The sequence below is a fragment of the Camelus ferus genome, chromosome 12, assembly GCF_009834535.1.
Source record: "Camelus ferus isolate YT-003-E chromosome 12, BCGSAC_Cfer_1.0, whole genome shotgun sequence".
NCBI classification, from domain to species: domain Eukaryota; kingdom Metazoa; phylum Chordata; class Mammalia; order Artiodactyla; family Camelidae; genus Camelus; species Camelus ferus.
In genome coordinates, this window is record NC_045707.1 from 12,883,861 (window position 1) to 13,028,039 (window position 144,179).

The following is a 144,179-nucleotide window of genomic DNA, read 5'->3' on the forward strand; positions in this document are numbered from 1 at the left end:
TGTCAAAATGGGTGATTCTTTAACAGATAGCTGGATGATACGTAATGCAGTCACTTACTAGTTTCAGTAGATGATAAAGTGATAGTTTGTTTATAAAAATGGCACAGTAATCCTTGGAATTTAATTTTCAGGAAACAATGGAAGTTCAGCATGCTTTACAGAGAGCAGTGGGCTGTAGCCGGTTAGTCCCCGCTTGAAAGAACCCATGGTGAGCCTTGCGACATCACCTACGTTGGCAGTTCGAAGTCGGCCGTGGTAGTGGTATTCACAACACAGAAATGATCAAGTACTATGAACCAGGGCTCTTTCTTCCCAGAAAGCTGGTTGCTGGATGTTAACCAGCACGTCTATATTTATGGATAGGTATTCAAGGCTTTCCCACTCCTGTATTCACCATTAATCTGGTGCCAGAACTAGAAAGTCAAATGAGGAATCAAAATATTTACTAGAGTAGACCCTTAGAATGTAAATGTATTGAATTTTCTGGGAGGGGCAGTTAATAACACCCCCTTTTTCCCCTCCTGAGTTTGGAATCAAGGGAAAGACAGAAGATCGGTATCTCGACGTTATTACTAACAAACCTGGTTAGAGGGCACCTCAGAGCTCTGTGGCCAAGCGGGTGACCTGACCCCTTGCTCCTGAGCAGAGGTCACCCACCCAGTTGCCGGCAAGACTGGACCATCACAGGCTGTGAGTCTCTCTCCCAGGGGCGGATCACTCCCTGCATGTTGGGGCAGAGAACGTGTTTGTCCTGAGGTCAGGCCATTCTGAGCGACGGAGAGACTGAGAGGAGGAGAGGAAGAGACAGACAGAGGCTGTGCCTGGCACACTCAGTTCCTGCTTCCTAGGGGTCCCGATCACTCGGACTGGGAAAGCCACTTCTCTCCCCTTGGGCAGGGGTGATGACAGGAAAGGGAATGAAGGAGGCAGCTCTTAATGGGCCAAGGTAGAAGCATGAGTTGTGGAAGAGAATGGATTGCCCTGCGGGATATTTTATTTGAATCCCCTTTCTTACCACTTAACTAAGATGGGACACTGATCACCCAGCACCAGACATTTTGCTCTGTCATGCAGTTGATTTGAACAGTTGAAATGAAAGGGTAGGGAAATTTTCAAACCCTTTTTTGGGAAGTGCCACAGAAGCGCGTAAAATATATGCTAGACACTTTTTTAAACTTTTTTTTAATGGATGTACTGGGGATAGAACCCAGGACCTTGTGCACACAAGCATGAGCTCTACTGCTGAGCTGTTCCCCTCCCTATGTATATGCCAAACAGTTTTGATGTCCCCTTCTCCTTTTCAAAAAGTTTAGAGTCTGACTTATATCTACCAGTGTTAAAATATCAAACCCGTTTGAGCATTTTCAACAAGCAACCAGTTAATTCATTGAAAAAGAGATAAACAGTCCAAGCATTTATTGAAATGACTTATTGTTTCGCTGAATTGACTAGCTGCTTAAAAGAATTGACCTCAGTTCTATCCGGATTGTTAATCCAGCTGCCTTGCGGAGGAGACAGCCTCTCTTTCTCTGTCGAATCACAGCATCATAAAATTTTGTCTACATTTCCAGTTTCATGTGGAAATGTTTAAAAGAATGCAGAATGCACAATCCAAATCTTTTTTAATAATTGTAAGTATGGTACATTATCCCTTGTGCTGGGTGCTGGGTTTTCTTTGGGGGGACCTAAGATAATTTTAGGGTTTTTTGTGTCTCCTGGCTTTTCCTTAAAGGTCCAATCAGGTCAAATGCCAAATGCCATGTCCTTCGAAGCATGGCTGTTGTCTAAGCAGAAGGTACTCTTTGAAAGACTAACTTCAGGGATCTTTAAAATCCCTGTCAAAGTCCAGTCTAGGTTGGGAGTGACTTGCCTGTGGACATCTGCAGACTATTTTCTCATCCACAGGAAGTGAGGTGGTCCCTTCTCAGTGCCACAGGGCCTCAGTGTTGGTACCAAGTGGTACCATTGTTGGGAGGCCCAGCAGAAGGCCAGGAAGAGCGTAGTCATCACTACGCTCTATCTCTGCGCCCGGGTGAGGAAACACTGGCACACCATTGTGAGGAGGCTTGTTGTCCTGTGCATGTGGCCCCAAATGAACAGTACCAGGGCACCTCAGCTCTGGCGTGAACTGCCTCTCCTGTTCACAAACTCAAGCCCGCACATCACTTAGGAAAATCAATGCATTTTTGTCTTCTGTTTGTTTGATGCATTTTGTTTTAGGAAATATCTCATTCCCCTAGTCCCTTTAAAAAAGTGTTATTATTGATTATATTTTTGGCAGAGATTAATATTACTATTGTTGTTGTTTTGCTACAATAGTCCTATTAAAGAAAGGAATTACTGCTTGCTGGGAAAATAGGCTGTTTACTAGGAATAATTGACTCTGGTTTGCATGTCCTTGCATTAAATTTGCATATCATTCATTTACAGGAAAAAAATCTTAGATACCTCTTCACGCCCTAATGTTCCTTCCCCTTCAGAGACCTTGAACGCCTCTTTTTTTAAACTTAATCTTCCTTAGGCTCCCTGTCTTCTTCACTTCAAATTTAAAAAGGCATCTGTAGAAAGGGCTCTGATTATAGGTATAAAACAATGACATTTCACAGACGATACAAAGATGAACAAATTGAAACTTAACATTTTGATGAGCTTGTGCTTGGAGTTCCAGCTAATATTGTCATCTTTTATTGCAAGCTTATTAAATAAGATGCATTGTCTCTTTACGAAGAAAATCTTAAATGGTTATTATTATTGAAGGCAGGTTGTTGACAGTTATTTAAATAATTGAGACTCTTCTGTTATTTTATCGATCCACGACATCATTTTGAATTCTGCTTTGTCAGTTCTTCAACATACGTTTTATGGACACCCGCCATGTGCCCAGGACCATGCTGAGTACTGGGATAGAAGGTGGTGCTGGTGACCAAGAGACTTGGGTCAGTCTTCTCCCTTATTGCAGCTCACAGTCTAGACATGGAGACAGACAAGTGGAGGAGGAGTTATGACACTGAACTGTAAGGGTAATTCTAGGGACAGAGTAGCCATCTTAGCTGGGCTGAAATTGAGCTTGGATACATTAACGGGAAACAAAGCAACATTTCTTTCCCTAAGAAACTACTCTCTCCACACAAAAGAGTGGAGAAGAATGTGTGCTTAAAATTAAATGCAAACATATTCTAGCATATTTGGTGTGGGAATGTGGGCCACGTTTGAAGTGCGTCAGGGGACAGGATAGAAATCATATTGCAAGAAGGTGGGCTCTGGTATGATGAGCTGAACTTAGCAAAAGGACTGACTGAGGGATGGAGGGAAGCTGTTGCTTCGTGTCTGCTGTGGCCTTGGCCTCTGAACTCTTGCTGTATTTGGCAACATCCTGGATCTCTGCTTGCGAATTAAAATTCCTCTTGTTCTGAAGTTCAAGCAACCCTCTACAATGGGAGTCTAAATTATTGCCAACAGAGAGTAAAGTGCATCATCCTCACTTTGATAGACATCGCAGCGATGTCAGAGCGTAGTGAAGATGGCTAGCATCAGTAGCCAATATAATGAGCAGTAATCTGCATCTCGGTAGGGACCAGGCAGAGCTTGGAGTGACTGAGGCCCGTGGCTCCGTGGCTTGGATTGCCAGAAGCCACCAGATTTAGCAATAAACCATAATGTACTTTCTCCGTGGTACCTGTCTATGTAGTTCTACACCTTTGAACATTTTCTAAGGTCCCTCAAAAATACTGCATGAAATGGCATCATAGAGACTAGTGCAAATGGTGACCCAGACTGAGTCTTAAGTGTGTGTAAGACTTTCCCTGGGAGCTCCTGTGGGCCCCAAGTGACCTCACAAGGGAGTTCATTTATGAACTCAGTGGGGGCTTGGCACAGTCAAGATTTGGCATGCATATTAATAAAACTTCTGTTCCCAACTAATGAAACATCTATTCCCAAATCGGGAAGGACTCTTGTTTTCTTTAATTTTGTTTTTTATTGAAGCGTAGTTGATTTGCAATGTCAATTTCAGGTGTACAGCAAAGCAACTCAGTTACACACATACATACGCAAATTTTCAGATTCTTTTCCATGATAGCTTATTACAAGAAATTGAATATAGTAGCTCCCTGTGCTATCCCAAACTGGGAAGGGACTCTCAACCCTGCATCAACTCCTTGTTTTCACTACCTTTCTTTCCCAGGTCCATTCCAGATCGGCAATGATTCCTTCATACTGGATCCATCAGTCGCTTATTTGTCTCAATTCTTTTTAAAACCTGAGTCCTGAATAGATAAATTCAGGATGCACTGCACACGCCATTGCCCATGGAAACCAAGGGGGCGTGATGTCAGTAACGTTCTTAAACAGGGCCATCCTTAGTCCCACCTCTAACATGAAGACACTGTTCCTCTTTGGTGTATAAAATAAGGCATTGCCCTTTTGTAGATTAACTTGCACAGCAGCTGACATTGTTAATCATGAAAACAGTTCCACTGTCCAGGACGAGTACTTCAGCATTCAGGCCAGTGATAAACGTAAGAAATAAATCTATGGGATCAAAAGAGTAAAGAGGAAAGGACTAAGATTGCACAATTTAAAGGTTTTTTTTCCCCACAATTGTATGGTATGTATCTTTATTTTCAGGGTCATAAAGAGGTACTCAAGGGAAAGAAAACATAAATATGTGAACAAAAAACCCCAGCTGGTGTTTTGCCAAGTGGAAAGAAAATGTGACCCATGAAACATTAATTCAGTCGTGTTATTAACCTGATCACTCCTTATTTGAAAATTAGGTAAAATTATTTTCAAATTGTCATGGATACTTGGAGGAATATGCTATTGTGTACATCTTTTAAAATGGAAAAGAGATCTGAGGCTAAGTTTTCCTTTAACACATTTTACCAACGACTGGCACATAGGAGTAAATTTGTACTAGGAATGTTCAGTCAGGTTAACTTCTCTTTTTCCTACAGTCAAATCTCTGTAGGGACCCTTTTACTTAGGAGTTTGCCCTTGTGCTTTGGTTTATATACCTCTATCCTCTGATCAATTCCAATCCCTTTGGAAGTTTTTTTGTTTTGTTTTTTTAGAGGAGGTACTGGGGATGGAACCCAAGACCTCGTTGTGTGCTAAGCATGCGCTCTTCCACGGAGCTATAGCCACCCCCCTGCTTTGGAAGTTTTAAAACAAGCCCTCAATTATTTGACCCACCTTCCATTAAGAGGCAGCATCTGTGTTCCCTCCCCTGAATCTGGGGAGATTTGTGACTCCTCAACCAACAGAACAGGGTGTGACCGTGTCTAGACTGTGTGTGCGACCTCTTAGGCTAAGGCCTGTAAGCAGTCCCAGTACCCGTGACCCATGCTGGAGTGGCAACACGTAGGAGCTCTGGTGGACAGTCCCAGCTGGGTCCAGCCTTCCAGACATCCCTGCCTCGGCGCCAGACGTGTGAATGAGCCATCTTGGATCCTCCAAATCCACTATCTGCCAGCTAACCACTGGGCAACCTCCATTAACACCACAAGAAACAGATGAATCACCCAAATGCCCTCAAAAATAGTTTTTTCCTTCTCATCTCAATTATGATGGCTCATGTAAGTTAAAAAAATCTCATTTGTCAATGAAAAGTTTTCAAGGAGGCACTCTGTAAGTAGAGAAAGTTTCTCTTTCAAATCTGTTCAAAACTGAAAAATTATGATATAACCAAATGGCCATTGTTTTGAGCCACCATGTTTCCGAAGTAGTTTGTTACCCCAATATATATTCCAACATGCCCCAATATATTCCACAGAAATAGATAAATGGAACAATCCCCTTAAGAGCTGCTTTTGGGGAAGCCCATTGTGTTCTGAAATTACATGTTCCTATTTTTGAAATTCAGAACTGCATTTTGTGCAATGTTGAATGTAAGGGGTTAAATGATGTTAAAATAGTCCCAATCCTGTATCTCAGTTACCTTGTGGCTTTAATGGGCCTGTCTTGACCGGTCTGAGGGCCTCATCACCAATAAGCCGTGATGTGTGGATTCTGAATACCCAGCACTTAACTAATGCATGAATTTCTGGAGTTCAACTATCTGTCGATTGGGAACTGTCTACATTGACAGCGACTGTATCTCTGGGAATAAACTCAACTCCACAGGTCATGCTGCTGCAAACTGGGTTAGGTATGGTGATGGAAAGGATGGCAGGGCCATCCTTTTTCCTGCAGCGTGCTCGCCTCCATACTGTGCTCTGTATTGACTGGCAGCCTCACCCAACTGCTCTCTGATGCTCAGTGACATTTTGTTTGTATTTTTTCCATGGTGCTCTGCCTTGAATTTTTACTTCTCCATATTCATTTCCCTCTATTCTACTAAATTGTAAGCGTCTTGTGAGTGGAGGTTATGCTGCCTTCATTTTCTATCACTGGATGGTGCGTGCTGCCTTATGAGACAGATAAATACTTGTTGACTAAATGGATGATTCTTTCCTAAAATGACTGCAACCGCCAAGGGATGATGTTCTAGCCTTAAATTGCCAGCCTGCGGAACTTCTGTCCTTTCTCTTGGTGATTTAGAATCACAGACTATCAGAGCTGGCAGGGAACTTAGGGATCACTTACAGATGGAGGAGCTGGGAACAGGGGCTGCCGAGTGAGTGTGAGAGCTGGGACTGGAGCCCAGGTGTCCTGACTCCACGCCAGAGCTGCTTCCACCAAACTCAACAGCCTCTTCGTTTCACGGATTTACCCGTTATCTCCATCCTGGCAGTGGTGACAGAATACCATGAGCTGCCCCACAGATCTCTCTCAGGCCAGTTCTGCATCTTTGACTTTTGTTGAAAGCCCTGCAGTTTTGCTTTCCCACCCCACCTCACTTACTGTGGTGACGTCATTTTAATAACTCATTTTCAAGCACTAGTTTCAAGTAAACTTGATGGGGGGGGGTCTGTCTCCCTCAAAAAAAGTAGTTTTCCTGATGCTCTCAGACCCACACTAAGTGCATTCTTTGATTCGATAGCTATTCATCACATATTTATCATGAGTATTGCAACAGATTGCTCTGTGATTTTTTTTCTATTTGCCACATATTATTAATTTCTTCTTAATACATTTGAAGTTATCATTTGCTTTCATTTCCCACTCAAAATATTTACTGTTGTTTTGGATGTGCTTTCTATTCATTCGCTCATTTATTCAGCAAATACTTGTGGGGAGCCCTGTGTGCAAGGTCCTAGGAACTGGGAGTACAGTGGTGAGTGTGACAAATGTGGTCCTTGTCTTCACAGTGATTACAGTTGTGTCTTGTTTTGGCTGCCTGATCCTGCCTTTCCCTCTGTCCATCTTGGAATTCCCTGAGTGAGGAAAAAAAAAGCGTATTTTTTCACTGTATCACATTCTGTCTTACATCGCAGGACTCACCTCCAGCTTCTCTGCCCATAGTCAGTCCTTCCCCCTTCTCCTGCCATTCCCCACACCCGGGGCTCTGCCGCTCACATGCAGTGCTTCCTCATATAGCTTTGTCTTCAGGCAAGGCCATTCCCAACCTCTGGAATGTCCTCGCCACTCTCCTTCATCAGAAGAACACGCATTCATCCTTCAAAGTCTTCCCTCATGAAGCTTTCCACTCCTCAGCCACACTAGCCCACTAGCCCAGTAGCACCCAGATTCTTATTTAAGGACACAAAACCCATCTAGAATATATATGAATGCTATTCAAATTAGAATACTAAGATTTTTTTTTTATAGATTACTAAGATGTTTAAAAACAACTCAGGAGAGATTTAAAAAAATTTTTTTAAAGTAATATATGCACATGTTAAAAATCGGTTGTGTGAAGTTCCAAGTTACTTCCTCCTAGAGAGGAAACCATGGTTACAAGCATGTTGTGATTTCTTCCAGATAGACATTCTATGCATATATGAATAGAGATCCTAAAGATTTTGTGGACAGAATTATTTCTGGTTCATTTGAAATAAATGAAAAACCAGAGAAGCCATAAAACGATGTATAAGAGTAGTGAAAGATGAAGTAGGGGAGGAAAAAGTTTTCCTCAACCCTCTTAGGGCTCCTTGGCCGAAAATTAAACTGACAAAGACAGATTAACAAGAGAAGAGCATACAGATTATTTAATACAAGTTTCACATGATGTAGGAGACTTCAAAAGGAAATGAAGACCAGGAAGAAAAAAAACCCAAACAATCAGACCTAAGTATTTTAATACTGGGCTCAAGGTGGGAGGGAATAGCTCAAGGGGTAGAGCACATGCTTAGCATACACAGAGTTCTGGGTTCAATCCCCAGTACCTCCTCTAAGAATAAATAAATAAGTAAACCTAATTACCCCCCCCCCAAACAAACAAAAGTACTGGCTTTGATGAAGAGTGGACAGTCATGGAGAAATGTGATAGGTCAAAGAGTAGGGGTTAAGTATAGTGAACTGGGGAGACTTGGCAAGACCTGTTTGTTAGGGTTCTTTTCCTTAGAGTCCCTTTGCTTTCAGAGGTAAGGACGCTCCTTTCCTCCAGGTACAGCGAGGGCACCTCTCATATGAGGGGTTTATGACTTATTTGGGGGGAGAAGGACGGGGTACGGGAGTTTAGAGTGACCGTCTTGCTTCTGCTGTTTTCTCAAACTTCTTCAGTTTGAAATACTCAGTATGCCAAGGAGGTGTCCCATTTTGGGGTAGTGTGTCCTGAACCCTGTCAATGACACGCCCTACCAATTGTTATAGAAATCAGAGCCAACACTTACTGACCACTCACCTTATGGAAGGCGCAACTCTGAACTCTTTACCTGCCTCAGTCATTTAATCCTCACAACCACCCCATGAGTTAGGTACTATTATTATCTCCTTTTTAGATGATAAAAACATTGAAGTAACTTGCCCAAGGTCACCGAGTTGGTGGAGTTTGATCTAAATCCAGACCTTGAATTTCAAGAGCCTCATCCCTGCTAAAGACAGAGATTTTTGTCTCTCCCAGGCCCAGCTCAAGAGTTACCCCATTATAAAGCTTTTTTTTCACTTATTCTCCAAGTAGACTTTCTTTGTACCCCTTTGTCATTCTCACTTTTGCATCTATCAGAGTTAACTGTGTTTTTAAAAATTTTTTTAACTTATTTGGGAGAGGTAATTAAATTTTTAATTTGCTTAATTTTTAATGGAGACACTGGGGATTGAACCCAGGACCTTATACATGCCAGGCATGTGGTCTACCACTGAGCCATACCCTCCCTCTAGACTAGAAATTGTGTTTTATGCACTGAGTATCCTCTGTGCTTGGCACAGAGTCAGGGTTTAATGTTTGTTGAGTTGGGAGGCTAAGTCTTTGAAGGAAAGACCTTGTCTGGTGTCGCCTGTGAGCCTATTTATGGTGCTGTTCAAAAATATCATTGTTCCATCAGCAACCTTTACAAAACCTGATGATTAAGGAGATTATGAGACCTCTTCTGCTGAATCTTAGTGGGGAAAAAAAATCCCTAGGATGGTTATATTTAAATGAGCCTTGAGAGGTTAAACCCTCCTATTAAGTATTTTAAGTATTTACATTTGTAATAAAAATAGACCTTTTCCGCTAGTCTGCATTCACCCTTCTGCCCACCACACACACAAACATCCCTGACAGACCTACACTCACCTTTCAACATCTGCTTCTGTTTTGATTTCCCCAATGGCAAGTATTGTTTTAAAAGAATACTATAAAATAATGCCTAATCATTGTCAAATAAATGCATCCAATAAAGAGATTTATAAAGAAGAATGTGGAAATCACCTGGAAACGTATTATCTAGTCACTAATGCAGCTAGCATTGTAACAATATATATTTTTTTCAGGCATTTTTCCCCCCGTACCCATTCCCCAAAATATTTTTTACAAAAAAAGAAATCACACGAATCATACTGCTTTGCACCCTGATTTTTTCACCTAAAGTAAATCTGGTCATTTTCCATATTAATGAATGTTTAATTCTGTGGTATTTCTTACCTCGATGTATCATAAGTTATTGAACCAGTTTCCTATTCATGGACATTTTAAGTTGCTTCTAATTTTTCACTGGTATAAAAACATGTCTTGGGAAGGCTGTCTTGGATTCTGCACACATCTGATTATTTTCTAGGATAAACTTCTAATCGTGGAATTGCTAAGCCAAAAGGTACATGCATTTTCAAGTTTTAGAAACATTTTCCAGGGTCCACTCCGGTCAGCACTGTAGACAAGTTCCTGTTTTGCCACATTTCTCTGCAGCGTTGATGAGCCCTGATCATTGTGGTTGATTTGCATTTCTTTGATCATTAGTGAGGTCAGATATTTTCTCGTTTTTCTTTGAACTTTGATTACAGCAGTTTGTGTATGCAGTGTGTGTTAAAGAAGTTTTTAATTTTCAGTGTGTTCAATCTCCTTTTATAAGGTATTGGCTTTGGGGATCATATTTATGTTTTCTATTATACCCCTTTATAATTTTGTTTTTTAATAGTTAAGTCTTTAATCCACCTGCCAATTATTTTTGTGTAAGGTATGAAATAGAATTTTAGCTTAATTTCCCCTTATTTTTAACTGATTATCATACTTCCTTTTAAAAATAATTTACCCTTCCCCTATTTAATTAAATAGTAATAGCAAATACTTGAGTTGTGATTTGTATGCCAAGCACTGTTCCACATGCCTTATGTATATGAACTCATTTAAACCTCATCACCACACTATGAAACAGGTACTATTATTATCCCCAATTCATTTTATTTTATTTTATTTTTTATGGAGGGACTGGGGATTGAACCTAGGATCTCGCACTTGCTCAGCACACACTCTGCCACTGAGTTATTGATAAGGAAACTGAGGATAGAGAAGTTAAGTACCTTGCCCAAGATCACGTGGCAAATCATGCTGGAGCCAGACTGGAATCCAGGGGGTTTGGGTCTGGAATCCACTCTCCATGGCCTCAGTGAAACACCTCCAGGTCCAGTTCTAACACTGCTTGCCCTCTGCACCTTCTCGCTTCACCCCAGTGAAACCTCTTCACCCTTACTTGAAACCTGTGCACTCACAGCACGTAAGTTTCTGCTTGGCAGGAAGACTGTGTGTGCATGGCCTCCTTGCCATAACAAATGCCAGTTTCCTTGGTGGCAGCGGCAGGGAATTAAGTATATTTGCCCCAGATGCAGTGCTTTGCTCATAGAAGCATAGAATCTTCCTTTCTTCTATCATTACTTTCTATTTTAATTTAAAAATAATATATGAACATAGCAAGCATTTATATAGCAAAAGAGTGAACACTGAGATGTGTCTGTGTTCCTACAACTTCCTTCCAGAGACATTTACTAGAAAGTTTTCTATCTGTGTATAGGTATATGTGTATACTTTTTGTTTTACATAAATAGGAATATCCTAAGTGTCTCTTCTGTATCTTTTTAAAGTTCTTGTCTCTTGACCCTAGTTCCATATAAATATGTATAGATCTAGCTCATTCTTCTCAATGACTCCATACTATCCCATTGCAAGGCTGGGACGTAATTTATGTAACCAGTCCCCTGTGAGTGAGCATGTAGGTTGCTTCCAATCTTTTACAATGATGACATCCTTAGACATTTGTCCTTAAGGATGTATGGGAGAATATATATAAGATAAAATTATTGCAGTGGAATTGTTCAAAGTATAGGTGCATCATACACTTTGATAGATAATGCCAGTTGAACCCATAGATTTTTTTATAGTTTGACAATATTTTAGAAATTACATAATTGACTTCCAGATAGTTATTGAATATCGAATGACTTTTGAAGAGAGAGCAATTTAAATGTGGAGACAAGAAAGTACTAATAAGTATGGGAAAAAGGGTTACAAATTGATTTACTATTTACTCCAAATAAGATAGGCTTGGATTAACAAGAACAAAATATAAAGTGGTAGCCAAAGTCAAAGTCCACCGTTGACGCTGCCATCACATGCTGGTTGAGAGGCAGCATTCGAGTGGTGAAAATCAGGGCACTGGGAACCAGACTTCCTGTGTTGGAAGCTGTGGTATGCCTCTTCTTAGCTGTGTGACTTTGGGCAAATTTATCTGACTTCTCTGGGCCCCAACTTCCTCAGAATAACAGCGGTAAAGGAGAAAAGAGTATCAAATGAGCTGATTGGCGACATAGTCACAATCTAGAGCCTTGAAATGCAAGCGTGACATCGGGAATAGATATGAAATCCCATATATCAGTGGTGCTCATTCCACATCGCGGGGATCTTTGTTTTCCAGGAAACAGTTGTTCTTGGCTCCATTTTTGAGGATGCACATGCCTCAGTGGAGGATGAGACTGATTTTGGCAACTGAATGGAACACTGGAGTGTTCAGTTTTAAGGCTGATTTTTGGGAAAAACAATGTCAATTAAGCCATTGATTACAACATCCTGATACGACAATACAAGAAAATGATTGTTTGGAGTGTTGGATGTGATTTTTGACTCTTGAATCAATTGCTTTGTTCCATTCATGAGAATATCAGGGATTTTAACAAACATTATATAGTGTTTTTCATTTCTGAAGAACTTAAGGTTTGCATAATTGTATATACTGTTGAGTAAAGCTGTCAAACAGTTACATTTGATCCACCTGTGTATATCTATAAATGCTATACTATTAATGGTCCCTTGATTTATATAATAATGGTAACAATAATTCTGTACATTTGTATACTGCTCAAAATTCTTTTACAAATTTTTCAGTTTTTGAGGACAGGTTCCATTTTTTTTTTTAATCACATGCCTCAGTTAACCTCTTGAAAGAAAATTAAGAAATTGGAACATCAAACTTCTTTAACATGAGGTTAAAGGGAAAAAAAGGATTTTTCTATTGTGGAGAAAATGCATAGTCAGGAAGGTGTATAAGATTAATCCCTGTTGAAATGTTAATTTTGTAATAACACTAGCTAAAAAAGAAATCATGTGAGAGTCTGATACTATTAAAATCAGTTGATTTCTGTAGGACACAAATGACTTGGATCCCTTGTGGTGGTGGGCAGAGGGGGTACAACTATTTCTCACTTGATAACAAAATGCTATTTCTGCTTTATTTGCATCTGTAAAACCTCTCAGGAAGAGACAAATTTCTTTTCTACCAGCTAAAACTAAAGAAAACGAAACCTTGTAATTTAATTCTTTCCTTGCATCCAGGTGGTGGTGCTGTTCTCATGAAAGAAAACATTCTACAAATCTGTTTTTTTTTTTTTTTAGAGGTAAATTATTATAATTGCTCTTTTATTTGCAAATTGAGCTGTTAAAGCAATAAGACCATATGGACATAATTTCTATTAACCTTTTAAAAACTTCTGTTTTCAATTTGGAATTATTTTAATCCATAGTGATTAATCAGCAATGTGCTTAGCAAAAAGATTGTGCTATACTTATTTATGGTGGGTAGTAACGTAAAAATGTGCACCATCATTCTTTGTATTTGAAAAGCACGATGTCCAGAGAATACCCTTATCTTTGCAAACCACAGTGCTGTATTTATGAAGACATAAAAACCTGTAGAAAAGGTGAAGAATTTAAAGTGGGTAAAATGGCAACACTATTCAAATTCAAACAGGGAAGCCGACTGTTAAAGCCACACAATATATAACTCCCAACAGCGCTGCTTTTACTTTAGATAATGCTTTCTTGTTGTTTGTTTGGTGGTTTTTTTTTTTTTTTTCTTCTTTTCCATTTTGGCTTCCTTGGTGTGAAAGTCATAATGAGAGAAAAGTAAATGCTTACATATTTTTATTTTCAAAAGTCACCTCCCAAGAGATGAAAATTTCTTTCTATAAAGTTTTCTATATGAAATAATGCCTAAATATCTGTATGTGGCTCTCTGAATACCTCTGGATATTTAAGGGGAAAATATCACTGCATATTTATTTAAATGAGATAAAAGCCCATGTTTCTTGCTAAAGGTCAGCAGCAGTTCTGTGAATCTGGGGAGGGGACTGATTCTGGGGTGGGAATTGTCTGTCTCTGGCAGAAGCCCATATTAAAATGACTGAATTAATCTTCCACTGTATGAAAATCAGTTGCTCCCTGTCAGGAAATTTGTTACCCCATGTCCCTTTCCTTAATCAAAATGTCCTGAAATTTTTTTGAACTATCTTCATTATTTAGAGGAGTAGACAGCCCAACAGACTCAAAAAGGAATCCGAAGACTTGAACTCTAGAATCTCATCAATTGCTAACTTTGACCTTGGGCAAGATGCCGCATTTGTCTAAGCTGTTCCTTATAAGTAAATGAAAGAGTTGGACCAGAATATAGATGACCTTTAAGGCCATTTCCAAATCTATAACTATGACTTTAAATCAAAGGCATTAATAAAGACGTAAATATATTATATACACTATATGTCAACTAATATGAATATAAATAATTATATATCAAATATATATAAACAATACACAAAAATCTATTATCTCATATAACAGACAAGGGTATAGGGAAATTACGAGGTTGCTTAATTTAGCGGTCAATGACATTATCAAGGATGTGAAATTTTTCCTGTCTCTCTGCTCTGTCATCCTCACTGTCTTGGTTTTTGTCCTTAGGCTTGTCTCCTCGTGGTTGCAGGATGACTGCTGTAATTCTGGGTGTTACGTAGGGACATGACTTCGTCACGTAGAAGAAGAGCCCTTTCATTCAGTGGGTCTCTTGTTTGTAAGGAAAATCTTTTCTTGAGCCACCACTCCCCCGACCCCAGCAGACCTGCTTCCATGTATCATGTATTATTAGCCAGACTTATAGATCACATGCTCCTGTCTAAACCATGACTGGCTTAAATCAATAAAAATTCACCTGCTAGAGGTAGAAAAGACCCAGATATCCATGTCTCAATGAAATGGGGGTTCTGTTGGCAAGAAGGAATGGAAGGAAGGAATGACAGTTGGGTAGGCTGCCAACAGGGCCAGTCACACTGAATGGCATTACATGACCCCACCAAAACCTAACCGGCACCCCTTCCTCAATTCCCAAGCTCTTTGTGTGACAACACTTAGACTATAAACCCTAGTGGACCATAGGTTTGAATGAAAAAGTCAAAACTATAAAAATAAAACTCTTGGAGGGAACCAGGAGTAAATCTTCATGACTTTGGGTTAAGTGATGATTTCTTAGATACAATACCAAAAACACAAGTGATAAAAGAGAAAATCGATAAATTGGACTTCATCAAAATTAAGAATGTTCAAATGACACCATCAAAATAAGAGGACCACCACAACAGGAGGAAAATATTTGCAAGTCATATATCTGATAAGACACCTGTATATCTAGAATAAAGAATGTTTACAACTCAATAACTGAGTAAATAAATAACTTAAAAATGGACAAAGGGCTTGGATAGACATTTTTCTAAAGGAGATATATGAATGGCTAATAGGCACATGGAAAGAGCTTGTCTTTAGTCATTAGAGAAATACAAATCAAAATCACAATGAGATACCACTTAAAATCCACTAGAGTATGTATAATAAAAAAAGATAGACAGTAACAGGTATTGGTGAGGATGTGGAGAAGTTGGAACTCTCACACATTGCTGATGGGAGTGTAAAAAGTGCAGTTTGCTATGTCCTCAAATGATTAAACACGGTTGCCATAAAACGCAGCAATTCCTCTCCTAGATACATACCCAAGGAAATGAAAACACAAGCCCACACAAAAATGTGTACATGAACGTTCATAGCAACACTATTCATAGTAATCAAAAGTGGAAACGATCCAGATGTCCACACAATGGAATATTATTTGGCCATAAAATGGTTGAAGTACTGATGTATCCTATAAGATGAATGAACCTTGAAAACAAACTTTCATTCATGTTAAGTAGAAGAAGCCAGCCACAAAAGGCTACATATTGTGTGATACCATTTATATGATGTAGAGAACAGGCAAATCTACTTTTAGTAGAGACCGAAAGTAGCTTAGTGAATGCCAACGGGTGGAGGATGGGGAATACAGGGGGTAGCGATGGGAACTGACTGCTAATGAATAAAAGGTTTCTTTCCAGGGTGGAGAAATGTTTTGATTTTTGTTTATGCATTTTTCGTTACATTTAGTTTCTCTAAAGTGACACAATCTGTTTCTACTTTTTGAATGGTTATTCTTGTATGTGTCATATGCCTCTTAAACACATTTTCCTATCTATGCCTAGAATTATCCAGCATTTAACTCCACCTTGAGAGGAAACAAATTTTTGCACACTTTCATTTACCAGCTGCTTCTGTTTCTGCTGCCATTTTCTATGCTGAGAAAATCTTTATCACTCTCCCAACAATTATTAAGCTTTAACTGTCGTTTATTCTGGGTTCTTTTTAATGGAGGTACTGGGGATTGAACCCAGGACCTGGTGCATGCTAAGCATGTGCTCCACCTCTGAGCTCTACCCTCCCCCCATTCTAGTTTCTCTACCCGTCCCCCTGTCCCCCGGGTTTTCTATCCCGCATCTTCTTTTTGGATCTATTTTTCATTATTTGAAGGTACATTCTTTACTAGTTATTTCCTGAGCTGATTCAAGGTTGAGAAATTTTTTGAGTTCTTACATTTACAAAAATGTCTTTCCTTTCACACTTGAGTTATAGTTTGGCTAAGTTAAAATTTTAGGGTCAATTTTTTTCCCTCAGAACTTTGAAGATGTTCCAATTTCTTCTTGATTTCAGTATTAGTGATGAAGTCTGATGTCAATATGATCTTTGATCTTCTGTTTTTTACTCTCTTTATTCTTTTTGTTCTGAAATTTCACAAGGATGGATCTAGATGTAAGTTCTTTTTTCATTTATCCTGCTTGGAGACTGGTCAATACCAACATGAATATTTTCTTTCTCTGAGAAATTTTATTTTACTAATTTCTCAGTTATTTCCCCTCTTTTACATTCTCTCTGTTCTCTCCAGAACCCCTATTAGATGGCCCTGGGAATCTCTGAGTCAGTCTTTCTTGTTTCTTAACTTTTCTTTCATATTGTCTTTGTCTCTTCCAACTATATTTTGAGAGAATTCCTTAGCTTGGTATTTCAAAATGCTGTTCATATGTGTCCATTCTACTACGTAGCTCCCAAATTGATCTTTTGATTTTGATTGTCAATATTTTAATTCCTATAATACTCAGTTAATGTTTTAGTTATAATATCCTCTGTCTTTCCAGAGATATTTTTATACGTATTCTAAAACCTTGTAAGCTCTTTTAACTCTGATTCTTCGAGACACTTTATTTGTTGAATTTGGTCTTTGTTTTAAGGTGTTAGTTTTCCCCCAAATGTTGCAGAGTCTTAGTTATTTCAGCTTTTGAGAATCAGTAATTTTGTCTGCTCTGTTCAAACGCGGTCTATGTGGGAGAGGTGAGACGTGCCAGGGTTTCAGGCTGGCGCTGGTCCTCCGTCTTCTCCGCGGGTAGCTTCTCTAACCCTTAGAGGGCGCTCTTCTTGGCTTCTTGCCCTGCTTCTCCAGGCCCAGGGCACAGCTTCACTGGTGCAGCTTGTGAGTTAACATGACTGTTTCTCTCTCTCTCCTTGTATCTTTCAGAGCCTTACTGGCTTGCCCACTGCCTCCTTCCTGCTCTTTGCTGTCATTTCCTGAGAGAAGGGCAGAATTAGATGGGGAGGTCTCTGCTATTCTCAGGTTGTATTCTTTGTTTTCTGTTTATTTCTTTGGTTTTATTTTTAACTATGTTTTAGGAACTCAGGGAATTACAAATCTTGAGGGAAAAAAAAGTATACTTAATATACTTAATCAAAAAGCTGAGAGTCCTCCCTCAGACTATATACAGCTAACGAGCCTCAAGTGCCCCTTAAGACACAGGATATGAAGTTAGGAAAACTGATAGTTGAGTTCCAGTTCTTCCACATTTTTTGGTGTTGTGATCCATTTCCGAACCTCAGTTTCTTCGTCAATAAGCCAAGGACAGTAAGAATATCTGCTCCATATGTTTTGTGATGATGAAATATATCAGGAAAGTGAACATCCTTTGTGAGCATCAGAGAGCTACTCAAAAGCCATTATTCATCACACTGAGTGATGCTTCCTCAGACCGCAGGTGTGTGTGTGGGAGGGTAGCGGGAAATAGGAGAACAGAAGATGGGGAAGAGGAGACTGCCACAAGCTCTTGCCCCAGACTTCTGTTTTATAGTCACTGCTCTCGGTTCCTTAGACTTCCTAGCACCAAGGAATTTTCTGTGTGTCAAATCCAGAAGCCCTACTTTCCTAATGGTGTAAAACCTAGCCAAAAGAATCACCGTGAAGGCTCCCATTTAACTAGAGCAGATGATTGGTTATGGGGAAGAGGGGATAAGGGATGGCTCTGTAGGTAGGATTACAAAATTATATTAATGTTTTCCCAGGGCTTCATCAAAGGGACAGTTTCATACGTATCTTGTCCTCTGTGTAAAAGAACTTGGAATTACCTAAAATCTCAATCTGAAAATATCTTCTATAAGGAGAGGACTTTGTGGACATTTTTCCCCTCAATGATGCAAAACTGAGTAGAACTGTAAACACGTCAGAGGGTCTGAAATCCACATGGGCTGGAGTCCCGGCCAGGGTCCCCCCCTCTCAGGATCTCTCTCCTCCTCCGAGTCTCATGCTCTTCCTTTCTTTAAGGAATACAATATCCCAGACAGTTCAGCCTAAGATGTGCTGCAGTCACGGATGCCCACTTTGAGGCTTAATGTTAAGAGGTCCAATGAGTATTGATAATACTACAATGCAATGGACAGAGAGATTTCCTTCCAATGCACTTTCATGTAGCTTATAACAGCTGGCCTCAGCTAACATTGGAATTCTGTGTTTTACTTCTTTGTTGAAATAATTCTTTGCCAAAATGTTTTTTTTCACTAGGTTGAAATCGTCTAGCTGAATCAGAATGGTGCTGCCTGCCTGCGGATTTCTTATGTGGATGACCATTGTTTTCCAGAGAGGTGAGAAGCTTATTTCCCTCCATTTTCACTCTGCAGGGATTGTTCTATCATACAGGATTACGCAGCACTCACTCATTCTTCTTGGGTTCAAATAAAGGATGGGTTTGGTCTGAGGTGTCCCATATTTTGAAATGGAGGCACGTAGTGATGGTCAGGATTTGGGGAGGGAACAGATTTAACAGGAGAAGGATGAGAGGCTGGACACTGCCTGGGGCTAATTTCAGCTAGATCAGCTGGATCGTGATTGACCCAAAGCTGGCAGCTAGACTTGTGTGGTCTGCATGATATGCACAGAGTTAGCTCAGACAGTTCTCAGCTGACAGGCTCTCGTATTTCTAGATATTCCAGTAATGGTTCCCAGAATGTGCACTTCATCGGCAAGTACATTTAAAAATAAAAGGCTTATGGAAATACAGAGAAGACCAAAAGTCTGAGAATAAAAGTCAGCCCTTTAAGTGGAATAATTTCAAATATATGAAAAACTCACTAGAATGTCCTTAATTTTCTCATTTGTTTTTTTTTCCCTGACCAATGAAAATCAGATCCTGGATCAACACTGCACATAGATGTTTGAGACCCACTGCCCCTAGTCCACAGAGCAGTCTGTAACTTCTTGATCTGCAAATCCACTTCAAATATTTAGAGAACACCTACTACGTGGAAACAAAAAGGTGAACAAAAGGTCTCCATTGTGTAACTAATTGCAGAACACCTCACCAATAATGTCTTACTTGAATTCATTACTCTTTCTAGTTTTTAATTTTTTCTTGAAGTATAGTTGACTTACAGTGTTGTGTTACCTTCAGGTGTACAGGAAAGGGATTCAGTTATACATAAATATATGTATGTATTCTTTTCAGATTCTTTTCCATTATAGGTTATTACATGATATTGAGTGTGGTTTCCTGTGCTTTACAGTAAATCCTTGTTGTTTATCTAATTTACATATAGTTGCACGTGTCTATTAATCCCAAACTCCTAATTTATCCCTCCTCCTCTTCCTCTGTGGCAACCATAAGTTTGTTCTCTATGCCTGTGAGTCTGTTTCTGTTTTGTAAATAAGTTCTTTCATACCATTTTTTTAGATTCCACATGTGATATCATATGATATTTTTTTTTCTTTGACTTGCTTCGCTTAGTGTGATCATCTCTAGGTCCATCCATGATGCTGCAAATGGCACTATTTCATTCTTTTTCATGATTGAGTAATATTCTTTTTAATAAAAATATATTTGTGCAGATATAATTGGTCACAGCCATTTTTGGCTGTTGTTTCCATCACAAGTCTGAATGACTGAGGTGAATAAAAGGGTAACATTTAAACACTGAGTGTTTCCTTATTTCACCTGATGAGTTGTTTTTTGGGGGGAGGTTTGGAGGGGAGGTAATAGGCTTATTTATTTATTAATTATTATTTTTAAAATCTAACAGAGGTACTGGGGATTGAACCCATGACCTCGTGCATGCTAAGCATGAGCTCTACTCAATGAGCTATACCCTGCCCCCTCAGCTGATGACTTTAAACCTCTGCTTGCTAAGGAAGCACGGAAGAGGAAGCATGAAGAGTATGTACGTCTAGGTGAGGCCGTTTCTTTGGTGTTAAGTCTGTGCAACTAAGACACAAGGACGCAGTTGAATGAACTGCAGCCTGAATGGCTTGCTCTGGGAAAGCCAAATGGGCCTTTCTTTTTTGCCAGGACTGGAAAGACGCACATTGATTGCGCAATTAAGGAAAGGTTGGCTGAAGGTGAGGAAGGTTTCTCCGTCCTGCCCTTATTGCTCAACGAGCTTGTTTAACAGGCTGCACGGGAGCAGCGGGCTGTGGCGGGGCGAGGGACTGCTTCTCTCTAAGTATTGCTGGGCAGCTGCCAAAGACAGTTCAAAAAGTAAAACAGCTCAAGCGTCCCATGCCACGAGGTACAAGATTGACGTGTTGGGGCTCACAGGTGCATTCACAGCAAATTGCCGTCTGCGTAAGTTCTAGTTATAGATAAGGAGCCATTTGCGCGGCGTCTGGTACTTTCCGTGTTGTTCCGTCTTTCTGGAACCTGCACATTGGTAGAGGTGCTGCAGAATCGCAGGGACAGCCCGGCCCTGACAGGGATCTCGTGTGATCGTTTCGTGCTTCCCGGGAACCGGTGTTCTTACCCTCCCACCGCCATCCGTTGTCCCCGGTGAGCTGTCGCAGCGCCGTCCCGCAGATCTGGTGTCGCCGCACCGCGCTCTGTGCCCTCTGGCAGCGTTCTGCTGCCAGCACCCTTTCCCCATGAGAATCTGCCCCGCTGCGACTCTCGGCTGCGTCAGTCACTGCCAGTTCCTCCCGTGAAAGGAACTCCTTTTTAAAGCCTGCAGTTGATTTGGCTTTTATACAACGGTCTGGTCACAAACTCTCTGTGACAGCTCCGCCTTGAGCATCCCGTTCGGGAGTTCAGAAGAGCTAGGGTTGCATGTGGACTCTGTTTAACGACAAGTCTTTTGGCTTTTCTGCTGGCCTCAAACCTGGTATAAACAGTGATTTTGCACTTGCTGAGGAGAGTTTTCTCCTTTGCTTCTGTCATGGACTCGAAGGAAACCTGGATATTTGTCATAATGATAACTGGTCACCTGTATTCTGGGCTTACTATGTGACAGATACTGTGCTGAGCAATTTACAATGTGCCGTCTCATTTATTCTTCACACTCATTCTACGGGATGGTTATGATTATTCCTGTTTTATGGTGGAGGAAACTGAGGCTGAGAAAAATTAAGGAAACCTGCTCAAAGTCACTGAGCATGCATGTGACAGAGGCAGGATTCCAGCCAAGGTTAGTCTGAGTCCAAAGCCATGCCCCTACTTCCTTATGCTTTCTCCTCGACAAGCCATTCATCCTTGGGCCACGTGGGGAATCCTGGAAGAGTTCAGGCATCAAACACACACACACACACACACACACACACACACACACCCCATACTCTAGCTTTGCTTCCAATCAGACATGGAATTAGTGCTAGTAGAGCTGACCGAGGGGGCATCTCCGCCCTGCTTAGGGCACCAAGTTTCTCCAATAATCAGCCCTTTATGATGCCTCCCCTGGTGATGGGCAGCACTAATGAGCAGTTTTGTTCAGGACAGTTCTCTATCCTAAGAAAGGAACTTGGCCTCTACCCCAACCCCCTAAGGACCACCCTCTAAAAAGGAGGCCGAGACAGTTCCCTAAAAGACAGGGCATGTCGGATACCCCTTTGGGCAGGATGGAAGACACATTTCCCATCTTATTCTCATTTTATGTGGAGGTTTGATCTAAGGCTCTGCTTCCAGGCAGTGCTGTAGCACCGGTGTGTAGGTGAGACTGCCCCAGGACAGCCTCCGTTATCAGTGAAGTCTCCCCTCCACCCACCTGACGTAGAAGATGGACCCTCCCAATTCCTCTGTTAGTAAACAGTGTTATGAGGTTCTAGCCTAGATTTAGTAAATTTACAAAGTAGTCACTCCCCCCAACCCCAAACTTGGGAAAATTGGAGAAGTAGCCATTTTTTATAATACTCTTTTGAGGATTCAAAACTAAAAAACTAATACAGAATAAACAAATTCCAAAACAAACATTTCAGCACACCTTTCTAAAATGATGTCAAAGAGAACTCTTCTTTTTAAAAGCAAATGAATTCTGAGGAGACAGAGTGTGTTGGAAGTCTCCTGTTCTCTGGCAGGGTTTTGGAATTCTGCTTGATTGTCAGAGACAGTTGGGATATTATTTAGAAAGTGAGAGAATCCAACACCAAAATGGATCTGTTTAGAATTATCCCAGTGCCTGCAGGATTTTCTTTGGCTTCAGTGATAGGGCAAACTGGGCAAAAAGAGCTTTCTTTGAAGGCCCTTTCCATAAAAGGTGAGAAGCTGGAATGATAGGAATTCTGTTTTGTAAACTTCCTCTATTGAACCTCTCTTTAAGAAACATTCTGGAAGATCTTAAAGTTATCCAATTATTTGCTAAAAGTCAAATTTAGTGATTACTTTTGGAGGGACTTTTTTAGATGTGACCTTATATCTGTTTGCTGCTCAGTCAGTGGGTTGGTCTGCAAGGTGTCAATGTAAAATCAAAATGGTGTAACTGTTGCTAAGAGAACTCTCTAAAATGGAAGCTGGGAGGCCATGGAGAGAGTGTGACTTATGCACGTCTCAGCATGGATAGAATCTGACCTTTTGATCACTTATTGTCTTAATGCAGGCATCCAGAACATCTGCCCAGTGTTTCCTGAAACTCCAGATACTTATCAGAACCTCACCTAAAATAACTCACCACAGCCTATCCCTTAAGGACAAATATTTCCTTTCTTGTGTCAGAGGACGGCCCCGTGGGCTTTCGCCTTTATAAGCCCGTGACTCGTTCTCTTCTTCAGAACGTTTTTTCAGTTTTACCTGAATCTGTGTCTTCCAAATTGTAATGATTAAGATCTCAAATAAACTCTTCTCTTCTTTTCAGCGTTCTGCGCATCTTGGTCAACATGACATGGTGACAGAGAAAGGGGATACAGAGTGACCTTTCCCCCTCGTCCAGCCCCCTGTAGATTCAAGTGAGGTCCTACAAGAATCGATTGTGCTCTGTTGTCTCCTCAGTGGTCCTGGGTTGTGTTGGTGTGTCTTCCTGGACCCAGACCTCCTGTCTTGGTAGAGGTTCTGGTTTACTTGTGTGTCTTCCATCGCAAGCTTCTGTTCTCGGGACTTAATTTCCCATTTGTTCTGGTGAGTAATTACTCTTGGAATAATGGGAGGTTCCCTCTTTAAGGGTAAGGTTGCAGGGCAGCCTTCTTCTGGAACTTCTGACAGTTTTATGTGCAAGAACTGTGGGCCCTCCTCTGGCAAGTATTTGTCTCATTGGACTATGATTACCTGGAATGATTTACTGTTAAACTGGCCACCTTGAGACTCCTTTGAAATTCCTAAATTAGTCTATTTGTGCAGTCGATTAGCAAAAGGTTGTAAGACAACAAGAATGGGAAACATATTTCAATTGACATTTTGAGGGCTCCAAACACAATAATTAATCCACTATTTCTTCCTCAGGAAAACTAACTCACAGTTATCTCAAAAGATTCCCAAATCGGAAAAAAATCCTCTGAGGCTTCTGAGAGCTCTCTCTCTCTCTCTCTGCTCCTTCCTGTTCCTCTGACTGTCTGCTGTCATGCTCTCCTTGCTGTCCATCTTTTTCTGAGCTTCTTTTCTATAGCATGGAGACTGAGCCCCTCGCAGAAGGCTAGCCATTCTGCCTCCCCCTCCTGTAACGACAGCCCCTTTTAAAACCAGGCATAATGTAGTTGGATGGGTGGCTTAACCTACGGTGTCATTTAAGTTACATTTTTCAAATCTTTGCAAAACTGGGAATGCAGCTATACAGGCAGTTCAAATGCCACCCATTCCTTTTCATCAATCCCCAGACCTCCTTTATGTATCTCAAAAGGCTTGTAACCCCTCTGGGAATTCTAATCTAGACCACCTCCAATTCCTATGACCGAAAAAAGGAGGAAAAGAGGTCTTTCACAGCACAAACTGCTAAAAGGACTCTCTTGCCCAAACAGCTTCTTTAAATTTCTTGTCAAGGAGCAATGCAGATCTTAAAAGTCTCCTCCACAAATAATAAAAGACTTTAGCCACCCGAGCAAGTACACTTAATTTATTCCAATTGTTATTTATAAGCAAATGAGTTTTATATTATACCTGATTCACAACTTCAGTTTTAAAATGAAAACTATGACATCTTTGTGTCTATCTGTTTGTGTGCCGGGGTAGGTTATGGGTTGGTGATTCTTACCTCACACCTGAAAGCAAGAGAAGTGAAATAAAGTGGGTCACAGAAATGGTTGAACCAAGTAAATCTCATCCATAGTTTCTTAATCGGTCCTGAATATGGATTCTTTTCAGAATAGAGTCTTCTTTTTATGTTTTCAAAGAGTGAAATTAAAAGGATGAGACACAGAAGAAAAGATGAAATAACATAGACAAATAGACAAGTTAAACCAGAGCAAAGTAAGTCCCCTCACCCACGGCAGCGGTTCTCTACACGCCAGAGTTCTCTCGGCAGCTTACTGAGCGTGCGGATTCCTAGCCCTGCCACATGGCTTAATAGTCTCGCGCGGGCTCGGCAATGTACATTTTTCAGAGACATCCAACGAGTCTGCTTCAGGAAGTTCAGAGACCATACTTTGAAAGACAGTAAAGCCATACAAGACGGAATTAATATTGGTAGATGCTAATAAGCATTTCCTCAGGGAATAAAGCTTCATAGAGGTTGGGCTGACGAGCCTGAACAGAGAACCTTTGGAACCCATTTTTTGGGCTAGGGCTTGCATATTGTTTCATTCCTTCTGGATTATATAAACTACTTTCAGGTAAAGGTAGGGAGCAGCAACAACGCTCTACCTACACACACACACACACACACACACACACACACACACACACACGTCTGTAATTTCTAGGCTCATTAATACCTTCTACAATATATTCTGAGATATCCATCATTAACGAAGGCTTTCTTTAGTCATGTCCATGAATGAACCCTTGACCTTTCTTACTTTCTTCACATCTGGACTGTGTAGAACCCTCCAAACTCCAGCCATCACTGACAAAGGACCTTTAGTTGAGCCTTACACTGCTCCAAGATAGGGAGGAGCTACTGGCCCTTCTTTTCTTTCCTACACCTCTCTCTGCTTTGACTAGACCCCCCCCCCCATCCAGGTCCTTTGAGGTGGACTCCATCTATCAGCTCTAACTTGGCCCAGTTCCTGACCTGTTTTTTCAAGATTAGCAGGGTATGAACAGATTTAGATTCCTACCCCAAGCCAGGAGGATTTAATATTTAAATCACTTTCCATTTATTCAACAACATCTGAGTGTCTATTCAATATTTAAGAGCCTACTATGTGCCAGGCATTTTTCTAAGCATATCGGTGAACACGGCAGAAAGATCTCTGATCTTGCAGAGTTTATATTCCAGCAAGGGAGACAGACAACAAACAATTAACATTGATAAGGCAGAAATTGCTATGAGAAAATGAAGAAGTAGAGCAAGGGACATTGTGTGTGTGCGTGTGTGTGTGTGCGTGTGCGTGTGTGCGCGCGTGCGTGCGCGCGCGTGTGTGTGTGCGCGCGTGCGTGCGCGTGCGCGTGTGTGCGCGTGTGCGTGTGTGCGTGTGTGCGCGCGTGTGTGTGTATGTGTAAGCTGTGGTATTACATAGAGTGGTCAGGGTATTAAGAAAGTGAGAATTGTGCAAAGATTTAAAGAAGGGGAAGGAGTTAGCCAGAGAATATTTGTGGGGAGAGCTACAAAGAACAAAGACCTTATGGCAGAAATGTGATTGCATGTTCAAGGAACACACAGGAAAACAATGTAACTGGAACAGATTGCACAAGGATGACAACAGAAAGGGGTAAAATAGGAGGTAATAGTAGAGGGAATCAGGAATAATTTCAACTTTTTTGCCTGAACTACTAGGAGATTGGAGTTGACATTGACTGAGGGAGGGAGGGTTGTGGATGGAGTGAGTTTAGGGAAGAGGGGAAAATCAAGAGCTTTGTTTTGGAAATAGACATCCAAGTGGAGATGTTGAGTAGGTACCTGAGTGTATGAGCTTGGAGTCCAAGAGAGATATAAAATCTAGGAATCATCAACATATACATTTTATTTAAAGACATGGAACTGCTTGAGGTTATCAAGATGTAGATGAAGAAGTGATTCAGAGTCTGAGCCCTGGGGTACTCCACAATTAAGTGGATAAGTTAAGAGAAGCAAATAGCTAAAGAAACTGAGAAGAAACAACCAGAGAAGTAATGTGAAAACTAAGAGAATGTAGTATGCTGGAGAGTCTTAGGGAGAGGGAGGCAGGTCATGCTGCTAACAGGTCAAGTTCTGAGGCTTGACCATTGTAATTAATATTGGTGACCCTGACAAAAGCAATTTGGTGGAGTAATGGGGGGGAGGGGTAAAGCCTGACTGAAGCAGGTTCAAGTGGAATAGAAGGAAAGTAGTTTGAGACAGTAAATATAGACAATTCTTTCAAGGAATCTTGCTATAAATGGAAAGGAAAAGAAAAGAAGTGATTGCCAATGAGGGGTTAAGAGAAGTGTTTTTATGGTTGTTTTTTAAATGAAAAAAAATATAGACATGCCTGTGTGACTAATAAGAACGATCTGATAGAGAGAAAGAAGATCTATTGCATGGAAGAGACAAAGGAAAATTGCTAGAGTGATGTCCTTGATTAGATGAGAGAGATTGGGTCTGATCCATAAATATGGAGACCAGCTTTGTAGAGAGTTCAGATCATCCATGGTAACAGGTGGGAAATCTGAGCACGCAGAAGATGATGCTGATCAGTGGGTACATGAGATCATGTGAGTCTGGGGAAGTTCTCTCCTCATGTTTCAGTTTTGTCACTGAAGTAGGAAATACACTCATCCACTGAGATTGAAGAGAGGGATGAGGTTTGGGGCTGAAGAAGAAAGGAGAAGTTGTGAAAAAGTTGTCTGAGAGAGTGGGAAAGTTAGTGACATTGACATATATGGTATGATAGCCTGTAGTCAGACAGGGGCCCTGTTGTGGTTCCTTGGCCTTAAATGTAAAGTGCAACTTGTCAAGAATTTGTGGGTTTTCTCCAGTCATAGTGAGCTAACATACATAGGTGCAGGCATAAAGTAGGTTTTCAATTGGATTTAACCCAGAGTGAAAAGAGAAGACACTCTCAAGAGGAGTTTAAGAGAATTTAATGGAGAGACATTTTTCAAAGGTATGGGCAACTTTAAGGAAACCAACAAGGATGGTGAAGCACCCTAGGGTTAGCAACAACAGGGAGCCATTACTACCCTAAGGCTGAAGGGCACAAGGTGGAGTAGTTGTCATCAGAACACTGTGGGCAATACGCCTGCAGGAAAAGTGCCTGTCGATCTGGGGCTGTGGCCTTAGAGAAACTCAACCACTGCCAAACTACAGCCTGACAGGAAGGAAGCAGGGGGTTCATACCCCTACCTCTCTCTCTCTCCTGCCCTCCACTCTCTTGCCAGTGCCCGTCATTGGCTAAACTTAACTGGCAGCTAAAGAGTAAGAAGCCATGTTGAAGCATCAGTAAAGGGCGCTCCTAGTGCACAGAGCAGAGTGAAGAAGGATGGAGAGTGAGCTGCAGGAGCGAACAGAATAAGACCCAGCCAGACTCAGAGTTGTGCTTTTGCCGGATGAGAACCCTGAAGAGAGAGAGAGTAAGTGAGTCAAGCTAATATGCAAGGGAGTGATTATAATGGTTGCCTGTGGGACTCAGATGGATAAACAGGGAAGAGTAGACATCAAGGGCATGAGGAGCAGTGAGAATACAGAGGGTGGAATGGGGTTGCCATTCATTCAGATAACAGAAGAAGTGCAGATGAGAGGTGAAGGTAGGAGATGGTGGTCAAAAACTGGGATGCAGGGAAATGAGATTATGGAGCAGTCAACAATAATGACAAGGTCTAGCAATTACAGTGGGAGTGAGTGGCTGTGGTAGCGTGAAAGACAAAGCAATTGAAGGTGGGGAGGTCAAGTGACCAAGAGGCCAGATCTGCTGGGCTCAGGAGCTATTCCCAAACGACCACTTAGCGTCATCACATATGACAGCCGGGCCCTCCTGTTGCTTCGCCCACTAGCTGCCTCATTGATGGCACTGGCTTTTGCCTCAGCCTGGTTCCTAAGTTCTAACCAGCACCCCGTTTACCACTGTGGTCCCCTCTAGAACTGGAGACTTGCCCCGAAGTCCAGGATGGTTGACTGAGGCACTACTGTCTTTGGAGAAGTTTCCTGGCTGATGCCTGTGGTTGTCCTGGCCTGGGAATCACTTCTGATTTCCTGTTGCAGAGTTTCATCACTAGGAGGAAGCTGACCACTTTCCCCCTGGACTCTGTAGCTTTGACAGATGGCCGATCACGACTGAAGCTGGTAGGACACTCCCTCTGGACTTCCCTCACCTCTCCACATCTTCAAAGTCAGGCTTGACAGCTGGGAGGATTCCTCCAAGAACTCATCCTCATGCAGAATCTCCCCATCTCCCTACCTGTCATTATGCCTCGAGTCAGAGGACCAAGTTCTGAAAACGCTACTGATGGGAGGCTCTATAGATGGACACAGTAGAAGTGGCAGGTGCCAGTCACAGCGCAGTCTTTCCAAAAGTAATCTTATGTCCAACTCCAAATCTTGCACGTCTAGAGTCTCTTCTCATAAATATTTGTAAAATACCCTTTTCGTTCATAGCTAAAAACTAAGCACCTTGTTAACTTTTTCTGACAAAGGGATATCTCAAGTTAAATATAAAGCACATGATATAAAGCAGAAATAGCTTTCCAAATATACTGTGATTTTTTTAGAGCTAGACTAATGGTAAATTTTAAAAGAAAAAGGAATGTCAGCGATACCTTGACACCTTGACAATGTTGGGAATGAGGTGCTTCTTCCATCTGACATAATAAAATAAAAATCTATAGTCAGCTAGGCTAATAATCAGTTAGAAATGGAGACAGAGAAAAATACTTAGTTTATAATAGTGACAAAAACTATAAAATTATTAGGAATAAATATTTTAAAAGGAAGGTATAGAACCTATATGAAGTAGATTATAAAATCTTTATGAACGATATAAAATAAGATCTACATAAATCGAGAGGCATTTTTGTTTGGATAGGGGAAAGACTCAATATAAAAAAAAAGTTGTTTCTTTCCAAATAAATAAGATTAATGTCCGGCCATTCCAACTTGCCTTCCAAAAGGCTTTAAAAAACTGGGAAAATTTATTTTAGAATCAAGATAGAGAATTAAATTTCTAAGGGGAGGGTATAGCTCAGTGGTAGAGCGCATGCTTAGCACGCACAAAGTCCTGGGTTCAATCCCCAGTACCTTCACTTAAAAAACAAAAACAAAAACAAAAACAAAAAACAGAAAAAAAAAATAGCAAAAAAAAAAAAAGAAGATTAAATTTCTAAAAGTAACTAATTTTTTTTAAAAAAGGATTGAGAGGTCTTGCCTTACCAATTATTAAAGCAAAAAATGAGTGTGTCTGTATTTGATAGCACTATGTTGTCTAAGTGAAATTTGCTAAGAGAGTAGAATGTAACTGTTCTGTCTCACATACACAAAAGAATAAATATGTGAGATCATGGGTGTGTTAATTAAGTAGATGCGAGGAATCTTTTCACAATATATACATACATCAACTCATCATGATGTTACACTTCAAATATCTTACAATTTTGTTTGTCAGTTATACCTCAGTAAAGCTAAAAAAAAAGAAAATGCAGTAAATTGAAAAACATTTCGAAGGCAAAAAAACAAACAAAAAAACCCCCCAAAACAGAACAACTATAATTCAGGTGGTTTTAGCCCAGGACTAGAAAAATTGATAGAAAGAATAAAAAGCCCAGAAAGAGATCAAAATATACTTGAGAATTTAATTAAAAAATGAACAAAGAGTGGTTTATATAATAAATGGTGCTGACTTAATTATCTATTCATTTATAAAAAAGTTTTACCCCCACCTCACATACAGACACACAAATATACTTCATGTGGTATAAAGGCCGTATATATTATAAATAAAATAATGAACACATTAGATGAAATTTTAAGAAGATATTTTTATTACTTGGTACCAGAGAGAACTTCTTTATAAAGACTAGAACTATGGGAAAATCTAAAACCATGTAATAAAAAAATAGCTATATTTGACTTCTGAAAGCAGAAAATAAAAGAACTCAAGACACCACAAAATCCCAAAACAAACACGACAGACTGGGAAAAAGTAAATATTTCACAACACATGTAATAGCATATTTCTTTGTCCTTTTTATACACATTGATCTTTAAAAATCCTATTGAAAAATGAATAAGGAATATGAACAGGCATTTCATAGGAAAGGAACTGGAAACTGCTAATAAATATATGAAAAAACTATCAGTTTCATTAATAGTTTAGAAATTAAAAATAAAAACAAGATTCCATGTTTTGGTTACCACTTAGCAAAACTTTAAAAGTGTCCCAGTACCCAGTTCTGGTGAAGATGCAGAAACACATTATTTGTGAGTGTGTGGATTATTACTAATAATTTAGAAAGTCCTTTGGTAATTTCTATTACAATTAAATAAGCACAGACCTTTTGGCCCAGCAATTTTACTTTGGGGATTTTTATCCTAGAGAAATAATACATCAATTTACAAGGACCCGGATGGAGCCTTACATATTTATTGTAGCACTGCATATACTGGGAAAACCATAAAAATCTGTATGTCTATCTACAGCGGAAAGACTGAAAAAAATTATACCCCTGCCTTATTCATACCAGGGAATGCTATGCAATTATTCACACAATGAATTAAATCTATAGGTACAATGTTGGAGGGATATCCAAGATCTATTGTTAAGTAAGAAAAAAACCCTATAATGTGCTTTGTGTTTGCAGTTCAGCATATACTATTCTAAGTTTTTGTTATTGTTTTAATTAAGTCATTTAATCCCCCAGCCAGTCTATGGAAAGGTTCTGTTACTACTTCCATCCTTACAAAGGCAAAACCAGGCATCAAGATATTAAGTCACATGTCTGAGCTTGCAGAGACAGTATATTTGAATCCGGTCTGATTTTAGAATCCATGTGTGTAACCACCATACTGAAAGTCATATTTCTGATGTCTAGTATTAATCTAGTCATCTAAAAACAAAGTCAGCCCTACATCTATGTAGATCTGTATGAGCGTGAGGGAAAAGGGTGTTAACTGTGGCTGCCTTGGGGAGTGGGATTTTAAGAGACGATTATTAACCACTTCTTAATACATTTGTATAATATTTGACTTGTTGCAAGGAGGAGCTTATAATTTTTAAAATATCTATAAAGAAGAATATTTTTAATTAAATTAAAAAATTTGTAGATAGGGAGAAAAACAAATCTGTGAACATGATGTTGAATGCTGCATCTGATTATTGCACTTGAAGGAGGGAAATGACTTAATGTAAACATATTAGTTAGTTAATTAATTAAATATTTTTTGAACACTTTCCTTGTTCCAGGTGCTGAGGATAGAGCAGTGAATTAATAGACATGGACCCTGGCCTCATGGGGTTACATTCTAAATGGGGATAAACAGATTGTAAACAAACAAGCAAACTAAAGCATTAAGATGGAGGTAAGAGTTTTAGCAACAAAAATAAAGTAAATAAGGGATACAGGCAGTAAGGTATGAGTGTTAGGGGTAGGTGAGTTGCTGTTTTTCTTTATGGGATAGTCAGAGAAGGTCTTAGTAATAAGATGACATTTGAGAAGAGATCTGAAGGTAAAGAGGGTAACTGCCATGTGAATGACTGTGGGAAGAGTTGGATAGCAGAAGGAATAGCAAGTGCAAAGGCCCTGAGGTCACAGTATGCTTGATACATTTAAGGGACAAGAAGGCCAGACTGGGGTGGAGATGATAGGGACAAAAAGATCATGGGAAGACCATGTAGAGAAAGACTTTAGCTTTTTCTATGAGTGATATGGGAAGCCATCGGAGGATTTTAACAATGACATGATAGGACTTGAACTAACATATGATTTGAAGAAGTTTTAGTTGGCCATCACAAATTAAATGTAGTACGGTATTTGCCATTCACTCCACATAACCCACACAGACACTGCTGTCTGTCCTCTGACAGCATTATCTGAAAAGAGGCTGTGGCCTGGGAGGGTTTTCAGAGAAGTCTGAGAGGGGAGCTGAGTGGTTGGAAATCTTGTCCTCATTTGAATGGACCCTGCTGACAAAATGTGCTGTTCTGTGTGGTTTGTTTTGTGTGGCTACCTTATTCAGAGAAAAGAAACCTTGGGAAATTGATAAGGACACTTTATTCCAGAAGGAGTATTACTTTTTTACTTTGAGGCAGGGAAGAAAGTCCCCAGGATTTAGCTAAGGCCTTTAGTCAGTAGCACACAGCATATCAAACAGAAGCATAGTCCTCTAGATAATTAAATAATCCGTGGGGGGCACTAGCAAATAATGCCCCAGTCTAATATTATGCCTTCTCTGTGTTTTATTTCTAAGTTTGGGATAATTTTTAAAATATCTCTTGGCTGTATACCACTAGAGATTATGATTAAATTTTCCCAAAGAAAGACTCTGGCATAATTATTTTTTAAAGCCATCCTAAACTCATAAAATACATTAAACCTACCCGTCACGATTTTGGAACTAGCTGTGAAGAACTGAGCTGTGGTTGAACAAGGATCTGCCAGTTAAGTTTTTCTGATGCGTAAGGTCAAGAAATGTCTCTCATTTCTGTCTGTGAAATGGAGCAAGGCTGACTGGGAGCCTGAATATGGAAAATAGTGGTTGGGGCTGGGTTTACTTGAAGGGAATGTTAACATAAGGACTGTTCAAGAGCTTATTAAGGAAAGGGAAGAGACGGAGAAACAGTCCAGAGGACAGCAGAGACAGGAAAAAAAGAGAGACAGGGTTATGAACTGAGACGAAGAGATGAGATGAGACTCTGAAAGTATATTGTTCATTGATTTTTGTACCTTCTTGTGAGTTAAAAAAAGAAATCACAGGCATGGAATTGATGGGCAAAAGTTAAGAACTTTTACAGTATTAACAACTACTGCCAAATTTCTCTCCAAAATTATTGCAATAGTGTACACTCTAGTCAGTTGCATATGAAAATTTCTGTTTTTTATGTCCTTACCAGAACTATAATCGTTTTAATCAATGCTAATATGAAAGGTAAAAATTTAAAATACATATAGATGTTCTAAATTGCTTTTATGTACTTATGAGTGAGATTATTAGATGGAACATCGTTTCAAGTTTTTCTGGTAGCTCCTTTTTATATTTTTGTGGCCTATTTTTCTATTGGGACTTCAATTTTTTTCCTAGTGATGTTTAAAAGCTTTTGATGTATTAAGGAGATTAGCTCTACGCTATATAGCCAAGGACTGGGTAGGCAGAACTTTAAGATGCTTCTAGCTGCTTTTTTGTGAAGATAGTTTAGTAATTTTCAAACAAGAAAGAGTCAATGGAATGGCCCCTCTCAAGTTCTAAATAGGAGCTAAACAAGCAGGCATCACCACAACAGAAGACTATAACCGAAACATTTTTGTGGTTTAATATGACTGTCCAAAGCCAAACATCCCTTGGTTTATTGAAACAATGACTGTTGTCATTGCAGTCAGGCAAATTTGCAGAGGCCCCACGAAGATAGTAGTAATTCCCCTCCGCAATACTGCCTTCCCTTTTGAATTTTACTACTTTTAGAACCTCTCCTGTAGTTCCCCAAAGGGAAGCTCACCATGAGGGACATCTGGAGTGGAGACCAGGCATGAATATCAGATTTAAATGCCCATGGGTTGGGGGCAGGGAGAGGGCTGGCTCTGACACAGTGTTCTAATTGGAGCCCTGCCTAAGCCAGGCAGCTTGGAGGGCATGAGTTGGGAGCAAACTTACAGCAAACGGCTTGTCCTTGCTTGGGCTCCCTAGGTGGCAGCTACCATAGCATCTCTTGGGTTAGTCATCCTTCCTCCATGGCTTCCGCTCTGGTAGAGTTGTAGACTTGGGAGGGCACCGTTGTAACAGTAGATGCAAATGAACAAACTGTGTAGAGCTGGTGTTCAACAGAGACACCGCGTGCCAGCAACCGAAGCTGCAGCAGCAGTGGCAAAGAAGCCTGCCGAGAACTGATTAAATTCACCAGTTAGTTCTCTTTTGCCTGGAGTTTGGAAGCAGGCACCTCTGGAGTCAAATGCCTCAAGGGTTCTTGAACAATTTGGAGGTAGGAGTATGGAGAAAGCGACATTGGGTATCTTGGTAATACTACTAAGGCAATCCTTTGAATAATTTGACCTCAAATTTGAGAGTCAGGTCATACCAGTTGCAACGTATGTGTGGTAAATGTTAGTTTTGTCTCTCGTGTGGATTTTTGGATTTTTTGCACTTTGGCACTTTTCATAAGTCGTAAAGAGTTTTAAAAATATTTATCGATCAATTACTTCGTTTATGACTCCTGTATTTTGTACCAAAAAAAGCTTCCCCTCTCCAAGATATTATATGTATGAGTATAGATATACAGATAGTGAAAGGAAAATTGTGAAAGGCTTTGAAATGGGCAAAAAAGATTACTGGGTGTCCTTTCAGTGGAATTCTACACTGCTTTTCAAGGTTATCTGGAAGGGTACCTGTGAGAGAATGGAGAACCATTAATTATCGTGGTAAATCAACCACAGCCTTTCAGTCTCATTATCAAATAGGCTCTTTGCTTCTTGAAACTTGCCTGAAGCCCTGCGGTAAGCTACAGGCCAAAATCTGGTTCTTTAGCAAAGACACACAGGCCCAAATTCTCATGGAAAAAGACTACGCCAAGTAGGTTAAACTGCTGCCACTTCAAAGGATAGGCTCCTGGGGAGAAGCTTCTGAGCTGACATCACTGAGACAGCTTTCAGGATGCGCTTGTGCAGGGAGCGTGGAGTTGCTTTTTCGTCCAGAAGCAGACAACTTTCTGCAAGCAGAATGTGCACCCAAGATCCAGCAGAACAAAATTATATAGGAAGGAATGAACCGATGAGGGAAATGTTGCTGTGGTTGTGTTGAAGCTGTTTTAATGCTCCATTTTCTGGAAATATAAGGAGGCTTTTTCTCTTTCTTCCTAAGCTATCTTTAATCAATAGATGAATGATAGAAAAAGCCAATCAGTAGACTCTGCCTTTGTAAAGTGAAATTGAACATTTTTTTCTGCTTCTCCCTGAACTTCCTTCCACCTCCAAATTTAAAAACTCTGAGTTCCTTTGCTTTTCCACAGCAAGGTAGTTATTTGCCCAGGTTCAATAAAAATCTCCTCCTTTCTACCAGTATATAATTGGAAAAAAGTGTGTATCATTTCCTTGAAATGTCACATTTGTGAGTGATGCTCGTTTAATCAGTTATGTCAAACAGCTCTGAGGAACAAAGGTTGATTTTACTTATGCCTACAAAACCATCCCAGGAAAGCTGTGCTAGTCCCTTCCTTACAGGTGGTAAGAAAGGGCACTTCTCAGCAGGCCAGGACCCTTAGGAGATTTGGGGGAACTCAGATAGAGAGGAACTCATCCAAATTTATAGACAGCACAGGTGACACATAGTGGAGTTTCTTGGGCTTGGGTTCCTACCCTTGAGCTGGCAAATAAGAGACTTTTTAAAGCGCAATTCTGTGTTTAATACTGCGTGCCTCTGGATTTGCAAAGCAAACCCAAGAAAACCTGTATGATTAATTAGCGCTCGCTGCAGCGGCACGTGTGCAAACCATCAGGCCAAGACTAATGAGACCTTTTTTAATGACCAAGAATAATCCTTGAGATTTTTATGGTTGGAAAGGGGGACTGTTTAGGGAAATTGGAAAGAACTTGAAAAATTTGAAAGGGGCAAAAAAGTTTACTGGGTTTACATTCTGTGTAATACTAGATGTCCCTTTTGAGTTATCTGATTCTATATGAATTTTGCCTTTTTATTTTGGCCTTTGAGATATTTTATAACCCTGTAAATTATAGAGACTGATAGATAGAAATGATTATTACCCCGAGAACAAATGAATCCTGATGGAGATGTAATTGATCTCCCCCTGGGGAGAAGGCCAGTTTGCATCTATTAGCCAGTTCATTTCAGCATCCTTTATTGTCTGTTCTTTGAATTCTCCTTTGAACCATTTTAAAACATCTTATTTGTTTCTTCATTTATGATGAGCTAGATAAAAATTTGACACCTGCTTTATGTGAGAATCGTATTTCTACCTTTGTAAAAAAGAGATATATTTACCCATGTATTTTAAAGTCTTTAATATATTTGAGCTTTCTTTAGATATACGGGGCACTATGAGGACCTAGCTTTATTTTCTTCAAAAAGCTAGTGATTTTTCTCCATACTCAGCAAGAGTAACCCTTCTTTTCTCCACTGAGTTGAAAGTCCACTTATTGGGTGTTATTTGTGCTCTGTATGATGGTCTATTTATTTCCTTTTCAATGTAAATCTGCTTTAAGTGCTACAGTTACATAATACATGATTCGGCAGGTTATTTCGATGTTACACTGACCCTACTGAAGAACAGATGGTCCTGACAGTTTGGATTCGTCTAAAATTTAAACTAATGAAAGATAAAACCTTGATATACAAAATTTAGGCCTCGCTAACCATCTCCAGACTAACTATCCTCACCAGGCAGAACCTAGTTATAAATCTAGAAGGTAAGCGAACAGGTCATCTGGGTTGCAAAGCCGTCAGTAAGTCCATGTCGGAGGGAAGGAATAACCCCCACACAGACAGTGCCGAGGGAAGCAGGGCAGAGGAGAACAGTATTAGCAGACACTCATGGAGCAGGAGTGGAAGAAGTCAGAACCATCAAATCTTCAACCCAAAAGTCAAACCCAAAGTAGGGCCAGATCTTTTGATTTATAACAAAACCCACTCATATTCTCAAGCCTTGTGGGTGTACCCACTTTTACACCTGCTTGGGTTTGAGAGTGATAATGACTCACACCCTTTGTCCTGGGGGTTTTGATCAATTAAGAAATAGAAACAGGAGGCACAGATGGATTAAGTTTATAGATCATGAAGCTAGCTTGCAGTCCACAGCTTGGATGCTTATGCCCCAAATTTCCACCTTGAGATCCACAGGGGGCACCAACATGGCCCTGCCCAATGGGCCGTCTGCCTGGCAGCCCACAGACAGTCAGGAGCAGCCTCACCCCCACTCACACACGAAGGCCCAGGTCATTCACGCACTAGCCCTGTCCCCAGAGGGGTTTGGGTATAAGACTACGGATACTGTGCCACCTTGATCTGATAAAACTTCCCAAAGATCACGGGGGAGGAGCCAGTGATGGACGAGGGAAAAACCAAGCTGCAGGAGCTTTCCCCTCAATAGTTCCTGGCAAAATGGAAGACCTGATAGGATTTCCTATTTCGTGGATGGCCGCAGTGTGGGCAGAGGACGACTGGAGTCCCTCCTACGCCATAGCCCAGGAACCAATATTCATAAACATGAAGTTTAGGAAGAAAATGTTATGTTCCATCCACTTTGATTGTGAAGGATGGAGAAAGATATGTTTCAGATCAACTAGATTTCTATCATAAGTATTTTGTAGAGTTTGGGCACTTTACTATAAGCTTCTGTGAACTCTCGGCGTTCTAGAACACTGACAAAATGCGTGCAAATCTGTCTCCAACAACCCCAAATAGCGTGTATGGTAAGTACCCAAATACCCCCCTTTTTGGTATTGTACCCCAAAAGAATGAAGACAAAAATTCATAAACACTTTTATTTCACATTTTTTAATGTTTAAAAACTATGTTAACAGAGCAGTTATAGAACAGAACTTCTTACATTTCTTTATTTACACCACATCCTGGGGGAAAAAAAAACCCCAAAAACCTCTATATGTTTGATTAACCATGAAGAGCAAAGTTTTGTGACTTGTGACTCACTTAAATCGTCCATCTGAAATTCATTTACAAGGTTTTTACATGAATGAAACAGTGATGTGCTACACGTAAGGGACTCAGATGAAGTCTAAAATACACAGATTCTAGAGGGGATTATGTACCAACCACCAAGATTCAAGTGTTTGGGGAAAACATTACTTAAGACAGTCTGTGTTGGTGCCGACTCTGAAAAGTAAATGCAGTCATGCAAGACTTTCAAAAGCTTGATAAAATAATGGTTCTTTTCTTCCTTCTTTTCTCTTTCTTTCTTTCTTTCTTCTTTTCTTTCTTTCTTTCTTTCTTTCTTTCTTTCTTTCTTTCTTTCTTTCTTTCTTTCTTTCTTTCTTTCTTTCTTTCCTTTTCTTTCTTTCTTTCTTTCTTTCTTTCCCTTTCTTTCTCTCTTTCTTTCTCTCTTTCTTTTATTTCTTTCTTTCTGTTTGTGCTCATAGTTAATGCTCAGGTCTTTCCCCTCATTTCAAAGATCCCAAAGTTTGGGAAATGCAGCAATTCAGTTTTGAAAAAACAAAACAAAACAAAAAAAACACATTCTCCTCCCCAACTTGTTTTCATGAATACTGTGTAGTGGTATCAGTGTTAACGTTAAAACAGCATTATGAAGAAACAACTCGTTATTTTGAGTATATCTATTTCTATATGGCAACCACTTGGGTCTAAAATGTTCCTTATTTGTAGCTCAGAGGACTATCTTTTAAATAACTGATCTGAATACCAGTATAAGAAATCAACGCAGCTATTTTTCAGACATTTCTTTCTCTAAACAAGTAAGATTTTTTTAGGTTCCAAGTTTACATTGAGAGAACTATGTTACCTGGGAGAGAAGGTAAATTTTTCTAATTCCCAAACCAAACCTCTAATATCTATGAAAACATTTATTCTTGATAGGCAGATACTAGAGACTTCTATTTCAATGTGGATTAACAACTGCAAAAATATACAGCCTCCTATGTATTTACAATATATTTACATACAAGCAAAGTATTTCCTACAATAAGCCTCAACTGCATAGATTCTTCCTTTTAAAAACACAAATTCAAGCCTGTATATAGATGGGCCCGGTTTCACAGTCCTTCCTCCGAGAAAACCCTAAGAGACGAAGAAGCTCTGAGTCTTGTGAATTATACATGTTTTTCAAGAACTTTCCCTTCAAGATTTAGTGATATTTTTCAGTTGTCAGCCACCCCCACCCCTAATTGATACCCGAAAGACATAGATCATTATAAATAATTCACTGTATTTTCGAGGAAGTGTATTCTGTTGCTAAAAGATTCTCAGCTCTGCCATCCCTAAGGGGAATGTTCATTAACATTCTTAGATGATACAGTCTCTCTTTTTAGTTTGAAAGTGGCTAGAAGTTCCCTATGAACTGGAATGGAGGAATTATGTTCTCAAAGTTTACACCCTTTCTAAGCCTCAGACCTAGATAACCAGAGGGAAATGGATGGCTTTTGCACTAAAGGCATAAAATCAATTATCTGGTCATCTCACCGGCCTCCTCCTTGCCGCAAACCCAGTGAAATGCTCCATCCAGCACTCTGACCTTGACCCAGAGCTGTGCGTGAGTTTCCTCGGAGCCCTTTGCAGCCCCATGGGCAGTACGACCCTTTTAGCAGAGAACTCACTAGGAAGGAGGGCAGGACTGACCACCCCACAGTGAACCCACACCTCCTGGAGACCTTACTCCTGACATGAACCAGTATTTCCTCGAAGGTTGCATTTACAAAGGGTACATCTTTTCATTCCTTTCAAAAAAAAAAAAAAAGACGCAAAACACCTCACTTTTATTTCTTCACAGCTACAAGAACTGCAATCTTAGCGTGTCTCAGCCCACATGCAGGCAACCCCACTGACAACTGTGCATCTGGACCAGCATTTCACCGGGGAGGGCAATGAAGCGAGGCCCTTTCCTCCCCTCCCTAAGTCCTGGTTCCCACCTCTTGTCCCGAGAATCCTAGGAACAGTCCTCTGGGACTAAGGGGCAGGACTAGCGGGGATCAAAAAGGAAAGATTAACTGATTCCGAGTGGTCCTCACACTTGACGTGCACCCAGATCACTGGGAGGGTGTGTTACAGCACGGTTTGCTAGGCTCACCCTGAGAGTCTGATTTCACTAGGTCTGGGTTGGGGCCGGAGAAGGGGCATTCCAACGAGTTCCCAGGTGACGCTGTGGCTGCTGGTCCCGGGGAGCCCTACTTTGAGCACCACTGGCCTGGAGGCCTTCAGAAAGAAGCCACTTCTGGGGGAACTGTCTGAGCTGTCCTCTGAAATACATCTTCCCACAGCCCTCTGTGGTACCACGACCATCACCCATGTATGCCTTTCTCAACAGGGTCTGCAAATGTGAAAAAGGAAAGGTGGGTGGAGAGCTTTTTAAGCCTCGTCTGATAAGCGAGCAGTCAGACCACGGTTTACTAGCACTAACTCCATTGAAAGTGCTGTGTGCTGGCTTCAGTGACTGGCATGTGGGAGCGATATCCTTTTTGGTAGCGAGAGGGAAGGAGGTGAACTCCGGGAGCAAAACGTCCTACAAATAGAAGCAGGCAGGCCAAGCCTGAGACTCCACAGAGGAGAAAGGGTATCAGCTGAGGAACGTCCCTGGAGGCTTATGGCCCGCAGGTGGCCCCTCACCCTCCTCCTGCCACCGGCTGTCTGGTGGCCCTGGATTTACTCTTCTCCTCCTTTGCTGCAGGCACGGCTTCAGGCCACTCAGGGCACCTCTAACTGGTGGTGTGTGGCTGGGGGAGCACTCCAGATCCCACCAGCAACAGAAGTGACGGACGCTTGGCAACTTGGAACAAATACCCACTAGAAACAATATTACATTTAGTGGTGAGGTTCTTCAGCAATCTTGTTATATTATCCTATGTTCAGCTAAACTATGGGTTTAGATCTAGCCGGTCTGGTGGCCTAACACCATGTATAACCCCCAGGGCTTCTAAAGGAAAATACATTCCAGGTTGCAAACAATCAACTGACCAGAGTTTTACAATATGCTCTGCTTAAAAATTGGGGCCTGCCTGTGCTTAACAAGACTCGATTTCTTTCTTGTACACACTTCACTACCCCCATTTCCAATAAGTACCATGAAGGAAATCAGGGATTTACAGGATGCTGTGTTATGATAACTAGGGAACAACAGTTCACCGTCTAAAGGACGAACCTGGCACTGTTCACTAGTGTTGAGATCCTAACTGCCAAAGGAAAACGTGCTGCTCCCAGTGGCGAAAATAAAATGCTCGTGAGTCTGCTCACGTAGCAGAAAACCTTCCACAGCACTTGACTGTGTTACTGAAATTCTACCTAATGTCTGTGGTACATGCAGTTTGGCTACCAGCTCTCTATTCTAAACAAGAAGAGTAAGAGCGATACGTTTCGCAGCTAAGCCCACCCAAGCGATGTAATTGATCAGTGATCTCTGACGAATGACAGGAGGGTCTGTCATATTCAGTCAACAATAAACTGAGATAAACATATATAGATTTTAAAAACCTGTGGTACCACAGACATTGACCGCAATGTGCCTCCTCTAAATAAATATATTTTAAATAATAATAAAAAAATCCCTTGTCCTGACACATAAAATCCAAAGATCCAGATATATTACTACACATCCTGGGAGTTCACGATGAACTTCGAAGTTGACTCTGTGAGTGTAAAATGAATTGTTGTAAATTCATGAAGAAAACAGAAAGTAGCATAACATAGTTTGTAAACTTAGATTTGTCTCTATTTAAATGAAGGGTCGTCCACGATCTGGCTATTTCATTATTTGGTGCCCTAGACAAGCCCAAAGGGCCAGCTGACTTGTTTTATTCAGTTTCTCTCCCTGCTCACCTGACACGGAAGACACTGCTGAGAAGGACAGACGTGCCTGTGGATTTTACTAAGTTAGGAATTCACATGTAGGTAGGTATTCAGATCTGAATAGCAGAACGCTGACCTAATGTGGATGTAACTCTGGGGCAGTACATTAAAAGCTCTGGTGAGTCTACCAAGAAATGCAGGAACTACCTTTCCTTCTTCCCCCAGAAGGATCACGACAAGGTGCTCTGATGCCTGCTTTTTCTATGGGACATTAGTCTGTCAAGGGGAGGGGACATCCCTGTGTCAGCCCCGGGAAGCGTGCAGACCTTTGGGGAGCTGAGTGGGGGAGGATCAGAACCTAGAACTAAGTGCCTGGGAGCTCTGCCAAGAGTCTGTGGTTACAGTCTGTTTATCTCTGGATAAGCAATCTGTGCTCAGTGAACTTATATGTTTGTGAAGTTCAACCAGGATGTAGATTAAATACAAGCCCTGTTTCAAGTTCAAGGAGCACACACGCCTCTCACTGTGTGATGTGGACAAGCCAGTCGCAGGTGATGGCCCAGCTCAGGGGGGATGTGGTTCTGGGTTTCCATATCGTCCCCCATTCCTTTTCCAAGCTACCTTCTCCCGAACTCTCTTCTTTATCAGTCTCTCTGTGGTCTCCTTCTCCTGCTTTAGGAGAGGGGCTGGGGCAGAGTGTGGGTCACGTCAGGTGGGCAGTAACAGCCCACCCTTGACAAGGGGCGAGAAGAGGACCAGCACAGGCACCAAACGCCCCGTCTGGGGGAAGAAAGGTACACAGTGATTCCATCACACATTCTTCTCAAAGACCATCTTTGAGGGTTCTTGTTCTTTTTAAAGACTGGATGGATTGTTAATGGAGAAGAAATAGGAATGAGGCTTATTTAAGGTACAAAAATCTTATATTTGTAATAACCTAAATTTATAGATATAAAACAAGTCTTTTTAAAGACCCCACCCCCAAAGTACCCAATATAAAACAGGAATTACTTATCCTAGGTCCTCCGTGGTTAGATACACATTATTCCCTGTGCAAAGAGCTGGTGGACATGAGTAAAAGCTGCTGGGTTGATAATTTAAGGAAATGTTTTTCCCCCTTCAATAATACCGATATCGCGCTGAAGGCTGTCTGCATCAGAGGAAGATGTTTCTCAGGCATTTTGGACCAACTGTTTGTAGGACTCTTGCTTCTCCATTTGTTACAAAGGTGTCACGGGTCTTCCCCAGTAGAAGCTGACTCAGATTAGAGTAATTCTGACACAAATTGCCAAGAGGGAAACAAACCTTCATTTGCTAGATTACCCAGATACGTAGTTTAGTATGTTTACCAAGGTGAGAATCACTCCCACCCCTTTCCCAGCTGAGAACACTCTCCAGGGAATGTCTCTGCACAGAGCAGGATGTAGTACCAGCGAGGCCATGGGCTACGGGACCTCAGCTTCCAGGTGATCAGAGCCACCTCAAATATTGAGCATCCTCTGATCCAACAGGGGCATGTGCCCTGTAACTCTCATATGATTATCCCTATGTGCTATGTTAACCAAAATAGGCAAATTATTTACGAAACCATTTTTTTTTCTGTAAAGCAAAATAAATATATACAATTCAAGATTCTTTTCTCTTCTAAAAAGGTACAGATATCAGAAGCTGAACATCAGTAGGAAAATTATTTCAGAATCTGGATGTATAATAAATAAACATGATTGATGATCATGTTTTTAAAGTTCTAAGAGATGGTGAACTCACAAAAAAAATAGTGTTAGAAGAGTGAAGAATAACTGAGTGGGAAAAGTACTGGAAAATATGATTGTGTGAAATTTGGGGGGAAAAAATCCACAATCCTTTGATCAATCCTGGATCTTGGAGGGACATAAACCATTGGAGAAACAGGTCTCTGTTTTGCCAGTGAAGTGTTATTCCGTCTTGTACCTTGTAAATTTCTGTCTGCTTCTGTAAACTTGCCGAGGGAGTGACGCGGGGTTGCTGATGTGTGGGGACGTGACTGTTTCGTTTTTTCAGCTGGTCTCAGTGGCCTTCGTCACTGCCTGATGAGTAGGCCCAGTCGTAGATGACCAAGGGAATGCTGACCAGGGAAAACAGCACCCCCAGACCCAGGAAAAGGGCAGCCTGGAGCAACAGAAAGGCAAGGGTTACTTTCTGGGAAGCAAACACTTCCTGTGCTCACCTGGGGACACACAGATACACTCTCCCTTTCTTTCTGTGTGCCCTTGGATTCGGACTGTGTTACAATAGTTGCTGAACTATGAGAACCTTTTTAAAAACTGTGTGCCTCGGATTCTCCAAGGATGAGAAACTAAGAAAAAGCAGCCATGCAGAACCGTCCTCTGCATTCTGCGCTTTGCTGTCATGGTCACCTCGGAGTGAATCTGTTCTACAGCTGACGGTCTCCTTACAGCTCCTTTCAAACTACGATGACAACCAGAGAAAAGAATGGCCTTAGAAAACAAACAGGCCATGTCACTGCTCTTGACCAACCAGCCTTGGTTATTGCTGGCAGGCAAACATTTTCATTTGAAAAAGTATTCAAAAGATATGGGAAAGCGAAGTAGACTGGATGGAGTGAAATCGGAAATGGGTGGCCGAAACTAAGTGACTTCAAGGGTGGATGAAGGCCACAAGGGGCAGGTTACTAATTCTAGAATCTGGAGAACACAAGCTTATCAATTGCTTGGCCTTGAGAGCATCCACTGAGAGCTTTTTGGGGAGAAGGATGAAGCATCGCGAGAGCCAAGGGGGCTGGACTGGAGTCTGGACAGGGAGATGGAGCTGAGGGCAGGGGAGGAGGCGAAGTGTGGGGTTCAGAGGGGTGCATGCACACAGGCTCACCATCACAGGTCTGGTCTAACTCCCAGTAGGTCCCTCCACGGACAGAATCCCTTGTCTCATGCTATTTGGTTGCTCCTCCTACCAGTTTTATTATGGGAGCAGGGCTGGAGAGACTCAGGGAAGTTTATGGACTATGGAATGGTCTCCACCACTGTCAGGATTTAATCTTAGTTTGCTTTACTGCTACGCCAGGCTGACTGCTCCTTCCTCTCTGTCCTTGGGAAGCCCGCACTGGTCAGATTCAGAAGGATTTGGGATTTGTGGTTTTCAGGATAATCCTGTTGGGGATGTAGATGCTCTACCAGCATCAGCGCTGCTTCTCCTAGGTGCCCCGGGATGAGCCCTCGTGCCTGCGTCTCTCCTCTGGGTCTGCGGACTCGGGTATCGTGTGTGAGTGGGGTGCTTACACTAGCTGGGAGGGCAGCTGAGAAGCCTTCTCCGAGGCCAAACATAATGGTGCTCCAGAAGGTACTCATGGTGCAGCCACTTCACCCCTGCTTCCCTCACTGTCTCCAAGTGCACCACCTTCAAGATGCCCTTGAACTTCACCAGACCTGGAAACAAGAATCCCAATATAGAAAGGTAGTTTCTGAATCCAGGTCTGTGGCTCCAAAACACTTCTGTCCAATCAAACAAAGACCCTTTAAGCTAACTCAGACACTTGAGTTAAGGCATCACACGTTCCCTGGGCTGTAGGATGGAGTTATGTGACCAGGAATCGTACAGAAACAGGGGACTGCATAGAATCTTGGAGCCCCTTTCCACCTTACAGCTTGCTAAGGACAAGGCATCACGCCACAGAGACACAGGATGATCTCAACATCTAATCTCTCAGTTGGACCTGCCCTTGCTCAGTGCCAAAAGCGAAGGCACAATAAGAGAAAACCTGAAAAGATATTTTGAGGGAATGGAGAAGATTCAGATATGATGTTTTAAATCTCCCAGACGGGCAAACACTAAGACTGCTGCCTCCTTCTGAGGTCACTAAAAGTAGTGTTAGATGGTGGAGATGGACTATGTGTTTGGTATACTTCAACGAAAAACCAGAAAAAATTAGAGTGGCTGGCATGAGACATACCCAAATGCGTTGAGTTCCTTTATCTCCATCCTGGCTTGTTATTTTTAAATACAGAGACGAAGGAAGAATGAAAATTAGCATATTAGCAGATGTAACTCCTGTAAAATAAGAAAAAAAAAAAAGTTTGCGGCCGTCATCGTGAAACTCTGGCTTTCTAAACAGCCGCTGGGGAGTAAGCGTGAAGTCACAAAGCCATACCTACGACTCCAAAAATGTCCTTCATGGAGGGTATGAAGATCACCAGTAAGTTGATAATCACCAGAAGTATGAAGGTCACCAAGACATGACGACATAAATTAAACTTTGTTTTCTTAGCCAGTTCAAACAAAGATGAACGGACCTGCAGGAAAAGAAAACGAAGGTTCTGTGGTGCCAGCAGCATGCCGACCTCCACATTTTTCAGCAGTCACTGATAGACTGGTGCCCAGGCATTTGCGACAGGCTTTGTCACACCTGGTGAGTTTACAGACAGCTTAACAGTCTGGGAAGCAGCGGAGCTTGACTTAAGATGGACAGTGTTTTCTTTATGACTAGGTAGTTGTCTTTTGCAGGGAGGGGAGGTAGTTTCTGTTTTATCTATGACTGAGTGCTCTCTTCTGGTCCTACATCCTCCTGCCATGTATAACAGGGGATTCAAACAGTCTATCTACATTTCTGTGTAAGGAAGAAGAGGGATAGACGTAAGATTCATTCCATCAGAGTTGTGGTGTATATAAACAATGGAATATTATCAGCCGTCAAAGAGTGAAGTAACGCCACTGCAGCAACACGGATGGGCCTGGAGATCATCATACTAAGTGAAGTCAGTCAGACAGAGAAAGACAAATATCATATGGTATCACTTGTATGTGGCATCTAAAAAAATGGCACAAATGAACTTATTTACAAAACAGAAACAGACTCACAGACATAGAAAACAAACTTATGGTTACCAAGGGAAAAGGGGGAGGGGGAGGATAAATTAGGAGTTTGGGATAAGCAGATATAAACCACTCGATACAAACAGATAAACAACAAGGTCCTACTGCACAGCACAGGGAACTATATTCAATATCTTGTCATAAGCTATAATGGAAAGAAGTCTGAAAAAGGATCTATATGTAAATGTATAACTGAATCTCTATGCTGGACACCAGAAACTAACACAACATTGTAAATCAACTAGACTTCAGTGAAAGAAAAGCAAAGATACGTTCCATCAGGAGGCTCCCCTAATTCACTGATCCCACTTTCTTTCCAAAGAGCCTTGGGATCCTTCCCCGATGCATTTTCAAGGATGCAGAAGAGTTACTTCAGCAGGCCGGCTCTGGAGATGGCTCCCGCTCTGGAAGGCAGCAGAGAAGAGGAGCCACCAGCCGCTCTCAGGCTGCACTGCCGCCCTTTACTCACCGTGAAGAATAACACGGGCACCGTGAGGATGACAGCAACAATGACGGCCAGCCGCACCGTCAGGATGAGGATGTCATCTTTATTCTGGTACTTGTGCAGGAGGTCTGACTGCACTTTTTCTAAAAACGAGGGAGAAGTAAGAGGGTGTGACAACAAGACAAAAGCACATCACGGAATCACAGCTTTTCCGAACCACAAAGAATTTGTAACTTGGAGGGCAAGGAAAGCAATGCTCTGGGTGTTGAAGTATCTATTAAGCAATTGATATAGTTGATGAGGAGCCCCTCCACCCTGCTGGCCTCACCGATCCTTTAGGGAAAAGGACTGTACAGTAATCACTAGACATCACCCAGAGTGGGGATGCTTAACTCACACTAAATTACACCTAGGAGTCAGCTGGGGTTAAAAATACCATGCGGCTGAAGCACAAAGCCCTTCTTAATCTAGATTCTTCCCGACTTGGTGCCACTCATCACACACTGCCAAGAAGCCCGGTCTTGCCGAGCAGCCTGTGGGCCCCTCGGGGCCTCTTCAAGCTCCTCTTATAACTCAGCGTCCAAGCAGCACAGGTGGTCACGGAACTTGACCACCGCAAGGAAGTAATTCTTCTCTCCCACGTATGTTTTTCTTATTTAAAAAAGTATTTAGCTTATATACCACTTTGAACTTTTTCTCAACTCTAAACTTCAGAAAGTGTGTCATTTCAAAGACAGCCAAAACTGGAGGGGCAGCCACTGAGAGCGAGGGAACGCTCGCTCCTCTGACCGAGACAGTCCCCTCCCGCCGTGTCTCCTCCTCCTCGCACCCGTGTCTCAAGGCTCGGGGTGTGGAATTTCAGCTCTGGTCTGGGCCGTAGATTAGTCTCAGGGTTATAAAAAGGATCCCAGGTCATAATAAAAATCTCCTTAGTTCTAATTTCCTTGATTCAAAATTCATAACCATTTAAAAATAGCTGAGCTTTTTTTTTCCTTTAACCTAAGAGCATAAAAGGGTTTGGTATTCTAGTCTATGTAAAAAAAAAGGGGTTTGTCAAGAAAAATCATAGCTTGAACAAGATAAGTGAGATGAGACTGTTTAAGTAACATTAAGCTTTTTCTCTCTCTCCTTCCCTTTACCCACCCCAAGCCCTGTGAGTCTGCAGGAACCTTAGGAATACCATCTTCATGCAGAAATTAAACGTGGTATTTATGGATTCATTAGACAATGCGCTTCTCCATTGCCTGTGAAAATGGTAATAACACAACTGTATACTCAGGGTAGCCCCTCTCTCCAGGCTGAATTAATCATCTCTAAATGTGTTTAAGTTTTGAGGCCCCTTGTGTTCATGAAAAAATGCCCCCAAGAAATATTGTTTAATAGAGGATGTGAAATATATGTATTTCAATGTAAATTCGGTCTCAAATTACAGTGATAATGAAAGATGTTCAATAAAGCTGCAGGATGACTGACGAAGAAGCAGTAAAAGAAGGTAAATGATTCCTACAGGGTCAATAAAAGTTAACAATGAAAAGCTTTGCTCTTTTTCGGATTTCTTTTCTTTTAAACTTTCTGTGTCATTCCTTCAAATTGCTGCAAGGCTCCACCTTCCACCGAACACCCAGGTGTCTGATTTTTAATTAACGGAGTGTCATGAGGGTAGCACTTCGCTCTTTCTCACTTTCAGAATCTGTCTCTGTCTCTCTTTGCTATTAATGGAACCTGACCCAGTTTGCAACAGCAATTAGGAAAGCCTTCGCTGATGTAGTTTCAAGCTTTCCTCAGGAAAGGTGGCAGGCTTATAAACTGCAATTTCTTTTAAGGACAGTATGAGGAGAGGAAAATTACAGGATAGTGTTTCGGTAATTATTCTTTTGTGTGGTCTGCATGAATATTCAGAGGAACCATCGCCATTTGCTTTAAGTAGAAGAAAAGACCAGCAAAACCAATGGGCAGATTTGTTGCTTTTTTGGCTATCACGTTAAAAGTTATTTTGACCTTGATTTTTAAGAACTTACTTACTAATCCCTGTATTTGTGTGCTGATGGAAGTTACTTACCATAGAATGTCAAGTAGCCAAAAATGGCAGTCAGGAAGTACATAACAAACATGGCGAAAAAGGAGATATTGGAAACCATCTGCATCTTTTTCTGTGATCGACTGAAAACAAAGATAAAGCAATTTGAAAAATTAAAAACCATGTTACTGAATCTAAGCACCAGTGTGAACACTGAAGAATGAGAACTTAGAAGTTTCTTTCTATCAGGATAGGGCAGACCTGACCCACTGAAATGACCCCCAGCAATTGTGCCATTTTAGAATAACTTCTTTTATACCGAGTGCCTATTGTGAGAAAGTGATTCACGGAACGAACAATCTCTTGAGTGTTCTTCCCCATTCTTTTAAAAGTTCTCATCTGAAGGGCAGAGAGTATTCTTTTTTTTTTTTTAATATTTGTTTGATGTTATCTCCACCCTCAGCACGCACAGGAAAAAAGGCAGAATAAATTCCAATGCTATGCTCCCAGCCCCCAGAGATCGGGGCAGAGCGAGAACTTGACCTCAGGTGTTCTGTTGCTAAAGCTGCTACTTGGGTTCTGGTTTTCCCATCGAATAGCCCTAGGGATGCACCCAGAAGCCCTTGTGTCTCCAGAGCAATTAGTGCCCAAGAGATCACAGTTGGAAATAACGAAGGGCTCTCTCTCTCTCTCTCTCTCAGGTTAAAATAAGTTTACTCTGGGAGTTTGCATGAACCTTTGAGTTTCTTTAACTGCCCAAACAATCTACAAGACTTGTACTCAAAAAGACACCACCAATAGTCACAATGTTTGACTGTGTTATAACAGGGAGTATGGAAAACAAGAAAAGTTGAGAAGTACACACATGAGAAAATTTACAACCCAAAAGCTGGACTATTAAATGCAGATGTCAAAGACGTATTTAAATACTCTAAACACAGGATCACAGTGTAGGATGTACACACAGATAAGTAGATGTAAATATTGCAAAATTTACTCACATGTCAACTAAATATGAAAGAGGAAGAATCATGAGTGAATTCAATGCTAAAAAACATCATCTTTATTTTGGTTTCAAACTGGAAATAGACAGCTATACTGCATATATTTTCTGGGCTTAAGACTATTCCACAATGTCTACTTCAAGAAACAAGAAAAAGTCTCAAATAAACAATCTAACCTTACACCTAAAGGAACTAGAAAAAGAAGAACAAAGTCCAAAGTCAGCAGAAAGAAGGAAATAATAAAGACTAGAGCAGAAACAAATGAAATAGAGACTAAAAAGACAGCAGAAAAGATCAGTGAAACTAAGAGTTGATTCTTTGAGAAGATAAACAAAACTAACAAGCTTTTAGCTAGACTCACTAAGAAGAAAGACAGAAGACTCTGATAAATAAAATCAGAAACCAAAGAGGATAAATAACAATGGATACCACAGGAATGCAAAAGACTACAAGAGAATATTAAGAAAATACTATATGCCAACAAATTGGGCAACCAAGAAGAGATGGACAAATGTTTAGAACCATAAGACCTTCCAAGACTGAATCATGTAGAAATAGAAAATCTGAATAGACTAATCTCTAGTACAGAGATTGAAATGGTAATCAAAATCAAGAACTTCCCCCCAAACAAAAGCCCAGGACCAGACGGCTTCACTGGTGAATTCTACCAAACACTCAAAGAAGATTTAATACCTGTCTTTCTCAAACTCTTTCAAAAAGTTGAGGAGGAGGCAATGCTTCCTAAATTATTTTATGAGGCTAACATCATCAAGAGACCAAAACCAGACAAAGACAACACAAGAAAAGAAAACTGATGGCCAGTATCTCTGATGAACATAGATGCAAGAATCCTCAACAAAATACTAGCAAACTGAATACAACAATACATCAAAAGAATCGTACACCACGGTCAAGTGGGATTTATTCCAGGGATGCAAGGATAATTTAATATCCACAAATTAATCAAGATGAGACACGACATTAACAAAATACCCACTTAAGATAAAAACTCAATGAAGTGGGTATAGAAGGAACATACGGCAACATAATAAAGGCCATGTATGACAAACCCACAGCTAACATCGTTCTCAGTGATGGAAAACGGAAAGCTAGCCCTCTAAAATGAGGAAGAAGGCAAGGATGCCCGCTTTTACCACTCATATTCAACCAAGTATTGGAAGTCCCCGTCAGCGCAATTAGGGAAGAAAAAGAAATAAAAGGCGTCCAAGTAAAACTGTCACTATTTCCAGTTGACAGGATTTTATATATTGAAAACCCTAAAGACTCCACCAAAAACTATTAGAAATAAGCGAATGCAGTAAAGTCGCAGTGTACAAAATCAACATACTAAATTCTGCTGTGTTTCTATACACTAACAATGAGCTAGCAGAAAGAGAGATTAAGGAAACAATCCATTTATAGTTGCAACAAAGAGAATAAAATACCTAGGAATAAATCTAACCAAGGAAGTGAAAAAATTGTACACTGAAAACTATAAGACATTGTTTAAAGAAACTGAAGAAGATACAAGTTAAGTAGAAAGATATTCCATGTTTATAGATGGGAACACTTAACATTGTTAAAATATCCATCTTACGCAAAGCAAGCTACAGATTCAGTGCAATCCTTATCAAAATCCTAAGGACATTTTTCACAGAAATAGAACAAAAACTTCTAAAATTTACATGGAATCATAAAAGACCTCTAATAGCTCAAATGATTCTAATAAAAAAAGAACAAATCACATTTCCTGATTTCAAACTATATTACAAAGCCAAAATAATCAAAACAGCATGGTATTGGCAGAAAAACAGACACAGAGATCAATGGAACAAAATTGGGAGTCCAGAAACAAACCCGCACATATATGGACATGTGTATACACATGTGTATGTAAATTAATTTACATCAAAGGAGCAAAGAACATAAAATGGGGAAAGGATAGACTCTTCAACAAATGGTGTTGGAAAAACTGGATATCCACATGCAAAATTATGAAACTAGACCATTATCTCACACCATCCACAAAAACCAACTCAAAATGGATGAAAGACTTGAATGTAAGACCTGAAACCATAAAACTTCTAGAAGAAAACATAGGCAGTGTGCTCTCTGACATTGGTCTTAGCAATATCTTTCTAGTTATGCTTTCTCAGGCAAGGGAAACAAAAGCAAAAATAAACAAATAGGACTACATCAAACTAAAAAGGTTTGCACAGCAAAGGAAACCATCAACAAAACTAAAAGACAACCTACTGAACAGTCAAAGTTTGCAAATCATATATCTGATTAGGGGTTAATATCCAAAATATACAAAGAACTCATACATACAACTCAACAAAAAAGAAAACAACTGACAAAATTAAAAAATGAACAGAGGAGCATAACATTTTTCCATAGAAGACACAGATGGCTAACAGGCACATGAAAAGCCATTCCACATCAATAATTACGAGGGACATGCAAATCAAAACCACAATGACATATTACCTCTAGCCTGTTAGAATGGCTATTATCAAAAAGGCAAGAAATAACAAGTGTTGGAGAGGGTGTGGAGAAAAGGGAGCCCTCAGGCACTGTTGGTGGGAATGTAAACTGGTGCAGCCACTATGGAAAACAGAATGGAGAGTCCTCAAAAATTAGGAACAGAATTACCATATGATCCAGCTACCCTATTTCTGAGTATTTATCCAAAGAGTACAATAACACTAATTCCAAAAGATATATGGAACCCTATGTTCAGAGCAGCATTATTTACACCATAGCCAAGATATGGAAAAAACCTAAGGTTCCATCAGTGGATGAATGGATAAAGAAGATGTGGTGTATGTTTATATATACACACACTTATATACACAATGGAATACTACTCAGTCATAAAAAAGACCGTATCTTGCCAATTTCAACAACATGGATGGACCTTGAGGGTATTATGCTAAGTGAAATAAGTCAGGCAGAGAATGAGAAATACCATATGATTTCACTCATACGTGGAATATAAAAAACAAACAAACAACAACAACAACAACCCCAAAATGAACAAAGCAAACCAAATCAAAACATGCAGATACAGGGAACAGAGCAGTGTTCCAGAGGGGAAGGATGGTGGGAGGAGGACCAAATAGGCAAAGGGGATCAACTGTCTGGTGATGGATGGAAACTGAATTTTCGGTGGTGAGCACACTGTAGAGTATATAGAAGTAGAAATACAAGGTTGGACGCATGAAACCTATGTAAGTTGTACACCAGTTACCTCAAAAAAAAAGAGACTATGGTCTGATGACTATTTTTAATGTAGAAAGGCTGGCAGCAGTAGGCTAAAAAGAGAACCCATGGAGGAACTGATCAGCAGACCTTTAGTTTTCTCCAGAACAGCAATCAAAAATACACCCATAGAATCATCGTAACAGTTTAAAATGAACCACAATACTCTTTGTGGTCTTAACATTCATTTCTTTCTGCCTGATTTACCAGCTTTTTCCAACTAAACCAAAAGGCAAATCAGATACAATGCATTTCCCAGGTCACAGATGAATCTGAAGATTAGTATCTACTTGCAAAAGAATTGTAACATAAAGCAACACAAATACTTGAAGCCTCTTTGAGTAACACAGAATTTGAAAAACTAAATTAACAAGAAAAAGCCCATGTAGTGAACGACTTTATACATTTATGGTCAAAACGTACTGCAGGTTTCTGATTTTTCTTGCTCAACAATGGCAGAAAGTAAATGTTGAAGCTGGGTGATGAGTCTGGGGGGTTCGTTATATGCGAGTCCATTTATTTCAGTACAGCACTTGCCTATTAATGAGGGGTTGTAAAATGACTCTGCAGATAAAAAAAATTAAACAGATCTCTTACTCTTTAAGCTCGCTGTAAATTGGCAGGACTGACGGGTGGCAGACGAATGCAAATGCAATCGTTGGTAAAGCGTACACGGTCTATTTGGAAGAAAAAAATAAACATTAAGGCAAGGCATCTTTTTCCCCCATAAAAATAACAGCACTCTAGGCTTTCTGAGCTGCCTTTTTATCTGACAGCTCTTCAGCATCCCTGGATTATTTGGTTATTAGAAGAGCTCTGATAGCTAAAATAGGAGCAGCTTTTCTAAGAGCGCTCACCTAGCTTGAGATGAGACAGCAGGCACCGGGCACAGGTTGTTTTAATGCTGGGCCTAACTGCAGTGTATTTGACGTCCTCCAGGCCCTGCGTCACCCTGTCACCCTGTCACCCCGTGTGTATCTGGCGCTACCCGGTTACATGGCACTTTCCTGCGTCATTTCACAGTCCCCACAACACCCTGAAACAGACCAGGGCTGTTCTCCTGACTCCCTGCAGGACAGGTGAGGACTTCCACATCCATGTTACTGCTCTTTGCTCTGTACAGGGTGCGTCAAATCAGACTTAAAAGACGGCATCTAAAAAGACAATTACTTCACCACTTTGGTTGTATCCTTAAGAGTTAAAAGAGAGTGAGAGAGATCGATCTAAATTAGTTTTCTCAGATAAGATATTTTAAAACTCTCAATCTCAATATAGTAACTTCTTATGCAAAAAGAAGTTGTGGGGGGAGGGTATAGCTCAGTGGTAGAGCACATGCTTAGCACACTTGAGGTCCAGGGCTCAATCCCCAGTACCTCCGTTAAAAAAAAAAAAAAAAAAAAAAGTTTTTTTGGAAGCAGTGGTACTGTGCTCTTTGGAGAATGAATACATCAAAAACAGTATAATTAAAGCCAGTATAAGAAATACAATGCCATTAGTGAAAATGCTCCTTTTTATGTTTAAGGGACAGGAAAACTTACCTTTGAATTAAAGGTAACATATTTTGGCGTACACATGTCAGCATTTGTTGAATTCGCACTTATTGTTGAATTAAGCTCTGAAACAATGCAGGGAATTTGAAATTTCTTGTAGATAACCTGGTATTAAAAAATAAAGGATGGGGGAAGGTATAGTTTAGTGGTAGAGTGTATGCTTAGCATGCACGAGGCCCTGGGTTCAATTCCCAGTACCTCAGTTAAAAAAAAAAATCTAATTACCCCACTCCAAAATAAATGAATAAATAACAATGTGGGAAAAAAAAAGAATAGGCAAAAGATAACCCTTTAAAGTGCATGAATAAATAAATAAATGAGAAACAACATAGACTCTATCAAATAAAGTCAGATAATGAATAATTATTACATGGCATTGGAGCATGGCAAAACCAAACAAAGCCTCTCAATCAGCACTTACCACAATTAGGAAAAAAACCATACAGCTCAAAGAAAATCCACTCGTATAGCCAAGATAGCCTAAAAAAAGTTAAAAAAAAATATTGTTATTTCATTCATCACCTCTTTCAAAGCATGGTTTCAAGCATAGTTTGGGGTTCCTGTAATATTCATCCACGCCAATGTGAATACAAGATTTATTATTTGATAGTGCTACCCTTTTGGGCAAAAATGGTGACTTTAGATGAAAACGTTATAGTAGTACGTGTTTTGATTCCAGTTTTTCCTGACACACTAGGGAATGCAGATCCCCAGAATCCAGGGGAAAAGAACCTCCCGAGTTTGACCGTAGGTCTCTGTTGCTGTACACAGATGGATTCCTATGGCCAAATCCACTTAACTCCTTGATCCATTCAATAGTTCTTGATTGTGCACTTATCCTGAACAGGCACAGAGGCGATGAAGGGATTTCCAGGGACACACTGAGCACCTGAGGACCTTTCCCTTGCTCCCCTTAGGGTGCCTGGGAGATCCTCCGTAACCTCCGGGAAGGCACAGTTAAGTCCTCTGGGGGCTGCACTTTCTCACCGCTGGGAGAGAACAGCCTTTCCTACCTACACTGAAAAGAGTTACGTGCACATACACAGGAAAGCCTAAACACAGACTCAGAAACCAGAAAATTAAGGAGCTTAAAAAAGTCTGCTTATAGATCTTACAGAAGAGCTATAGAGGCTGGTAGTTTTCATATAAAACAAAACAAAAAACCATGGCTAGCGATCATTTTGGGAAAAACTTCAAACGTCTGCCTTGAATGAGCCCAGAATTCAAGGAAATGTGTTCCAGAGGCCTTGGACGGGACGGCCGTCCGGCCTCGTCAGTCCAGACGTGAAATTCCCGTTAACGTCAGGCACCCTCGTCTCCGGGTGCCAGCACACCCACCAACGTCAAAACCAAACGGACACGGCTTGGTGACTGTCTGCCATTTCTGACTTTCCACTTCTCTCTCTCCCTTCAGTGAGGGAAATAATTGAGACTGGTTAGCCTTTGCTAATTTAAGAGTGGTTCATAATACTTCAAGGAGTATGTTTAAGCAACTTTCAGTCTTGACATTAGATTCGCAAATCTGCTTATCTAAGGCATCAGGGTATGTGAGCCCTTGTCTGAGAATTCCATTTCCTGGGCTCTGCTGTTGGAAAGAGCACTGTCTGTTGCTGGTCCCAGGACCTGCCTTGTCCCCTCCACAGATTAGCAGAGCGACTGCCTAGGAAGTCACATACTGACCAGTGTGTTTATCCCATATTAGAGTCGAGCCTGATTAATACTTGTAATTTATCCTCACTTAGTCTTTGCCCCGTAAGTGAAAGTAGAGGGCAAAGTCGTTCATTTGTATTAGGTTTCTGATTCATCTGTATTATTGTATGATAAAAGCAAGATCTTTCCTTACCTAAGTTCTTTAAGAGACACAGAGGGAGAATTATGCCAAAGGTAACTACCACCACCAGGACGCGGCCATCCAGGTACCAGGCTCTGAAAGGCATTTAAGCAGTTAGGTTATATTTTCTTAGAAAGTGCCTTTTTTTTCCTTATGTGTAAAACTTCACAATATATTTTAATTATGTTTTTTTTTTACTATTACTAATGTTTACCATTAATTTTTTTTGTCATTATTCAGGTTTTATCCAAACACTTGAACCCAACCGCTGGTCCTTTACTATCATCTCTCTCCCATGTGATAGAAGAAGGCACATTGCTTTTCTTTTTTTTTCCCTCCCCCCACTGGCTAAGTATAGCATTCCTCTGAATTATTTACATGGTTTCAAAGCTGAACGCACACATGCATTCTGTCAGATTACAACTTGTCTCATCAATTATTTAAAGAGAATGTTCCTTTTTGTTTTGCTTGGCTAATATCATCGAAAAACAAGTCACCACAGGTAGGCATGGCTTTCTCCCTAATCTCTTGTGTGTGACCTTGAATCCTGATGACAGAACACTAGAAACTCTGGCTTCTATGATTCTCCCTTGAAAGAAAACAGAGAAACTAAGACTGACAAGAACTGTTAAACGAAGAGGTAGTCAAAACACAAGGACGTGCCAACGGCAGCCGCAGCATTTTCCAAGGTTAGCTGCATCTTTAATGAGGTTGGCTCATGTCAAGTCTGCTCCCCAAATGCTCCGTCCCTTCCATAAGAGACTCCGGTCTTAATTTGGCATGTTCCACTTCTGTGTTAAAAATACTCCATATCTGTTCTGGTTCATAGAAACTAGATGTAGATTTCGGGCTCACAGGAAAATGCAGCATCTACCATTTACAGCGCGAGTGATGAATCTACTTTTCACTTATTTATTTTTGTTTGGTTTTCGTTTTTTTTTTTTTGGCGAGGGGGTGGAATTAGGTTTACTTATTTGTGTGTTTGTTTGTTTTTAGAGGAGGTACTGGGGCTTGAACCCAGGATCTCATGCATGCACTCTACCACTTATGCTACACCCTCCCCACCTTGAATCTACCTTTTAAATGCTCATATTCAAATGGCTCTCCCTGCTTCTTTTTTATATAACCAACCCCAGAAACAACAAACTGAGAAAAAAAAAAAAAAAACCAGCCTAGGGAAGCTTAGTTTCTGCAGTTTTCATAAACCAAACACTTCAGTTAACCCACATTTCCATTAAAAGCATTTTAGTGATCTCACACACACACAAAAAGGGGCTATTACTTACGAAAATGCCTCTTCCTTTCCCATTAGGAACTTTATGGCAGAGGGTAGTTCATTTTTTACTATGAAGAGGTAACTCAGCATTGCTAGAGGAAAATGAGGACATTTTTAGAAAGACGATACTGGGGCTCAGGTTGCAAGCCATAGAGAAGGTCACCAGCCTGTTCCTAGACTGGCCTTCAGTACGACACAGACAGCTGGAGATGCTGTCCAAGATCCTCGCTGTAAGTAAGTGACTGCTGTCTCTGTTTCCCTGTCCACGCGCCGTTTTAGCAATGAGAATGATACTGCTGGGGTTACATTAAAACTCACATGGCCACCCAACCCCCAGGATTAGAGAAGATGGTAATTTTCACATACTTTCAAGCTCTGTATAACAAAACACGATCTCTTTACCTCCAGTGTTCTGCAGAGAGGTGGCTCCAAAGATGACGAGTTTCCCTGTGGTGCCAAAGACCTGCTCTCCCAGCTTTTCATAAACCATGCAGCCTGTTTAAAAGCCATGGTTGAGAATAGTTGAGAATACAAGAAATGACAGGATTCCCTACGTTAAAAATGGCCAAGATTTCATCACCCTGTGGACTGTTCCCCAAGTTATTTTGGTCTTTATCAGAATCACACAAAGAGCCTTCTTGGCTTTGCAAGAATTAAAGCATTCTCACGACAAAGCAACCTCTTGAAATTTAATTTAATTTATTTAATTAATTTTTCTTCCCTTTTTATTTTTTATTAGTTTTTATTTGGGGGGAGGTGAGTAGGTTTATTTACTTACGTGTGTGTGTACATATATTTTTAATGGAAGTACTGGGGATTGAACCCAGGACCTCATGCATGCTAAGCATGCGCTCTACCACTGAGCAATACCTTCCCCTGCCTTAACATTTTAAAGTGTCAGACATGGGCACCATTTCTTCTTTTTCAGGTTGGCCACAAAAGCATTACAAATAAATAATTAGGTCATAAGCCTTATTTTTCACTAGCTCAAAAGTCTCTCTGCTTTACTAGGGGGAAATTCCCACTCCGATCATATTCTCAGGTCTGGTATGTATCAGGAATGTAAAGACTTGATTTAAAAATAAAAATCCTGATGGCTGGGAAGGAAGGTTCCTTTTGAATTAATTACCTGAACTGATTAGACTAACCAGGAATTGTCTTAATAATATTCCAACAATGTCTCATGTATCCGAAATACCATAACCAGCTGAGAAACAGGTAATAACCGTGACATCAGAATTCTGATTCTAGTAAAATTTAGTTCAAAGATTTGTGACTCACAAAAAAAAAAAAAAAAGAGAGAGCACAGATAAAGGCCTCCAAAAAAACTAATCTGGCAACACCAGAATTCTAGGGTTCAACTGGTTCATCTCAATAAACACTAAAATTTAAACCATTCATTAACAAACGTGTTTATATTTCTTTGTAACGGTTCAGTTCACATTTTTAGGAGGTTCACCGAAAGCAATATGGGTTAGACTATAATTAAATTTTTGTTTAATCTCTCATAAGACTGGTGTTTAAACTAGACAATGGTTAGATTTTCAGTTTATTACAAAATGTTCCAGTTAAATGGAATTGTCTATATACAATAATAGCCGGCCCATGTGGTTTTATCTCATGTAAAAGTCAAATATTACAAACATAATCCAGTATCCCAGGGGTAGAAAATAAACACTTCAGGTATTACACTGCCCAGAGAACTCGAAGTCTTTTCATAGCACGCTGGCTGCCACGTTGCCTTGGGAGGAACATTTTCTCCTTGGAATATGCACGGAAGAGAATGAAAGCCCTGTGACCTTTCAAAATCTTGGAGGCTGTGACATAAAAACATGGGATCCTCGTTCTGAAGTTATAAAGACCTAAGGAAACACAGAGGCCTGTAAAACGAAGTCATCTTAAACTAGAAAAGCAGGCACAACCGGGGGTTCTCTTTAAATGACAACGTGATTTGCTCACTGATCATAATTCAATTTCTGTGCTGCTGTAGTCACTTCTCTAGGTAAACACCGCTGCAGGTCTTCCAGCGACCACAGGTCAAAGTACTTGTTTTCTTTAATAACCAAGTGGCTGAACAGGGAGAGAGGATCCTTTGTTCACAACATCACCACGAGAGGCATTTACCCCGGCTTTGCAAAATGAGACGTGCTCCCACAGCTTACCTGTTTCCTTTGAACAGATCAACAGAAGGTTGATTGAATATATAGACAGCAGCGTTACTGAAGTCAGAAGTACCCTAAAGCAAAGAAAATAAGGCTTGTGACACCTATAAAGAACACAGACTCTGACCTCACCCTGCAGAGGGGCAAAGGCTTATTTACATGTGACGTGGTTGATCCTGTTCATTGAGAGTATCCAAATATTGGAACCCGTGAGTCACATCCTCCTTAAAATCCTCAATAAAGACCTTCTACCAAGTAACGAACTGCCCATTAGAATGTAACTCCGGGAATTCAAGTCCTTAATATAATTCTAAGCTCTCTGGGATCATTTCAGTTGAGGTTACTTTAAAACAACTTTACCGAAGAAAGCTTTTGTAGTCTACGGTGTACTTTCTGTTACAACTGAATGAGAAAGTTCAAGAATGGGGGTGGGGTGCTGAGGGAAAGGCTTGCAGTGACCCTCAGGTCAGTGGCCATGTGACTTGGGGCACTTACCCAATTTCTCCCACCCCTAGACTCCTCACCTAGCACGTAAAGCCACATGGTGTCTAGGGTTCTTTTCATCTAATTACTCTGGCTACGTTTGAATCTACACATTGGACCCCTGAGATAATTCACTTTTTTTTTTTTTTTATTTTTTGCACTTGGTTCCTCTTAAAAGAATAAGCACCGCTTTTAACTGACGGGAAAATTGTGACAATCAAGCCTAACGAACGAAAAGACCTTTTCGAATGACAAACTCCTGTTTTGGTTTTTGTACATCTGGCTCATTATCAAACTTTTCTCAAGAAAAAGTACAGTCAAAACGATGTGGGAGATGACACAGATTATTTCTGAATCATTTGGTTAAAACAGACATAATCATTGAAAACTAAAGCCTATTGATTACAAAGAGAAAAAAGGTTCTGGTCCCCAAGATGAAACCGCTCATTTCCTGATGCAGGGAAACACAGCCCGAGAACAATGCATTCCTGCCACAGAGCGCGTGCTGGAGTTATGAAGGCAATTATTTCCCCCCCCCCGCAAGTGCTGTTGAATGATGCTCGGCACCCGGTGCAATGCTCTTGGCTTGGGCTCCTTCCCAGCCCTCCCCCGGCCCCGCACACCTGTGGAACCACTGCTCAGAGGTCCCCTCCTCCGTGCCTTCCCCACCCCCAGGGGGAAAGATAGCTTCTTCCACTTCCTCCTGCCTCACGGCATTTGGTTTCTCATTTTATTTGTCCTAAGTGCAAGGTAACTAAGGGGAGAGGAACAAGGGAGCACAGAATGACTGACTGCAGAGCAGATGCACCGCCCAAGATTGGCCAGAGAAACATAAAAGAGGGACGGAGCTGGGCAGGGGTACAACAAACACTGGGAGAAAGAACAGAAAACCTAACGCCTGGGGTGCAGGTCCCACTGACCAGCTAATAAAGGGGAACTGGGGTTAAGATATGACTGTAAGGAAGTGTACTCAGTTATATATCAACTGAACCCCGAGTAGGAGGATGAGTAAGAGGATAAGTCCCTTATTGTCTCTTCTGGTAGAGGGACATGAAACACTGAGGGCAAGCGGTGCTTAACCCACCCAGGAGTTTTGAGATACGTAACGGAACATGATTTGATGTGCTCTGCCAGAGAACGAGGTACAGGACACAAGTGTGGTATGATTCTTCTTTCATCTCGTAAGACGTAAAGTATTTATGTTGAAGCAGCAAGCCTGGAGTGTCACTAGGGCTTCACTCAGGTTGACTAAGAACCCTACGGGGCAACTTCTACACGTGCATGGGACAGGCCAGAGGGTATTTCTGTGTGGCACAGAAGAGCCTGGGCGTCCCAACTGGGGACAGAACGGAAGCAATCTGTAGGGTGAACCACGTGCTGCTCCGCAGTGACCATGTCCCCTGTTGAATCGGTTCTCCTGGGACTGATCTGGGGAGGAGAGGCCGTGTTACCACAGGGCCCCAGGCTAATGAGTAAAGAGTGTGACTTTTCAAAACTTGCAGAAGGAAGAATTACTAACATCCGCCTACAGGTTAACCAAAGGCCCTAAGCCTGGGAGAACGGGGTACTTCTTGCAAAAGAAACATTCTAAGGAGCATCTGTTCCCCCAGCTCGGAGCCCCGGGGACTGCATGTCTCTGAATGTGGCTGCCTCTCACCCGCTTTGCTGGGTTGGATTTCTTTGTAGAAGATGCCCCGCTGGCCCGTGGCCCTCAGCAAAAGGGAAAAGATTTCTTCATAAACTCACAGCACCTCATTTTCTTTTCCAAGTGGGAGAAAAGTGTTTATCAGAGAAGAATTTAGCAGGGAGGCTCACCTATCTTCTGCCCCAGACTTAACAGAATGATCCTCCCATGGTGATGACAAGCCCTTTGCTTCCATGTCAGGGAGACCTCACGCTGTACCCCCAACCAAAGGACCCGTTGAGTCTGACAGTCAACCCCTGAAGAGGCTTTTCTCCATCCCTCCCAACATATGGACCCTCCCTTCCAAGACTGAAAACAATGGTATTTTTCTATCAGGTCACTAAGAAGCAAACTCTGAATGTAAAATTCTCAGACTGCTTTTTAACCTGTAACAGATTCTAGCTCTAATAGGATTAAAATTCAGAAAAGTTCATCTCTCTATTTAGATTTTTTGGAAAGAAGCAATAAGTTATCCAATTGGTTATAATAAATGCTGGAATAGTTTAAGAGGATCCACTTGAAGCTGGAGGAATGACTAGAGAATGTAATGACTTATTAGAAAATTTCTTCTATTTTGAGCATGATTGTGACCCGATTTGTCCAATTAGATATTCGTATACAGAGTTTGTTTTCCTGTGCTAAGAGGAACAGAAGTGATTCTTTAAAAAAAGAAAAATTTTTTTAATTGCAGTCTAGTTGATTTACAATGTCGTGGTAGTTTCCGGTGTCCAGCACAGAGATTCAGTTATACATACATATATATTCTTTTTCTGCATTTTCATTATAGGTTATTACAAGCTATTGAATACAGTTCCCTGTGGTACACAGTCAGACCGTTTTGTTTATCTATTTTGCATACGGTAGTTTGTAGAGAAGCGACTCATGTTTTCATTTCATCTGGGTATCATGTAAGTTTTCACATCACTAACCATTGACCACAAGTTTGAAGGTGGCTGGGGCATAAGGTGCTTGCTGGAAAAGGCACATTTCAATGGGAACCAAACCTCAGCATGAGGCAACTGAATTGTCAAGGTATTGATATTTCAGACTTATGTTCTGCCTTGAAGAGAAGGGGGTCTAGAACAGATAACAGGGAACAGAGAACAGGGCCCTGGGGGAGCAGCAGCAGGAGAGGTAGTCTTGTGAAGAATGCGGTCAGGGATTTTGAGGACCCTCGTGTCAGAGACACTTTGAAGAAATGTGGTGCAGGGAAATCCTGGTAAATTTCGGGCCCCGTGAGAAGAAAGAGGCTTGTTAGGAAACAGAATTCTAGGCTCCTGGATGTGGGGGAGACCTTTAGAGACTACCCTGTCCAGCTTTTCACCGGGGACAGTGCCAACACAACCTTGTGCCAACAAACATCAGGTCTGCAAAGTGTCTTCTGACAGGGGACACACATGCAGCCCGTCCTGTTTCTGGAAAGTGCTGTGCACTGGAACTGAGGCAGAGCTGAAACTACTGCTGCTATTTCTATCCTGGGTTCTTATTTCACCCTCTGGACCTACATGAATCTATGTGAAATCTAAACCCCTCTTCCACCTCGAAGTCCATCTGATGGTGCTCATTTTAAGACTGTGCTCTTTGACTCAGACATCTCCAGGACTTTCTGCTGTTCATCCTGTGACGGTGTGTTCAGGCTGTTTACATCTCAGTCGTGGTCCAGTCTCTCAGTCATCCTTTCTAACAGCTGTGTGCCAAGGAGAGCACAATGCTCTCACATTAGTTGGGATCCAAACAGTGCAAAGCACAGCGAGATGACTAATTTGAGTTGGACATCCTGCTTCTTTTAAGGCAGCCTGGTTTGGTTTTCATTTGTATGGAAGCATGTCACACTTTGCATTGTTATTGAGGTTCTGGGAGTGGTTATTGGGCCAATCTTCCGGGTTCTGTCCTGTGTACTTTTTTTTTTTAAGTCAAGTGCAAGGCTCTGCACTTACTTCCATTGCCTTTTCTCTTGTGATATCTTTTAAAATTGTTGATCCTTTTGACTTATGTACCACCTACCCCATCCAGCTCCCTTAACTTGTCTACCTTCATCCACATCTAACTCTAAATGGAACAAGACCATGTGGAAAATGGCCCATCATCCAGTCAGCTACTCCAGCCAGACACCTGGAAGTCATCCTTGACCTCTCATCCACTCTCTCATCCTTCATATCGAATTTTATTCTCACTGCCTCCAAAATAGATCCCAAATCTATATGCTTCTTTTCGCCATCTCCACGGCCACTACTCTAATCCGAGGCTCTACCACCTTTAATTTCTGGGCAACTGTGATAGTCTCCGCCTGTCTACCTTTTCTTGCCCCCTCTGATCCAGCAGCCAGAGGAAATGTTTTATTTTATTGCTTGGTTATGTTTCTCCTTCCCCAGACTGTAGGACAGGTCATGATGGTTTCGTTCACAGTCCTAGCCTGTCCTATTTCCCTACTTACATACAATACCAAACAGCACGGAGCAGACTCTTAATTAAGAAGGAGTGAATTTACAAATATTAGAATCTCATTCCTGAGTCATGTGAGATTCTGCCAAATATCTTGCTAAAATCAAGGTACACTCTGCCCAGGCCAGTCCTGTGACTTATCAGTTCACACTCTTATCTCAGAAGATAAAGTTAGTTTAGCATGACTATTTAGGAAAAACCTTATTTGCCCCCACAGAGCCGTATCTTCTGCAGTAATTGCACATAAATAAGCTATTTGATCATTTGCTCTAGAACATCGCTTGGGACCTACTTTTTATCATTTTTGAAAGCCAGGATGAAATTTGCCCATTTCCAGTCCTCTGATAAAACTCCACTACTTCTTAAACACTCCTAGATATTTCTTACTCTATTTGTTGCAAGAAAACGTTGACTCCTGCCTTAAACAATGAACATCTAAATGTCTGTCTTAAAAACATTCATCTGAGTGTCTCTGCTTCTCACGACCGACCGCTGAACTGGCGCCACCACACCATCTGCAGGTGGGGTCCCAGGCAGGGTTAAGCGCGATTACCTGTGGCAGGGACCCCCGCCGCCCTCCGCGCAATTACCTGTGGCAGGGACCCCCGCTGCCCTCAGTGTGATTATCTGTGACAAGGACCCCCGCCGCCCCGCGCCAGGTGAGACTGAACTGCGGCGAAGCACTTACAGCTGAGCCATGACCATTCCTCGGCCCCAGCCCAGGTCTCAGTGGGAAAGTGAGTCCCGTCAGCTTCCTTTGGTCGACTTCCTAGGGCATTAGGGCATGACTTCCTTCACCAGGATATATATTTTTAAATTACTTTCAACTCCACACCCTCCCCCCCACTGCTATGTCTCTCCTTCCAAAAGGGACCTGAGGCTCACCACACTGTATTCGCCTTCCTCTTCTACACCTGGTTAAAAGCATAAAGCTTGACCATCCTCACGATTAGAACAGTCCACATAAAAACTCCCCTGCTGGATAAAAAGCGGTCTTCATTACTGGTTTGGCTTCTATCTAACATCATCTCCCACCAGCCACAGCCCCTCACTCCCAAACTCACAGACAGAGATGCTGGTCGAGGTAGAATATTGACAAGGAAATTTAAAACTCCAGGACAAGGGAATTGGACAAACTGGGGGAAACATTCTGTTTTCTGGCCAATCATCCTACTCCAGTCCCTCCCCCGTGGTGCTGGCCTCCCCCCGCCTCCTACATTTCCAGGCTGTCTCCACCCCCTACACGCTCCTCCCCAACTTTGTGATTCATCTCATATCTCCACTAACTACCCACCCCCTTCTATCCCATCCCCAACTCTTCCTAAGAGAAATCAATGAAGTGAACCAAGAGTATAAAGGACTGCTGAAGAGAGGAGAGGGCCAGCTGGGGATGAAGGAAGCGCTGGCGGACCCACTGAGGATGGGTCTGAAGTGTTTTCCATCTGCTTGGTGAGAGCTGAGATTCAGGGCTTTTCCCGGCTCGTGCGACGGAGTGCCAGTGGAGAAAGGGCATCTCAGGTGCGGGAAAAGGAGGGGTTTAAGTGAAGGATCGTGACCTCTAGGCTGGACAGGGAAGGAAAGCACAGCCCAGAGGTCCTCAGTGACATGCAAGGACAGGCACAGTGTGAGTCTCCACGGTGGGAGCCTTGGAGGGAAGGAGAGGACGTGTGGTCAGAAGCAGGGGGTCTGGAGGGGACGCGCGGAGCTGGTGGTGCAATGTGGCTCCTGGACCAGGAAGGCAATGCCAGCGGGAGAGGCTTAAGTGCACAGGAAAGGAAACACAGAGGAAGTTCATTTAACGAGACCGTAGATGGAAGAAGACACGTCCAAAAATTAGGAGAGAGGGACAAGTTGTTCTGGGTCTCTAACTCCTGTGAAAATGGTAAATACTTCGACAAATTCAAAATTATCTTTTACATGCAAATGTACTTCCGAGAGCTTTAATTTACTCTAATGAGAATTCAATATAATTAATAAAATGGTTGAGCACTACTAATAATAAATTTAGGGGCATTCACTGTATCAGGCCCACACTAAGCACTTTCTACAACACGTCCCGTATGAGTAGTAAGCAGTATTACCACCTACTTTACAGATAAGGAAACTGAAGTTCAGAGAAGGTTGAGTATTTTGTCCAAAGTCACAAAGCTAGCATCATCGGAGCCCTCAAACCCTGGTAAGCCTGCCTCCTTACCCATCCAAGGGCCTTACCCACCATGCTCTCTTGTCTGCCAAAGTCAAATGTTCACAGAAGAAAGATAGTACAAAAAGCAGGACCCAAAAAACTTAAAGAGTAAAATTCATCAAAATGTTAACAGAGCTTGTTTTTAACAGTACGGCTTTGGGTGATTTCTTTATATTTATTTTGTGCGTCTTCAGAATCATCTTTAATGATTATCTTATCTTTACAAGAATAGTATTAAAATAAAAAATATAAGAAGCCTTTCAAATGATAGTATTATTATTCCAAGCCCTTTTTTGGTGGGGGATTGTATTTGTTTATTCATATAGTCCCTATTTCATTTAAGGAGCTCATGACGTGCTTATGGAAAGGAGCAGAAACATATAATCATTCAGCCCCAAAGTGGACTTCCTAGTCCCTAAATCCTGATTACACTTTAACATTTTGGGGGGTCAGAGGACCAGCACCCCAGGATCTGGTAGCATGCGATTCTTCATAATACTTATAAACTGAACTCGAGAATGAAAGGGGTGGTTTTTAAAGGCTGGGCAGGGAACAGGTGGGGACCATTGATTTGTACAATTCCCTTTCTTTCCTAGTAGGTCAATCTAACTTCTTTGGTGCAAAGCTTCTCACTGTTGGTTAGGTGTTTTGTTTTGTCTTAAAAAAGAATTACGCATCGCTGATGACCAAATCAAGTAACGTCTACTATAATCCTAAAGAGAAAGAAGTGTTCAAAAGAGGCCCGCAGATAGAAATCGAATGCCTCAGTCTAGCTGATGCTTTGCGAAGTTAAGAAAGCTGGGAGGAAGTCTGAGTTAAATAAGGAAGATGCACGAGTGTGAAGGCAAGTCATGTGTCACCCCCACTTCCTGTTTTTGCCTACAGTCGTTGGTAGAGGGCTGTGGGTTTTGTGGGCGTGCCATTTATAACTCTTAGACATGGCCGTCTTCCTCTTCTTCCATTCCACAAGGATAACTGGTTTCCCTTCTCCTCAAACCTACATTGTTACCTTCCAAAACGATGCCCCCTTTATCATACTCTAAAGATGGAACTCCCAAGTGAAGAGTTTCACGTAACCATTAAATAAAGGAGTGTGCCTGACATGGTGGGTATTTTGGACTCTCCTTCCAGTAGGAATGATGGATTATGGGCTCCATTCACATAGTCCAACTCCGTTTCCATGGTAACAACACACATTTAAGGAGCGATGGGAGAGTTAAGAGGGAGATATCATTGTTGCCCTCCATCCCACCGCCAACTGGTGTCATCCTGGGCAAGGTACTTAGCCTCTGTGAATCTCAGTTTCTTTATCTGTAAAACGGGGATGATAAACAGGGTTGTCATAAAGATTCCATGGAACAGTGTATACGTTTTAACCCTTCAAAAAAGTAGAAGCCATTCTCAGCTAGCAAGCTATACAAACAGAAGCCACAGGTGGCTTGGGTCCGTAGGCTGTAATTTGCAGACCCTGATATGGATGTAGACCACTGATACCATGTAACTGATGTAAGGTGAAGCCCGTGGCCACAGAACAAAGCAAAACTAACTGGCTCACACACGGGCAGTTTTCCAATCTACAAAACCAACCATTACTCTGTGAGTAATAAAAGTTCAAGCTAATCTTGAAACCCCAAGTTTCTGGGCTATACGGACCTGCTGTGCTGATCCACATCGGCCCTGCTGTAGCCCAGAAGAGCAAAGAGGACAGGCGTTCTATGCAATACTGCCGTGGACAGCACTGTTAAAACCTTAGACAGTTCAGTTAGGTTGCCTCTTGCAGGCTAAGGAAAACACAGTGCTCTAAAACGGAGGTCATGTTGTTGTCCTTGGGTAGCATCAGATGCAACAGCACAGGCAGGACTTCGTACACACACACACACACACACACACTCCTACTTCTCTGGGAAGTGCACTACTCGACTTCTTGGAACCCCTAATCAGGCACATCGCAGATGAGTCATCAGCTAAGCGTAACTCTTCAACTCTTAAAAACAGTGGGTGGGACTCCTCTGCCACACTTGCCAACTCTTTCTGTTTACAAAACAGGCAGTCGGTTTTAGCACCACCCGGACCACTCTCCTATTTCCCCATTTCTGAAAAGCTTCTCAAGCCAATGAATTTCAATGGAGTTCAGTGGCACCGCCGCTGTCCTTTCTACATGCACTCCCAATGCTGGCAAGGCCGACTGTCCCGTCCTCCCCTGCCACTATTATGATTCCCAAACAAGAGACTCTGATGCCAGTGAGCTTTGCTGCCAGCTGAGGGACAACAATTCGCTCTTCAAATCATTTCTAAGGAACGGTGACTGTAACTCAAAGAATTCTGAAAACAAGTAACTGATTGAAGAGATGGAAGATGAGTGTGCCTCTCCCCAGCGACCTCCAAGGACCATCGGAAGAGCAGCGTTCCCTACTGACTTCCTCTTCATTGCCCCGTTTGGATATCACAAAATCCAATTTGGTCTTTCCTTAGGAGGCAAAGAACTGCCGGCTTGGGAGCTCACAGAGAAGACGACTTAACATTTACCAGGAATGACTGGATAAATATCACACAGACCATCTTTGTTATCACTAAGAGCAAAATTATCATCCGAGTGGGTGTGATTCAAACTTTCTGGAATATATATATAAAGTAATAAAGCAGTGACAGTTCCAGAACACGCAGGGTATTTGCAAAGGTACACTGCGATCTCATTCCAACTTGGTAGAATTTGCTGAAAAAGGTTTAGAGACCCCAGAGAGCTATGCTGAGGCAGTTCTTGAAGACTGTGACCCTCCTGACAGAAGGAGAAGCCCATTTTTGTGACATCTGGTGACATGATAGTAATGATCAAATACCTATAGTACATGAACCGGAATTCAGGCAGTGTGTTGATGGGTCTGTTGCTATAATTCCATTTCTGTCTACTCCTTTTGTAGGCTCAGCTGTAAAACACTGAATATAGAGAGAAGGCACCTGGTGGTCTGAGGTCTGATCTTGGTTTACAGAGTTCCTCATTTTTTAGATTCACCCTTAACTGGCATGGCTTTTTACTGACTTGTTTGTAAACACTGTAATTATCGACACTACAATGCTGCATCTTTTCGGTGGAAAAATGATAAATGGTCCACAAAGGTAAAAAGACAGAGAGAGAGAGATGACTTCACCTACAACTGGAGCAAACAGTCCTCCACAAAGTGAAGGTAATTGCTGTAAACTGACAATGACAACTTCTGTCCTTTTTGCTAAGAACAATTGAACAACAAGTGCCCTTTTTAACAAAGTGATGCTGACCTTGTACAGAATTTCCTAACAGTCTCCAACAGTTCTGAATTTCCAAATGAAGGAGGCACTCCCAGGAAAGTAACCAATGGGTAGTGAGCCCCTCGCTAACTTGATAATTTTCATTACATCTTCACAGCCTATTTAAAATTTGAGGGTGAACCAAACCTCACGGCTGACTTGTTTCCCTTAGATAAGTCTGCAAAATTATAAGAGCCACAGTTTGCCCTAAAGCCTTGTAAGAATATGTAAGACTATGGCTAATTTTCACATATTTATTCATTCATTTCGGGGGAACAACTGAGAATGAGCTATATGCAAGCACTGATCTATATTTGTGGAGATAGGGCACAAGGAAGATTTAGACTTAAATCCTGCCCTTGTAGGGTAGGGAACGGAAAATATACGCCTAAATGACGGAAGGACTGCTTTTATTAGAACGATAAAGATGACACTGAAAAGAGAAGGGAGATCTCCCTTCCACGCCGGAGGATGGGAGAAATGTTTCTGGAGATGGCATCTGACCTGGGTCTTCCGGGACCACCAGGATTCAGAAGCACAGGGAAGGCATGGTGGGGAGGTGTGTGGAAAGGCCAAGGAGCCAGCACGGTGCAGGTGGCCCCTGCAGAAAAGAGTGGGGAGAGGAGGCTGACGCAGAGGCAATCTGAAGGGAGATGAAGTGAAAATCCAGTTTGGAACAGGTGGCACTGCATCCATCACTCATTCTAGTTCTTGTGGTCTAAATAGCGACACCAAAAATATTTTTTTTCTCATGTTTTCTGGAGAAAAAGGAAAAAGTCTTATTGCAGTGGTTTTAAGTTCGCAAAAAAACCAAAAAATAAAAAACCAATTTTATCCACTAGTTTCTTCCCCTGAATGCACATGGTAAAAAAGATACTTTAAAGAGTATGAAGTGTCCACTCCCACCCCACCCCCAGATCCTGTGTCACTCTCCAGAAGTGGCCACTGGCAACAATTTTCTTGTGTGCCTTCCCCAAACAGCCTGTGCAATACGTGCACATGTGCACAACCTCCCCCTGTGCTCGTTTCCACCCAGTACTCAGTCTGTTCTTCCGTAGTAATATTCCTGGGGATGTTTCCCGTACACCAGTACATATAAAACTATTTTACTCTTTTAAATTGTCTAAAATTCTATTTTATGCAACTTCTGTGGTTACTTAACCATTTCCCTAATAACGGCCTTGGTATTACTTGACTTTGCTATGACTTAGTTTTTAATTCTTTTAAAAAAAAAAAAGTTTTTCCTTCCAGTTTTATTGGGATAGAACTGACATACAGCACTGTATGGGGGTGGAGGGAGGGACTAGATTTTATTTATTTATTTAATGGAGGTCCTGGGGATTGAACCCAGGACCTCTGCTTGCCAGGCGCACACTCTACCACTGAGCTACACCCGACCCCTACTTGGTTTTTATTTCTTAATTACAAAAAGTTTAGTTAAATCCTTGAAAGGAATTAAGTTCAAGGGCAGTGGGAAATCTTAAACAGCACATGCGGCAAAGTCAGGCACAGATGTGACAAATATGAAGCAGCTTAGAAGGTTTACTGGTTTTACAATATGCGTTATATTGTATTTGCTGTGACCAGGAACTTGACCACCCCCGATATAAAATTCGGTACAGTTGATATTACAGAAAAGTCTTTTCATTACAATAAAGGTGATGGTTCTTGGTGGAAAGAGTAGTAGCATAATTGAGGAATACTGACTGATTTGAAAGGTGATTTTAAAGAGCTAAAGTATTAACTTGCAAGTATCCACTGATAAGAATAACATTTCTCTCATGATATACGTTAATAATGCAAGTTTGGCCTCTGAAGGCATCACTAAAAGGCAGGGTAAGTGTTTTAGATCACTCAGCTTCTAGAGTCTAGAAATCCTGGATGGAACCCTGGCTCCCCTACTTTCTAAGTCGTTACTAAGACTCAGTTACTTCATCTGTAAAATGGGGCTAATATTTTACAACACCAGTGGTGCTGGTGGGGATTAGATGAGATAATATGCTGTGTATAGTTACATTTTAATAAATGTTAACCACCATTTAGTAACCACGGAATTAATACTTGAACATTATTTAGTAACTGTCCAAGTTATACTTTGATGGTTAACAAATTAAATGTTAACCATTATTTAGTAACTATCTAATTAGTACTTTAACTTTGTTAAACAGTGACTAAGGACCAGGCACTACTGGTACCTTCTCCATCTCTCTCTCACACACACACACTCACACACACACACCACACACACACTCACTCATTAACTTCTCATAGCAAGCACCCCATAGGATTGGTGCTAACTAGTAAATGTCTTTTTGCATGCCACTTTCAAAGTACGCTTTTAGATACATTATCTTTTTTAGTCTCACAACCACTACCCAGGTGAGACAGAAAATGGAAAACACTCCCTAAAAAGCCTGGAATTATAATCAACCAAAATAAAACTTAAACCATTTTAAACAGATTGTTTACAAACTCAGTGTTCATGATAAACGATGATCTCTCTCTGAGCTCCCAGAAGCGTCATGAATTAATTCTCCTTTTTCATGGTTTTAAACTTGAAGGTTACATGACTAAAATAATAATAATATGTAATAATAACACATGCCAAGACATTACAGAAAACTGTAACGCACTTACTACTTTGATTCTATGTAGGGTAATATACCTCTCATTTACCTAGCACTGCGAGAAGATGACACGTTCTTTAGAGAGTCATTTTCCATTAAATGTATGCCCGTAACAGAAATCCTTAGAAAATGTAACTTTCCTGTTTTGGGCAGAGGTCGGGGAGATGGTCATGTGAAATAACAAGCAATATAAAAACCACCATTCTTCCACGCTAATATTTACTCTTAATGTATTCTTTTGCTATGATGGAGTTACGGGAAAGCTGTGTAAAAAGAGTGGGGCTAGGAAAGGGAGACACACTGGGAGATTTTTTCAGTATCCACTGCCTTTTCCTCGGGTCTCACTGTTAGGAAAACTCAGTTCAACAGGTGCATTTTACCCCGAGCGCCTTGTGCCCCAGCACATCCCCAAACTGCTGTTCGGAGAACAGCCCCATTTCATTTCCAACAGAACAACTGTAAACTGAGACGCCCATGACCATACTTCCTGTTCCTCTGAATGTAGGATGACATAAAACCTAAGAGCATCCCTACAATAAATAGGGCAGAATTCAAGGAATCTAACCGAATCAGGTATGTGTTAAACAGGAATGACAGCCATTATGGTTTGGTCCAGAACATGAGCCCCAAACCCATCCAAGAAAAAGAAATCCCGCCAGCAAGTTTCCAGATGACCGCAGGGAAGAGCTCGGCACCCAGCCTCGGGGAGACACGGCGGAGCCTTCCCAGCTGCTTTTCTAAAGAAGCCTGGCCAGGCTTGGACTCCTTGTCCATGTTGGCCAATATGAGTCTGGAACAGGGCCCTGTACCAGACGAAATGGCTCCCTCCTGCCAACTGCTTCTTGGCTTCGAGCAGCTGTGCAAGCAGCTGGCTTTACCACACAGAGCGAGCCCTTGTTCTGAGTAGGAGAGTGAGTTCCACACTGTGTGAAAAACTCCTAAGTCTGGGTCTCTCTATACAACCACCTCTGTGAGCTTTTTAACCTGAAGATCTGGTGTGTTCGGCTTGCTATTCCTGCGTCTTACAAAGAACCAAACACTCTAGGATAGTTTTATCCTGGGGAAACCTCCCTGCAACTCTAAAAGTCAAGTTTACCCAATTCTTTGCTTCAGTCGGAAACTGATGAGCCAGGAGATACGAGATCAAGTATCCCAGAACCAGTATAATTAAAAATAAACCAAATTCCAGGAGTGCTAGATGGAACACTAGAACTTACTCCTGCTCCCCTGGCTCCGATAATCCAGTAAAGAGATTTTTTTTTTTTAAGGCATTAAACGGCTAGAATAATAACATGAGAGGAGAGAAAATAAGAAAATGTCAGAAGCTGGAAAGGAGAGGGAGCTGCACCTTAAATTGGCAGCAAGACAGCCAAGACCAATCCAATTTACACCACAGGACTCCCCAGAGGCCCTGATGGCACGACTGGAAGTGGGGAACAGTGGAGGGGGCAGGGGAAATAAAGAAGCTCTGCTGAACTTCTTTCAAGAAATAGCTCAATTCTCCAGATCAGGAACCTACTCTGGAAAGCTCCCATCCTAGCAAAAGAGACTTAAATGTACAGAAAAGCTATTCTCTGGAAACTAAAATAGAGGTCTCTGGGTGAGGGACTCCGCACAACTTGTCGGGGCAGGTGTACCGTACTGAAATCTGGGGTTATTCACCCCAACCCTTTTCCCCAACCTGGTCCCCAAAAGGCAGCAGCAATGCCCAGACCCTACAGGCAGGTGACCCGAAGAGCCTCTCTGGGTGACCTGAACGGCCAAGGAGAAACGGACACCGCTGGTTCCCCAAGGGAAGGGCCACTGACAGCGCGTCTAGTGAAGCCATTTCCAACAAGCCCCACTCACACGCACCGGGCTCAGATCAGCCTTGTGCCCCTTCACCCCGCACAGTTCTTGAATACAGCAGGCACAGAGGGACCACCTGACATCTGAGGAAAGACTTTACAATGAAAGAGTCCAAAACAAACAGAAAAATCAGCTTGCACCACGGGGGTGCAATCAGCAGAAATCAGATTATGGGAAACTGTCTGGGACAAATGGCCCCAGTTCCTTCAACATACAAATTGCACTGAAAATAAGAGAAAGAAATGAGGGAACCTACAGAGTAAAAGGGACTTAAACTGCATATCAACCAACTGCCCTATACTGACTTCATTTGAGGATTGATTTGAACAATCCAGTTGTTTTTTAGGAAATCTTTTTCTGTGTTTCTGCCCAGTTCAGTTGTTTTTTAAAAAATGAGATAATCAGAGCCATGTAAACATTGTTTGGATATTTGATGATATTAAGGAGCTGTGGTCAGTTTGCGGGGTAAGACATATTCTGGTTGTGTTTTAACAGTCCTTTTATACTAGAAAAGTACACTGAAATATTTATGAATGAAACAATGTGATGTCTGGGATTTGCTGCTAGGCAGTCTGGGTGAGGGGCTGGCTGAAAAAGCCTGGTCACAAGATGAAGGGAGCCTGGGGATCTTTTACATTCTCTGCTTGATGTCTGAAATTTTCCATAACAGAGGAAAAACTACCATTTGAATCCTCAGAGAAAAGAGTGAAATCATTAAACAGAAACAAAATAATATAAAAAGGAAACATTCAAAGAAGGTTTAAAAGCTCCTGTAAATAAAAAAATAAGAATAACAGAAACACATTCAGTAAAGACTTGGGGAAAACTGATGGCATATCCCAGAAAGTACAGTGAAAAATTATAGCAATGAAAGAAAAGAATACAAAGTTACAGGGCTCGTCCAGTTGGTCCAATATCTTGGTAACAGTTCCAGGAAGAGAGAAAAGAGAAAGAGGAGGAAGGAATTCATCAACACAACAATGTAAGAAATGTCCCAGAACTGAAGACCATGAATTTCTAAAAGAAAAGATGTACCAGGCACACAGCAAGACACATCACTGTGAGACAGAACATCGGGAACAAAGAGATTTGGCAAGTTTCCAGGAAAAAAGCAAAATTAAAACAAAAACCCTGCCCATATACAACAGATCAGGAATCAGAAGCATTCTCACCAGAGAAAAAGCTAGAAGGCAATGGAGCAATGCCTTCAGAGCTCTGGAGGAAAATTACTGACAATATAGAGTTTTATATCCAAATTACCAATCAAAGATGAAGGCAGGGTAAAAAACATTTTTTTCAGAGATGAAGGCATCAAAATTTTATTCCTATTTAATCTTTCTCAGCAACAAAAGCAAGGAGGTAAATCCAGAAAGAGGGAGAAACGGAATACAGGGAACAAGGGATCCAGCGGAGAAGAGGTGAAGGGAATTCTCAGGATGGTGACAAAGAGATTCCCAAATAAAAGTTTCCCCTCCATGCCTCAGTTCCCTTATCTGTGAAACTGGGAACTAACAATAGTACCCACCTCCTAGACTTGTAAGGATTCAGCCTAAAACAGACTAGTTCCTGGTATAAAGTTAGAGCTAGAAGAGTTGTTACCATCATCAAAGAATTGACTCCTTCTGCTATATAAACTTAAAATGACTTGATATATGACAATAACTAAAAAGAAAGAAGTCAACATAAAACACATGACTGAAATGAACATATTTCCAGCTTTGGAATGACTGAATATAGTCACAGACCCATAGGGTTTTGGAGGTTAGCAGGGTTCTGAGATTTTCCTAGTGCAATTTCCTTGTTTCAAAGAATAGGGAAGTGAAGCTCAGAGTAACTAACTTGCCGGACCACACAGCCATTTAGAAGAGGAGTTGGGATCAGCTGTCAGGTGTTTCATGTCAATGCACTGAAAATCACAAGTGTGGCTACACAATCTCCATCTGTGGTATCCCCACAGGGTCAGAGTTTCACACGTACAAAAAAAAAAAAATCACCACAGAAATATTTTGCCCAACTCTTGTCATTTTACCCCCAAACCTGGCACTTGGTTCAAGATATACATAAGTAGGAAGGCCACCTAGAAGGATCTAGCTAGGGCAATAGAGGAGGCTACAGTTGGGTTTATTGATTTGGTTGACAATAGGAAGACGATGTATTGAATTCACTGTCCAAACAGAGTTGCTCTGATTCTCAGAAGGACACCCTAGTGGGTTCTCACACAAAAGAAAGAAATGTTAATCCCTAGTGCTGTGGACCAATATGGCACCGCCTGGATGGGTATTTCTGATCGCTGAGTAATGGAATGGGTAGCAATGCACTTCCATCACAGTCTAAGTCTTTCTACAGGAAGGACTGGTAGCCATTTCAGTCACTGCCTCCAAGAAAACAGTGGATCCGGCAGTGAGGACTACTGAGCATGCCCAGTGAAGAACAGGACTGCCGTCAGGGGCGGAAAGGCAAGATTCCGGGAGAAGAGAATTTCCTCCTCGCCTCATCAGGCAAAGCACCACTGATACCGCTTTGAAGTCTGAGAGGGGAGTCGGGCTGGGTGGGAATTTCCCTGGTATAAATCCTATGATCTGTCTTCATCTCGTTCCAACTGAAATTAAGCCCTTTGTACATTGCCAGGATGTCTCCTTCAACAGTTTGAGATGAACTTACTTCAAAAGAAAATTGCCCCTTTTCTTTTCATTGAATCTCAGAGGGAATGTACACACTAATTTTTCATCTTTAAAGTACTGAAAACTTCTATGCTTCTTGAACACGTCTTATCAACAAATTTGCAGTCACCTTTGGATATACTACGTGTCCCACAGCAATCCACATACCAACGTGGTGACTGCTTGAACTAAACACCTCTTGATATTTTCACTATCTAGCTAAGATTTAAAGTGACAAGAGTCCAAAAAAACCAAAAAAAAAAAAAAAAAAAAACAAAACCCAAAAGTTGATTTTTAATATTTTATCCTTTTCACAAATGCTTATTTTGGTATTTTTGATGAATAAAAAGATTTTCTCCTTCCACTTTCTTACAAACATCAGGTGCTGCTTGGAAAACCATCCAAACAAACAATATAAAAGTATGTACTGGTAACTTAGCAAAGTTAATCAAATGTAAAAAGTAATAATAAGAACTATTTAGAAATATTTCCAATTTCTTCTGTGGAGCAACAGAAACATACAGAAAATACAGTTTTAAAATGGAAAGGACTGCAGTGTCAACACTCACAGGAAAAGCAGGATCCCGGTGTTTGCCAGGGCGAAGGCGAGTCCCAAAATCCCGCTGCCCATGATGGCATTGCTGAGGTTAAAAACAGACATGCCTAAGGAGGTGGTGCCTGGAATCTGAGCAGAGACAAACATTCACAATAAGCAAAACAGTCCTCAAGAAAGACCATCACGCCAAAGTCTTTAAAGAACTATCGGGAACCAACATGGAAATAAAATTCAAGGAATCCTTTCTTAGTGGTCTAGTTATCTATCTTTTTTAATGGGTTTCAGGAGAAAGTACGTAGGCTCCGGGGAACAGCCTGGTGAAGAAACAGCTATGCTTCTGGTACTAGGCTGGATGAATTAAAAACATCTGTCCCAATTTATGCAATTAAAAAAATAAGCACCCTTTATTATAATGACACTTACATATTCATCACATTTCTTTTTCTCCAAATGGCTGTTGGTGAGACTTCTTCTACTTTCCCGATCAGAAATAAACTTGCTGTAAAGAGATGTAAGATCATTTAATTTCATGATAATGATTTGAAGCTTAATGTCATGACTGACTTATTACTTAACAAAACATCGCGCATGAAAAGTTATCAGTTACCTAAGAGTTTAACAGCCCGATTCAACCGCCCTCTCCTTCCCTTGTTTTTGTTTTTGTTTTTCGTTTTGGTTTTTTTGCTAGTATTAGTTGTCCACATTCTTGTTTTACCAAATAAACTAAAAGCACTCCAAGGGTAGAAACATCGCCTCATTCCTTTTTATATCCCTCACTCTACTATGCACAAAGCAATGCAAATAGCAGGTGCTCATCTTGAGATGAAACGAAAAAAAAAACCTAAGTCAAAAAGAGCTATACATTTTGAGTCATTTTAAAATTAGTAAGTTAAAATCCTATCAACAACGCAAGTTAACTTTCATATTGTTTTTTTCTAACAGAAAATTAAATGATGTCAACAATACTATAAAGCTGGCATTTAAAAGAATACTGGAGGCAGCATCCCTTCTGAGCTCACATTCCTGGAGTACAAAGTTATTAAATAGGAATTCCCTCTCCCCTGCGAAAAAGAAAACAACTCTTTCCCCATCAAACATTCCTTCAGCAATTGCAGTACGCAAGTCACTAGACCAGGCAATGAGGGGGACATGGGGACGCGTGATGAGTGATGGAGTCACCAGCCTACAGGAGTTTAGACTAGGAAATTATGGTGGGGGAGGCAGGGCATATGGTCCATGATTAAGGGCAGAGCTAGGGCTTAAAGCAAGCATGGGATTCAGAACTTCAGTTCAAATCCTCACTAGCTCTGAGGGCCCAAGTTCGCTACCTCAGTTTCCTCATCTGTGAAATGGGAATGACACCATTACATTATCTTGCAATGTTATTGGGAGAATTAAACGAGTGCACATGTGAAACATCAGTATAGCTCCAGGCACAGAGCAAGAGCAATGGGAACGATCCAGACAGGCTGAATGGAGTAGAGTATGTACAAAATATACAGAAGGGGGAATTCAGAATGCTTTAAGAACTGTCAGATATACTTAGGGTTAACATCCGAATTTCTAATTAAAAAAAAATTCCCGTTTAAAAAAAGCACACAACACTGTAAATCAACTATACTTCAACAAAAAGATTAAGAACAAAACAGAAACAAGTGCTACTGTCAAAAAAAAGTCCATTCACAGGCAAACTGCTGCAAGTCCCAGGAAGACACGTTAGGGATGCTTTTTGGCTCTTCCGGAAATTTCATTATCTCGTTTCAGCAAGAACTAATCACAGTGAATTTTTCACTAATAAACGTAAAGCCACTTGAATGAGACAAAGAAGCATGTATCTTTAAACTATACACTGCATCTTCAGATGCTTTTTGGAATGAAGCTGTATTTCACAATAAACCATGTTTTAAATGAAAGATAATATATATCATCAATGTTGGTTTTTAGGTATCTACCTTTTTCATCTTTAAGTCTAGCTTCTCCCTGGCTTTGCTTCCTCAGGGTGGCCTTATTTTGCTAGGATAAACCAAAGACAGGCACCATTCACACTATGAACTTCCCCTGAGACCACCGCTCAGTGTTTATTTCCTTCAGCATCTGCCTTTGCCGAGAACCTGTCCAGTGACCGTCAGAGATGAAAAGAAGTGAGGAAAACTTTGGTCTCCTGAAACGCAGGAGCTGACGTTCCAGCCGAGAGACCAGAGCAGCTAACACCAGAATAGGAATGTCAGGTCGTGCAAACCGGAGATGAGATAAAGAATCCGGAGGAGGAAAAACCCGGGGGCGGGGGTGGGCATTAGTCAGAGGAATCATTAAAAGACAGAGTCCTGAGAAACAGCTCTGCGGGTTCTTAGCAAGGGAACCACATAATGAACGCAAGGTCTTTGGAGACCCTTCTGGGAGTTCAAGAGTGTTGACTCTTCTTTTGCGCTTCACATTTTATTTCTTATTTTTTTTTGGTGGGGCAGGAGTTGGGGGGGTGTTATTTATTTATTTATTTAAATGGAGGCACTGGAGATCGAACCCAGGACCTCATGCATGCTAAGTGTGCACTCTACCACTGAGCTACGCCCTCCCCACCCTGCCTGCAATATTATAAATCCTTCCACAGAATCAAGGTTGAGAGATCTGGCTGGAGAGGGTCAAGGGGGAGCAGCCCTCCTTTTCACACAGGCAGACCCAGGAAACAGGGATGCTGGACTTTCCCAAATGAACTTGACTCGTAGTTAGCGCTGCCACTAAATAAAAGACTGAATGTCATCAGGCTAATTTTAATCACCAGCTCAAGTCTACTGCATCATTGCCCAGAAGGGAAAAGCCTGAACATTTTTAAAGAAACCCAACCGAACACCAATAAACCTCCTGTTTATGGCAGATCTGAGTTCCAGGACTGCCAGTGCTCCCCAGACTGATGGCAGAAAATAAGTGGACAGAGGAGGACGGGCTACAGGGGCATTCAGCGGGGGTCGCTGCAGTGGAAGGGGAGGGGAGAGGGAGCAGCCCCCGCCTGCCTGCCGGCTCTCTGCCGCAGCCCTTCTGCAGGGCGAGGATAATGAAGTGACTTACAGAGCTGCTGGGATGCCTAGCCATTAAAAAGCACATTAAAACACTTTGTGCGTCAAGTGCTTCCCGATTCTGCCTCTTCCTGTAGACTTTCTGCAGCCAGCCTTAACAGGTTTTCCCCCAAATCTCCACTGGCTCTCTCACTGAAAAAGTTTCAAGTACCAATCGCTTGCCCTGCAATTCCAGGTACTGCTGAATTGGACTGTGCCTCAACGTTTAACCTTAGCTCCCCCTGCTCTTCCAAATGGCCTTTCCAACAGAGGGTGAGGACAGAGAGAAGACCAGGGTGTTCTGAGAACTGAGACAGAAAAACGAGTAGGAGGAATCCACTATCCCCTCAGGAGACCCTCCGTCTTCCTCTCAGCTAGTGCCTCCGGGCCGGTTCACAGCCCTCATCTTCCATGAGCCCGCTGATACCCTGGTTTGAACTGACTTTTCTTTTCTTTCTTTCTTTTTTTTAATTGAAGTATAGTCAGTTTACAATGTTGTGTCAGTTTCTGGAGTACAGCATAATGTTTCAGTCACACATAGACATACATATACTTGTTTTCGTAGTTTTCATTATAGGTTACTAAAAGATATTGAATATAATTCCATGTGCTATATAGTAGAAACTTGTTGTTTGTCTATTTTATATATAGAATTTTGTATCTGCAAATCTCGAACTCCCTTTCCTTTTATCCCTTTCCTTTTATCCCTTTCCACCCCCTTTCCCCTCTGGTAACCCTAAGTTTGTTTTCTATGTCTGTGAGTACTCAGAGAAAGCTTCTTTATTCTCTTTCTGATGTTTCAACTTTTTCTTCTTTTTCATCTGTAAGTCTTTGCATGGTCTTTCTGCAAACTTTTTCTTAAATAAAATAAAACCAACCTTTTTTTGTAATGGAAAAGTCCCTTTCAAATAACTAAGTCAAGCCGCTGATCACAAGTTTCTGTTATCTCACCATTTACAAAATGCAACTGCATGTTAAAAAGCACTGACCTCTGGCCAAGACCTCTTTATTGAAGTAAAAATGGGCTATTGGAGAAGGTGCCTTTGACATGTGGGATGATAAAAGAATTATTAAAAAAAAAAAAGAGTTTCACTAGGTCGGTCTGTACCCATAAAGCAGAACTCGATCAACTCTGGTAGCGAATTATTCTGCGAACAAAACAAAACGAAAACCTACAATGGCTGTCGTGCTGACCTTCAATAAACAAAGCCTTGAAAAGGATGTAGGCGTTATACTGAGGTCGTGTGAAGGGAGGCAAATAATATAGAGCAGTTATTTAAAACCAAAAATAAATCAACAACAGCAACAATCCAATTAAGGAGGGGGCTACACAATAGGAAGGTAATCTTCCTGTTTTAATCTCTACCGATCAGGTTCTTCCTAGATTACAGGGTTTCAGCTGAGGATTTATCACACAAAGAGATGACTGGTTGAACTTAAATGACCTTTCCCGGTTCTTCCCCTGAAATTTTAACACCCTACAGGAAAAAGAGAAAAACGAGGCAAGAAACATGTAACAGAGACTGGGAAACACGAACGAATGAAAGAAATAGCAGGCATTTAAGGAGAAGACTGAGAGGTCAGCAAAGCCTTATTTGGTGGATAAACTCCACTGAAAACAGGAGAAAAGAGACTCCCATTATAACAGGAGTGGATAAAGCCAGGAAAGAATTTTCTGACATGAAAACATGGACACAGGAGGAAGTCATGGCATCTTCTTCCCTAAGATACAGAAAAGACATTAGAAGAAGAGAAGGGATAACTTTTCAAGGGTCCTCCCAAGTGATACAAAGGTCGCTCATGAACTCTGAAAGATGCACAGGGACCAAGGAAAACCAAAAGGCTGACGCAGGCTTCAGTGACAGGAGTTGCCCCAAAGTCTTTGAAGAAAATCTTAATGAGAAACTCAAAATTTTGTTAGAAGCTTCTGGGGTCATAACAACAGTAACTATTCCTGGAGATGAGAACAACAGTGGATAAATCAGAAAATAGGTGAATACTTGCCGAGATACAGCTGGGATAAGCTACTAACAGTTCAACAGCCTTAAGGTGACAACAACCAGCAATCATCCAAAACCGGAAACAGTATTATCAGTCCTTGGGGTGGAGGAAAAAGAAGTGTCTGCCAAGAACGAGGGCTGCACTTCCGTTGTTACAGATTGTCTTCTATACTAAAAGGTTTTCTAGTGCCAGACGCTGTGCCAAGTATTCTACATGGGTTTTCTCATCTATTTTCCCAATAATTAGATGTGACCAGCTCTATGATTAGCTCCATTTTAGAGACAAGTAATTTGACCAAAGTTATGTTACTCATAACTACACTGGTGAGCCAGGATTTGAGCCTAAGCTAGCTGAGTGCATAGCCTGAGTCCTTAACTTATAAACAATATTTTGTTTACTAGTCCCCAGCAACCCCATAAGGTGAGCTATTATTTTTACCCCTGTTTTGCAGGGATGGAACTGAGGCTTAAAGCACAAGATCACACAAGACGTGTGGATGGAGCCAGGATTCAATACAAGTCTAAATCCAAACCACACACATAGCTACTCTCTGTCTCTGTCTCTATCTCTCTCTTTCATTTAACAAATACTTTGCAATATCTCCCCTGTACCGGGCACCACTATCACATCATTACAAGGTACGGGAGAAACAAAGATGATTCAGGTAGTTCCTTCTCTCAAGAAGCTCGCATCGAGAGGAAGTCTTGAGCTGGCTACTCAAAGATGTGGTCCGTGGACCAAGCTGTATAGGCATTACCTAGGAGCCTGCAAGAACTCAGTATCTCAGGACCAGTCCCAGACCTACTGAATTAGAATCTGCCGGTAACAAGGTTGCCAGGAGTTTCACACACACATTAAAACGTCAGCAGTCCTGGTCTAATAGACATTTCGGAAGGTTTTGCCGTGCCGGCTATAGATTTCCGTGACTCCAACCCCCCAAATTAGGGCATGAAATAAAACAACTGAACTAGAATAAGGGCAGGAGACCCAATGCCCAAATGGTTCTACTCCGTTTTTAACTAAACTTTAAAAAAGTCATTCCTCTCGTATCCTAGTACAAAGGTTCCAGGCAAAGCTATCAGCTGGATGCCAGGTAATCAGAGGTCAACGTTTGCCTTCAATGTTTTCTCTAGCTCCCTAAAAAGAAGCACTGTTACCTAGACGTTCACTGCCTTGGGAGACGGTTCTCTTAGATTCATATCATTGAGCCTCCCTTCCTCCCACCAACGTGAAAAAGCTGCAAGAAAAGGGAGAGGTATTTGGGTGGATCTTTGCTGAAATTACGGTGGGTTTTTTTTTTTTCACTGTGATTTATCTTTTTGATTTCATGCTGTAATATGTTGTTTTCAGTTTAAATTGTTCTAGAGCCAGAAATGAAGCAAGATTCATCAACCGTGTCAATGAAAGAGGGGAGATAAAATAAAGAAACAAATGCATCGCATTGCATTGGCAACAGTGGAACCAAATTCTGCAGAACAAGTGGTCAGCGCCTGCCCACGCTCGGGCCATGTGGCTCATGGCCTTAGTCACTGTCCATGGGGAAGTGAGCTCACTGGGCAGGTGCCCAAGTCCGGGTGGAGAAGGGGTGTTTCCAACCACTGCAAGCGGTAATCACCTCCAGAACAATATTTTTCGTAAGTAAAACTTTTAACGATAAAGGTCAGATTCTAAACTGAATACTGTAAAAGACTCTCATCTTAAGGTCCCCAAGATTCACACTGCTTTAGGAATGAAACCTCATTATAAACTCGAAATGTCCTACTTGTGGAATGGTTAGAACCCCATCCGCTGTTAAGTGGAGGTCAGTGGTGACTACAGAACACTCCAGGAGCACAGAGTGTAACACAGCACTGGTGGAGCTGAACAGAGTTTAATAGGTGGTACAGACAGACTATCTCTTTCACTAATCCATGAGCATTTTAATCAGAGGCAGCGGGACAGTGTAGAAAAGTCAGGCATTTCAGACAGATCTGTGTGTGCCCTGGAGCAAGTTGTTTTATTTCTCTGAGCCTCAGGTTTCTTACTGGTAAACTGAATTTTTAAATTTTCCTTATTTGCGAGGGGGGAGGGTATAGCTGCATGGTAGAGCACATGCTTAGCATGCATGAAGGCTTGGGTTCAATCCCAGTACGTCCATTAGATAGATAGATAATAGATAGATAGGAAGAAAGGTAGATAGGAAGAAAGATAGACAGACAGGCATTAGATAGATAAGATAGATAAATGATAGATAAATAGATAAATCTAGTTACCTCCCTCTGCAAAAAATTTTTTTTTAATTTTTAAAAAATATTCCTTATTTGCAAAAAAAATTGCATGATGTTATAAGGATCAGTGGCAATACGTGTAAACACACCTGGCACTCAAGAAATGGTAGTTATTATTAATAATTATGCAGAAAAGATAAAAGCAGCAAACTTGAGTCGAACAATAAGAACTATCACAACACAGTAAATACTTAGAAGATAACGAGGAAGTATCTAAGAGCATTTAAGGAAGAGAAAGAGGAGAGGCAGGGCCAAAACTTCTGCGTGTGTGTCCACGATGGCCCCTAAGTCCGACTCTGGCCTCTCCATCACGCGTTGTCCCAGGATGCAGAGCTGATGACCAGAAATGATTGCTACGAAGATGCCTGGTTAGCTGTCACAATGTTTCGTCCATTTGACCGCCACCTCCCCACCCCAAAGTGCTGCATGGTTGGTGTTCTAATGAATTAAGTCCCGGAGAGTCCACGCTCTCCTCCCAGCCTTTCAGGCAGCCCGAGGCTTCAAACAAACCACACCACTAACTCCCAAGCTGGAGAGCTTCCTGCTAAAGGCTCCATATAAGCTGGCTATAAAATCAGAAGGTCAGAGAATGCCCCAAGTCATTAAAAAAAAAAATAGACATTTGCCCTACTCTTTTTTTTTATAACAACTTTATTATAGTATGATTCCCGTATAGGAAACTACATATATTTCAGATATACAGTGTGATAATTTTTGATCCTACTCTTTAAAAGAAATTTTTTTTTTGATGGGGGAGGTATTTAGGTTTATTTATTTATCTAATGGAGGTACTAGGGATTGAACCCAGGACCTTGTGCACGCTAAGCTTGCCCTCTACCACTGAGCTGTACCCTCCCACCAGGGTCCTACTCTTGTAACTTAAGAAACACAGGACCCAAGGGATGGAAGGACTTGCTGGGGTCACAGCTGAGGGTGGGAGCTCCCAGGCCCAGGTTCTTCCTGCCCGCCCCCCACCTCCTCTCTCCTTTCTCTTTCATGTGCTAGTTCTCTACTCTAGTTTCTCATAGAGCCACTTGGGCTCAATCATTATTGTTATTACTTCAAATCCAAGTTACAGATGATGCTGGTAATGACGTACTTGTAGTTTTAACGTGGGAACATTGGCCAACGTGACTTGAACCATTCCTGGATTAAAATGCGGGCGAGGCCAGAGGCCTGTAGTACACATTCAGATACGGCCTGCAGGGAAATGCCTCCAGTCTGTCGAATTCATAAGCACAGAGCTTTTTGAAAAGTTAGGGCTGGTTGGGGTCCAATGTATTTATACATTTTGATTAGACTCAATTGAAAGATTTGAAAGGATGAATAAATTACTTTTCCTATTTGCTTCATCTGCTATTGCTGGCGATGCCCAACAGATGTCACATATGAAATTCAAATTACGGCTTCAAATGCAGCATAACTTTAGTAATGAATAATTCAAGAAAATAACTGAAAACCAGAATAAGATTTTAGAGGCACTTTTTTCATCGGATAGAAAGTGTTGGTGGAAAAATACTCACCTGTTTATCTGACCATTTTCTACTTCGGTGAAATCGTTGGAATCGTTGCTAACGTTGTCATCCTCAGGCACCGTCATGTTTTGCAACTCAGTTAATTCGAGTCCACTTTTGAAATGCATCATGTTTAGAAAGTACCTGGGGTCAAAAAATTAGTCCAAATTCTTCTTTTCTGAGTGGATTTACAAATGGACAGCAGCAAAAATATAGGGTCGACAACCCTAAAATGCAACACAAGCCAAAAATAGACATGTGAATATCACCCCTGATTAAAAATAAACTATTTACACAGAAACAAATAATTAATTTACCACTAACGCAACTTTTACATTTTGCTACTCAGGGCATTAAAGTCATCTTTGTACATCAAGTTATAGAGGCTGTAAAATGTATGTCTTCTATAAATCTCCCTCCATTTTTAACTATAAAATGAGTCATGTTCCGTACTCTTTATGCTTACACTTAAGAGGAATACCATGTCATCTGCAGGCAATACAGACGCCCTTTTATGAAGCAGTGCGTTTAAAAGGAAATCGATTCAGTAATTTTAATGCGTCAGACCACAGGGCACACATACAGCTCGGTACAGACTGAACAGACACAAAAGCACCTCTGATTTAGCAATCTCAGTTTAATAAAAACGCAAATCCTCAATAAACGCCATCACGAGGGATCAACGACCCAACCTAGAGGTCAAGCAGCAAAGGACAAATCTGTGTTTTGAAATTTAGCAAAGAGTTTATCCATCAACTGCAAGAGATTAAATCAATCTCTTCAATGAAATCACTCCATGTCAGGGAATTAGGGAATTAAAAACTCATACTCAGGGGATTTAGGTTAATCCACCTGAAACTATATTTCCTCCTAGAAATGAAAGGCTTGCAGAGTTCACGTTTTCCCCCACATGGATGGCTGTGATTTCAATTCCTGAGGGGTCATCAATTGTATGTAAGGGGGAAAAAGAATTTCAGACACACAGCATCACAAATCAAAAAACAGGTGGTTACAGTGGTGTGATATTGTGATTTTTTATAAAAATATATCTAGTCTGATCTCCATCCCCATTTCCAGCTCACAGTTCCCCAAATCCTTGGAATTTCCTAAGTGTTGAGAGTGATAAATATCTTTTGTCATGTTAATGAGGCAACTTTGGGAAAGCACCTAAGGATGAGGGCTGGTTGTCAATGAAGCCAACCTTGTGATTAGAGGGTTGGAATTTTCAGCCCCACCCCTTGACCTCCGGGGAGAGAAGAGGCTAGAGGCGGACTCAATCACTAATGGCCAATGAGTTGATCAATCATGTAATAAGGCCTCCATAAAAACCAGGAAAAGGAGGAGGCTCAAAGAGCACCCATACTGGGGACTAGAACTCTTCCACGCGCCACCGGCTGGGCTCCCAGCTCCACAAGGACAGACGCTTTTGGTTCCCTCCCTTGCCCCATGTATCTCTAAGTTCTGGCCAATTAACTGAACCCAAGGACACAGTCATGGAAACCTCTGATTTAGAGCCAGTGGGTCAGGAGCACAGCCAACAACCTGGGCTTGTGACTGTTGTCTGAAGTGGAGGGCGCACACACACACACTGGGATTGGGTCCAGGAGGTAAATGCAACCTCGAAAGCAAGGTCTATAAAGCGATGGGAGCCTCACTGGGACAATCTCAGAGAGGCGATGGGGACCATGAAATGAAGCAGAATTTTTGAGATTGTTTTGAATGAGATTTTTTTCAAATGAATGAGATTTTATTGGCTTGTTTTTACCTCCAATAGTAAACCCCTTTGAGTGATGTTTTGATATCTTGTCTGATCCTGAATTCCACAAGATGACTGTAACGTGTTGAGTTAAAACTCCAATATGCCCATCTGAGCATCCTAGGCAGCATTGTGCTAGTTGATAATATTTTTAGGACCCCTAGAAAGCACCCCCGAATGATGCTTTTTCAAGAATTTTCTTCTCTTCCCCACAGCTGGGCCCCGCGTTATTTCTTTTCATTCACACAGTCTCCTATCTAGAATGAAACGTTCCTAGTCCCGGAATCCTTTACAACTTCCACAAAGTACATACCGTCTAGGGCCTCAGGTTCCAGGAGCCTCACCCTTCCTGCAGGGCAGGGCCTCTCCTGGAAAGCAGGAAGCCAGGAGCGGAGACTTGAGATCCTTGAACTCCTGCTCTAAGGCCAACCTGGCAGCTCGGGGCGGAGTCTTCCAGCCCGGGTGGTAGTGCTGGAGCCCAGGCCATGATTAATTGCCTTGAGTGCCTTCACACGCAGCAGTGAACACGGTCTGTCTTTACTTTGTGAAAGTTGAGGGGCACTAGCAGGGTAAAGCCCGCTCTCACCCCTCGGCCCGCTTTGATGAAAGCTGCACAGAATCCCCTAGGATTCTTGCTCCCCTGGCTCTGGTCTGGACAAGGCCCTTGGAGGCTACTGGACGGATATGGCAGGGCTGCTAGAAAGTTGATGCAGTGGATGGTGTTTCCAATCTGGGTGAAGGAGTCCTTCTTTCTCCACAAACTGGTAGGAAATCGGGCACCGGACAAAAAACTTCCGAGGAGGGGAAAGGTTGCCTAACAGTAGACCTGGAGTCTACAGTTTGAATTTAAACTTTCCTATCAATATATGGGTGTGTATACAAATACATACTATATAAAAATATATACTGTATCATATAAAATATAATATACAATATGTATACATATACTATATAAAGTATATATATATAGTATACATAAATACGATGTATACATTAAAGCAATGGGCAAACAAGGCAAAATAAAACCTAAAAAAAAAATAGAGGAAGTTCTGGCCACTAAAACTATGTCAGTATTAGGCAAATGCCAGCACTAAGTTAATCACATAGGATACACGTTTTTCCTTTGGCTTAGAGAGAAATTTATTTTTTCAGTTCCAGAGGCTAGAAGTCCCAGCTCAAGGTGTTGGCAAGTTTTATTTCTCCTGCGGCCTCCCTCCTTGGCTCGCAGACAGCTGCTTTCTTGCTGTGTCTTCATATGGTCTCCCCTCTGTGTGTTAATCTCCTCTTTTTTTTTTTTTTAGAATAAATTTTTATTGTTGCAAAATAACCTATCTGAAATCTAACTTGTTCTTGAAGACGAAAACTGGAAAATGGGGAAAATGAACAAAGTGAGTGACACCTGTCACCCAGGTTAAGGCCACACGTAGAAAATACCACCCATTCAATTTATCAGGTATTTATTGAGTGCCAGGGGATGAAGAGATTTTAAAAGTCTGAAAAGGTCAAATTCTGGGATCTGAGGTAGCTTCAGAGAAAAGTCACAATTGGACTGGCTCTTGAAAAAGAAAAAGAAAAATTTTCTGGTTCTAAAGCTAATATATGCCCGTTGTGGACGCTTTAGAAGAGAACTTGAAAAGAAACTGTGGCACCTAAAGTGGGCCTGCTGCTGGATTTTGATGTGTTTCCTCCCTTTTTCCCTGTTTTTTTTCTCCTTTTCTTCATGTAACATTGCATTGTAAGCATTTCGAAGAAGTGCTTTTTTAGATATATTGGCTCCTTATTAATAAATAATGCAGGTTTTTATAGAAAAATTAGAAAACGCAAGTTTGCAAATGAAGACAGAAACAAATTTTGAAAAAGTCACCTGTTATCTCAGCAAGCAGAGATGATCACTGTGTATATATCGAAGTGTGACCTTCCAGGGTTTTTCTATGCACATAGATGTAGGGCCTGGCACACAGTAGGCACTAAATAAATATCTGTTAAAGGAAAAGAATGAGTACAAATTTTAAAAAGTCTTCATTTACAAAAATGGAAATCATACCATTGAGTTTTTAAACGTTTTCACTTAAGTATGATTTCCGATCCTGAGCTATGTCTGTAAACATGGGTTTACACCATTACTGCAAATGCTTCCTTAACTGGCTGACTGGGCCGTAAACTGACATCCAACCTGTTACTGCTGGACAGTCCCACGGCCTGGTGGACAGGAGACTGACAGGTGGACACGGGCCTGAGCTGAGACTTCTCAATGAAGGAGAACATGGCCAAGGGCAAAGAGACAGGGAGTGTTGAGTTCAAGAAACAGAAGAATTATAGTTTCACTGAAAGACAGAAGCAATTATCACACTACACAATTAAATTAAAAGGCCAAATGAAGATGGTGTGACGATCCAGATGTTAACCCAACCACAATTACTATCTCTCAACATTTATAATAGGTTATAAATTACACTTTACTTGACATGGAATATTTCTGATCCTTTACTGCAATCTTAAGTACTCTTAAGAGGCATTATTATCTTGGTATGCTTATTGGTACATTTTCCTAACAGTACCAGTGTGAAACACATATATTTCTTCTCTACTCTTCATGGTGTTACGCATCAAAGGAGAGGATACACAGAGAAACCTGTCCGCTCTTACATCGCTCAAAGCCTATGTAAGCAAGTAAGACCATCTCATACAAAGCGACGGTATATCATGAAACATTTGCATCATAGAGACCAAACTACGCAGCAGAACAAAGAATAAGTCCAGAAAGATTTCAGAGATATACACACATACATATGTACATACGGAAAGGAAGGAAGGGAGGGAGAGAGGAAAACGGAGCCTGGAGAAATCAGGTAAGGTTTTACAAAGAGTTCAGACTTGAACTATGTCTAAAAATAGGCAGGATTTAGACTGGGGGTAGGGAAGGCATTACTTGCACTGGGAACAAAAGAGGGAAAGACCTGAAGGATAATGGGCACAGAACACCCACTCAGATGAACGCAGCTAGAGCAGAGGGAGCAAGTTGCATGCTCCTGAGTAATAGGAGGTTATACAGGTTTGGTAAAAGTTGATCTAAAAACTGTAGCAAGAAAAGCAAACCAAAGAATATACCACAATTTAAACATTGTCCAAAATTACTTTTGGGGATAAATAAGCAAAAACATCATTTCAATTGCTAATATACTTTGTGATAGGTGGGCCCGCTTGGTATTTGTTCCCACCACTTTCCCATCCAGTTCTGTAGAGGATGGAAAGTTGAAAAGTACATTTCCCACATTCCTAGAACCCCGCAGCTAGGGTTCTGGACAGGATTTAGATTCCACCAATCAGAGAGCAAAGTGGTGGGGGCCAGGCATCCATTTTGCTGGTACCATTCCAGCAGGTGCAGCCGATATCACTGGAGCCAACCACTGTGGCTGTGAATCCCTGATGGTCAGATTGGCCTAAGTGATGTGTTCCTGGAGCACGCAGTTCAAACAGTGAGAAACCATCTTCCTGGCTTCCTGGTGAAGGCACAGGTAGATGAGTGGTGATGTTCTGGTCATTATTCCCAGAGGTCCGGCCTAAAGCCTGCTCTGCTATCTTTTCTAACAATTTTACAGGCTTTGATTCCCTGTATTAAATTCCTTTTGTTTAACATACATAGAAACATCTCTGTTATATGCAACCGAACTCTGACTGATAGTCTTAATTTTATCTTTTCCTCCCTTAAAACATTTTTATCGTGAGAACTTTTTAAAAAACAAATTCCTTAGTCTCTCTTTTTGTTTTTGTTTTGTTTTTGGGAGCGTGGTAAGTAATTAGATTTTTTTAAAAAAATTTAATGGAGATTCTGGGGATTGAACCCAGGACCTTGTGCATGCTAAGCACACAATCTACCACTGAGCTATACCCTCCCCCTTGAGAACTTTTAAACATATATAAAAGCGGGCAGAATAGAACAATGAACCCCCATGTACCAATGTATCAACAATTACCATTTCAGGCCAGTCTTGTTGAAGTTTCACCCCCACCATCACACAGAATTATTTTAAAGCAGATCGCAGATATCCTATCATCTGTAAATATTCCAGCACATAGCTCTAAACGGTGAGAACCATGTCACTATCACACCTGGAATATAACGAGGATTCTTTAATGACACTAAATATCGAGGCATGTGTACTTAATTTTAAAACTGTTATGAATCACATTGGTTTTTCATTCTGAAGAGTAAGATCATACTTCTCCTGGCTCAGGTCCTAGGAATCAATTACAGTGGCCAGTGGTCCTGAGAACGTGTTAAGTGGGAGGCCAGCGATGGTCCTGTTCATCCTGCCACCTCTTCCCACAATGGCCTGAGCCTATTTTTACACACGTGGGGTCCTTGGATCACCGAGCTCTCAGATGCTAATAATATGGATCTATGAGCTGCTGTTCCTTATTTCAAAAGGCCTCAAACAGGCTAAACAGGTCAGCTAAAATGTCAGGAGTCCTTGCTTTTGGGTAGATTGCATTAATCTGCTGTGATCATCCTAGATTCTGACGGGTAATGTTATGAATCTTTGAATAACAAAAATGGGAAGTGAATTAATATATTAAAGCCGTAGTCAAAACTCACTACACAGTATCCTCAAGGTCTGGATGTTGCTTTGCATATAAATTATACTTCAATTAATATAAAAGCTTGAAGTTGATACCATCTTTGAAAATCTGGGGTCCCTGAGAGGTGGAGAAGGGCCTTTGGTAGCTAAAGGCTGGGAGCCAGTAAACAGTCTCAGAAGAAAAGGTGTTTTCTCTCTTCTTACTCAAGACTCCCGGCTTAACCGGAGCTTGAGGTCTCAGCTCTGCTAGGACCTGGCCTCCCACTTTCTCTTTGTCGGCTTCTCCGACTTCTGTCAATCACACTCAGCTCTGTATCTGGAAAGTAACCCTGAACCACCACCCGCCTCCTCTCTCTTCCCTCAACAGTCTGAACGGCTTGCCCCTGTCCTCATCACTCCCCTGAATCCAGGCTCCACTGGCGAACTCTGGCTCCACCCTCAGGAGCCGTGCTGGCCCCAGGCAAGAAAGTTAACCTCCCCTTGCCTCAGTTTCCTCATCTGTAAAATGGAGATAAAGTAATACCGACCTCACACAGCCGTTGTAAAGATTCCACAATTGGGTCCGTGTGTGGCACTTGTTCTGGCAAGCGATGGTGCCTATCACTGCTAACATCGTTACCACTTCCTAATCAAAGCAAGTGGGCTTTTCTCAGTCCCTCATCCCTTCATGTCCTTCCGCAGGAAGGGGCACTGTTTCCTGACCTCCGCCACCGCGCCCCTCCCCGCATCCTCCTGGGCGGGGGCTGCTCCTCCGCCCCCTCCCACCCTCAGGTCAGCCCTGTGGCCCCTCGGTCCCCTCCGCACACTCCACATTCTTTCCTCTTTAAGTTTCCAGCCTGAATTGTCAGGCTTCGTGCCACACGGGCATCTTTCAGACCTTTTTTCCCCCAGGCCTTTTCGTTTTGTAAAACTAGAATTCCTCTGCATTTTGAAATCGGATCCGCCTCAGAAATACGACATGATAAAGATCCCATCACTTAGCACGGCACACGTTTCTTCATCTGTAAACCGGGGAGGCTGGAGGGAAGAGACGACCTGTCAGGTCCCGTCCCGCTCAGAAAAAAAGTCCGCAGATGCTCTTGGGACCCCGGCTGCCCCCGGACCTCTCCACGTGGGTGTCTGCCGGGACTTCAGACTCCAGGCGCCCAACTGAACGCGTCACCCGACCTCGCACATCAGCTTTGCTATTTCTGTTCACGATCGTGTTCGTACCCCTGTCACTCAGACGCAGAACCCGAGTATCTAATCAGTCCTTATCAACATTCTTTCATCACCGCCCTTTCTTCCTCTCCCTCCAACCGGCTCCACAATCCGAACCGGGCCAGTCTTTCCCCCAGTCTGCCTACTGAGCCCTACCCTCTCCCATCCACGGGGGCAGATTCTTCCTGAAAATCCCTGTCTTGCACACTCCTCTTCTCACTACTCTACCCCAGGTGCCAATCATAACTGTTCCTAATGTCCACAGGGCGCAGTCCAATCCCTGGAACCTCAAACTCAAAGCCCAGATGGCTCAAAACACTCTCTTAAGACTTCTCTCCCGTGATGCTCTTTCTGAACCTCCCATTCCTGCCATGGGTCTACTCTTGGGCAGTTTTCTGCTTTGCTCCCACATCCCCTTGGCCCTGAGCACGCTTCCCACCCCTGCCCCTTCCCATCAAGCCCACGCCTACTTTAGTACCACATTTCTTTCAAATCCCAGCTTGCTGGCTTTCGTGCCTTTATAAATTTTTTAAAATTTCAAGCCAGCCTTCTCTGTGAGGTCTTTCTCCAATGACCAACCCATGACTGATTATTTATTTGTGATGAATTCTCACAGCACTTTTGCATAGATTACTTACTGGCTTACAACAAGGGTTCTTATACATTTTAACCATCTTTTATGGAATTATCCCCCCCCCCAATTACATTTTCAACCTCTTGAGGACAGGGACCACTTAGCTCCCAAGCACATGATGGTAAATACGTTAACAATAACGATGATGACTAAATTTAAAAAGCAAGCTATGACTATCTGTCTACAGACAATAGAGCAGCAATCCTCAGAAACACAATTTCTCAGGAAATCAAGACAAAAATGGGAAGTTAGCACATGCACAGCCCTACTGCACAGTTTTCATTAAATCTGCCACTTAATTTCTTCTACATTTGATCTGGGCATGTGTGAATTATGTGAAAATACATTTAAAACTGTAAAGTACTAGGTACATGGAAAGTATTTATCATTCACATCCTGGCCACTCTGTCTGGAATGTTTGAGAATGCTTGGCATAACTTCTACAAGTCCAGAAAGGATTGTACAAAGCAGTGGTTCTCAACTGGGGACCATTTTGGCCCCTGCCCTCAGGGGACATTTGACAATGCCCAGGGACAGTTTTAGTTGTCACAAGTGAGAGGGTGTGGCAGGCTTCAAGTGGAGAGAGATCAGAGTTGCTGCTAAACACCATTTGATGCACAGGACAGCTGTTCACAACACAGCGTTATCCGGCCCCAAATGCCAGGACCCAAGGGTGGGAAGCCCGGTGTTAAAGGAAACTGACCGGGAGATAAGGACGGACCATTTCTGCATGGGGTACAGAGATGAGCTGCTCACTTCCTTGGACAGGTTGCCACCTGCATCCTATTTTGTTCACAATATTTCCGACACCTGCTGCTACCGCCCCACAACTCCTCTGTTCAGATTCCCAGACCATCTTTTAACTGTCTGCTATCAACATGCCCAGCGTATGGTATCCAGGAGTTAACCTATCCATATTCAGATGTTTTGAAACTATTCTGATTTCTCAAAAACAGAAAATACTATGAAGTTAATTAACCTGTAACTCTGGATATAGGAGGGTGGATTGTATATTACCTTTTAAAAACTGAAGTTTAATTTAATTAAAACAGTTAGTTTATTTAAGCAGTGTGAATACCACAAAATTTAAAATCTCATCAACTTAAAATTCATAGATTTAAATAATTATGTACAGTTTAAAAACAGCCTGGGATATTACAGCTTTTGAGAAATTATTTTTCTTACACATGTATGTTTTTGCTCTGCTAATGTCTCTGATTAAGGACTGCTGTTGAACTAAAAACAATGAACAGGAATTTCTTTTTCTTAAAAGCCTCATATAAGTTACGACAGCTAACTCCCAGCAAAATATTCTAGCAAAAACAGAAACAAGGAGAACTTTAAAGCACCACTAAGCAGTGCATGGTAAGAGAACTGTTTATAAAAAGAAATATTTAAAAATATGCCTTCATTTGAAAAGAGAAACCATAATAAAACACACTATAACTTAATATTAAATGATGTTCTTCTCTCTGGACCTCTGTCTTCTCACCTCTAAATAAGAAGTTCAGATTAACTGATGCATGCTCAAAGATCTCGTCCAGTTTTAAAATTCTCTGAATTTATGATTCTGTAGACTGTTTCTTAATGGCTCACTTTCAGAGATAAGAAGATGGGCTTGTGGACAAGTCTTTTGAGTAGGTTAACAGACTAATGGTCCTCAGTTCTGGCTACACATAAGAATAACCTCCAGAGATTAAAAAAAATAGCAGTGATAACCTGCCCCCACTCCAACACACAGCAGTTTCTGGTTTTATTGGTCTAGGATGAACTCTAAGCATGTATATTTTAAGTGCTCTACAAGGGACTTTAATGTACTGCCAACATCAAGATCTATAGATTACACTAAGGGTGGAAAAAAAACAAAAACAAAAACAAAAAAAAAAAACCCAATACAGCCACAGCCCAAGTAGGTAAGATAAATGAGCAAAGCAGATTCAGCACAAGGAACTGGAGAACACATGTCTCATCTATTTCGGTAGGAATAAGATGGATCTCTTTTTTTCTCCCCCCAAGAAATGCCAGAAATCCAGATTTTTAAAGTGAAATTCTGATATTTAACTGTTGACAACCAATTCCAAACAGTTTTAAAAGAAAGTGTAGGTCACACAAAATTGACACACACAGGCTTCATTTGGTTCTACAGCCACCAGTTTGTAACCTAAACCAAACCAGTTCAATAAATCCAACACAACTCTTCCCTCTGTGCTGTCCTGCCTCTGTCCCACTCAGAGCCTCCTCCTCCCAGACTCTGGGCCATAACCTCTCCCTTTCCTTTCCATTGTCTCTTTCTTTTCCAATCTTCATCACTCCTAACAGACGGAAACTGAGATCCACACATTAAATCTTTATGTGGCCCAGGCTGTATCCCTGGACTGGCTCATACGCCGGGGAAAATTCAGGTTATAAATTGTAACCTGAGGCTGCAGCTCCATGATGTCAACAACTGGTTGGTTTAGTCGAGTTGGGGAGGAAAAATCAGTCAAGCTCATAATTTCGCATTACCCAGAATTGACCAAGCAACACATGGGAGCTGTCATTTAATTTCTGCTTCTGTTTTGCTTGCTTTTCAAAATCCACTGCATGTTAGAATTATCTCTGGTGTTCTTTTTAAAAAAATTCCCAACTAAATCTGTATCTCTGGAAATGGAGTCCAGGCGCTGGCAACTTTTAAAAGACCCCTGGTGAGTCAATGTGATGCCCAAGTTGAGAAACACTAATCTTGATCCATCTCCTAAACCTGCGGATTAGCAGTGTGTGTATCTCTGGCTGATTACCACCTTGAAGAGTTCTTTTAACTTGTTCAAGGATGTGCTCAGCTCTGTTCTCATTGTATCTTCATGACTCTGTGGGTGAGGCAGCTCGGACACTATTATTAGCATTGGACAGGTGAGACAATGAGACATAAATAAATGTCAACTGAGTTGCCCAAGTGGACCCGGCTAGTTATTGGCAAAGACGCACTGTCACTTCATCAAGAGTTCCTTGATTGCAAGCCGCATGCTTGCAAAGTTTCCCCAAACTATGGTGCTTCCCAGGACTGAATTCCTTTAAGCTTAGTAAGTAACCCTAACGCGCAGGTGGTTGGTAGAAAACTGATGAAACAAAATGTTACCAAAATAACAATTTTTTTTTAACATATATGTATTTTAACAATGTTCTTAAAAGACTCAATTTTAGGGTCAGTGTTCTGGGGTGTCTTTCTCTGAAGTCTACAATGCTATTTGGAATATGCTTATTCCCCTTACCCCCAGATCACCTTTCAAAGATTCTCCCAGAGACTGAAAATATTCAAGTAGTTTCCATTAAGATATTTTTTCAGAAAAGTTTTCTTAAATGATTAAATATTCACTAAATATTAGAGGTAAGAGGAACTTTGCTGATCATTTTCCCCCATTCCCTCTGACAGATGAGAACCTGAGGTCCCTTTTCATCTGATATATATGGAGCGCTGACACTGTGCATCCGCTACCTTCATTAAACCTTCAGGATAACTCTATAAGATGGGAACTGCTACCATCACCACCACCATCGTCATCTCATGATTCCCGTTTAACAAGTGAGACAAAAACTGAGGTTCAGAGACAACTTGCCCATGCCCAAGGTATGGTACTTACATCTGACTCAAAGCCCATGTCCTTAGCCCCCACCTTCCATCACCTGGACTGACAATGGTGCAAAAAGTGAAAGATAAACAAATCTTTATGAAAATGCTAAGAGATGATCAGTGAACACTTCTTTGAAGAGGTAAAAAAGTGGCATTTGAGCTAAGCCTTCACAAATATATGGTATTTCAGTAGGCATTCTAGTCTGGAATCAACATCAAGACTGAGGCAGAAAAGTGACAGGGAAGGCATACGGCGAAGTGGGAGAAGGAGGTGGAAAGAAGTGAAGACAGATTGTGGAGGGTCCTGGGAGCCCGGCTAAGGAATTTAGACTTTAACTCAGGCAATCGGAACCCACTGATGACTTTTAGAAGCAAGTTTACTTTAAAATGCAAACTGAGTTTTAGAAATAGAGACCTCGTGGAAGTGTTGAGATTGAATTAGGGGAGCAGAGCTCGGTCTAGCGGAGACCAACTGGAAGCCCATTACACCTCCTAGCCAGCGACTTCACTCTTCACTATGCACAGTGCTTGCATCTGCTCCCCTGAGGGCACCTCCAGGTCTGCTTCATGGATCTTGCATCCCGCAGACTGCTGCAACTGCCCTGTCTAGGTCAAATGACAGAGACCTGAACCTGGGCAGTGGGGATGGAGATGCAAAGACAGGTCTGTGGGGCATTTGCACGGGCCTGGGAACAGCACAGAAGTGTAGTTGGTAGGGGGCGGGGAATAGCTCAGTGGTAGAGCGCAAGCTTAGCATGCAAGAGGTCCTGGGTTCAATCCTCAGCGCCTCTGTTAAAAAAAAAAAAAAAAAAGTGGAGAGGAGGTAAGAGAAAGAGAAGCAGAGTAGAAAAAGACCCTGACGTTTCAACTTAGAAGAAGGGGACAAATAATGAGACATAGAAAGACAGGGATGGTCAACAGTAGCATAAAGAGGTGAACAAGACATTTTGGCCAAGATCTCAATCCGACAGGCAGCTACCTTGTGCTGGGCATTAGGAGAACAACAATGAGGAAGACTGGTTTTTGCCCTCTAGTTAGCACCCAGAGGGAGGAAAAGACATAACTAGCAAGAACCAGGTGCCTGGTCTCCTAGTCTAAGGACCAGTGTTCCCTCCCCCCTCACACAGGCCCTCCTAGAGGGGCATCTTTCTAAGCATCCTCCCGCATCACATGATCCTGTTTTATTTCTTCACTGCAGGAACAAATCTCTGAAACTCATTTATAGGTGCATTTACTGTCTGTTTCCCCCAGGAGAAGGCAAGCCTCACAAAAGCATCAACTTTATATCTTGTTAGTTGCTACCTGCCCCAGAAGCCCTCAGGAGGAAACAGTATGTTGGGGGAAAAAAGGTTTGAATAAACCTCATTAAGGTTAGGACCTCAAGCCAAAGGAAGTGAGTTTCCCAATGCCTCAGGCGACATACTGAGAATTGAAGTGACTCTGAGAAATACAGCTATTTTGCGGTTGGGGAGCAAATCCAAATCCAGGGGGCCTCCCATGGATCTGCATGGATTTCAGGAATACACACCCGGTGAGAGATGTTTAACAATGAGGCCAGCCAGCCACCTAGCTCAGGTTTTATTTCCGTTGTCCTTCTGACGTCAGAAAAAGCACGAGTTGCAGCACAGTTTCTTCTATCCAGGTGACAAATTACAGGCTTGCTGGGCCCTGCAGTCAGCAAACCATAGATTTATTCTCTCCTCCCCCTTGTATTAAAAATGTTAAAACCCACGTTAGCGATATCAGATCCCTTTACAAATGCAAATAAACATCGTTTCAGCGCTCGGGTCTTTTTCGCTCTACTACATAAATCACCATGGAGTCGAATGAAAAAGTATGTGATCCCGGTGGCAGTCAGGTTTCCACCGGAGAACCAGTACTGTAAAAACTGGGTCCGCGCCGTAGAATGAGACACAAAGGGCTCTCAACTGTAGCACCACCTTCTCAAGCCCAAGACAGCCTGTGAAAGGCACCCGAAACGCCGTGACGCTGGTGCCGCGAAATTCCTTTTGCCGCCATATGCACTTGAACCTTCTCCGACTGCAGTCCAGCTCACACCCAGGGCTGGGAGACTCTGCAGGGAAGCAGTGCCCAGACAGCCTCCTAACCTGGGGGTCCGGGTGGGTGCTGAGGCGCCCGACGCTCCGGGGGGCGTTTTACGGTGGTAGGGGCTCGCACTAGGGCGCAGGAGTGCTTTCCTCCCGGTCCCGCCGCGGCGAGGCTAAAGGCCTCTGGGGGGCAACGTTTAGGGACGCGAGAGCGATGCGGGGGTGGGGGAGGGGGTGAGAGTGGAGCCCAGGGCAGTCCGCGCCCGGGCCCCGCGTCCCGCTCAAGCGGTGGCCTTTTGTTTCACCAGCTCCAGCGGATCCCAGCTCTCAGAACAGCACTTCTTTCTTTCCCCTTCTTCGTTAGGGAAAGAACCTCTTCGGGCGGGAAAGGGCAGTGAGTCACTGCCAGCAACCTTTAGTAACCCCCCGACTCCTCCCCGCATCCTCCAACTCCTCTCGGTTACTGAGAGCCGGGTAGAGCCAGAGAAGGGCCGCCAGCGTGCTCCCCGGCCCGCAGCCAGTCTCAGAGACCCGGCCGGCCGCACGCACACCCCCGGGGACATCACATGCTCTCCTCAGGGCCCTGCGGACACAGGAAATTCCCCGCAAATGCCCGGCATTCAAACACTCTCCGGGTACGCAGTCGCGCCCTCACCTCGGCTGCGCTCTCCCCACCCCCCAGACCCGCGTGGTCCCTGACCCTTGTATAATTGAACCAGATCTGGTACCATATTCTGCCACTAAGAAATCAGAACCCAAAAGTAAGCCACAGCCCACGCAAAGGTGAAATCAGGGGTCTCCGGCGCCTCCTTATACTTCTGAGGGCGATCAGAGGAACCGGGGATCTGGACTTTTCTTTTCTGAAAAGCAAAATCCGAACGCATCCGGCACAGAGGCGCACTCCTTCCTTTCACGGCTGCATGGATGACTTCTGCGTTACCGCCTCCTCTCACATTTAAAACATCCCTTTCCTCCCCGCCGCCGCTCCCTCGGCTCTCCACCGGGCCCGGAAAATCGCCTTACCTCGGACAATAAAGGGAAAGGTGGCAAAAGGAGACGTCAAGGTGTCCGCCCTCCCGGAATTTTCCCCAGGAGCTGCAGCCGTGCGATGTCCTTTGTGTCAAGGTCTGGCTCCCTCGGCCGGGAAAAGGTGGCCTCCGTCAGCGAGGGCTGGGCGGGGAGGCTTGGCGTGGCGTGGCGGATTTCCGAGGAAGGTGAAGGGCGGCGACCTTCAGGCGGAGCGGTGTGGCTGTCCCAGCCCGCGCTCTCCTGGCTCTCCTCCTCCTTTCGGGGCCGATTGCATCAGAATCTCCCCCTCTCCACCAACCCCCACCCACACTGTGTTCGCACTTACATCCACCCGCTGGGCCGCAGAGGGTCTCGAATCGCAGTCATTCTTTTACTGGAGGCGCGCGTCGCCCTTGCGCATCCATGGCTCGCGACGGCTTAGCCGGGAAAGTCAGGCTATTCCTCCGCGTCCCGCGCTCCGTCGCCTCCCCTCCTGCGCGCACTCTCTTTAACCAAAGCTGCGTGTCACTGAGCGATGCCCGTCACATGGTGTCTCTGCCGGCGGCCGCGCCTTGCCTCCTCCCTCTCGCCGCCCGTTGAGGATGCAGCGACCGCGGCTGGCGGAGACTGAGCATCGGGGAAAGAGGGAGGGAGGGAGGGAGGGGTTGCGGGGCACGCGTGTGCGGGGCACGCGTGTGCCGGGAGCGCTGGCGGTGGCACCGGGAGCGGAGGCGCAGCCTGGACACCTGCCCCCACGCCCTCCTGGGGCCCGGCAGCGAGCCCGGAGCCCAGCTGCGGCGGCGGCTGGAGACAGGGAGCCCTCGGGGATGGAGGTGGGGGCGGCTGAGAGGGAGCCAAATGAGGCAAGGAGGGCTGAGCGTTGAGGGGCTGGAGGGCGCATTTTGAGGGGGATGCCAGGGCCCGGCAGGGGCGGGCGAGCGAGGGGAGTTGCATTGTGGGAAGGGCGCCGCGGGAGGATGGCCGCAGGAGAGGCTGGTCCGCGCGCAGCCCGGCGAGCCGCTGGCGGAGACGGAGCGTCGTGTCGACTCCCGGGAATGCACCGAGAGCGCCGGGTTTGGCGGGGAGCGGGCCGAAGTGGCGGGGGCGGCGGCGGGGTGCGCGGGCACCTCTGGAAACCCTTTGTCCGTAACCCGCAGTGGGAGGTGCCTCCCTTCTTCCGGATCCAGCACCCGCAGACCCCGCCAGCAGCCCCTACCCCGAGATCGGTGCAGTAGGGCTCTGTTTGGGGACTGGGTGTGACGCGACCCGAAGGTTTTGCTGAGCTGGAGGCGCACACCTGCCTAGGCGCGAGGCGGCCCGGAGACCCCACGTGACTCCGCCCGGGGCCGGCGCGTCGGGGTTCACTGAGCCGAGCGCCCCAAATCCGGGATTAGCGCGGGGCGAGGGAGCAGGATGGAGAGGAATGGGGCAGCAGGGCCCATTTCCCGTTCTTTCGCTCACTCTTTGTTCCAGGCACAGCCGCTCTCACCAACTGGACACTTCCTTGCAGGGGAGTGTGTTTCCTTAAAATGGCGACAGGAAATCCCACCTGTGCGTCAGCCAATTAGACTGTCAGCACCGCGCGAATCTGGGGGGTGGAAACTCGAGCCTTTTATTGACAGGCATGGTTCCGTCTCCGTGTTCCATCAAAACAGGAAAGGGAAGGTGAATCATCTTTCAAAAATTAGTCTACCTGGAGCATTTCAAGCGGGCAGACCCAGTAGTTTAAGTAATGAAGTGGCTGTGGCTTTTGCATCACCGCTGGAAAAGCGAGAGGACAACGGGACCCTCAGAACTGACGCAAACCCTCGTTCCGTCTAACGGCAGAAAATGGCCTTCGTTAGTTCAACAGTGGCTGTGTGAGAACCCCATTCAGGAGGCCTGCTCTTGAAGAAAACTGAGAAACTGAAGGGCAGTGCAAACGGAAGGGCAGCCTCGCTCAGCCAGACCTGCGATCGAATTTTGCCCCTGACACCTACTGCTTCCCTCGCCTGCTTACTCTGTCCTTCATTTTGTTTCCCAGTTTGTAAAAAAAAAAAAAAAAAAAAAAGAGGGTTAGTGGTACCCACATCATAGTATTATTCTACAGGTCACCAAAAAGTTGCGTCTTCTCCCCTTTCCTTCCCAGAGGAATCTAATTTAGAAGGAAATTATTAATTTTAAGTAGCGTGCACCTTGCCCGGCAGAAATAATTCTTATGAACAAGGTAGGAAATATAAATAGGCAAAGTGGGTGGACGGTGAGCATAACTCCGTAAGCTTGTTGAAATGTTTGCCTTACTAAGTAGAATGTATGTTCACCAGTGTTTGGAGAGCATCCCATCTCAAGCTTATCTTTTGATTACAGTTTTAACCTACTTGCTGGTTTCTGTGCACAAAAGACCGCAGTCACCTAGCATTTTTTAAATTGGATTCCATAGTGATAAATTGGGCTTCACTCCTTGCCAGCTACTGTGCTAAGCACTTTACGTGTAAATATTATCACATTTAATCCTTACAACTACTCAATTAGATATTATCCTCTTTGTGTAAACAAGAAAGCGAGTTTACAGAGGCTAAGTTGGCCGTGTTCACTTAAGACAGTAAGTGGTAATAAAAGGGGAAGTGAGGGAAGTGATTCCCGTTCAGGTCTGAATTCAAAGTCCGTGCTCAGGCTTAACCCTGATGCTACAACCACACGCAACTAGACACTTGGGCCTGGAGTGTGGAAAGATCTTCACTTCTCTTCTAGATTTTAGTTGACAGCCTGGAACTGGAGGGTAAACATCAACACAGAGGCTGAAGTGAAGACTATTCCTGTGGGGAGAGTTGTAGGGGAAGAGTAAGGCAGTGGTGTCCAGGATGAGTGCCCCGGTGACATCAGTGTGACTGTTCTTCCAGGACTGCTTGTACGTGAAGCGTCCTTTCAGAGGTCCTTTCAGGAGCTCAGCACTTCACCCCAATTGCTGTGGTCTCACCAGGGGGAAGGGATGTCGTGATGACTCTGCTGTTCACTGTGTGCTTCCTGAGAGACAGGCAGCAGGATAAGCACCTTATAGACAGTCTCTCATTTAATCCACACATCATTCCTAAGAGGTGCAGACTATCGAGCCCAACAGAGGTTGAGGAATTTATTCTAGGTCCACACAGCCGTCATTGGCACATCTAGGTCTTGCGTCCAGGGCTGACCCCAAAGCCAGTTCTCCACGCCTGGCTTCCATATGTTCCCTGATGCTGGAACAACCCCCTTTAGAGGACTGGGAGGTAGGACAGGTCCCAGGCCCCTCTGCCTTCAGATGGGGACCGCCACCCTGTTTCCAGGGAGTCAGCTGTCTCTGTGATAGGTTTGTGGGCCCCCAGGGCATTGTCAGCTGTAGCTAATGTTCCTGTGGACCTTCACAACTGAGCAGACATCCCTAAATGATACTCAGATCGTCGGGACACGTTAACGGCTTTTACGGTGGGCTTACGTCACCAGATTTGTAATTGGCTGGCAGGAGGTCAACAACTCCCACTGACTCTGAACTAATTTAAATTAAAAATCCCAGAGCAGGCCTCTTTGAGAATGACTGTTGTTTCTGATTTCAGCTCAGGGCAGCTCTGCACGGCCACTTAGTTTTTTATCTGTTAGGGGAGCAAGGAGTCAGGTTCGTTAGGTGTGCTGCCTACATGGCAATACAGTCTCATTCATTCAAGCGAAACCAGAGCCAGTGATCAGTCCGGAAGGTTAATGTCTAATTCACCTGACATTTATGCATCGCTGTACGGGCCAACTTGTGTGGACCTCCCTAGCTTGTTACCAGATGAGCTACCGATACCCTCACGATGATCGAATGACTCTGTGTCTCCAGAGTTTTCGCCACAATGCTCGGTACCTAAATGCACGATAAACGGTGTCTGCGACTATTTTGCACACTTTGCATAAATAAGCAAGAGGCAGTGAATTTTCAAAGCCCAAGTTTATAGGCACCAAGTACTCTGTTATGCTCACTCCATACTGAAACAGCTGTCAAGCCCACTCCCCTACTCCCGTTCCTCCCGCTGTGGGAGTAAGGAGACACAGTGTTTATTAGAGAATAGTTAGTTCTCTGTGTCAGCTCCAAACCTTACTTTGAAAGTGAGAAAGGGAAGTTTAGGCTACACATAAGAATGTACTAATCAAAAAGTAGAAGTGTTCCAAAATCGAGTAAAACGTTCACATGTATTAATGGTGCCAGTGTAAGTTGGTATGACTTTGTGTGGTAGTAATTTAGTGATTAAAAATGTGGGCTCTGATGAAAAAGAATATTTATATGTAATGGAATCATTATGCTGTTCACCGGAAAGCAACACAATATTCTAAATCAACTATACTTCAGTATAAAAACAAACAAACACCAACAGAAAAAAAGAATGTAAGCTCTGAAGTCAAATTTTCTTGAGTTCCAATCCTGGCTTCATAGCCTACTAGCTCTGTGACCTTGGGCAAGTTACTTACCTTCTGTTTGCCTCAGTTTCCACATCTTCAAAATGGAAATAAACAATAATACCTACCTTAGAGGGTTATGTGAAATATGTATGTTAATATGTATAAACACTTGAAATAATTCACAATATATCTTAGGTATTTAATAAATAATAATAATTATTCCTGGAGAAATAATTTGGTAATAAACAGGAAGAACTTAGATCCCATTTGTGGCAGTTCTGGGAATCTGCACCCTAAAAATAATGTACAAAAATGTTCATGAATAGCATGGAAGGTAAGGGCACAGACTTTGGAATCAGGCAAGTAAAGGTTAAAACACATGTTTAAAAGTATTCATTCAAAGCAAGGATAACATAAATTCATAAATGAGAGATCCAAATTAAATACTCAGGTGGCTAGGCCGGGGGAGACCTACAAACCCTCCAGAGCCCTGAGAGATACTTTGGGAAACAGAACACAGGGGCTGACTGTTCCTTAGTCCTGATCCAATGTGATCATTCTTCCTTTCTTATCAGCTTGGGTGTCCAAAGGCAATATAGCTGGAGAAAGGATCTTCACCCAAGAGTAAGAGAGCCAAAAGCGATAGCCAGGAAGTGATGAAAGGGGAGTGAGGACACAGATAAGAAAATGAGAAAACGAATGACAAGATCAGAAACCAGGAACATCTGAAACAAGTCACAAATGCACAGCACCAGCTGGCTCGGGCCAGGATGAGCGCAGGGCACCTCAGGATGCTGGAGGCTCTCACTGGGTGCTGTTTGACTCTGAAGGCTTGCTGGGCAGAAATATAGTTTTTGTCTTTTCTGCTGAAAAGGTAGCTTTGGGGAAGAAGGGTTGGTTTTTGCTTTTATTTGTTTTTTCTCTTACTGCTGGGGAAGCAATAAAAGGGGAAGAACCCTATTCATGACTTGAGTAGAGTAACATGCTTTACTAAAATAAGTTTCTGTTCTAAGTAATTGTTCTAAAAATAAGAAATACCCAGTAATTTTCAGCGTACTTAAAGGATTATTGATTCAGCTACATTTTAGGCATCCAATGCTATTTAATAATCACACATGGGATAATTTTAAGAAGATATTTAATGATAGGTGTTTAGAGTTATATCTACACACACACATATCTGTATATCTAAGATGGAATACTCAGCATCTTTGACTCAGATGTAACATGTCCAAAATTGAACTCATCTTTTTCCCCCCTAACCCAAACCCTTTTCTCCTCGCAGAGGGCCCATCTTGGGGAACTGCACCAGCGGGGGCACAACTCCTCAGGGCGGGGGGCATAGGGGAGTATCTTAGTATTCCCTTCACCCTTCACGGCAAATGGATGCATCTTTGAACTAACATTTACTTAATGCCAGGCATTCTGCTAGTCTTCCATGGAGCTTGGGGAGACCAACATTACTCAGATGATCTCGCCAGTGAATGTACAGTTTATAGGTGGAGATAAGTGCTCTGAGGACACGGACTCAGCATGACTCTTCAGAGTAACAGAGGGACACGCGCTGGGCCGGGCATCAGGGAGGGCTTCCCTGAAGACATGAGCCTTGTTTGGAGTCTACCCTCCTTCTGCTGAGGGTTTTAATAAGGAGGGAGTGATAGGGTGTGATCCAGTGAGCATTTTCAAAGGAATAATCACCAGTCCTCTTACTTCACCTCCTAAAAATTTCTGGCATCTGTTCCTTTTTCTCCCTCCTTAAGATCATGACGAGCACGAGCCTCCATTAACACACTCCTGGGAAAGTTCTCCTCAAAGGCCGTGGATGACGGACCTTGCCTTCAAAAGCATCTTGATTTTACTTCTGCAACATAATATGTACTTGTGTACACTTGTTGATAACACCACTGTATCAGTCCTATTTATTATGTACATTAAAAACACTCACAAAACTTCAGATTAAATGGCAGGATTTTACGCTTACTTGTTAAGATTTTATTCCATTGCTAGAATATATTCCTAATTATCATTCAAATGTTAACATTGTAGTGAAATAAATTTGATTCAATATACTTAATATACTTTATTTTTGAAATCTTCACCACACTGTGATACAGCAGTTCACAAGTCTGGTTCCAGATTTGATTTATTTTGACCCTTGAATTGAATTTCCAGTCTTAGCTGGCAAAGAGACACAGGGGCCCAGTGGAGGCAGTGTACTATTGGCTGCACTCATCAAATCAAGCCATTCAATTCTTAATCCTATCCCCTAATTTCCAAAGATTTAATATTTCCATTGTTACTCTATGAAGGTTCACTTAAAGGTCACCACTAATGATTATGGAAGTGAACCCGTGAACCCTGCTTGATCATTCTGAATTTGTTTCGATGGACTTCTTATCACATTTGATTGGAAGAGCATTGCTTTACCTTGCAATGTGGCCAACCAAAGAGTTCTTTCTAGGGGTTGAGAGTGTCAGCTCTACTTTTACAAGTTTCCTTATGTTACTATTATTATGATTTTTTTTTTTTTTGTCTGAAGTGTCTTTAGAGGAATCTTGGAAATCTACTTGTCCATTTTTGGAGGACAAATTAACTAGGTAAAACAGAAAATATAATTTTTAAATTCACTCAACTAAGCGCACAGAAATGCAATACATTGCAATAGACTGAAAGGGGACAAATTAACCAGGGCACCGTTGTCACCCGCTGTTCGCCTTCCTCAGGATAACTTGATGCCGCAATTGACAGGGGCCATCTAGCGTGGGGATGGAGGAGGGCCATCACCGATCTGTTCATCCAAACAGGAGGTACAGTTTGTCTCCCTGCAGCCCACTTTGTTATCCCTCCTCAGCCTTCCACAAGAGCCTCCCCTCTGGACTCCCTCTTGCTGCTCTGGGCCACCTGACCTCTCTGCTGAGTTTAGATGTCACTCGCTCAAGGCAGCAGTTTCTGAAACCCAAACTAGCTTATACGCTTCTCGACACTGAAATGATGTCTTCAGAGACTGTCTTCCCCACCAGTCTGCAAGCTTCATAAAGGAAGATGGCATGTTTTTAACTGTTTCCACACACCTTGGACATCACAGAAGCTCAATAAATATTTGTCCAATTAATGAATGTAAGAATGAATAAATAGAATATCTTTCAGTTAAGTAGCTCTATTCTTTTTTATTTAATTTAAATTTCAAGTCCTTAAAAAGACAAGGAATATTAAATATATATATATATATATATATATATATATAATATATTTATCAAATGTACATTTTGTTAAGTTTTTAAAGGCTGAGAGCCTATATACACAAATCAAATGAATAGCCATTTTGGGGGTCTTGTGATGAATAAATTACCATTTTAAAACATCAAGGGTAAGTGCCTGCTGAATGACATTTTTAAAAGGAAAAGAGGAACATCAGCCTGCTTTTAAAAAGTAATGTATTTAGAGGGGAAGGATATAGCTCAAGAGGTAGAATGCATGCTTAGCATGTACCAGGTCCTGGGTTCAATTCCCAGTACCTCCTCTAAATAAATAAACAAACAAACAAACAAACAAACCTAATTGCCTCTTCCCAAAAGTTAAAAAAAAAGGTAAAATAAAAAAAAATTTTAAGTAATGTATTTAGTTTAACAGTGTTCTAGTTTATGCAAATTATCTGGAAAATTCAGAGCCCCAACCACCTAAGAATTACCATTCCTTAATAGCAAGTGTGATTTTTACTTCCAGAATTACCTGGATAAGTGCCAGCATTCTCTAAGTCACATTCGCTGTATGAAATTAATATTTGTAAATGGGGTCTAATTACATTTTGTGATTTAAAAAAAAAGCAGATTAATAAGTTAATTTGTTCTCTTGTTCTTCCTTGCTCTTACAACAATTAGTATTTAGACATAATCCTACAGTTAAGCTACAAAGCACAAAGCACTTAGCAATATCAATTTAATAATGAATGCAAAAGTTCTTTTCTCTGTATTCAATATTGTTAATTTGGTCAAAAAAGAAAAATGCACTGATCTTCCCTTTTCAATTTGGAAAGGGAACAGAATGACAGAAAACTCTCTTACTCTTGGCATTTGTTCATTCATTCATTTGTTCAACAAATGTGTTCAAAGTTAATTCCTTTTGTAACATTCTTTATCTGAGTCTTTGATCTCCTTGAGAAACTTACCCCTACATTTATTTTTTTTTACTACTATATTTCATCTTCCTCTACTGAGTTGGAGTACTCTAAAGTATTTAAATTCTTTAGAAAGAAAGAAAAGAGGATGGAGGAGACAGGTGAAAAGAAAGGAGATTTCCCTTTATTTTACATTTTTCTCTGGTGATAGGTCTCGTCTTTCTTCCATTTAAGAGCTAAGCTCCTCCAAAGAACAGCTAACAGTATGTTTCCAATTCCTTACCTCCATTCACTTTTAAATACACACATATACACACACACAGTTGCAAAATTTATTTTCTTGTAGATAAGTTGAAAAATGCAGTCATATGTAAACAAGAAAACCAAAATCATCCATAAGTTTATAGACTCTAGATAACCACTATTGATATTTAGTTTATATTGTATGTGTGAGTATCATTTTTATAATTAGAATTATGTCCAGTTCTCTATTTTTATGTGACATTAAGTTTCGATTATTTTACTATATCACTACAAATTCTTAGAAAATTTTTAAGACTGGAAAATATTCCATCATATGCTTTTGCGATCATTCTCATTAATTTCACTTTTTTATATAAGTGTATACTATTTTCCCCTCATCTCTGATTCTTTCCATAGGTAAATAAATTCCAGGGTTAAATTCCATAGATAAAGTAGAATTCCAGGGTTAAAATGTAGCAATGGTTTAAAACACTTGCTACAAATTTAAAATCCCTTTCTAGAAAGAAAGTATGCTTTAAAACACTAATAGTATGAGAAGGTGCTTATGGCATTGCATCCTCAGCATTCTTGGGTGTTATAATTTTGTTCATTTTTATGAATTTAGTAAGTGAAAAAGAGCTTCTGGGTTTAATTTGCATTTCTTTTGTTACCGGTTTTATTGATCCTTTAAAAAGTGCTGGTTAGACTTTTTATTTCTTCTGTGAATTGTGTGCTGTGTGCTTTATTCATTTTCTCCTAATATTTTAGTGTTTTAAAATCCATTTGTATAAGCTTTTTATTTTTTAAAAGTCATAATTGTAGCTACAGTTTTTACAATTCTTTTCTTTTTTATTTGTTTTTTTGTTCAAATGTCAAAAATTTTATGTCAATGAACTGTTGAGTGTTTTTTTTTTCTTAGACCTACAAGAACATTTCTTATACATAGATAAGATAATATTCACCCAGAGCCTGGCTTTAGTTCTTATGACTTAGATTTTTTCCCACCCATTTAACTCCTTAATCCATCTGGGGAGAGTTAAGAATCTAAATTGATTTGTTCCAAATCACTAACCAATTATTCCAGTACCAGTTGTGAACATTCTTTCTCTTCTCTCCACGGCTGTGGTGTTTCTTATATCAGATGTTTTTTTTGTCTGATATATATATATCAGACATAAAAGTATATCTGTTTATTATTCCAGATGAATTTAGGATCATTACTAAGTCAATAAAACAGAACAACTGGACTTTTGTTACACCTATAAACCAATTTAAACACACACATAAAACATTTACAATGAAAACATAAAATACCCAAGAATTCTCTTAACAAGAAATGTGTAGGCTCTCCTACATTTTTCAAAGTATAAAATTTTGCTAATATATAAATAAAGATCTAAATTCCCTGAGAAATATGCCACACTCCTCAACAGTCTGAAGACAGCAGTTTTTCCTAAATTAACTTACAGAAAGTAACTTTGCAAATAAAATGTTTTTTTAAAATAAAAATATGAATTGTGCTAACCGTGAGCAGCTAAGACTCCATTTTTAGGGAATTGCATTTCTCTCTCAGGTGAGCAGAAATAGAAACTTTTTACATACTCAGTTTTTAGCCATCCACAGTATATGTATTGACATTCTTATTCTATGGGTAAGCATGTAGGTACTGTAGACGCAACTTGTGTTCGCTGTGTGGAGGCAAGAGAATCTTGATGTAAGTTGACAGAAATGTCTGAAAATCAACCAACTGGACATCTGTCACAGGTTGGGTTCCCTGGGAGACAGTGTGAGACTTAGATTAACGAGCGGAAAGTTTATTAGGGGCTGCTCGTGGGACCTACACTTGAGGAAGGGAAGGACAGGGAACAAGATTAGGGGAGAGAGAGAAACTGGGCTCTGACACTGGTCTCACCGAAAGCCTGAGCCAGCCCCACAGGGGATCCGAGGCTGCGACGGCCCTTCAGAGTTGTCTTGAGTTAGGGTAAAGGGCCAGATATTTTTACCCCCATATCATCTGGACATGGGATGCAGGCTGCCATGGGAAGGGAGTGAGACCTTGGGCGAATCAGCTTTCTTTAGTTGGGACGCTTCCACCAGAGGGCGGATGAGTGAGGGCTTCCGCCAGCAGCTGTCTTAAAAGGGGACATGGACAGTGTCCCACAGTGTCCTCTGTAGCATAAACTTAAAGTAGTCCTTATAATTCCCACATCATGTAGCAATGATCAATATATACACAATAATATTTGCAACAGTAGAAGACAATTCTTGAGAAAATTCTTTTCAAAAACACACAGCCTAGTGTCTTCCATGTCATAAACAGATATGAAATAGAAAAGAAAGGCTTCTAAGGGTCTCATTGTGGTACCTTGTCTGACTCTTGGGCATGAAAAACCAGGACAGAAGAATTTGGATCTCATTTCCTTCCCTTCCCACTCCCTTCTTTAGTGAAGCAGCAGAATGAAAAGAAGCCAAGAGGAACAGCAAGGGGTAGAGGTGGAGGGGGGAAAAAGGGAAGGCTGCAGAGGTGCTGATTGAGGACGAGGGCAGGGAAGGGGACAGAAGGAAAATGACCGAACCCCTGCATGTGCCCATCTCTAGATCACGTGTTTGCACGTTGCCTGTTTCACCTTCACAGCAACCTTGGAGGTAGACACGATTACCCCCAGCTCTCAGAGGGAGGATGTGAAGGACAGAAAGAGGATGTACCTGAGTATAGATTTCATAGACACCAGCTGAGCTAGAATTCAAACTCCCATCACCTGCTTTCAATGCCTGTGCTGCTTCTTGTCATATGCCTTAAATATGAGGGGTAGAACGGAACAAAACAATTAGAAATCATGCCACCATTCTACTATAACTCAGCTTAATCATCCATGAGGTTTAATGAACATTTATTGAGTGATTACCAGGCACTTCCCTATTTGTTGGGATTAAAAAGAACTATGTAATGCACTGTTTGAGTCCTGAAGGTCTACTGAGCGTATCAATCCATAAATTACTAGGATGTTGGTGTTGTTATTTTATTCCTATACCAGTGGCAAAATAATGGAAATAGTTATCCAATTAATTTCTTTGAGAGCTTGCTCAAGTTACCTAAATGCACATCAAGCTGGCATTTGAAAGACATTAGAAACATAAAGTATGCCGTGAGGTGGATTTTTGGAGATGAAAGGAGGATCTGCTGGCGTGGACAGGGGATCCATTTTTCTACTGGAGGCGAAGTAAAAGGATGTGATGTAAGGAGAGTTAAAATGCATCACCATCATCACCATCATCATCATCATCATCATCACTGTTTGGGCTGTAAAAGACATGTGCTCTTCCAGGTCAGTTGATGCTACGAAACACACAAGTCTTCAGACACACACATTCAGGTATTCCTGAGTTGTTTGTTGACTTTAATGAAGACCCTAAAACAGTAAGTTCTTTGCTGTTTGTTCTTTCTCTCGGTAGAGAGAACTGGTTACAGACATGGGCTTTGCCACTCAACGTACCCAAGTCCTACTCTTGTCTACATGCAAGATGCATGCACGGGCGAGTTAACTTCCTTCATCTTGAGATCTTGACTTGTAAGACAGGGATATGAATAGTATCCATCTCGTAGGATTGTCATGTGGATTACACGAGATTCAAGCTGAAACAGAGCCTGATGCTTAGTGCTTTCTACTTATGAGCTTTTGTTAAGAACCAGTATGCTTTATGTGAATGCTTATTTAACTCGGTTTTATATTTAATATGGGGGACAGTAGAGCCTGGTGGTTTAAAAAATGGTATCTAGCACTGGGCAGCCTGAACTCAAACCCAGGCTCTACCCTGTGCTAGCTACGTGGGTGACTTTGAGCGAGTTAATTAAGCCCATTGTGCCTCAATCCCCTTGTCTGCAAAGTGGAGATTATAGCAGCTCCTGCTCCAGTGTCGTTGTGAAGATGGAGTGAGTTAATGAATGCAAAGCCCCTCGAAGAGTACCATAGAGGAGGAGCGCTGTGAAGGGAGAGCTGTCATCATTATCATCACTGTCACCGTCATCACTGCTTGGGTGGTTGGAGACACTTTCTCCTCCAAGTCAGTTGATGCTACAAAACGCACAAGCCTTCAGATATACACAAACACACTGGAATGCACATGCACGTGCGCGCGCACACACACACACACACACACACACACACACACACGCCAGCTGCAAACAGTCCAAGCTGCTACAGTTCCTTCTCTGGGGAAACCAGCAATGCATTTACTCCTGTGCTGAATTTCCTGGGAAAGGGACCTGACTTCTGTAACAGAATCTAAGGGCAAGATAAGACAGGAGGAATGAGCAGCCTGTGGCAGCCCAGGACAGGGGATAACCCTGGTGCCCTCCTCACCTCCCTTATCAGCCTGCTTTCCTTCCTTCTGTCACGCCTTCCTGGCCCTGCATCCCCAGGGCCTCTCCTGTGTCCAGTCCTCGGTTTCAGTGAATTTCAGCAATGAGCCGTCGCTAAAGCATGAACTCTAATTAAGGTCTCTGCTGATAACTTCAGGTATGAACCCTCCCAGGGGGGCCTTCTTTCTCACAGGAGGAAAGGGCAATGCCTGCTTTGTGGCTTCTGCCCTTCCAGACCTCCCCTTAATTTGTGTCTGGTTGTGGGAGAATCTACAGCAGGTGGAGCAACGGGGCATGTGGTTCTGCCCTCTGTGCACCCCCTCTGGGGATGCTGGGTGACATGTGCGGGACCGGCCAGGATGCATCCAGCACCAGCTGTGCCGCCCCCTGCCAGGTGATGGGTCAAAGCAGGGGGTCCTATTTTTTGGTTTGGAGAATGTTATCACCAGGTATCTAGCCAGTCTCTGACTTTTCTCCCATAAGAAACTTTCACATTTTCAATTGGAAAAAAGAAGGGAGCCCGAGAGCACATTAAGAGAGAAAGGAGACAAAGGCTTAGGTGAGGGGCTTGACGGGGTCTTTGAACAGACTGGACTTGCTTAGGGTGTGCCAGTGGCCATGCAGGTGTCAGCTAACGGGTGACCAGATAGATCTTGAAAGCATCATAGGAACACAGCATTTCAGGCTGGGATGCAGGAATTCCTCCATAACATCCCTGATAAGCCGTCTTCTAGCCTCCTGGGGCTACTTTTTTCGGTTCCAGGTTGTCCTTTCTCTGTCCTTTACCACCCCTTCCTCTCCTTCCCTCTATCACCTGACAAGCACTCCTGATATTCGAGAGCAGTTTCTCCTGTACCCTCTCGGTAGCCACCACCATCCCCTGGGCCACTGTCACCCCAGTCTGCCTTGTCTTCTCCTCCTCAGCAGCAGGACTCAACCATTCCTTACGTGTGTGTTGACCACAGGACCTGCACTTTGAAGTTTCAAGTAGATGGTCTGTGCTCACCTCGGCTCCCTGGTGAGAAACCACGTGACCCAGACTTGGTCTGGAGAAGGTGTCACTCTGGGCTGCCGGCTACCCCTCTAAGTTCTCTAATTCTGACCCCTGATCTCACTCTCTCCCTCTCCTGTTCACTCCTGACAGGTACCTGTCAAATTTGCTGACCTCGAAAGGACTCTAAACATTATTCTAAAGTGCTGGTGGACATGGACTACAGGGGTGACCAGATGTGTCAGGAGAGGGTACAAATTATAAATCTGACATGGTGGAGGCATGCATGTGGGGCGTGCAGAGTGAGGGGCTAAAATTTATGTAAAATCCAGTCAAATTTATACCTGAAATCCCTTAAAAAACTTCCGGTTTTTATTTTTCTAGACAACTATTTGTCTCTTGTAGATTATATTTATTTCTCTGTCTCTTTATAAATCAATATTTTTCTGTGATCCTCAATTAATTGTTTGACTTCTTCCTTAAGAATATCTTCTCAACTGGCAGGAAGGGTACAGCTCAGTGATAAAGTGAGTGTTTAACATGTATGAGGTCCTGAGTTCAATCCCCAGTCCCTCCATTAAAACAAACAAACAAACCCAATTATCTCCCTTGAAAAATAAATTAAAAAAAATTTTTTCAAACATATATCTAGTCAGCCCTTGCTACTCAAGAACCAACACCACTGGATCACCTGCGAGCTCTGAAATGCAGAGTCTCAGGCCCTCCCTCAGACCACTAGGATCAGACTCTGCATTCTAACCAGATCCCTAAGTGGCTCCTACGCCCACTGAGGTCTCAACCATCACAAGTACGCTATGCTTCCTCGTCAGTGGCTGGAAAAAAATCTCAAAATTGTGTTCTGAAATTGCACCAACCTATACCAGTCACCTATCCCTGATTGCATGCATTGATTTTCCTTTTAAAGGAAATTTCCGGGACATTCAAGATTTGAGTGACGTACTCCAAGAAGTAGAGGGGTAGAGAACATCACTGGACTTCTAGGAGAAGGTGGGGCTTTAAATGATGATGTCCTGGGATTGAAATGATGGTGAGGAGAGGCAGGGGCAGGAGCCGAACTGAAGTCATCTCAGGGCTGGGGCTGAAAGGGCAGGGGGTAGGCTCGGGACGGCCCCTGGGTTGCAGTCAGGATGAGTTAGCCGGCACCAACCCAGTGCCCATGGTTGGAAAGCTGAACCAATGTGGGGGCAGTTAATAGACTGTCTTGTGGACATTTAGCAAAGAAATAATGTGACCAAAAAGGATGCTGCAGTTTAAGAAGATGTCAAAGATGGATGGGAACTTCTCCCAGCCTCAGTTTTCCTACCTGTACAGTGGAGGGTAGTCTGTAGGATGCCAAGTGTTGAAAGAAATAAAAACAAGCCATGTGAAGAGCTTAGACCCAGGTTCACACACAGGAAGCACTGTGCTGGCACAGAATTAGCTGTCTCTCATTATTCTTGAGAGACCAAAGGCGGAAGAAACATCTAGGAAGATCTTCTAGTAGTAATAATAATAGAAACAGTGATTAAGCGCTGGCTAGGTGCTGGGAAAGTAGCACGTGTACGCCTCACCGCAGTCCTCTGAGATAGGTAGGGTCTGTTATCCGCAGTGGTCAGATTGGAAACTGAGGGACAGAGACAATCTTGCATACATGGCCACAAACAGAGTTCAAATGCACCGTGTGACTTCAAACCCGCCACTGGGCTGTTCCACTGTAAGTTTAGTTCCCATGAAGACAAGGAAGAGCGGTCTGGAGGGAGAAATAGAAAAGAAAGGAAAGAGCAAAAACCCACCAGGGAGGAAGGGCTGGCAGGGAGTGAGCAAACAGCCCCGGATGAATAGACAGCGTCAGAGCTGGTGAGCAGAGTCAGGAGGAAAATGGTACCCATGCCAGAGATGGAGGCTTGTTTCGGTTTTGGCTTGCCATCCTTGAAATGGGTAAGGTTTGATCAAAACCCTCTTGGATCATTTTGAAGCTATAAATAATTATTGGTGAAAATTAGGTTTGCTTTTGCTTTTTTGAACAAAGGACATTCAGATGCAGCCCTTCACCTGAAGCCTGTGTGTTCAGTGATTAGTTCTGTACATAGGTGAGCGTTTCTCTCAAGTAGCAGATATTTAAAGAGTGTAAGTGGCTTTTTTTCACACCCCATTTAATTTACACTGGTTTTACCTCCCTGCACAGATGGCCCGCTTTTCCTCTTCCTGTGCTTAATTCTCACTGAAGCCAGAGAGTGTTAAGCCCACGAGGGTTCAGCGGAGTTAAAGAACACAGGAAGAGGAGTCAGGTGGTGCTAACATTACAACAAACCTGCAGGGAATGGTTCCTAAAGTTATGACGTTATGCATAAAGCATTAAAAACATATTTTTGTGGCATAGTTAATAAAATGGAACGATACAAGTAATGTTAACTGAAAGCAAAGTAGGAAGCTAAAAAGTGTATGCAGTGTGAATCTCCAACGGTGAAATTAAAATGTATATAAATGGATGTTCGTATATATCACATATTTTTCAAAGGCCAGGAATCTGTTAGAAACAGATTAATAGTGGTTATTTCTGGATGAAAGGACTCAAGGTGATTTTCTTCTTGAAATTCATTTTTATTTTTTCTACACTGAGTAATCATTTTATCATCAGAAAAATCCCCAAGGTTTTAAAAAAGAAAAGTGACATGGAGAGTCTCTGTTTCTCCTGTCAGGTGTTTAAGCCGGAATGAAAGCGGCAGTTTCGGCTGAATTTTTTTCCTCGCAGGGGCGGTATTAGTCCCCACGGTGTCTGCAGTTGCCCTGTTGGTCCGCGTGATGTTTCGCAGAGACGGAAGTTCGGGGAAGAAGCGAGCGGCCTCGTCGGCATCACCAGCTGTGGATTGTTTAGCAACACTAACAAGAACTGCTCTTCCTATTGAGCGGAAAAGTCAGCCGAGAGGGGCAGAAAGGGGGGGTGGAGGGAAGGAAGAAGCTTCCGAAGAGCCTTCCTCTTCCGCGTTCTTCAGGGACGACCGCCCCCGGGACTTCCCCCGCTGCAGCCTGCAGCTGTGCGTCCAGCTGTGCCCGGGTGCGGCGCGAAGACGCGTCCAAGCGCCCCAGCGGCCGTTTGCTGGGGCAGGCGGGCTAGCCGGCACGTGCGGGAGGGCCCTGGCTGCCCTGAAACTCCACGGAAAGGGCTTTCGGGACAAATCCCAGAACGTTAAAGTTCTGCCTTCCAGATGTCAGAAAGATCAAGTGAGTACCTAAAAGCTGAAACTTACCCTTGGCTAATTACCACTATTATTATTATTACTTTCGCATAAAATATTTTCCACTGGCATTTCTGTAGTCTTTAGTTGCTTTCTAGAAAATAAAACTTAGTTCCTTAAAATTAAAAAAAACAAAAACAAAAACCCTGACACTTAAAAAGCACTATATTGATGCATTTGTAAAAATTATAATTATTTCTGTTCTTAAGTTCTGAAACTTTGAAGTTTAATCATTGTTACTCTCATAAATGAAGTAGACAAAGTTTTTTTATTGCTTAGTATATTTTAAAATTCTGAAAGTTAAGCTGATATAAATCCAGATGAGTGTTGTAACTTAAGGATGTTAATCTCCATGGTAACCACAAAGAAAAGAACAACCCAATTCAAAAATAGGAAAAGGACTTGAATAAACATTTCTTCAAAGAAGATACACAAAAGGACAAGTATCTGAAAAGATGCTCAACATCACTAATCATTAGTGAAATACAAATCAAAATCACAATGAGATACCACTTCACAGCCAGCAGGATGGCTACTATCACAAACAAAAACAAAAACACCCAGAAAATAATAAATGTTGGCAAAGATGTGGAAAGATTGGTGCTCTGTTGGTGAGAATGTGAAATGGTACAGCTGCTATGGAAAATAGTATAACAGCTTCTCAAAAAAATAAAATTGAATTTCCATATGACCCAGCAAACCCCACTTCTGGGTATATACACAAAACTGAAAACAAGACCTTGGAGGTATTTTTCTACACCTGTGGTCAGGGCAGCATTATTTACAATAGCTAAAACATGGAAGTAAACCAGGTGCCCCCCCCCCCCCAGATGAATGAAAATGCAGAGTGTGCACATACATACCATGGAATATTATTTAGCTTTAAAAAGAAGGGAAATTGTCCAAGATGCCACTGCATGGATGAAGATTAAAGACATTATGCTAAGTTAACTAAGCCAGCCACAAAAAGACAAATCCTGTATGATTCCATTAATATGAGGCACTTAAAGTTGTCAAATCATAGAAACTGACAGTAGAATGATGGGTACCAGGGACTGGGGGGAGGAGGGAATAGGGAGTTACTATTTAATGGGTAAAGAGTTTCAGTTTTCCAAGATGAAGATAGATCTGGAGATGGAAGGTGGTGATGGTTGCATAAAAATATGAGGGTACTTAATACCACTAAACTGTATACTTAAAATGGTTCAGCTGGTAAATTTTATATTATGTATATTTTAGCATACTAAAAATAGTCTGAGAGAGAGCCTGAAGGATTATCCTTTAGCAATGTGTGCATATTTTAGTGGGGTTTATATAAAAATCTATTTTTTCCACATATTGGTCCTTTTTTGTTTCTTTCCTAAGTTTTAGTCTAATAGCTGAATTCCAAACTGGTGAGATCCTTTGATACGTATTTGCATAGGTTTTTTGCCCTCATCCAGGGTCATAACATATAAAGGCACTATAAAGAAATAGATAAGAATGTCAACTCCAGAGTGAGAAAAAGTCAGAAAGACCTGGGTTTGAATCTGACCTCAAGTAATGACCTATGTGACCTTGGGGAGTGAGGCAACCTCTCAGTTTTATTCATCTGTGAAATGGAGATGGTAAGTTACCTTGGGGTCTTTTGTGAAGATGAAACAAAATACATACGTAATGATACAGGGGTGGTGCCTGACACCGTTAAGAGCCAGTGCATGTTACACTGAGAAGCCCCAGCAGGAGGTGAGAGGACTCACTCCTCATTCTGCTTGGTGATGAGTTGACCGTATCAGCAAAACACAGCCAGTTCACTTTGCAGTGGGAATTACACACAGAGCATTGCTTTATTGAGTAGCAGATGATATGAACAAAATGAAGATTTGCAATGGATTTCATAAAAGAAAGAATGATTTTTCAATTAAATTTAGGAATTAGGCAAGCACGGCAAAAAACCTTATTTCACTTGAGTTTACCCTGTAATCACAAACTCGGCCTGAGTGAGCATATGGCTTCTTAGAACAAGGGGAAAATAAAGTCTTTCAAGACCTAGTTGTGCAAAACTGGATTTCCTTTAAAGACCTGGAGATCAGACATTCAAAAGAGATAACTTTTTTAAATGACATTTTATTTACATTTGAAAGTTTTCTTTCTCAATTACTTTTTATTTACCTTTTGGATGAAGCCTTTATACACACACACACACACACACACACACACACACACACACATAGGTTTATGTATATGTGTATGTGTGTATATTATGTATTTTTAGTTTGCCTACGTATATTTTTTTCACATGAAAAAAAGAAACATGCAATTTGAAGATAACCTTGGGGAACTTACCCCTTGGCTTTGCATCAGGAAAAGAGTGTTTGGGGCTCTGAGTGACCCTCCTTTTTGCCTCCTGTACCTTCTCTCTTCCTCACTTAGGTTTAAAGAAAGAAAGTGACTGTGTAAATGAATATATCAGAAGAAAGAACAACAATAAAAGAAAAGAAAAAAAGCAATAACCTATGCAAATGTGTATTAAGAACATGGTTGGGATTGAAAGTATGTCTAAAGACTTGTCCCTGAACGTTCACACAGCCTTATTCATAATAGCCCCATATTGACACAACCTAAATGTCCATCCCATGATGAAAAGATAAACAGGAAGTGTTATATCCATACAATAGAATGTTTTTATATTTGTATGTAAATATATGCATTTTATATTTAGTATATTTAACTCTGAGAATATACTTAAAACACACTGAGTCGTATCCTTGAAAAGGATGAATATTATAGTGTGAATTTTATAGTACAATGACTCTATTTCAATAAAACTGTTTTTTAAAAAAGGAAAAGAAGATCTCGACCAGGTCCGGATAGAACCACTGTAATTCTCTTTTCATCACGTCTATGTGTCATTTCACCATAGAAGCGTTAGAGCATCTTCATAAATAACCTGAAGGTTTTTCACACAAAGCCAACTTTTTCTGAAAACATCTTCAACCTTAGAAATAAGAGTTTTCCGGGAAACGCAGGGAACATTGACAACAAATTTGCTCAAGCCCTCTTGGAGGATTATGGAAATGTTTGCACCCTGTACTCACACTCACCAGTTAAAGCTTCCGCGGCAATATTTGTTTTCAGAACATTTAAAGCTTCCTGAAGAGACTGAAGAATTCTTATTATTACGAGAGATGCCAAAACAGCATTATGCATTTGACATGAAGAATTAAAGAGAATGACTAATCAAGTTCCAGCAAAGCTACTTCTAAGTTCTGCCTCTGTTCCCCAGCAGTCTGTTAAGAGTCTTGTTTTCCTATGCCCGATTTATTTAAGCAATGAATTCTTCCAGAAATTGAGGAATTAGCAAGCAATGGTCAAGTCCACTAGAAAAACAAATTTGAGTTTTTGATCGCGTTTCCATTTGATCCTCTTTAAGGATTAAAATGAACTGTGCCATCAATACGCTAAAGGAAGGAGTTAGATGGAGATAATATTACAGGCTTTAAGTTATGCAATGTTTTTAATCTTATAGGTGCGGCAACTGATATTTTGGGGCCAGGGGATCCTTTCTTAATTATCCACAGGAAAATTTCTACCAAGAAAAAAAAATACATCATGTGATTAGATTCAGAGCTTATTTGGATCCTACATTTAATTGTTCTTATTGAGAAAAATAAATTCTAATCCATAAAACAGATTAGAAATAACAGTGCAAATCTCTTTAGCCTGCCAACCAGTGTGATAATCAGTTATTATCAGAAATTACCTGTAATATTCAATGAGCTAATTCACTGCTAGCTCCTCTAAGAACACAGCCTCTGGCATAAAACAAAAAGAAATTGAAAGAGAGACAGAGACAGAGTCAATCCTTTGCAACCTCTTTAAATTCAAATGAAATGATTCTTTCCTGAGTTCAGACCACTTTCTCTCCAGGTGATGTTTCTTCCCAGCAAAGTGTCCCATGCCCAGCCATGCCTGAGGGCCATCGTGGAAGGGAAGGGCAAAAAGACCCTCATTTGTGGGGACAGCTGCCTGTCCTTCCTGACTAGAGACACCTGAACCCAGAGCTGCACGCCAACAAGCTTTCTGAAGCCTCTCCTGATGACCCCTCTCTTGCTATGACCTAGTGACCAGGCACTCCCGACCTGTGCGCCTTGTAGACCACGTGTTACAGGGACGATTGCACCCACTTCTGATACCTTGGGACTCGCTACGCTGGACTCCATTTTTCACAGTGCCTCTCCCAAACCATTCTAACGTCTGTAGTCACCAAGGTGATGCACTCTGCTTCCACACGGCAATCCTATTTATTTTTATTCTCACTCTCTCTACTTTACTTGCTAAGGCATATTCTTTCTCTCCATAGACTCCTTCACTCCATTACTCTTTTTGCAGGCCAATTTTAGAAAAAAAGAAATTAATCTCTTTAGTCACTAACCTGTCACCCACAGGCTGATGGAACATATTAACTTGGTCCTAACAAATAGATCAGTCTGTTGCTAAGACACTCTACAGACAGCTGGACTGGCCTGAGAACCAAGCCACTGTGGTGTTTGCAAACAGGATACCTCTTCTCCCACGGTACCCCTGCTTCCACATCAGTTATCTGTTCATCTGCCCTGATTTCTCTGAACTTGCCAGCATCACAGTTTGTCCAGCATCTGGGTAGTGTCTGAAAGAACCACAGGCATCTCATGAGAACTTTCAGAAGAATTTCCAGTGGTCCAAAGAGCACAGAGAAAAAAACAACTGGCTGAGAACATCGAAATGGGAGACACCATTAGGTTCTGCTCCCAACACATGTAATCCCCCGCGTGTATCCCAAATTGGAAGACCGAAGCACAGAAGTCATCACCTTCACCCCTCTCCTCAGCCAACCATCCCATTCTATGTGTAATGACCCTGACGGTAACCCTTCTCTGATGCATTCACCCCTCCAAGACCTCTACTCCCATTATATCCCAGAGCCTGACTCAATAATCTGATAATAGAAACCCAAGTACGTTATCAAAAAGATACTAGAAGAATGGCAGTAATCAAAAACACGGACAACAAAGAGCATTGCTGAGGATATGGAGAAATCAGAACTGTGCTAGTGGAAATGTAAAATGGTCAAGTGGTCACTTTGAAAAACAGTCCAGCAGTTCCTCAAAAAGTTAACAATAGAATTACCATATAACCTGACAAGTCCGCTCTAGGTATATACTCCAAAGAACTGAAAACATAGACACACAAAAACTTGTATACGAATGTTTACACAAGAACATACACACACACAAAAACTTGTATACAATTTACAGCAGCATGAGTCATAGTGGCCAAAAAGTGGAAACAATCCAAATGCCCATCAGCTGATGAAGGGATGAACAAAATGTAGTATATAATCCATACAACAGAATGTTACTCGGTCATCAAAAGGCATGAAGTAGCAGGGTACACTCCAAAATGGATGGGGTTTGAAAACATTACGCTAAGTGAGAGAAGCCAGTCACAAAAGACCATATATTGTAGGATTCCATTTGTACGAGATGTCTAGAATAGGCAAATTTCATAGAGACAGAAGCTGTATTAGCAGTTGCCCAGGGCTGGAGGGCAGGGAGTGGGGTGGAGCAAGGGATGGGAAGTGACTGATCAGGGACTCGGAGTTTCGTTGCTCTCAGTGGGGTCTACATTCCCCTCTCTTTGCCTCTTCAGACCAGTGGTGATAATGGCTCCCTCCTATTGCTTGTCCCAGATTCTTCCTCTTCCCTGGTTAGTTCCTTTACTCCTATCCACATCTGTTTCTTGTTGGGACAATGGCTGATACCCTAGCCCTTTCTCTGGGTCTCCCAACACCCACTTCTGAACCCTTCTTCGTCTCTAGGGATGACCGCATCGAGGGGTGGAGAGTGGGGGGACCGCACATTTACAATTCTCTTCCTTCTCTTTCATTCTATGCATATTATTGAGAGATGGCAGTTACCCAGGACACAGTGCAGGGCTTCCCTCTTTCTAGGGTATTAGGGTCTCAGAGGGACAGAGACATAAATGGCTCAGGGGCAGCCTGGCTGTGCACCAGTGGAATTTTAAGGGACAGCCTGATACTCAAATTGCCCTGAAGCTTTAGGACTTTGGCTACTTGTTATTTCTAAACCGCATAGCTTTTGTGAGTGAGGGCTTGTGTTGCATAGACAAAATGGCTTCATTTTTCCAGGAAATAAGTAACTCATCTTCAGAAAGCTAAGATAGTTTAGGGTCCAGGCAGGGCCTGGCAAGAATCTATACTTATTTCATTATACAAAATTCAGATCTTCCAATGTCAAAAGTTTATAATGTAGTGAATGCCCTGTCTTAGGCTAATCAACCCCACACAACAACAAAAATAAACCCTTTGTTAGGCAAAATCAAATTTATTGACCCATTGCTATGAAGGAGACCACAAATTAGAGAAACTGAGGGGCATCTTACTAACCAAAGGGAAAGATGGAGTTAGGATAGATCAAATTCCAGGCAAGGGCAGAGTTTGAGTGAAATTTAAATAAATCAGTGTTTTGATTGGCTTCAAGCAATTCAAGGCTGTATAAAGTGGTCAACATCACATCCAGACTGCAAAGTAGACCCAGGGTCTTGTTTTTTTGGGGGGAAAAAAAACAGCAGAAGCTAAGATAGATGTGACACATTATGTGCAGAAATCCCTTATCTGAAGCTCTGCACCTGGGCTGGAAATCCTGATGGCTTCTCTGCGTCACAGTAACTTGGCGCCCCCTGGGCAAGAGTAGGTTGTTCCATTCTTATGATATCTTTTCAAACAACAATGAAATCAGATTATTTACATTTCTGATAGTCTCTGATTTTAGAGAAGAGTTTCTCAGGGAGGAAAAAAGCAGTCATCACTTAAAAGAAGGGGGTTGTTATGACATTTTACAGCTGCAGTGTGTCCTTGGGGGAAATACTGTTTCCTGTTAACTTTGCAGCTGGCTTTATCTGTGTCTTTTTTTTTCCAATCCGGTGAGTGGTAGGGCAGATTTGTGCAGTCTAAGCTATTTTGACTTTCCCAGTGCCTTGATGATCTGCGTTGGATATGTAGCAAAGGCAAGAACTAAATTTTTGTAAGATTAAAGAGCTGAGATTCTGGGGTTTCTGTTTTGTTTTGTTTTGTTTTTTACCAGAGCATCACCTAGCCAAGATGTTATAGAAAGTTCTATTTGAATTAAATTCCTGTACAGTGAAGTACTGGCTTAGGGGCTGGTGGCAGTTGGCAGAAAATTATCACTGGAGGAGGAATGTATCTCCATATTATGCAATGGCAAAACATTTGGTGAAATTGTCGTCTGAGATAATATGGAAGACACATCAAGTTCCTAATAATTTGTAGCCTTAGAAGAAGAGGTTGGAAATAGAATGTTTATAGCCTGTGTTGGTTACTGATGACTGTGTTTGGCAGGGTATGATAAGAAATAGATGAGCTCAGAAAAGAATTGGCCAGTTTGCAAGCAGGAAAGGGAATAGAGTCCACAGATCTGGGAATGTATAGAATTGCCAAAGGCCACCATTTCTGAGCCTCAAACAGTAAAAAGCAGCATTGAGCAATGCTCTGATAACAAAATCTGATTAAAATAGCCCTGCAGCAAGGACCAAATCAAGACACAGCCATTGGGCATGTTTTTGGGTTATATCTTTTCATCAATTGGGTAAAATAGGGTGAATGAACTATAGGCGTGGCTTTCCTAAGATAGGGCCAGGGTGATTGCAACTGAGAGAGAGAGAGATAGGGAGAAAGAAAGAAAGAGAAAGAGAGATAGAGAGAGAGGCAATAAAGCAGAGACATGGATAATTCAAGATGTATGACTGAAGAGAAAAGAAAATCTATGTTTGTCCAAAAACTTGTACATAAATTTTTTTTAACATTTTCTTATTGAGTTATAGTCATTTTACAATGTTGTGTCAAATTCCAGTGTAGAGCACAATTTTCCAGTTATACATGAACATACATATATTCATTGTCACATTTTTTTTTGCTGTGAGCTACCACAAGATCTTGTATATATTTCCCTGTGCTATACTGTATAATCTTGTTTATCTATTCTGCATATCCCTGTCAGTATCTACAAATTTTGAACTCCCAGTCTGTCCCTTCCTACCCCCCACCCCCTTGGCAACCACAAGTTTGTATTCTATGTCTATGAGTCTGTTTCTGTTTTGTATTTATGTTCTTTTTTTTTTTTTAGATTCCACATATGAGTGATCTCATATGGTATTTTTCTTTCTCTTTCTGGCTTAGTTCACTTAGAATGGCATTCTCCAGGGACATCCATGTTGCTGCAAATGGCGTTATGCTGTCATTTTTATGGCTGAATAGTATTCCATTGTATAAATATACCACATCTTCTTTATTCAGTCATCTCTCAATAGACATTTAGGCTGTTTCCATGTCTTGGCTATTGTAAATAGTGCTGCTATGAACACTGGGGTGCAGGTGCCATTTTGAAGTAGGGTTCCTTCTGGATATATGCCCAGGAGCGGGATTCCTGGGTCATATGGTAAGTCTGTTCCTAGTCTCTTGAGGAATCTCTATACTGTTTTCTACAGTGGCTTACCAAACTGCATTCCCACCAGCAGTGTAGGAGGGTTTCCTTTTCTCCACAGCCTCTCCAGCATTTGTCATTTGTGGACTTTTGAATGATGGCCAATCTGACTGGTGTGAGGTGATATCTCATTGTAGTTTTGATTTGCATTTCTCTGATAATTAGTGATATTGAGCATTTTTTCATGTGCCTATTGATCAATTGTATTTCTTCCTTGGAGAATTGCTTGTTTAGGTCTTCTGCCCATTTTTGGATTGGGTTGTTTGTTTTTTTCTTACTAAGTCATATGAGCTGCTTATATATTCTGAAGATCAAGCCTTTGTTGGTTTCATCGTTTGCAAAAATATCCCATTCCGTAGGTTGTCATTTTGTTCTACTTGTGGTTTCCTTTGCTGTGCAGAAGCTTGTAAATTTAAATGTTTATAGCAGCATTATTCATAATAGCCAAAACATGGAGACAACGCAAATGTCTGTTGTTTGATGGATAAATCAAATACAGTACATCCATTCAATAAAATATTATTTGTCAATAAAAAGAAATTAAGTACATCTGCAATCTACAATGTTGATGAACCTTAGAAATATGATGCTAAGTGAAAGAAGCCAGTCACAAAGGACCATATATTATATGATCTGGTTTATATGAAATATACAGGATAGACAAATCCATAAAGACAGAAAGTAGATTTTTGTATTTGCCTCTTGCTGGGAGTGGAGTCAGGTGGGCTGGAGAAGCTGGGGGAAACAGGGAGTGACTGCCAAGGGGCATAGGGTTTCTTTTTGAGATGAAACTGTTCTGTAATTATTGGCAATGGTTGCAGTAACTCTGTGAACACAGGAAAAATCATTGAGTCTTCTACTTTAAATGGGTGAATTCTATTGTATGTTAATTTTATCTCAGAATAAATTAAAAAAGGAAGCCTGTCTCAAAAAAGAACTGTGGCTATGGCCATTGGCATATGGAATTGACTGGAATCAGATGAGAATATGACTAAATTTTTGAGAGTGTTAAAATGCTAAAGGGACCACTAGCCGAGAAAAGAGAAATTGACTGCTCTGGATTTAAAACCACACTTGGCCCCCATCTTCTATGAGTAGAAAGTGGGCAAGAAAAACTCCCTAACACCTAAGGAAGATGCATTCACTAATTCCCACTTCTGATAAGGCTAAACAGGATACCATAAAAGGAAGAATCATGTAGACGTTTCATTCAAGGGCTATGAAAGCGCATGGATTGAAAAGACCCTTGTGGGGGGCAGAACTGGAGCCTAATTAAATAATTTATCCTATCCCAGGGAAGGAAGCCCTCCTCAGGCTGGTCTAGCAGTATTTCAGAATCGTTACAGACCTGGACTTTCAGGATTATTTATCCTGCCTCTGATCCCCAGTGCACAGTACACTGAGGGCTGATAAGTTCTCTTTTTAGTTCATAGGACTTGGAGCAAGAAGAGTCACATAGAGCCCTAATGTAGACACAATGGGCATCAGTCCCAATGAAGAGACCACCATGTATCTCCCAGAAGTTCCAGACATTGAGTTTGATGCTGTGGATGAGACTTTTGGCTTGTCACCCTCAGGATCGGTCTTGTCTTGTCTTCTCTCTTCTCTTTCTCTCTTTCTCTCCCCTTCTTTCTTCCTTCCTTTCTTCCTTCTTCCTTCCTTTCTTCTCTCTCTCCTCTCTCTCTCTCTCTCTTCTCTTCTCTCTCTCCTTCTCTCTCTCTCTTCTTTCTTTTTCTTCTTTCTTCTTTCTTCTTTCTTCTTCTTCTTCCTTCTCCTTCCTTCCTTCCTTTCTTCTTCTTCTCTCTCTCTCTCTTTCTTTCTCCCTCCCTCCCTCCCTCCCTCTCTCTCTCTCTCTCTCTCTTTCTTTCTTTCTTTCTTTTCTTTCTTTTCTTTATTTTTTAAACACTTTTATTGTGGTATGGTTCCTGTACAGTAAACTACACATATTTCATACGTACAATCTGATGAATTTTGATAGATGTATACACTAAGGAAACCACTATCACAACCAAGATAGCTAACATTTCCATCACTCCCCAAGAGGTGCAATTTTCAAATTCCCAATGTATCCCTTCCCACTCTCTTTACCCCCTCGTAACCATAGATTTGTTCTCTATGTCTGTGAGTCTGTTTGTTTTGTTGATAAGTTCATTTGTGTCCCTTTTTTTGTTAGATTCCACATATATGCGATATCATATGGCATTTTTCTTTCTCTTTCTGGCTTACTTCACTTAGAATGACGATCTCCAGGTCCAACCATGTTGCTCAAATGGAGTTATTTTATTCTTTTTTATCACTGAGTAGTTTCCATTGTATGTATATTTGTATATCCCCCAACTTCTTTATCCAGTCATCTGTTGATGGACACTTAGGTTGCTTCCATGTCTTGGCTATTGTAAACAGTGCTGCTGTGAACAATGGGGTGCATGTGTCTTTTTGAATTATATTTTTCTCCAGATATATTCCCAGGAGTGGAATCGCTGGATCATATAGCAAGTCTATTTTTAGTTTTTTAAGGAAGCTTCATACTGTCCTCCATAGTGGCTGCACCAATTTACATTCCCACCAACAGTGTAGGTTCCTTTTTCTCCACACCTTTTCCAGCATTTGTCATTTGTAGGTTTTCTAATGGTGGCCATTCTGACTGATGTGAGGTGATATCTCATCGCAGTTTTGATTTGCATTTCTCTAACAATTAGTGATGTTGAGCATCTTTTCATGTGCTTGTTGGCCATCTATATGTCTTCTTTGGAGAGAGGTCTAGTTAGGTCTTCTGCTTGTTTTTTGATTGCGTTGCTTTTTCTTTTTATATTAAGCTCTATGAGCTGTTTGTATATTTTGGAAATTAGTCTCTTGTTGGTCACATCATTTGCAAATATTTTCTCCCTATTCTGTAGGTTTTCTATTTGTTTTGTTGATGATATCCTTAGGTGTGCAAAAGCTTTTAAGTTTAATTAGATCCCTGTTTGTTTACGTTTGCTTTTATTTCCATTAACGCAGGAGCTGGTTCAAAAAATATATTGCTGTGCTTTATGCCCAGCAGTGCTCTGCCTATGTTTTCCTCTAGGAGTTTCATAGTATCTGGTCTTACGTTGAAGTCTGTAATCCATTTTGAGTTTATAAGATGAGTGTTTTTTAAATAGAGGGGGAAAGAATCAATATTTGGAGACCAGAAGCAGCAGACTGTGACGTCAGCGGTGATTTTCAACAAATACTTCCGGTTCTCCCTGCTTCTGGTCATGTGTTGGGATCACAGTTCTCTCCCACCTTGTGTAAGACCACGTTATTTACTTCAGCCAACAAAATGTCAATGGAAGAGATGCCTGAACTTCCAGACAGAAGTTTTAAGAACCAGTCCACAATTCACTCTATTCTCTTCTTCTTGCTCAGATGCCAAGCACGTGCCGGGCAGGGAGATACAGTAAGCCTGGGGCCGTCCTCCTGACACACCTTGGACATACTGCATGCATGAGAAAGAACTATCAGTGTGTTAAGCCACCGAGATTTGGCATGTTTCACTACCACAGCATGCTTTACTCTGTCTGATGATGCTCATAGTAAACTCAAATGCCTTGGGTGAGCAAAATGCACGGTGCTCCCATTTGCACTGTCTGTTATTAAATAGATATCAATAATCAAGCTGTTTCCAGGAGAGGTGCTTTCAATTTTGTCCCGGCAGAATTCTCTCAGCTTTTCTCTGGGCTGAACTGGTAAAGAGAAGGGCACCCACACACATGAAATACCCTCGTTCACAGTTAAACATTTGTTCATTGTTCCACCGTGTGCTACTGTGACTTTGGGGAGTCCAGAAACTCTGGTTCACATGTTCTCCAATGTCTTTTAGAATTCATTTCTACATTGCAAATGGTTGAAAATTGAGAGAGGGAACAAAGTATTGTTTAATGATTTATCATTTAAGTCCTGGAGACTAACTCATTCTTTCATTTAATAAATATTTATAAGGCAGATAATATGGGTGGTCAGTAGGTCTTTCCAAATGCTCTATACAGCTATGTGGGTCAGCCTCCTTTTGACGATTTTCTGAGTCTGGACCAAGATGTGTTTCATTAGCAGTCCAGTTCTCTTCTTAAAACACTCTGGTGGCTTCCTACCCCTGTCAGCTTGAAGTCCCAAATTTTCCTGGCCCTACACTACCAGGACTTTGTCCACCACTCCCGCTTTGTATCACGGCGCATCTCCCGCCCCTCCCTCCCCTCCACTATCCCACCCACCCAGGACTAGTCCCAGAACCCTCCACACCCTTACCCCTCCATGCCTGTGTATCTGCTTTGTCTGCTGCCCGGAACACTGTTTCTTGCTCCTTTTCTGCAGGATTATCCTCATTTTTCAGCAAGACTCAGATCGAGCACACCTCTTCCAGAAAGTCTCCCTTAACTTCCCGCCTGCATTTCCCCTCCTGGGTTCCCACCCTACTTTGTGCCCTTACAGAGCAGGTGTCTGTTCTCTAAGGCTCTGTCTCACCGTCCACCTCACCCACCAGACTGATGCTCCCTGAGGTTGGGCACTGTGCCCTTTGTCCCTGCACCCAGCCTCTAGCCGTGCCTGCAATAAGTGCTCTGTTGCTGACTTACTTGATGGAATCCAACACAGCCCATGCCAGGGTGGGCCCTCTGCTGGGTTTTGGCCCTTAGCAATGCCTTCACTTCCAGAGGACTCCAGCTGTCAGGCCCTGAAATAAACATCAAACATCCAAAGATGGAGAAAGCTTTTCCTTCCTTTAAGGAGTTCACAATCAAGCCAGGGAACCAGCAACCGTCAGCTACAATTTAACATTAGAAGTGCCATCATGAAGTGGTACAGTAAATAAGAGAATAACGATTGAGTGTGATTTAGGATTAAGAGAAGGTCTGAATCCATACCTGGATTTGAATCTCAGTGCTGCACTAAAGTTTTAAATCTGAGTTTGCACCTCTTGAATGGGGGAAACAGTGTACAGCAGATAGAGAAAGCAAGGGATTTGGAGGGGGAGGTTATGTGGTAACGTATATATAACATATTATTTACCTTTTTTTTACCATTAGTAAGTGTACAATTCAGTGTCATCAAATTACATGTACAGTGTTGTGTAACCACAGCCACTGTGCACACCCCAAAATGTGTTACCATCCCCAACAAAAACGGTGTGCCAGTTCAACAGTAACACTGCCTGGTCCCTTCCCCTCAGCCTCGGGTGACCTCCATGCTACTTTCTGTCTCTGTACATTTGCCTGTTCTAGATACATTCTGTAAGTGGAATCATGTACTATTTGCCTTTCTGTGTCTGGCTTATTTCACCAAGTATACTTTTCCCAGGTCCATCTGTGTTGTAGCACGTATCAGAATATGTCAACATTTGATCCCATTCTATGGTATGTGTGCATCATATTTCGTTTACCATTCATCTGTTGGCGGACACTTGGGTTGTTTCCACCTTTTAGCTGCTGTGAATAATGCTGCTGTGAACACGGGGGGTGCACATTCCTGTTCAAGTCCCTGCTTTCAGTCCTTCTGGATATATACATAGGAGTTGAATTGCTGGGTTATATGGTGATTCCACGTTTAACCTTTTGAGACACTGCCAAGCTGTTTTTCCACGGTGGCTGCACCATTTTACATTCCTGCAAGCAACGCACAGGGGTTTCAATAGCTCTACGTCTTTACCAACACCTGTTACTCTCCACTGTGTTATTACAGCCGCCCTAGTAGGTATGATTTAAAATAGGAACTTACTGCAGCTTCCAGTTCGTGATGGCAGAGATCATAGAGACGAGGAACGGCCTTTTTGGACATGAAAGATGAAGGTTTCCCTTCTTTCGTTTGCTCGGCTTAGTCTGGAAAACCAAAAGAAGAGGGTACAACTGAGGGAGAAGCAGATAAGAAGGAGGGAATGTGGAGAATAAGGGTTGAGAGTGGAGGGAGGTGGGGGGGTGGTGAGCGTCCCGCCACGTGGTTGAAGGCTGAGGTGCCACAGGAGGACGGGTTCTGCGTGGCCAAGGGACTACTAAGAGCAAAGTACTACCAATGCATTATAACCTTTAAAAATTCTGCCTCACTTATTAATACACTTCTGACTTATCTAACATTGTGTGTCAACTATACAATTTAAAAAAGAAAAGCAAACCAATCCTTTCTAAAAGAACTTTTATAAATTGTATTTTGTTGTCTTGAAAATGTGACGTAAGCCCCTGGTATAAACTACAAGCTTGCCTTCCACTCCTGAGCCCCCAGCCCTCGAGTTCCCTTCTCCTTGGGCGTCTAGCAGTTTCTCGTGTGTTCTTTCAGCGACATTCAGTGTGATGTTGGATGTTCCACTGCTGGCTTTGCTGCAGTGCAACCTGCTACCTGGCTTCCCTTGAGGGAATACTTCTGCAGAAACCCGCCATCTTCAGATGGCAGATGAAGCTGGTGATGCTTTGTGAAGTTAAGGAAAAGGCCTGTGTTGCATGTTTGACAGGGAGCTGAGGGATGACACAGGCAGGAGAAAAGACCCACGTAGGGTCGAGAATTCAGGAAGAACAGAAAAGGTAAAGCAAGAAGAGATGATGGGAAGAAAAAAAAAAGCCCTTGCAAATGTGCAGAAATCTTGCGTAAGACAGTATTACAAAAGGGCTCACACTGTTTTGATTTGCACACTGAAAAGGAGATCCCAGAAAGCTGGAAGACTTTGTGGGGCTCCTTTAACCAATATGTGTGTTTCACAAATCATGTTAAACATGAGATATGAGGATTAAGTGAGCTATTGTGTGTAAAGCATTCAGCCTAGCCCTGATCTATCGTAAGCCTTCGGGAAGTTATATGTAAGTATGCTAATCAAGGTATTGTTTAGTTTTAGTTGTTTTGAACTTTTTTAAAAGGGTATAATGCTATATGTATGTGACATCCTGAATTTGCTTTTAGAAAAAAATTTTTTTAATTGAAGTATAGTTGATTTACAATGTTGGGTTAGTTTCTGGTGTACAGCAAAGTGATTCAGTTTTACACGCACACATATATTTCTGATTCCTTTCCATTATAGGTTATTACAAGCTATTGAATATAGTTCCTTGTGCTATACAGTCGGACCTTGTTGTTTATCTACTTTATTTTATTTTATTTATTGTTTACTGACGTGTAGCTGAGACTTGTTTTGTTTTTCATTCAAGTTTGTATTACTAAATTAACTCTAGCCCCTTCATTTTCGGTGCTGTGTGATATTCCGTTGTGTGATGCATACAGTGATAGGCACTTTCTAAGTTATTTTATTTAATCTCCAAAACTACCCCAATCACGGGCACTTGCCATTCATTCTCATTGTGAGAGTAAATTAATCAGCGGACTGAGGCTCGAGTCTCAGCTCCACCACTCCTTAGCAAGTTACTTAACTCCTTAAGGTTGAGGCTTACCCTACAAGACTTAGTATCCTTTTGCAGTAAATCTCTAATTAAAACAGGCACCAGTCAGTCCCGGGGGGCTGCAGTGATTCCCCAGGCAGACCCCGGCATGTGGTAAGCCCTGAAAGATGGGAGCTTTGGTAAATTTCACTGCAGACTAAGCCAACTGATGCGTCGGCAGGTTTAGGAACTTGCTGGAGATCGCACAGCTAGTATGGGCAGATCTGATCTTGAATCCATCTCTGCACAACTACAAGGTCATGCTTTCCTCCCTAGACCAGGAGAGCTTTCCATAAACAGCGTGGCATAGGGACAAGTCATGTGGAGACACTCCCGGCCTTGTTGATAATTAATTCTTCTTCAATAAATATCATCGTAAAATCTGTGACTGCTTTTTAAGGTATTACTGCTTATGTGTAGTGTGTGTGTGTGTGTTTTAAGAAAAAAGAGTCCTTGCTTCGCTGGTCTCTCCCCTACAAGCAAGGAGGAATGTTCCCTTGTTTGCTTCATTGTCTGTAAGAAAGGCGGTTAGCACTAAATGTTTCTTTTCGGAGCAGTTTGTGAGAGAAGAATGTTTTCAAATTTATGAGGCTCTCGTGCATTTTGAAAAGAGATTTTCATATTTCACATAGTTCCTTCTTTGGATCTTTCTATTTAGGGATCAGTTTAAAAATACAATCCCTCTCTCTGGAGTGGAAGGGTTGTGAACCATGAGTTCCACATCTCTTGAGACTGAGTCACTTTAAAGGCGAAATACAAAGAAAAAGGAAGGAAATTAAAAAGAAATATAGCTTAGTTTTGGCTTGGAACACAGTATGATTCCATGAGAGGCTACAGTAGATTGGAGACCCTGGAAGAAAATTCATCATTTACCAAAACTGAAGGGGTGATTTTCCCTTCGAGAAAAATAAACAGCTGCTTCCTGGAGTTGTAGCCTTAAAGTAAGTATGCTCAGGGAGGGTATGGCTCAGTGGTAGAGTGCATGCTTAGCATGCATGAGGTCCTGGGCTCAATCCCCAGTACCTCTTCTAAAAGTAAATAAGTGAATAAACCTAATTGCCTCCCCTCCAAAAAAATTTTAAAAAAAATAAAGTAAATGTCTTCAGTATATTTAGTTCCTTTTATTGCCAATTTAGACCAGATACCTCACTTTTAAAAACTATATTGATGTGTGATTTTTTCCCACCTTTTCAGGAAGCATGTACATAACTCTGGAAGTTTAAAGTTATACACTTAGGATCAGTGACTAATTCCCCAAAACTTTGAGAAACAGATTATTTGGAAGATTGATGTATGATCACTTGTTCTTTTAAAGTGGAAAATCTCCAGAACTAGATCAATGTCTTTTTTGTTTGTTTGTTTGTTTGTTTTAAGATTTCTTACCTTACGTATTTGGAGAGACCACAATTTCAGCAAACTGAAGGCAGTTCTTGGCGATGGCACTGTTGCTGACTAGGGGACAGGGAATGGGTTATTTGACATCGTGTCTCTTTTCCACTTTGATGTTGTTACCTGCTCCCCCTCAGAGGTACCTGGAAGAACTCCTCAGTCACACAGACATAGCTGAAGAGGCTTGACATCCATGGGTGCTTCGTGTCGCTCCTGAGATAAAGATGACTGAGTTGTGGGCAGGAAGCTAAGGCCACCATCTGGTCAGGAAGGAGAGAAAGAGGGGACTCAGCAGCTGAACTCCAGGCTGTCGGGATGCTTGTTGTCCTGGGGTCTGATTTCCCTGAAAGAATTTAGAGCCCTGTTTTTGAATCACGTGTCATTGAGCCCTGGGTTAAGGCGGCACTCGTGGACCACTGCGGCGGGATGAACAGGTGGAACCCGAGGCTGGGAGCTGAGCTCTCAGGCTCTAGAACTCACCCAGTGCAGCTCTGCTTTTACCGACATTTCAGGTGAGGCTCTACATCAGGTATTTTTTAAAGTATTTTTATTTTTTTTATTTTTTTTTTGGAGGGGGAGGGTTTAAGTTTATTATTTATTTATTTAATGGATGCCCTGGGGATTGAATCCAGGACCTTGTGCATGCCAAGCACGTGCTCTACCACTGAGCTCTACTCACCTCCCCTCCCACATCAGATATATATATTTTTAATAATTGGATGAAAAAGTTGAACTTACCAGAACTCCTTTCAGGGAAAGTACTGTTCGTGGTTAGAAAACATACTAAGACAAGTCATTTAATGAGAGCTTCAAAAGCAGTATGGCAATAAAACTAGTAAACTGCCATCTCAGGAGAGCGGGTCCTGATGACTCCAGACTTCTGTTTATCTGAGATGACTGGCAGATTTGAGGACAGAGTTGAACTACTCGTGAGATTAGGGGACAGGTGTATATGGTGTGGGAGGAGGGGCAGGCAGAGACTCTCCACAGCACAGCCAGGCCGACTTGGGAGAAAAATATGTCAAATGGGACTTTACAAAGTTGCACACAGTGGAAGGTGTAATATAAAAAGTCCTTTTACTCTTTAACCCTCCCCACGCCCCACACCCCAGACCGTATTTAGAAAAAACTTCCTCAAATAATGCTTCAGGGCTTTCATTGTGAATAGATTCTTCCCGGAGATGGCAAGAGATGCTGAAGTTTGCAAACTGATGGCGTGGAGAAAAGAGACACCATGTGTTTCATTTGGTGATTCACCAGGACTCCCAAGACTCAATAGCAGATAACACTCACTGCCAAGGCTTATTACAGCAAAATCAACAGGAAAAAGATATGCAGTAGTGGATCCAGAGAGGTCCATCACGGACTTCTGAGAACTTCCTTGCCCAACGTTATACAAAAAATGCTTTTTCCAGCACTGAACTACAGGGACATGTGTGGAATGTCTTTGCCCAGCGAAGCCCGTATAAGCCTCAAGGTCCCAAGTCTTCTATGGGGAATTGGTCACGTGGACATATTCTGCCTTGGCTACCAAAACTCAGGACCCCAACAATGAAATTGGGTGCACATCCTAAATCTTGGTGTTTGTAAAGCAACCTGAAAACCCAGTATAGGACGATCTGTTGTTTCGGGCATATACAAGAAAATCATCAATCACTAACATAAAGAACATCCTGTGGGCACCATTCCTAGGGACTGGCCGAGGGTCACTCATGATTCTCTTGAAGACATAAGTAGTAAGCAACTAGGCTTAAAGTGTTGATTTTTTTCCCCCCACGATATGTGGAGGACAACCAAATCTGGCTAGGATGTGGAAAATGATTTCACAGCCACAAACGCACTTACACGTAGTAGAGGTTAAAGGTGGCTTCTGCCACCTGGAGGCAGATCGTAAGCTAGGCAAGAAAGCCTTCCTGTTGTTAAAGATGACTGGACTCTACCTTTGAAGTCTGAGTGTTTAATTTCATGGTACTAGCTGTATTTATTTTGCACGCATTTAGTAAATTTTTGCTTAAAAGTTGGAGCCCAGCCTCAAGTGTGCTATAGGGGATGAAGGACGTGTTTATTCATTCAACAATTATATTGAGGATGTATATACTCTTTGCTAGACACTATTGTGAGTGTTGGGAATAAATTAATGAAAAGTCAGATCACTGTTTTTATGAAGCTTATAACCGTGGCGGGGGAAATCAGAAAAAAGAAGTGATTGGAGGAAGCTACAACCCACTGAGTCAGGGCAAAGTCATAAAAGAAAACAGGAGTCTTACCTGGAAGTCTAGAAAAAGGAAATAGAAAGAAACTGAGGTTATCAGTATCTCTAGGTTGTTTTATAGGACCAACCATCCCAGTTTGCCTGAACGGAGGGGTTTGCCAGGATGCAGGACTCTCAGTGTTAAAACTGGGGCAGGTGGCGACCCAGGTTCCAGCCGGTGATCACTTCACTCCTCCTCTGAGAACTAGTCTCCCAGCCACAGGGGTAGGTCTTTGAAGTCACAGTTGTGCTGTAACCTTGCCCACGTGGCTATTAGAGTTCAGGAACCATTATTAGTCAGTTTATCTTGAGAAGCTGGCTGAAGAAGTTGCTAGGAATCTAACAGCGTAGCTCCAGACTGAAGTCTCCACACTGCTGTCATTGAGGCCTCTAGAACAAATCCAGAGTTCGACCTTCTGGAAACCTGCTTATCTTTGAATTTTCTGAAGTATCACAGTCTCCTTCCAAGAAGCTCTCTCTCTGCCACGATATTTGCTTAAGCTAATTGAAATGGCTCTTCTTGGATCTTCCTTACTTTGCTGTCAGAAGCTTAACTAAGCCAGTTCTCTAGTTAAGAGTATTTCCAGGTTGACAAACAGCTCTGTTCCTTTAGAGATGTTCCTTGATTCCTCGGGCTTACTGGAAATCTCTCATGGGAATGGCTGGCTCTCTGGTTGGAGAACTGGATTTTCATCTCAGGAGACCCACCTGGCAAATATATTCCAAATTTCAGATCAATAAATTGGCATCCTGGTTCATTTCAGTTTTGTTAAATGGCTCAGCTGAAAACTGTATGGATTCTGTTAAAACCCAAGTCTGACGCATTGCCCCAGTCTCTTTCCCACAGGCATGTTAAGTTAAATACGGTAGGTGTTCAGTGAAAGCTTCTCAGATGAAGTAACTAAAAACTCCACTAGCCCTTTGTTCTTCAATTGAGATTTGTTGCAAATTCTGCTATACCTGCTAATAAATAATTCCTTCCCACTAGCCCACGGTTAGTAACTGGATATAAGGTTCTAGCATTAAGGTCCCCTTGCCTTTGAAACCACTCCCAAGCACATCTGCCGTTTGAGGTAACTTCCTGTTTCAGCTTTGGGTATTTCATTTACTAGCCCCAAGCTTTTAAGACTATCAGCGGGCCACACCTGAGCTTCCCGGTGTTATCTTAGTAACCCTCCTCATACCTAGTGTCCTTCAGGTAACCCCAGCTTGTCTGATTCCTCTCCCCCTAGCTTCCTCTGCTGTCCTGTGACTGCTCCAAGGCTGAACTCAGCTCTTCCCCGGGCCCCTTTCCAAGCATCAGAAATCACTTGGATCTTCCTGCAGGGGGGTGGGGGTGCTGGAGGGGGAACCCAGGCTGCTCTCCAGACCTAGGGAACTGGACATAGACACATGCTCCAGAAAGCTGTATTTAAAAAAAAAAGTTCCCCAGGTGATCCTGAAATGCCATTGAGCATTTTCTTTCCTTCCTCCTCACACTTGGTAAATAAAACCTTTAGGAATGTAAATAGCAAATTGAACTTTTTTCCTGACCGTTTATCATCATAATCACTAGCATTATATAGCCACCTACTAGGTGCTGGATTGCTGTACTGAGAAAACACACCACACACACTTTATCCCATTACCTGAAACAAAACACTGCCACTCAGGATTAAGCATGTATTTATTTTAGTTCAGTTAAAACAAAACATACAATGTTTCATTGAAACGGTGTAGCACTCTGCCAACAAGTCCTACTGGAATTGTTGGCCTCTAACAATAAGGTGGGGATATTTACACTATATACAGAAAGCTTAACACACCCAGGTTCTCAAAGGTCTTTCATGACACTAGATCACATTTCATTTCACTATACTAGATCACATTTTGATTACTACTGCATTTTGAAAATTTAGACCTTATTTAAAAATTTAAATAAGAGATCTGAACTTGCACCAAGTTTTCATGAAAAAATGCAATGTTCAACCGGTCTGTTTATTGCAAATACAATTTAAACAATATTTTCAATTTTTAGTGTTTACACAATTTGTCAATTGAAATCTCTGTACAGGTATTTTGGGGACAATTTTTATAGATACATAATGTGAATTCATCAAAATGCAGTTAAGAAACTTACAGGAATATATACATTTGAACCCAAGACCCAAACCTGACATTATATACAACCTATTTACAAATACATATGGACAGACAATGTATGTACATAAGATTATCATAAATATTGAAAAATAGGTTAGCTTTAATGGATTAATGTTGTTCTATAAATAACATTACAGTTATAACTGAAACATCCACGGAAGACAGTAATGCAAAATGAGGTGACAAGACAGTGGTTTTAATACTGAAGACTGCTCATTACTGGGAATTCACTGTTTAGGAACCTCCAGGTAGACAAGTTCTTGCTCCAAGAAAATCATGCAATGGAATTAACCCTGGGCAGCTGATTTTGAGCCTCAAACAGCCAGGGGATTGGAGGAGCCTCCCGCATCAATTTGCTGTGAGAAGAGGAATATGTATGTATTTTTTCATTCCTTCCTGGTTGCCATGGTATTTTTCTCCCACACGCAAGGATGTAAACTGTAGAGAACAGCTCTTGGTATTCCCCGGCAAGTCTTAAGATACAAAACCAGCAAATCTTTCCAGGAATTCACGCAGAAGTGCCAACTCTTGGTCTGAACTAGAGTGAGGTTCTGGATTCGGAAGGAGTGCCAAAAGCCCAATTCAATGAAAGCAGCGCTATAGAATCCATCCTCTCACTGCCTTTCGAGATGGTCCCCACTTCCGTTTCCGTAGAAACAAACAAAAACGGACCATTGGTTTCACCCAATGTAGCACTACAGGACGTCTTCCAGTTCCACAAGGGTCTTTGATCACAGACACAGCTCGTCTGTAATTCAGTCACATATAATACAAGAATGCATATAACAAAAGCCATGTCTGCCACATTTCTGGCCCTTGGCTAAAACTAAAAATGCTTGGCTCAGAAGAGCCACCTTAGAGCCAGATGACCAAGTGATGATTCCATTATTTGCTTCCCTCAACCACTAATGGAATTATGTATATTAGATTTCTGACATTACACCTGATGAGCAAAGTACCACATTATTTAATAATATATTCACCATACACCGTGACGTACAATAAAGGTGCTCTTAAAGCCAAGTAATTTTTTCACTTCTAACTGGGGTTGCAATGGAAGGGTGAACATGCAGTCAGACCGACCAGTTCCCTCCGGTTGCACTGGTTTCCCTAGCTAACCATCTGTTGGATGTAAACAAGTGATTCTATGTTGTACAAGAATGAGATGACAATCCAGTGCAAGCGAGGTTTTTAAAAAGCTTACTGCATGAGAAACCCAGTGGCCTATATGAAGAAAACTTCTACCAAGTATCGGTGTAACCTGTGCATTAGACCTCTACTGAAGACAAAACATGAACACAACTAAACCACACATTGTCAAGTAATTCACACTTCCGGTAGCAGATGAGCATTCTGAAAAGCTGTACTCTCTGGATAGGTTTGTTTTGGCCTATAGCCATCGAATGCCCATTCTCCACTGCTGGAAGCAATGCCAAAAAAAGGGCTGGCCCAAAAAAAAACAAAAAAAACAAAACAAAACACACCCGGAGCTGTCAACACAACTCCGGAGGCAGATGCAACTGAATAAACCCTGTTTTACCCAATTGCACTATTTGGTACCTCAAAATTAGTTAATTTACTTCCCACAGAAATGGCAGCATTATCTTCCATTCTAACAGATTGATGCCATAAACATTTCAGTCTAAATGAACCAAACAATTTGCGGACAGAGAAGAAAGAGTGATGAACAGAGTTCATCTGATTTGGTACAGCCACAATCAACCAATCATCCTTTACTGGTGAAGCTGGAATGGAAAAAACTATGCTCCTATTCATGGTAGTTTTTCATTACATCATTTTCTCTAAAAATTATTTTGGGTAAAAAAAGTATTTGGCTTATTATGCCTACAAAAAGGCAAATCATTTCATAATACCAGTATTTGTTAAATAACAATGAATTTTTTTTTTCACGGACTTTACTGACAACCGCTTTTGGATCAAGTTCAAAAAAAGCAATTTTAAAAAAGTAAAATAGTGCTTCTGAGGTCTTTAAATATTTTTGGTACAAAAAAATAATAGTGTTTTTCTCAATGGTTATTTCAATACTTTGCTGTAAATTAAGAAGAATTGTTTCTCACATCGAATGGTTCCATTAGGCACGTTCAAGTAAAATCATAAAATATCCAAGTTAAACAATGACACAGCCAAACATGTGGCTTGATTAAAGTTAAGAGTTCGTCCATTCTCTGGAATGGAATAAAATTGTCACTTCCGTTAACCCGAGACTCGTGGTTTTGTTGTTAATATCCATTTCTATCATACAGAATAGTTTCTTTAAAAAATAAAACCAAACCAAAACAAACAAACAAACAAACAAAAAAAAGAGTTCACTTATTCTGCACTCAGAAGAACCAGCGAGGAATCTGCACTTCAAAAGGAAGTGAAACTGAAAACATTAGGTGAAATTTCATAGTAGTTGAGAGCTGACCCAACACTGGCATCAAATGGACTACTGGAGTTTTAGTGGCGCCAGTTAATGGCCTCCTGGGGCGTTGTGTACCCAATCCAAGACAATCAGGGCCATGCTCCCGGCCATCACCACTATGCCGCTCAACAGGAAAAACAGAGCCTGCAGGGAGCGCAGAGAAAACGGGTCAGCAAGCAACAAAACATATGTCAAACATTCCCCTTTCTACGTTAAAAAACGGGCTTATAATTGCTGAAAGTGTGTATATAGTGTTTCACAGAGCTAGTTTCCCCTTACTAGAAGGTATTTAAACTGTCTGAAGTGACTGATCAAGGGGTAGTCTATATAGTGCAATATAACTGTCTTTCAAAATTTCCCTTTTCATTCCTTTGTGGCAAATGAAAAGGTAAGTAATTTTTTTTTTTTTTGGCTAAATAAAGTACTTCATATAACACAATTGGACTGGGATTTTTGCATTTTTTAAAAAGCAAAAAAGCCGTAAGTTACAAAACTAAACCCAAGTTATCTTAAAAATGCAGCCTGGGGTTGCAGGCAGGAGTTAAGTCTACTCCTAAACCTACCCTTCAACTACTGCCACTGTGTGCTCTGAGAGAAACAAGATGACAGTTATTAGTTCATAAACAATTCTAAGCGGGAGGATATAGCTCAAGTGGCAGAGCGCACGCCTAGCATGCACAAGGTCCTGGGTTCAATTCCCAGTACTTCCTCTAAAAGTAAATAAATAAACCTAATTACCT

At 41.9% G+C, this 144,179-nt stretch overlaps 2 protein-coding genes and 2 long non-coding RNA genes across 5 annotated transcripts in view; 1 reads left to right on the forward strand and 3 right to left on the reverse strand.

Annotated features, from left to right (window-relative positions):
* Positions 1-17,484: 17,484 nt before the first annotated feature.
* On the forward strand, positions 17,485-19,742 carry LOC116667572. The gene is made up of 3 exons (XR_004324441.1): positions 17,485-17,582; positions 18,798-18,877; positions 19,420-19,742. It is a non-coding gene; the product is annotated as an uncharacterized LOC116667572 (long non-coding RNA).
* An 18,404-nt stretch (positions 19,743-38,146) lies between these two features.
* SLC38A1 (solute carrier family 38 member 1) lies at positions 38,147-103,488 on the reverse strand. Its single transcript, XM_032492668.1, has 17 exons — positions 102,008-103,488; positions 90,780-90,894; positions 87,169-87,386; positions 78,751-78,826; positions 78,341-78,456; positions 60,561-60,634; positions 58,801-58,893; positions 58,409-58,490; positions 57,135-57,217; positions 55,713-55,771; positions 55,280-55,396; positions 54,339-54,418; positions 49,516-49,616; positions 47,481-47,599; positions 46,290-46,431; positions 46,092-46,189; positions 38,147-44,293 (listed from the first exon to the last, which is right to left on the reverse strand). The coding sequence occupies exons 3-17, from the start codon at positions 87,288-87,290 to the stop codon at positions 44,192-44,194; spliced, it is 1,464 nt and encodes a 487-aa protein (XP_032348559.1). The 5' UTR covers positions 87,291-87,386; positions 90,780-90,894; positions 102,008-103,488; the 3' UTR covers positions 38,147-44,191.
* Positions 103,489-132,882: 29,394 nt separating this feature from the next.
* On the reverse strand, positions 132,883-136,730 carry LOC116667573. Its single transcript, XR_004324442.1, has 3 exons — positions 136,616-136,730; positions 133,593-133,693; positions 132,883-133,480 (listed from the first exon to the last, which is right to left on the reverse strand). It is a non-coding gene; the product is annotated as an uncharacterized LOC116667573 (long non-coding RNA).
* Positions 136,731-140,520: 3,790 nt separating this feature from the next.
* The window catches only part of SLC38A2 (solute carrier family 38 member 2), a 14,153-nt gene continuing 10,494 nt past the window's right edge, over positions 140,521-144,179 (reverse strand). For both annotated transcript variants that reach the window (XM_032492665.1, XM_032492666.1), the window contains one exon: positions 140,521-143,583. In XM_032492665.1, the coding sequence (XP_032348556.1) occupies positions 143,488-143,583 (96 nt within the window). In that variant the 3' untranslated portion in view covers positions 140,521-143,487. The remainder of the gene's footprint in view (positions 143,584-144,179) is intronic.

Excerpts from the sequence above, each read along its gene's own strand:
- SLC38A1 (XM_032492668.1), bottom strand. The coding sequence starts at position 87,290 with ATGATGCATTTCAAAAGTGGACTCGAATTAACTGAGTTGCAAAACATG. Across the intron at positions 60,635-78,340 it reads ACCGGGATCCTGCTTTTCCT|GGTACTTCTGACTTCAGTAA; the intron begins GTGAGTGTTGAC and ends TCTTTGCTTTAG. Across the intron at positions 55,772-57,134 it reads GTGTCTCTTAAAGAACTTAG|GCTATCTTGGCTATACGAGT; the intron begins GTAAGGAAAGAT and ends AACTTTTTTTAG.